Here is a 144,179-nt window from a genome sequence, read left to right on the forward strand (position 1 = left end):
TAGCATCATAGATGCACTTCGTAGCTCGTAGCATCATAGATGCACTTCGTAGCTCGTAGCATCATAGATGCACTTCGTAGCTCGTAGCATCATAGATGCACTTCGTAGCTCGTAGCATCATAGATGCACTTCGTAGCTCGTAGCATCAAAAATGCTCTTCGTAGATCGTAGCATCATAGATGCACTTCGTAGCTCGTAGCATCATAGATGCACTTCGTAGCTCGTAGCATCATAGATGCACTTCGTAGCTCGTAGCATCATAGATGCACTTCGTAGCTCGTAGCATCATAGATGCACTTCGTAGCTCGTAGCATCAAAAATGCTCTTCGTAGATCGTAGCATCATAGATGCACTTCGTAGCTCGTAGCATCATAGATGCACTTCGTAGCTCGTAGCCTCAAAAAACACTTCTCAGCTCGTAGCATCATAAATGCACTTTTTAGCACATAGACAGCGGACGAATAATTAATCGTTTTGTAAGGCCCAAGGTAGCATCATAAATGCTCTTCGTAGCTCGTAGCGTCATAGATGCATTTCATAGCTCGTAGCATCATAAATGCTCTTCGTAGCTCGTAGCATCATAGATGCACTTCATAGCTCGTAGCATCATAAATGCTCTTCGTAGCTCGTAGCATCATAGATGCACTTCATAGCTCGTAGCATCATAAATGCTCTTCGTAGCTCGTAGCATCATAGATGCACTTCGTAGCTCGTAGCATCATAGATGCACTTCGTCGCTTGTAGCATCATAGATGCACTTCGTCGCTCGTAGCATCATAGATGCACTTCGTAGCTCGTAGCATTATAGGTGCACTTCGTAGCTCGTAGCATCATAGATGCACTTCGTAGCTCGTAGCATCATAGATGCACTTCGTAGCTCGTAGCATCATAGATGCACTTCGTAGCTCGTAGCATCAAAAATGCTCTTCGTAGATCGTAGCATCATAGATGCACTTCGTAGCTCGTAGCATCATAGATGCACTTCGTAGCTCGTAGCATCAAAAATGCTCTTCGTAGCTCGTAGCATCATAGATGCACTTCGTAGCTCGTAGCATCAAAAATGCTCTTCGTAGCTCGTAGCATCATAGATGCACTTCGTAGCTCGTAGCATCATAGATGCACTTCGTAGCTCGTAGCCTCAAAAAACACTTCTCAGCTCGTAGCATCATAAATGCACTTTTTAGCACATAGCATTATATAAATGCTTTTTGTAGCATCGTACTTATTTATTTACGTGGCGAACACGTACTTCCTTGGGATAAACAAAAACTTAAAATTCAGGTGACGACTGGATCGTAAATTCAAACTACAGAGTACCAACTACTAATCGGCGAGGCATAGGAGAGAAATATAATATCACATTTTCTTTCTAATGTGCGGCGGAAATGTATACCTGCCGTGCTGTTTCGTTTTCACTCTCGAAGTGTAACTCGTTTTTTCATATTGCTGTTACATCAAGCAAAGCTCGATCTTGAAATACCAAATATTGGAAGCATTAAATTAGAAATGTATTAACTAGACGCGAGCGCTCATTATATGCAGGTCGGGGCATGAGCCATATTCTCATTACTCGAATCTTTCGATCGCATGCTGTCGACATTTGTTACAGTGAAACGATTTATTAATTTTAATTGGATTTATAATCCTTTTCATGCTCAAATCAAATGCATCACCGGCGGATTAAGGAAATTTTCATCTAATCACAATGGTACTCGACTTCCCGCTATGCTAAAGTCGTCGAAACGACAAAACCCACCGCAACCCTGACGGAGAAGAGACTATCAGCATATTGTGTGCACGAGAGTGAGACAACCTGCAATCGAAACAATATTCGAGGCATGAGAATCGGCCATCGGTACGATTCTATCTCGTTCCGTCGCAATTAGTGGTAGTTATATAATTAACGTGCCGTGTCACGAGCGAGCGCCGGTCGCGGGTTGAATGCCAACCGACTTAACCCTTCAGCGGTGTGATTTCGTGTTATATAGTGATTCCAAATTAAAAAAATATTCCAGCATAAATGAATTAGATGACGATTACTCGATCATGACATCTTTGAAAAAAAAACTTCAAATTAAACATTATAAAAATATAAGCTTATAAACCTGTTTAGTGGTGTTCAGTATAACTGTCATTCATTATATTTGACATGATAATGCGTTAAAATACATAAGAATTTTCCGACACTTTCTAACCTACCACATGCCACTATACTCCACTCGGGCTAACTTGTCGCTAGCGGTCATTGACTCCCTGTCAAAAACTTGTCATTTTTCATATAAACCGCGATTGACAATGAAGTGTCAGATATTGTTTATTGTTGTATAGACGGAGCTATATAGGATTTTTCGTGTGAACTGTCGTGTCATACAGCATACAGCTGCCATGTCACGGATTAAAAGCCCTGATTGGCAGAATTTTCAATCCAGGCCGAGGTTGAATTTTTTGCCTATTTTTTGCGTTCCAATAACGCTGTCTTCGTTGGAAGCGGCTCAGGCATCCTTTGAGTAATTTCCTCTATCCCTCATATTAGGCTGTAACATACAAAGCCAGCTGAAAAATTCACGAAGTCTACGAGAAGTTACATACATACGTATTATATATAGGAGCAAAGTTTTTGTAAATAAAACAATAATTAAATCGTTAGCGTTTTGACTGCGATCAAATTCAACATTATATTTTATATTTTATAATATTAAAAAGAGGTAAACTTTGTTTGTTTGTTTGTTTAATTGTAATGAATAGGCTCAAAAACTACTGGACCGATTTTAAAAATTCTTTCACCATTCGAAAGCTACATTATTTACGAGTAACATAGGCTACTTTTTATTATTTAGAATATAGGGTTCCGCAAGATATTTCAGTTTTTCGGAAACAACCAAAAAAATTTACTTATTTTACGTACGCTGCCTAAACTACAAAAGATAGAACTATACAATGTCCTAAGTAAATGTAGATCTATAAAAATATCTATAAAAATGTCCGCGACACAATATACCTTTATATGTCAAGTGAGGCACAAAAATATTTTTTTTATTTAAAAATCTTGATTTTTTTTGGACTACATTTAAACGCATTTATTTTACTTATGCTAATAAACCTTATCAAAATAAATAATTTCATCACTAAGTACAGTTTATGTAGATTATATTTGCTCTTTGAATGATTAAAATTGGACGTTTGGTTTAGAAGTTATGGCGAAATTAAAATATTGCGATTTACGCCCGTTTCGAAGTGGGCGCTACCAATGCCACAGAATAGATAATAGTACAAGTACCAATGCAGGGGTGCGCATTGTACGCATTGAAAAGGTCTACAGAAAACTCCGCGATGGTATATATTTTTTTATGAAATAAGGGGGCAAACGAGCAAACGGGTCACCTGATGGAAAGCAACTTCCATCGCCCATCGCCAATTGAAGGGAAGGGAATAGGGGAGGGTAGGGAAGGGAATAGGGTAGGGGATTGGGCCTCCGGTAAACTCACTCGGCGAAACACAGCGTAAGCGCTGTTTCACGCCGGTTTTCTATGAGAATGTGGTATTTCTCCGGTCAAGCCGGCCCATTCGTGCCGAATGGGCCGGCTTGACCGGAGAATGGGCTCCCACGAAGCTATTATGGATATATCCCACAATGACATATTTTTTTGTCATTTACTTTTAACTTCAAATAATGGCTAATTTTCGAAGCCATTTTAACCAATACGGCAATAATCCTTATTCAATCAAATACTTTAAATACATTATTGATTATGGCCCTTTACAGCATAATTATTACGATTTTAATTTTAAATGAATATTTTCGAAGATATTACAGATTTAAAATTGCGGGACGTAAGTAGCTTTTGCGGCAGTACCGACCAATTCGGGCCACGGCCCACGGGTAGTAATGAATATAAATTATTTAAAATCAAACTACTGAATCGATTTTAATCATTTTTTCAGTGACTTAGGCCATAATTTATTTTATACCCGTGCGAAGCCGGGGCGGGTCGCTAGTATTTTATACTAAAATATTATGATTATCAATTTTTAAACACTTTTAACAAATGTGATGACATAAAAAGAGATTGGTTATAATAATAAAAGATATGATTTAAAAAAATAACTATTAAAGGTTGTCTGGCAGAAACTGCTGCTAGCAGTAAGACCGCCTATTTGTACATATTTTTCCTTTATTGTGTTTTTTAAGTTTAAGTTAAGTTTTAAGTTGTACAAATAAGGTATTTTCTATTTTATTCTATTATAATAAATTCGACTACATTTTAAAATAACCTGTGTCATTCTCACAGTAATCACGAATCTAACGACACCTCTCAATCTACAATCCATCAAGCCACATACGAGTAGGTTGCAGAGCGTGACAAACAATATAATAATAATAATAATAATAATAATAATATAATAATATATATGGACGCTTCACACCACGTCAGTCTGGCCCCGTGGTAAGTACCTGAAGGACTTGTGTTACAGGTACCAGACAACGGATATATATTTAATACTTTTTATACTATACATATATTTAAGATTTTTATTATATGATACACTTATTTAATACACGTCCATGACCCAGGAACTTAGAAAAACTTTTTTTGTTCCGTCGGCGGGATTCGAACCCGCGACCCCCGGCTTGAGCTACCAACGCGCTCACCACTGAGCCACAGAGGTCGTCAAAAATATACATACATAATATGCCCTTTTCGGCACAGTCGGATAAAAATTGACCTTTTAATATTTATAACAGCTGACAAAGAGACTCGAAGCACGATAATTGGACAACAATTTTATTACCTACATTAGTCTCATCTAAAACAGTAAAATAAAGTTGAAAATATAACAATTTAAACTGTCAACTGAATGGCAAAGTTGTCTAATCCCGAGCGACGGCGACCGTCGACTGGTGACCACATTTCACTGACTTTCAGGACAAAACTAATCTGCACTTACCGTGTGACCACAACACAGTGCGATTGCGGTGAAACGCGTCGCTCGAATGATACCGTAATAATTATTGTATAACATAATGAGTTTTTTTTATCGGACTTTGGCCCACTACACATTCCTACCGCTGTATATCCTGTGTCGTCAGGATCGACGGCGGTATCCAACCACGAAAACCCTTTGATATGATCTCAGGGAGCCCGAGGGAAACGCTAAAGCTGTCTTGGGACCCGCAACATAATTATTAATCAGAAGGAGATAGGAGGAGTAGGAAGTATACAGTTTTCCCTCCCCATAAAAAACGGGAGACAGCATGGGCGAACCCAGGTAGGGACAGGGGCAGGGTTGCAATGACCGAAAGAACTAAAGGGAAAGCACCACAGGAATAAAATATGTAAAGTATGACTTACTAAGCTAAATCAAAATTAATCCTGGAATTTGTTGTGTTACACTGTTTCCACTAATAGTTGTGACAAAAACGCCTAAAGACACGGAAGTTCCTAGCACTGTCCACGCGATCATCGTAATATGGACTCCAGATTTACGAAGTATGTTTATTTATTTATTTATTTTTATAGACTCACCAACAGAACAGCATTTGTGACATTTTTGTACATAAAATTTGTTTACAGATAAAATGAGTTCTAATGACAGGTGACGTACAGCGTGCGTATGCGACAAAAATTAGACGAGATGAGATGTAGTGAATATGGTGATAAATGATAATGATAAAAATATGTGTGTAACAAAAAAAGATATCTTGTTTTTTAAACAAATAATACCTTGAAATAAAACTAATACTAATATCACAAAAATTAAAATTATAACTGACAGTACACCAAGTAGTTAATTATATTATCATTATAGTAGTTTCAACTTTACTTGACCGTGGGATATTTATTAAAATAGTGTTTAAGATTTCTCTTAAAATGTTGTTAAGCATTGTACATCTATTCGTTTGACAAGATAACACACTCCCAGAGATGATGGGCGGTTGGTTCGAACATGTTGCCTTCGGTTGAGCACTTACACATACTACTGAGCACTGACCATAGGAATAATATCATTATGTGTGAGTGCCAAAGAGTTTCCTCTAAGGTCATGTTTTCATGAGATAACGCCCCGCGTTTACCCATCTACAACCGCAGCCGTTTGACGTCGCGCGTCGTGGCCACATGTGACATCGGCGTCGCAGTATTTACCATAGTTTCCGTGTTTACGACGCGCACTCGATCGCTGCCGATTCCCGAATAGATTAGACTAGCGTATTGTCTAGGAAGAAAAATACTTAAACATAACAAAATTACATTTATAATGTTAACTTTAAATGTTAGTATTACCTATTCATGCTTAAACTGGTGATCCGAATAAATTTCTGACTAACGAAACAGTGTAGCCCTAGCCCGAGCCCTAGAACAAAATAAACAGAGATAGAAAGAATTTCATACTTTGATTTAATGGTTCTTAAATAAGGATTATCCTATTTGTTATGTAGGACAATGTTACTCTTAAATTATATATTCTATTAACCTACCAATATAATAAAAAAATCTGCTGGTTAGGGTTCCGTTTTAGGATACCGTAGTCAACCAAGTTTTGTTGATTACAGAACCCTAAAACAGAACATTAATCAGCTGATTTTTTGTATATTGGTTAATAGTTATATAATTTAAGAGTGACATTGTCCTACAAATAGAAAAATCCATCTTTTAGGACCATCAAATCAAAATATGAAATCCTTTCTATCTCTGTTAGCTACCTACCACTTTCAAGATTTTTCGCAGATAAAAAAGTTTGCCTTATCGAAATGAAGCTACTCACAAAAAATTTGCTTGTTAGTAATTAAAAAAAAATTGTTCTAGGGTCTCACTAGTAGTTTTTGTCACGGAGAAAAAGTATAATTACATTAATAAACAAAAAAAAATCGCTCAACTCTAGTAAAGCTTGTCCAACTTAGGTACCTAGGTAATGAATGATGTCACGAATGTAAAAGAAAATTTGTAGCAAAAAAAATGTTGTGAAAACCATACAGATAATAATCTCATAATTATGACCATCCCAAAAAGTAACTTCTTCCAAAAGCTTCCAAATCAATAATTCATCAGCTGGTAATGAATCCCTCATTACTAGAAAATCCGTAGAAAAAAATAAAAATACAACAAAAATAAGTAACAAAAAAAATGAAAATGAAAAATGAAATAATTAGGTACTTACCTCATATGATATACCTTCTTATATGACCATCCCAAATAGTGATGTCCGGAGCCCATATCGATAAATCATCAGCAGGTAATGAGGGATGCCGCGACGTTGGTATGCCGATATTGCGCGATCGACACCGAATACCCCGAATGCCTTCCGCGTCACCGCTCAACTATTATCCTTTTTCATATCTCCATCGTATAATTAAGATCTGTGGAAGTATGATCGTGTTACCGATATTATGTGGGCATATCTAGATATCATTTTATAAATGTTGAGTATTTTTGTCGTAATGCTATATGCGTTTTTATATTCTTAAAAAAGTTTGTGTTTGAGATTTACTTATAAAGTACTAGCTGTTGCCCGCGACTTCGTCCGCGTGGACTTCAGTTTATAGCGCGCGATGTCAACAAACTTGGTGTCAAAAGCTTTTATAAAAAAACCTCTTAAAAGGCTGGACACTCGCAACGTCAGAAGAGCTGCAGGTGCGTTACCTGCAGCTCTTCTGACGTTGCGAGTGTCCATGGGCGACGGTAGTTGCTTACCATCAGGTGACCCGTTTGCTCGTTTGCCCCCTTATTTAATAATATATAAAAAAACCCTGGTACTCCTTAAATCAAAACAGCTATGCAGTGTGCACATAATATTTCATTTTTTTTAATTAAACTTTATATTTTATGCCAAATTTTAAAGCTTATTTAGCCCCCCAATTACACAACTTTACCCATAAACTATAATTATCATTGATAGGTTTAAGCTTACGTCACTGCATATAAAGTAGATTCACTGCATATAAAGTAAATTTAAGATTACATCTATGCAGTGGCATAGAAGCAGAGTTATTTGATAACGTCGAATAACAATAACAATCGAAAAAAATCAAAACTTGCAAGTAAGTTGATACCACGTCTTATAGAATGATTTTTGAGTAAGCGTCAGCGCGATGTAAGAGACGCATGGCGCCATCTGTTATTAACTTTTGGAACTAATTCAATTTGAACAAATTTACGCATTTTCACCCCCTTACAACCCTTTTTTCCAGTAAAAAAGTAGCATATGTTCTTTCTCAGGCTTTAGGCTATCTGTATACAAAATTTCATTACAATCGGTTCGGTAGTTTTGGCGTGAAAGCGAGACAGACAGACAGAGATACTTTCGCATTTATAATATTAGTATAGAAGTATAGATTAATGATATTTAGATTTAGAAATATCATTAATAGGTACTTAATGATAATATTAAGATGGTGTTTTTATCGAATATATATCTAAAAGATATATACACTAATAATTATTAGTGTATATATATTTTTAGTATATTACTAATAATTATTATACTTACATTATTAATTATTAGTGTACAACATGAATTTCCACCAAGAACCGACAGTACAATCAATTACATATATAAAAGATATATATTCAATAAAAACACCATCACATGTGTTAGCCGTATAACATAAAGTTGTAAATTTCTAGATTAAATGAAGATTTTCGAAGATAAACTATGAATGTTCTACATAATATTATTGTATATAACTTGTAAACTGAATTGACTACTCATAAGTTCATATTGCCAAATAATTTTACAGGCGCGCCACTGTTTACTTCACATCATGTTTGGAAGGCATAATAGATAAAATGATTTTTTGTCAAAACATATCCTGTTAATAATAATTATTGTAAGTATGTGTATTAATTATGGTTATTTAAATATATTATTTTAATTGGTCAAAAACCTAAGTTTGCTCTAAAATCGAGTGTCGTCCATACCCGTAGTCGACAGTAATAAATGATAACAGGGATTAATCAACAGTTTAATGTTATTTCGACACTATGCTTGTACAATATAATTGAATGAAGCTATGAAATGAAAATACATTACGCGTCATCTTCCTCGTACACGAACAATAACATGTTTACGTCTTCCCCCTTGTAGTTCATTACCAAAACATCCCTAAAATTGGCTTATACTGTATTGATTTAGACGTAAGAATATTTTTGAAGTAAGTTTAGTTCAAAACAGTCTGGATAGCGAGGTAAAAATTTCCGGGAATAAAATTATAAAGTTATACAATATAATTATTATTACTTATGTTTTAAAAGCTTAATTTGTAATAATTTATTTCTTGTTAACGATAACACAACAAAATTAAGATTTTCATAAATCCAATTAATCCGATTTACATTAATTAAATAATTATTGAAGTAACTTATTAAAACAATCATAAATCAGATTAAACTTTGGGGAAATTAAAAATAAACATCGGCTTTGTTTTATTTATCTTGGGAGGAATGAAGGCGTTAACAGAGAGAATCACTTAACAAATCCCCTCGTCAATCCTGTCCGTAACACTAATTTCGTGTAATGGAAAACAAAATGGAAGGGTTGGGATATCGATCTAATTGATATCGCAATTTATCGACAACGTTCGGGTACGTCACTAATTTGTTTTTACAAGTCGATTAAAAGACTTAAAAAAAGGAGGTTATCAATAATTCGACCCGTACGTATTAAATATTTCGAACTGCCCAGTATCAGAGTAGACATAATGATATGCTTAGAATAATTACATATATTCTAAGATGATATGTCTATTGTGCCAGTATCAGCGTCTGAACAAATGTGCCAAGTGTATGTACCATGTACCTATGTAATAATTAATGTTTTGAGACAGGAAGTTTTATTCTCAATTACATAGTTACAATTTTGATGTCAGTTTTATCTTTTTTTAGGGTTCCATACCCAAAGGGTAAAAACGGGACCCTATTACTGAGACTTCGATGTCTATCCGTCTGTCCGTCCGTCTGTCCGTTTGTTGTTATACCGGCAACTTGCCGATATAGGTAATAACAAATACTAAAAACAAAATAAAATTAATATTTAAGGGGGGCTCCCAATCCCATACAACAAACGTGATTTTTTTGGCCTTTTTTGCTCGATATCAATAATGGCAACAGGTAGGTACTTGATATTTTCACAAAAGCCTTTATTATATGTCTACTTCAATTATTAATAATAAAATTAAATAGTAATGATAATCCTATACAAAAAATACAATTTTTGGTCTATTTTTGCTCTATAATGGTACGGAACCCTTCGTGCACGACTCGCACTTGGCCAATTTTTTAAATACTATAGATATATTTATCAGGCGTGCAGCACTGGAAAAAGCTTGTTAATAGTTATGCAGCAGTCAATCACGTTACACGTTCTATCACTGACTTTGTGATAGTACGAAAATTAAGATCTATGCATCATAGAGTAACTTAAATATAATAGGTAGGTACTATGCATCATTCAGTAGTGTGAGTAGTGCGTCGTCGATTTTTTGTGTCGGTTCTTCTTGACGAGTTTACTCGTGTCTCGTAATATTCTGTATTCTGTATCATGTTAATTTTAGTATAAACCCTTATTTATTTATTTTTATTTATTAGTTAGTTAAAATACTCGTTACTGTAAAAATACGAGAAGAATTTCATCAATGCTGATCGATTAAGTTTTTATTGTATCTCTCCAATCTTTATTTCTCAATGAAAGTTGCAGACTTTCTTTACTGAAACTTCCGAAGGATCTATTGAAGCATACGAGGGTACTAATGAGTATATCTCATTTGCCCACACCGTGCTAACCCCAGAACATAATATTTGTCTTAGTGGAATTTCATTAGGGGCGTTTAAAAACTTTTGCCTTTACAGAAAAACTCGCCTACTTTTTTCGTGGAATTTTTGGCGGATTATTTTTTCGTGCGTACCTTTTTCGTGTTTACTTTCGAAAGACAAAGAAAACAATCCGAAACAGCGTTGATGTTGCCGTCAATTGAATGTGAAATTACGTTTTGTGAAAGTGTAGTGTTTTTTTTTAACTACAATATAATATTATGTAGTTATATCAATAGTTATTTAATGCGAAACTTAAGTTAACGTTCTGAATGATTCTCGTTATGGTTATGAAGATAATCATTTGAAGTCCTGGAAAAGGACATGGAATTGTTCTTATCACAGAAAACACGGTCCGTTGTGTAAAATATGATCCACACAGCCCCCGCCCAAATAAATACCTCGGAAATCTTTATCTATTGCAGTGTTTTTTTCCCTTTTTAATCATGTGACTAGGTGGTATGAAAAAATATTTCTCGACAGTCCCCCATGCGATCGCCACCCATAGGTTGACAGGTAGAAAAACACTAATCTACTACATAATATTATTATACTAGCGACCCGCCCCGGCTTCGCACGGGTAAAAAATATATAGCCTTTGTCACTCACTGAAAAAATGATTAAAATCGATTCAGTAGTTTTTAATCTATACTAATATTATAAAGAGGTAAACTTTGTTTGTTTACTCATAGATCTTCTACTACTACTCGACTAAGAGCTGACGACCAAATCAGTCATGTAGCTTCAGCTGTGTTAAAACTCCGTTAGCTACTTCCCTGAACAACCCTTTCTGATAATCTGCGTGCTGGCAGGCCGTGGGCGGTGGGTGTGGGAGTGGTGGGGTGGGGAAAAATGAAAAAAATATGACTGTCTGTCTGACTGTATGACTCCAGGCTGTATCACAAGGACCGCTATAGATAGACTTCTGAAATTTATATCTATACAGGGTGTAACAAAAATAAGTGATAATACTTTAGGGTGTGTACGTGTCCCTTGTACAGAGGTCACTGTGAAAGTAGCATCCCTGAAAGACCAAAAATTTTTTTCACTTTTGTATGGGAAAACTCGTGACGCTCAGGCCCTTGCCCATACAAAAGTGAAAAAAAATTTCGTCTTTTAGCACTGCTACTTTCACAGTGAACTCTGTACAAGAAACACGTACACACCCTAAAGTATTATCACTTATTTTTGTTACACACTGTAGATAGACTTCTGAAATACGGAACCCTTCGTGCGTGAGCCCGTCTCGCACTTGGCCGGTTATTCTTTATTATCTATGTGAAAAAATTATAAATTAACATGTAGGTACCATCACAAACACTATTAAGTCGCTGAAACTACATTTTTTCCAATTTTTTCCCCACCCCACTACTCCCACACCCACCGCCCACAGCCTGCCAGCACGCAGATTATCAGAAAGGGTTGTTCAGGGAAGTAGCTAACGGAGTTTTAACACAGCTGAACCTACATTTTTTTTCTTTTTTTCCCCACCCCACTACTCCCACACCCACCGCCCACAGCCTGCCAGCACGCAAATTATCAGAAAGGGTTGTTCAGGGAAGTAGCTAACGGAGTTTTAACACAGCTGAAGCTACATGGCTGATTTGGTGGTCAGCTCTCCGTCGATACTACTGATAGATCTACATTACTACTCAATAGTCAATACTCTAAATAGATCTAAACTCCTCTGCCGCGAGCGCACCCCCGACCCCGAATTGGTAGCAGCGCCCACTTCGAAACGGGCGTAAATCGCAATATTTTAATTTCGCCATAACTTCTAAACCAAACGTCCAATTTTAATCAATCAAAGACCAAATATTGTCTACATAAACTGTACTTAGAGATGAAATAATTTATTTTGATAAGGATTATTAGCATGAGTATATTAAATGCGTTTAAATGTAGTCCAAAAAAATCAAGATTTTTAAATAAAAAAATGGTTGTTGTGCCTCACTTGACATAGATAGGTATAGTGTGTCGCGGACATTTTTGTAGATATTTATAAGATCTACATTTATTTAGCACATTGTATGGTTCTATCTTTTATAGTTTAGGCAGCGTACGCAAAATAAGTAAATTTTCTGGTTGTTTCCGAAAAACTGAAATATCTTACGGAACCCTATATTTTCCAAAATAAAAAGTAGCCTATGTTACTCGTAAATAATGTAGCTTTCGAATGTTGAAAGAATTTTTAAAATCGGTCCAGTAGTTTTTGAGCCTATTCATTACAATTAAACAAACAAACAAACAAAGTTTACCACTTTATAATATTAGTATAGATATCGCGCCAAGTTTCAGAGTTTATTCGATCAATTCAAGTTAAATTTACTCTTTTTTTTTTGTTATACATACAAACAGACAATCAAACATAATAATATGTTATCATTATAATTTATAATAACCAATGACAGAAACAGACTCTAGAAAATAATAATTTCAATAATGCAATATTATTATCTACGTAATTAACACTTGAGTTAAGTGGATAGAGGTTAATCGCACTCGAAAAGCTAGCTCATTATAACTAGGAAGCACTAGTACCATAGAATATGTACAGGTGTGTACTAGTGATGTATCATGTAACGAATAAAATGTGGATATTATGAGGTAAAAATCCGGATGCGGATGCGATTTTTTTTAAAAATGAACTTCAAACATTTTGTGTTGTAGTTTAAATTTATAAAGTAAGTTCTCTTGTCTGTGGTAAGAATATGTTCTGTGTACTCGTCTATTATCAATGTCCTATATATTCTATTATCTATGTCTCTCTCTCTATTATCCGTGACAGAAATGGTGGCTGTGCTTTGTAAAACTAATAGTAATATTCAGTAAAATAAACCTCTAAATAACTTTCACTGGTTTAATTACAACAGGTTAATGTGCCCAGAAGCCCTGAGAAACAAAATACCGTGAGTTCAAGTGTTTCAAGACAAATTCGCACAAACGTCAAAAATTTGCACACCGGTAACCTCAAAGCACGTGCAATCAAAATTTTCTCAATTGAAATATGTCTTCAAACAATCAACTTGCGATGATAGAAAAGCTTGGCGGTCGTGAAAACTACTCCACATGGAGATTTGCCGTAAAAACTTATCTTGAACATGAGGAACTGTGGGACAGAATCGAAAATCCAACAAAAGACGCGGCAGATGAAAAGCGCGATCTAAAAGCGAAATCTAAGATAATTCTGCTTGTGGATCCTGTAAATTATGTCCACATCCAGGATGCGAAAACGGCTAAGGAAGTTTGGGACAACCTGGCAAGTGCTTTTAACGATTCAGGGCTGACACGCAGAGTTGGTTTACTGAGGGAATTGTGCACGACGAGCCTCACAGACTGTCAAAATGTAGAGGAATATGTTAGCAAAGTAGTCACTACAGCACATAAGCTCCGAAACATCGGCTTCAAAGTGGATGATGAGTGGTTGGGAACCCTGCTGCTCTCCGGTCTACCAGAAACATACAAACCTATGATCATAGCGATTGAGAGTTCCGGTATGTCTATTAGTTCTGACTCTGTGAAAGCTAAAATTTTACAAGATGTAAAGCTTAATAGTGACACAAATGCTTTTGTAAGCAATGCAAAGAATAAGCAATATAAGAAGCCATTTCAGAGAGGTCCACGCTGTTTTAAATGTAACAAGTATGGCCATATTGCAAATGTGTGCAAGTCTAAACCGAAACCAAAGCAAGAAAATTCAAGCTATGCCGCTGCATTCATAGCTTCTGACAACAATAGTGATGCTTGGTTTATAGACTCCGGTGCCTCAATGCACATGACAAAATATGAAACTTTGCTTCAGAATAAACATTCTCCACCTGTCAATGAAATTAAAGTTGCAAATAACAAAACACTTTCAGTTAAAAGTGCGGGTAATGTAATTCTTAATATTTTGAATGGAGAAAATAAGACAAACAAAATTTTATTCACTGATGTTCTTTATGTTCCTGAAATTGCTGTCAATTTGATATCAGTACATCAAATTACCAAAAATGGTGGCCAAGTTAAGTTTAATCACAAAGGCTGTGTTATACTGAACCGACAAAATTTAATAGTAGCAACAGCAACAAAAGTGGACAACATGTACCGGCTTAACAGAATAAATAATTATGCATACATGTCAGAAGTTGAACAAAATGATATATTTTTGTGGCACCAGAGAATGGGTCATTTAAATTTTGAAACATTAAAGAAATTGAAAGATTGTACTCAAGAAGTAACATTATTTAATAAAAAGCTACCCGATAATAATTTGACTTGTATAACTTGCAAAGAGGGCAAGCAGACAAGATTGCCATTTAAAAGCAGTGAGTCGCTTACTACAAAACCATTACAACTAGTGCACTCTGACTTATGTGGCCCTATGGAAACGCAGTCATTTGGGGGAGCCAAATACTTCTTAACATTCTTAGATGATTATACTAAAAAGGTTTTTGTTTATACCTTGAATAACAAAACCGAAGTACTGTCAAAATTTAAAAACTTTAAAAAGGAAGTTGAAAATCAAATAGAGTGTAAAATCAAATGTATTCGAACAGATAATGGTCTGGAGTATTGCAACAAGCCATTCTCTGACTTTCTAGCAAGCTCCGGAATAATTCACCAAACATCAACACCGTATACTCCGGAACAAAATGGAGCCGCAGAGAGGCTAAATAGAACATTAGTCGAGAAAGCTAAATGTATGATACTAAATGCTGGCTTATCAAAGTTTTACTGGGCTGAGGCTATAAAAACTGCAGTATATATCATTAATAGATCCCCGACTAGATCACTATCATATAAAACTCCGGAAGAACTTTGGTCTGGTAATAAACCATTGATAATAAACCAAAGATTGGTCATATGAAAGTATTCGGATCGGAAGCCATGGTTCACATGCCAAAAGAAAAACGCAAGAAATGGGATCCAAAGGCACAAAAATTAATCTTTATTGGCTATTGCGAAAATTCAAAAGGTTACAGATTCATTAATCCATCTACTAAAATTGTGATCAAAAGCAGAGATGCAGTTTTTCTTGAATCTTCTGTGAAGAGGAATTATGTGGCACTGGAACTATCTGAAAAAGAAAATAACACAATATTAGAAGAAAATAACACATTAGACATTAACATACCTTGCCAAAATAAAGAGGAAAGTAAAATGTTTGAACAGCATAAAGAAGACTCCTATAATTCTGATAGTTCATACAATACTGTCAAAAATAACTCGGATTCGGATGAGTACTTACCAGATGTTAATTTTGAAATGCCTTCGCCGAGAAACATAACACTAAGGCCTAGAAACAAAATGAAAGAACAAACTTACCTATGCTATGATGAATGTTCCTTGTTGAATCAAGTCCCTGAAACTTATCAAGAGGCAATTAGCTGTGAAAATTCAGAAAAATGGCAAAAGTCAATTGAGGAGGAACTTGAAGCCCATGAAAGAAATGGTACATGGATATTGGTAAATAAACCTGACAATGCAAATGTCATTGGATGTAAATGGGTCTTCAGAGTAAAAGATCAATCAACGGGTCCACGCTTCAAGTCAAGACTCTGTGCTAAAGGGTTTGCGCAGGCTAAAGGTATAGACTACAAGGAAACATTTTCACCTACAGTAAGGTATGACTCTATTCGCATTTTACTATCTCTTGCTGCTCAAAATGATTATAAAATTTTACAACTTGATATAAAAACTGCCTTTTTGTATGGAAAATTAGAGGAAAACATTTACATGTATCCTCCTGAAGGCTTAAAATGTGCACCAAAAAAAGTATGTAAATTAAAAAAGTCATTGTATGGTCTTAAGCAAGCACCGAGGTGCTGGAATACTACTTTTAATTCAGTACTTAAGAAATTTGGCTTTGTAAGCTGTAAAGCTGATCAATGTGTTTATGTGGCAAACATCAATGGAACAAAGTGTTATATTTGTATATATGTCGATGATGGACTTCTGTTTTCAGAGTCAGAAACTGTTATACAAACTGTTACTAAAGATTTAAGAACAATATTTGATATGACAATATGCTCACCTGGAAACTTTGTAGGTATGGATATACAAATTAGTAACAATCATATATTCATACATCAGTCAAGGTATATTAAACAATTGTTAAACAAATTTAATATGGAAAATGCCAATCCTAACGGTGTTCCAGTTGATCCTCACTCGAAGCTGGAGAAAAGCAATCAACAATCTGACAAGGAATTGCCTTACCGAGAAGCAGTGGGCTCGCTGATGCACGTCGCTATAGTGAGTCGGCCAGACATTATGTTTGCTGTGAGTTTGGGTATATTTTTGTCAAGAATGGCGCTGCTGTGACTTGGTCTAGCCAACGTCAGCATACTGTAGCATTATCTACAACTGAGGCGGAGTTTATGGCTGCCTGTGCTGCCACCAAGGAGGCAATTTGGATAAAACAACTATTGTGTGACTTGGGTGAATTTAATCAACAATCAGTGTTATATAGACAATCAAAGTGCAATTAGTGTAATTAAGAACATTAATTTTCATAAAAGATGTAAACATATAGATACAAAGTATCACTTCATTAAAGAAAAGTATTATGCAAAAATTATTGATCTTAGATATATTTCAAGTAATAATCAATTAGCAGATTTTCTTACTAAGGCTTTGCCAAGAGAAAAATTTAAATGTTTGAGAGACAAGATTGGTATGTTATCTCTTAATTAGCTAATAGAAGTTTAATGTATGTTAGACGTTAGTACATAAGTTTGTTATAATAGGGTATAAATTTGGCAGAAGTGTTGTAGTTTAAATTTATAAAGTAAGTTCTCTTGTCTGTGGTAAGAATATGTTCTGTGTACTCGTCTATTATCAATGTCCTATATCTATTATCTATGTCTCTCTCTCTATTATCCGTGACAGAAATGGTGGCTGTGCTTTGTAAAACTAATAGTAATATTCAGTAAAATAAACCTCTAAATAACTTCCACTGGTTTAATTACAACATTTTGGAATAATCTTATTTATTTGTGGTAAATACTGGTGATGTATCATGTAACGAATAAAACGCAAACTTTATGTGAAGTAGGCGTCATTTTTTCACATTTTTAAATAAGATATTTGTAATAATAAATTGGCATTTCGTTAGTTGTTAAAGTTTTTTATGATGTAACGAGTCTTAAACATAATATTCAAAATAATATTTGTATGTTTTCACACGTTCACTTTTTAGAGTAATGTACTCTAATCGCATCTTACCTAACTATATTATAACAGGACTCAGCAGTATTACCCCTAAATGGGATGAGTAGAATCATCCAATAGACTGAAAATGAAATTTAAAAAAATAAAACTGTACTTACCTATATTATAATTGTAATGTTATCAGAAATTATTTGTATAAAAATTTTGGTAGAATACAGATTAGGCCGTTAACGTTACATCGCTATTACGTGAATTATTCCTGCTTACCTCTCTGGAAGCGAATACTCATAAGTTATGAATAAGCGAAAATAGACAAATCACGTAACCGAAAAGTTACGGATGCGCATGCGGACCACTACAAATTCGGATGCGGTCACGACACTGGCGTCTATAAGTCATTAGGTTTATATCTCGCGTTACACTGGCTGGGTCGTTTACAAGGTGCTTATGAGTCTAACTGAGGATGCGGTAAATAACGCCACCTGAGACCTCGCCGCCCGCCCTCACCCCGCCCTACACCACCCGCCCCCGGTAAAGCGCTGCGCACATTGTTCTTCCCAAAGGTTGTGGTTTAAATCACTTGAAAAAAAACGTTTTTATAGCAAGATAAGTAATAAGGTAACTTGAAAAAGAGAGTCGAAATAATAATAGTATTGCGTAACTACTGACTACGCCGTCACGATTTTGGAGAGAAGTTTCACTTGTATGTGTGTGTGTGCTGTGCACACTTTTTTAGGGGCCGGCTCGCACTTGGCCGATTTCTTCCAATTATTGTCTGTTGTGTGTGATTACACAACTTAAATGGTGACCCATCGATGTCGTTGTAGAAAATAACTTCGATTTTTTTTAATGATTTATTTAATTTGGGGCCGTCTATGGGCTCTGTGGCCATATCCTTTTTTGCATTTTTGTAGATAGAAATAACTTAAAGATGTAGATACAAATAATTTCAATTCGGTGAATTTGTATTCTCCAAAGTTATAAACGGTATTATATGGTATTATTTATATGGTATTATATGGTATTATTGGTAACGGTATTATATATATATATATATATATATATATATATATATATATATATATATATATATATATATATATATATATATATATATATATATATATATATATATATATATATATATATATTGTATTTTTAAGTACCTATTACATTACCGACATAATATATTATAATAACTATAAAGTTACGTTAAAATACATTACATAAAACGTTCTTATACTCAATTAATAATGACATGAAACATGAATTTCTACCAAGAAGTGACAGTACATTCAATATCGTACTAATTCTTCACGATAATTTTTCAAAACGTTCACCATAGGTAAGAAAATTATTATAAAACTCTATAAAACTTTTTAAAAATTGCGCTAAGATCAAAGCAAGTAACGTTTTGAATAAAATCTCACCCTATATGGAACAACGAACGTGTGAAGAGCTGAAGGCTACCTGTAGATAGAGCACGGCTTCTAGAACAAGTCTTGGGGTGCGATTCCACCTGCCCTGAGCTATGCGATGTGAGGAATATGTTTCTACCGACTTACGGCGAACCAAAAAAAGGGTTGTGAATTTGGCAGTCTATGTATATAGGGTGTAACAAAACAAGGTGATAATACTTAAGGATGTGTATTGGTCCCTTGTATAGAGTTCACTGTAAAAGTAGCAGCACTGAAAGATCATTTTTTTACATTTGTATGGGCAAGCGCCCCAGCGCCAGGAATTTTTCCATACAAAAGTTTAAAAAATTTACTCATTCAGCTATGATCACAGCGAACTCTATATTACCCATACACACCCTAAAGTATTATCACTTAGTTTTGTTACACCCTGTATATAATATGCACGTGTAACGTGATCTCATAGCGGCTTTAACATAATATAAGTTATAACAGGCTACAATTTTTATTTACCAAAATTTTGTATTTTTAATACAGTCGGGTTATAATTTTAAACGTATTGCTTGCTACTTCTCAAAATATGTGTTATTAGCATAGGTATAAAATTCTATAATGTACTATCAGAAAAGTTGATTCCTAGGCAGATGGGGGACCTACGTAGTTTGGTCGCGCTACGTCAAACCCAGCGGACAGCCGACAGATCCACTGACCTCCATAATCCATTATACAAGTTGTATGGAGGTCAGTGCGACAGATCACAATTAACATTAAATTGGCACGATCCGACCAAATGACGTTGGTCTGTCAACTGCCTAGGAATCAATTTCCTCGATGGTACAATTGTTCATTCTCTACTAACATACAGAAATATCGTACTCATATTCAGTGTGCCTGCAGCCTTATGCTGTAGCCTCTACAATGTACATTTATCTCACATGTCGATTCTAGGTCCTTTCAATTCCCTCATAAAGGTGGTACTATGTGTTCTACATATTATAACTATTTACTATTACTTCTCGCGTTTGTGATTCATTGGTTCATACCGTGGCTATTGACTCGGTGGTCGTGGGTTCTCTTTCCGCTTCGGAAAATGATGTTTCCAAGTTTGGTACAATGTAGGCATCTCTATAGCAGTGATGAAAATAAATTTAGTATTATAAAACACTAAAGGACAAAACTCTCCGTTGCGCCAAAATTGGTTTACCGCGCCGGAACCGTACATTTTTCCGGGATGAAAAGTATCCCATGTCCTTTCTCGGGACTCAAAGTAACTTCGTAACAGATTCCAGCAAAATTGGTTCAGCGGTTTGGGCGTGAAGAGGTAACAGACAGACAGAAAGAGACACTTTCGCATTTATAATATCAGTAAGTATGGAAGTATAGAAACACCTCCATCGTGGGTATCGCAGACACAATAGATTTTCAATAATTATTGTTAGGCGGCAGTCAGCTGCCGCTTGGAAATTGATGAGTTAATTTTCAGCTTCCCATGGAGTACTGGGTTACAAATTACATTGCGAATAAAGCAACAATTCTGCAAACAAGCAATCTCCGAAAATTTTAACTCCGTTTTAAAATTACACAAACGAGTTTAAAGTGAGAAGTGGGTTAAATAAACTAGGATCAATCAATAGTTTGGAATCGGACTGGTGTAGGTATAAACTGTATCTTAGATTATTTTTTGAACAACCCTTTTAGGTGTAATAAGTAGATATACTTAGTGCCCGCCTCGTTTTTGTAAAATTAAACAAATTTAAATTTTCTTACAAAAACACCTCACTTTTAATAAAACTCAAAATTACACCTCAAACGAAGATGCTTGAAATACTTGTAATCTAGGACAGTAATTGTCAAAGTAGTCCAGGTGGACCCAGGGGTCCACGGATAATTCAACGAGGGTCTACGTAAGGCGTGACAAAAAAAGGGTCCATAATCTTACGCGAGGGTGTATGGAAATTAATTACGGTTTCATTGAAGAGCTGCTTCTCCTATTATTACATCACAGACAATAACTGCTTTGCAGTTTTTATCTTATATCTTTAAACGAGCAACTCTTGTATATATATATATATATATATATATATATATATATATATATATATATATATATATATATATATATAGAAAATGACATTTTATTCGTGTTTTATCGAAAGCAAAGCTCGGTCAGTAGCTGACCCGGCAAATGTTGTTTTGCCATATAAATTATTTCTAGTATCAATATGAAAGTATATAAAAACCTGTTCTCAGGCCTAACAAATGTACATACACAGCCCAAACCACTGGACCGATCGGGCTGAAATTTGGCATGTAGGTAGATGATAGGGTTGTTGAGGAAGTGATTATGAGGAAGAGGAGGAGGAAGAGGAATTTTCACGCGCAAATTTAGAGGATGCGGATGAGGAAGAGGATATTTTTTGAGGAAGAGGATGCGGATGAGGAAGCGGAAGAGGAAGCGGATGAGGAAGAGGATGATAGTAAATTATAAATACTAGCGGACCCAACCCAAAAGTCTTTGTCCTGTCTGTACATAATTAGGTACATACATTACACAAAAATTAATTAAAAGGGCATTTTCCAGTGGACCAAACTATGAATATAAACCATTCTCAAAACACACACAATAATCATCAACATCGGTCCAGCAATTGAGTATTTCAACAAAAAATTTTTTTTGATGATGGCGCAGGGGGGGGGGGGGGGGCTCAAGTTGACTTTACCTACTACAATTCATACTTTTCTCATTCTCTACGAATGAGAAAAGTAGGTACCGTATGAATTGTAGGTAAAGTCGACAGCACATGAAGGTTTTCACTTGTACTACGAGCCTTACATCTACAGCGATTGTAAAAACAGTATCTTAGTACTATATAAATATTCTGTGACAGTACAGAGTCCAATGTGTAAAGCTACGAGCACGAGCTCGAGTGCACAACACACGAACACAAAAAAAAGGTGAGTGATACAATTCTCTGGCTCTGGCGTGTGCGTTGCCATGATTGGATACGCGACGCGCATGCGCAGTGAAATTCCTCATAAATTCCTCTTAAATTTTGAGGAAGCGATAGCGGAAGAGGATTTTTTTATTTTTATTTATGAGGATGCGGTAACGGTTGAGGAACCCGAAATATTGCGGAACTTCCTCATTATGAGGAAGCGGAAGAGGAATCCTCAGCAACCCTAGTAGATGATATAACGTTGGCATTCGCTAAGAAAGGATTTTGATCGATTCTACCCCCAAAGGGTTAAATAGGGGATGGAAGTTTGTATATAATAATATTCCTAACGCCGCGGGCAAAAGCTCGTTTAAAAATAAAGCAAGTTTCCATAGATAGATAAATTTTAAAGCGTTCTATGAAACAGTTTGAGAACCGCTGCTCTTGAGTTAATTATCATCATTGTTGCAATCTTTTATCACAAAGACAAGCTGAATGCGCGCAAATTGACCGTTTAAGATTCAGTGGGAATTCTCCGACGAACTTAGCTCGGGAAAACTTTCATATTTTTACGTTCCAAGAGACTTTGATTGGACTCTTCTCGCTTCTTTCTCTCTTTTTTTAATTTATTTTTGTTGCGTTTTGTATTCATAAGTATTATCACTAGATTTATTAATAGAACAGTCGATACTCATCTCCGTTGCGCCAAAATTCGTTTATTGCGTGGGGACCGTACATTACCGGGACAAAAAGTATCCTTTGTCCTTCCCGGGACTGAAAGTATCCCATAGCCAGAAAAATCAGTTCTCCGTTTTGAGGGTGAAGATGTAACGGACAGACAGACAGACACACTTTTATAATAATATTAGTATGGATTCATTAGGTTCATTTAAAAATAATTGGGTCAAAATCATGAGAATGAGAATGACCGCCGCGCAAATTACAATTGTCAGAATGCTAGAGCTTTTGATTAGCACACGTTAAATTAACCAATCAACAAAGATATTATAAAATATATTAATACGAGCTTTTGCCCGCGGCTTCGCTCGCGTTAAGAATTATTATTATATACAAATATTCATCCCCTATTTGAACCCCTTGGGGTTGGAATTTATCAAAATCCTTTCTTAGCGGATGCCTACGTCATAACATCTACCTGCATGCCAAATTTCAGCCCAATCCGTCCAGTGGTTTGGGCTGTGCGTTTAAAGATCACTATGTCAATCAGTCAGTCTTTGAGTTTTATAAGTATATATATAAAAGATTAAGGTCCTGTTTAAAAAACTCCGAAACACGACTTACCTGTACCCAATAGGTAAGTGATAAGTCGTACACAGAACTAGGCGGAGCACATAGCACATACATCGTGGTGCGCAGAACAATGCGGTGTCGGCGATTGTTCGCCGGCAAACTAATATAAACTAATATTTTACAACTGCCAATAAGTTGTGGTGAATGCAAAGTACGGTTTATTATATTCTAATAATTCTATGTGGGGGCTTTTTATTTAAGTATAACTAGCAACCGCGGCTCTGAGCGAAAAACTTGGTTATTACAATATCCCACGGAAAGATTGTACTTTTATTTTATACTAGCTTTAGCTTAGCGGCTTCGCTCGCGTGAAATTCGAATATCGCTTAAGCCTCCTTTGGGATCATAATGTTTTCCTAAGACCAAAAGGGTACTACTAATATATATTCTGTGCCTATGTTACTCTCCATCCTTTCAACTAAGTCTATGCCAAAAATCAAGTCAATTGGTAGCTTCGTTTGGGCGTGAAGGAAGAACAAACAAACACACTTTCCCATTTATAATAGTAAAGAAGTATGAATAATACGAAATAGGATTACAACGCTATTAATAAAATAAATAAACGCTATTCATAAGTTACAACGAAGTAAGTCAATAGAAAAGAAAAAGTCAATTGAAAAGAAAAACCCTTTAGAGGGGTGGGGGGGGGGGGGGGATTTTATACATCAGATGAGAAGTCAAACATATCTGCAAAAACCATATGCAAATCGGATCAGTAGTTTTCGTGTTAAAGAAAAAAGTTTGATACAAAATCTGACCCCCTCTGTTGTCCCCTGGGGTGGGGGAAAAAAATTATAGACCAGATGTTAAGTTGGAAGAAGACAAATATATTAAGTATCTGAGAAAACCGCATTCAAATCGGATATGTAGTTTTCGTGTGACGCTGGAACAAACATACAGACAGACAGACACAAAAAAACTAGCCACATTTTTGCTTCTATACACTGATTACTTATATACTGATACCTCCCGCTTATTATTTTTTGCATATATTTAATGCACAGAATTTCTATTATTACAGTTTTATTATATTATGTAGGTATATATGATACTGTATTTGGTAAAGAAGTAGCATATTGAGTTATTCCGGAGCCTAAAAATGTAACAAACATTCACACGATTCACAAACGTTATTTCGAGTAGGCACACAAAATTTCAACACTATCGGTCTAGCCGTTTCGGAGAAATTTTGCAACAAAACATCGCATCACGAGAATTGTATGTTTCCTTTTTGACTTCGCTTTAGTAGAGTAAAATCAGCTTTAATAAAGTAAACAATAGACATGTAATAACGTATTTCAGTATGTCGTCGACGTAAGCAGGCCATTAATATGTATAAAACTGACGCAACCGGAAAAGTTAGAAAATTAAAACATCAAAGAACAACAATAAATAAACAACAACACACCCCTCATGAATACTAACGAACGAGCTTGGCCTATTCTGAACTCGACTTGCGCCATATTTTTTGATTTATTCAGAACTTTCAAAAAACAATTCGGCCTTTAATCCCGAGAGCACCAGCTTTCAATTTTTTTAATGTAATGATCACGTGACGATCAATCTTTTAACCGGACTGAAGTTGCAGCGAAGCAAAGGAGTGTTCGGCAGGCTGGAGTGGGTGCAAACATCCTGAATGGCTCTCTGAATTCATAATTTGAATTCCCGTAACTTCCTTCAGGCCGGCCTCAGTCCTCACACAGCGTGCAGCCCTTGCTAGGATCCTTTTTACGGATCATTCTAGAAAATCATAATCAATCTGAGAAATAGGACGTGTGTGGAGAATATACAGAATGTAACAAAACTAAAAGGCCCCCGAGACGGTCAAACTGTTTGATTCAAACACGTAAATTTTTAATTTCGATATACTTATACGATCAAACGGCGTGTCAAACACAACAAAAATATGAAATTTCATCAAACAAGCTTCAAACACGTAAATGTTTGACAAACCGTTCAAACTAGCTTTGTAAAAGATCAAAATGGTTTGAGTCAAACCAAAATTTACGTGTTTGAGTCAAACCGTTTGACGGACTCGGGGGCCCTAGACCGCGAGGCCGTAGGCGTTGGCCACGTCGCCTCTGTTGGTTCATTTTTTTTCATATTATAAACAGAAGTACTCAAACACTCATTGACTTCGTGTTACTTAACAACGCCATCTGCTGGAATAGCTAGCCCTTTGACTGAACAACGCCATTCAATCATACGTCTAGCTTTTTAATTGAATATTTAAGTCGCACTAAACGTTCAACCCTACAGCTGATTCAAAAGCCGCCGTTTGATTAGTATAATATTAGTAGTAATATTAGTAGTTCAGCGCTCACCACCGTGGCGCTAGGTGCATTTTGTTTACAATATGGCGGTAACTAACCGGTGTTTTGTGGTTATATTAAGATATTTTTCTTAAATATAGGTTACAAGTATTTCTAAAAATATTGAAATTATGGGGGCACATACGAGTGAATACAAATTTAAACTAATATTCGAGGAAATATTACAGGATTACGAAATGCATCACCAAGGTATTTATTGCAATTGTGTCCAAAATGAGTTAGAATACAATCAATCTACTTGTTATCATTACACTTGTGTAATAATAGCACTAAACTAATGTTCACCTTAGTTAATTTACCATTTAACCAGTTAGCTAAGCGTCATCTAGCTAAAGTGTTGAACGTTGAAATCAACAAGTCGGCTAAACGACGTATAGCCGTGTGATTGAATGGCGTTGTTCAGTCAAAGGGCTAGCTGTTTGATTGAATGGCTTTTTTAATCAGTCGACTGCGACATATACAAGAATTGCTCGTTTAAAGATATAAGATAATTAGTCTTAACTCTTTCAGCGCTGCTACATTCACAGTGAAATCTATCAAAGGGACACATAAACACCCTACAAAATATTCCGACCGCCGTTTGGTTAATTATCTTAAATCATCTCACTCATCTCACTACATAATATGCGCCATCGATACCAATGTCATTAACCTAGTTTTAAGTGGGACGTAAGACTTGGGATGTCCATTTAATTAACTGCCCGAGAGTCCACTTTATTTACGCCGAATATCCCTCTCAGGACCAACTCTGGGCTTTATTGTAGCGTTTATTGTCTACCAGCCAGCCTAATTTCATTTTAAGAGCAATAATAATTGAACTATTCCCATTTCGAATAAACATTTTAATTATGTTTGTTTATAGTTAGTGTGATTGATAATAAAATTACTTATACTGTTCAGTAAATAAATTGTTAATTTTGATAATGATTCCACACTAATGTCTAATATTATAACTGCGTAAGTGTGTACCTATGTCTGTCTGTCTGTTACCTCTTAACGCCAAAACAGCTGAACAGATTTTGCCGGGTATGGAGAAACTTCAAGTCCCGAAACCTAAATTAACCCTAAGTATATATCGGTTATACTAGAAAAATGTAAAAATGTAAGCAAAAAAAAACGTTTATCAGTTATCACTTATCACCAATAAACCGTTATTGGTGATGATTACTGATAAACGTTTTTTTTCGCAACGGAGAAGTTTTCTGTTGCGAAAAAAATCGTTTATCACCAATAAACCGTACTTAAATTTTTTTCTGTGCTTTAGGCCCTAAAGGCCCAGTTTAGGGTAGGTATCAGGGATGTTGCACAAATATTCGCATCCGCATCCACAAATTTGAAACTTCCGCAAAGATTTGGACTGTATCTGCATCTGCCTAAACTATAAAAGATAGAACCATACAATGTTCAAAGTAAATGTAGATCTTATAAGTATCTATAAAAATGTCTGCGACACACTATACCTATCTATGTCAAGTGAGGCACAACAACCCTTTTTTATTTAAAAATCTTGATTTTTTTTTGGACTACATTTAAACGCATTTATTTTACTCATGCTAATAATCCTTATCAAAATAAATTATTTCATCTCTAAGTACAGTTTATATAGATAATATTTGGTCTTTGAATGATTAAAATTGGACGTTTCGTTTAGAAGTTATGGCGAAATTAAAATATTACGATAGTGGGTGTGCCCAAGGCGATGCAGTGTGCAGCCAGCGTATTATAATGACTGCGTCGTCTATGTTAGTGTCGGAGTCTGTGAACTGACCTGGCAATCATTTTGCTGACCAAGTCTTTCCTGGGTATGCAGCGGGCGGAGCCGCGGGCGACCGCTATAATGAATAAAAATAAAACTGCTAATTGCTGAATCGATTTTAATAATTTTTTAGTGGCTATTTATATTTTATACCCGTGCGAACCCGGAGCGGGTCGCTAGTATATTATAAACATATTAATATTTATTGATTTCATATAGGTTTTATAGAGTTTTAGTATAAATAGGTAATTAGTTTGATTTTGATGTAAGTATTTATAATTTATTTAGTTTAATTAGTTAATATTGATTGTGCACGTCCTATCTGCTATCTTTTACACTGTATCTCTTCGTAGGGCTGCTGTAAGAGATTTCTTTTAGAAATAAGCAGTTCCTTTGTGTCGTCTTTCCATGTTAATTGTATGTTTATGTTTTTCTTGTGTACAATAAAGAGTTAAATAAATAAATAAATAACCGCTTTGAATCAGAAAAAGCGACATTATTGCTATTTATTAAGTATAATGTTCATATTTTTAACTCCGAATACCTACTAATAAAAAAATAAGTAAAGTCAAAAATAGGGAAAAATGAAAAAGTATTATTTTGTATTAAGTACAGAAATAATAATTTGTGAATGAAAATTTAATCAAATTAAAATTTTCATTCACAAAATTGTTATATCCATGTAATACTAAATAATACTTTTTCATTGTTTTAGTTCATTATTTATATAGGTATGTACTATATTTTTATATACCTAAGATCCGAAACATCCGCAATCTGCAACCGCGGATGTCAAAAAATCAAGATCTATTTTTACAACTCTTGAATGGACCACGACGCTCGGGCCGGCTGTTGCCCAATGCCCAATGCCCATACAAATCACACAAAAAAATTGCTCTTTCAGCGCTACTACTTTCACTGTGAAAGTGAACTTTATACAACTGACACGTATACACCCTAAAGCATCATCACTTAGTTTTGTTACACCCTGCAGACTGCAGTTATTAATATATAAGTAAGTAAGTATATTTAATTCTTACAATTATAGTAGAATACAAACAATTCTACCTATAGGTTATAGCTTATAAGTTATAACTTATACTCCTACTGTGCTCCTACTGGCTACTGGAGATGATTATGCGCAGAGTTCCAAAGAAAGTTTGTTTTACTATCACGCCTCATACGTTCATTCCCGCTCTCAACTTTCTTAATTAACTGATAAGTGCAATTAGGTCACGAACAAAGCACATCCTGAATTCGGAAATAAAATTGCCGTTGTTACTTCAGTTCATTTTGATCTAAATGACAATAATTTAAACTTGATTAAGTTACATATCGTGGCATTGTTGTTGTTATTACGCGGTATATATGAAGGATGTATTCACTTTGATTAGTGCGAGTGAAGGTGATTAGTAATTTAGGTTGTAGAGTGCAGGTGTGTAGTCAGTAGTATAAATAGTGTCCCATTCTTGTTTAGTGGCCCTGTTTAGTAAATTTAGTTGTAGCCGTCGACCAGCGAGCATATGAACGAACATCGAGAAGCGCGCTTGCAATTATTGGACATACTCAAAGAAGTATTTAAATTAAACGCGGTGCTGTCTGAAACGGGAACACGCCGCATCTCGGGCTTCGTTAATTATGTAGCTGGCGACTTTACAGTTGTAAAGGTATTTAAAATACTTATTCTGCGCATAAGTACGTATGTCTTCGGTCCACATTGCCATTGTTTTGCAAAACAACACGAGCGTCCGACGCTAGCTGAACACTAAATAAACACTGCCTGTCCAATGTCCATACGTGTTTAGTGGCAGCCACGCTGCGAGTGGAGTAACTTGTAAGGAAGGGCGCGCGGGACGTGGCTACTCGCACTTGCACTCGCAAAACGAACTACGAAGCCAGCTAATCACTTGCACTAATCAGTCGCTGTCCACACAAAGCCTTAATAAGTGATAACGTGACACATTAAATTGTTACTACTATAGCAGCGAAAGAGGATGTAGGTAAATGTAATAATTATTATAAAATATAAAATAGGTTGAGGGTAGGGTTTTGCTGAGGATAATATAATTAACTACGTAACAATAGCAACCTAAGTGGAAAGTGCCTATACTGAATAACTGAACTACTGTGACTAAGTCCATCAGTTACTAAGAAATACCTATTGTTATTTTATCTATGTATATTGCATAAGCTAGAAAGGTTTGTTTGCACTTGCACCGAAAACCGAAACTACTGGACCAGCTATCCCAAACCCGCGGCCCGCGGGCCGCATGCGGCCCACCGGGACTTTATTTGTGGTCCGCGTGCTATTTTGAAATTAATTATAATGTAAAGTCGTCGTCGAAGTCGTGAAACTTTTTCCACTTTTAAATCGTTAACTTTGAAAAAAGCTTTATTTTTCACCCTAAAAATTTTTTGTTGCGGCCCGAGAGTCGCGAACTCGCGACACCACGTCCAAAACATGTTTGTAGCCCGGGCCGTATGAAAAAAAGGTTGGGGACCACTGCAGTACTGGACCTATTTTGATGTATCAATATTTAATTTTAGCACAGATGTAAAGTTAAACGACACAGACTACTTTTATACTAAAAAAAATAATACACAGTTAAATATCTATTACCTTACCCTTAGGTCTTAACTCTTAGTGTCTAAACACACGCCGCGTATCAAACGCATACAAAATACGGACTATGCCGAAATTCCGTCGCGAGCCGAATTTCCGTCGAGTCGAGCGTAAAGTTCGGCAGCGATTCGGCGGTAATTTTTTGTATAGCAACACACTATACGCGACGGAATTATCAAAACCGAACATAGCAAATCCAACCTTAACACCAAAGCGTTAACGCACACATTACATCTGAGAATTTTAAATACTTACTCAATTACGCGCGCATTCCGCAACGGAAATTACGCCGCGAAATTTCGGCTCTTCGCGTAATTTATAGTGTGTCACATCAGACGTAAGCTGATGTGACACACTATAAATGGCTGAACGTAATTTTGGCCACGTAAATTACGCCGGCATAATTCAGCCTAGTGTGTTTAGACCCTTACACCACCAAACCGTTTTGATGGGTACAACGGCAGGTACTTTGACTCCCGAAATGACATAGAACATTATGACCACTGCAATATGTACGGTTCTAGCGCGATAACAAACCTCAAAGCGATACATTTCTGCTAACAGAGTTGCGGGCAACATATTCTAAGTATTTATTAATAGACAAAAAAAGGAAAATGTTAAGTGATTGATCAATGCTTTATTTTCTTCTTGGATATATTAACGACCGGCTCCGTCTCGTACTCTATCTCCACGCGCGGCTTCTTGCTCTTCACCTTCAGTGAAATGTCCTAAAACAATCAAAGTATACCTTTTATTCCTTAATTATAACCATTTATAGCTGGGGTTCCCAACCTTTTCTTGGTCAGTGACTACTTTTATATTTTTCTTATATACAGGGACCACTATGAAGGAACTAAAAACTCAATAGGAAATTACATAAAGAAAAAACTTTTATATTTTAGAATTAATGTGATTTCTGAGCTTTTATCGTCATCAAAAGGTCGGCTATCCTAGGACTAATATTGTAACTCAGAGCTTTATTTAAAATCATTCGAGGACCAAATTCCTTGCTCCTGAGGACCACTGATTAGGAATCAGTGATTAATAGTAATTGTTTCACTATAAAAATATTAAAGGACCTAGCACATAGCGGCTTTTTAGCGATGCTATCGCACATTTGCATCGATATAATCACAAAACGCTTGCTAGCTGTGTGCAAAGCTTGACCGCTGTAAAGTCGACCCCCGTAGCATACTCGTAGCATACATTTAGTATGCTACGAGGGTCGACTTTACAGCGGTCAAGATATAGGTCCCCCTTGTGCCTGTGATCCAATTCTTCAGGTAGTACTCAGCAAATATAAGGTACACTTGTCGTTGTCTGGCATATAATGTAATGAGAAAAAGATTTATTTTTTTTTGTTAAGTATTCAATATAGTTTCTTACCTCAATATCTGACGTGTCCGACTCGAAGTCACTCCCCACATCCGCACTCTCCTTCATTCCCGACTCACTCTCCTGGAAAAAAAACTTAAAAGTAAATACACAAACATATTATTTTCTATTACTTTTGGTGTTTGCCTCTGTGTTTTAGGAGTTGGCAACATTGGGGTAATCAATAAAATGATACAGAGTAATAAATAAAACTTAAAGATTGACTGGAGATGGTAGTGTGTTAAATAAAAATTAAAGGAGTAACTGAAAAAGTAAGTTAATGAAGATGGTAGTATATTAGGGACTTTATACCAAACATTTTTTTTCTGTCATAGTCATACTCAAATTACTATTTACGTACAGGGAGAAATACACTTAAAAGGAGCTTGACAGACAATATTTTTATAAGTAGGGCTGGTAAAAAATACAGAGTGCAGCCACAAGTGTAGAATTAGCTTTACCCCGCTATCGCTGTCCATATCACTATCGGCCTCCACAAACTCGTCTGCTTCGTCCACACTCCTCGCCAGCTCTCTCTCCAGCTCCGGCTCCATCTCTCTCTCCTCCTCATCCTCAGATTTCTCCTCCTCGCTTTCATCGGACAACTCCTCGGCTTTGAGTGCAGCGTCAAACGCCATTTGCGGGAAGTTGTATATATCATTGTACTGTAAACAATAATATTAAGTTTACTCATTTTAAATATTAGTTGGAAAAGCCATGCTTCAGCACAAACGCGCTGGCTGAGCTATAAGATAGTGCATCAGAAAAATTTAATGATATAATGGAAGCATTTTGTAAAATTAAGTGATGTTACTTGAAGCTCAAGGCGGTTGGATTTTCAAATATATTATAAATTGTGGTAAACTTACGGTTCCTTTCTTAAGACGGTCCAACAACTGTTTCTCAATAGCGTTGTCTATCCGGGCAGCAACTAGAGCTTTCTCTTCTCGTCTTCTCTCTCTTCTCTCTATCTTACGTTGTATTGGCACTAATTCTTTACTGCAACATAAAAATAATTCTTAAAACACATTCCATGTAGTAATGTGAAAAAATTATGTTGTTTTAATTACCGAAAATTTTTAAATTGTGTCATACAAATATTTATGGAAAACATGTTAAATAAAGGTAAAAATGTTGGCAACATTATAAACTTACACTCTACGTAGTTTAAGTTTTCTCATGCGTATAAGATACTGTGTTATTTTTACGAATCTTTGCTTGCATTTTGCCTTTATAAACCCTGGCCAGTATAAAAGATTTTCGTTAATTTGATGAATTGCCTTCTCGAAGTTTCTAGACAGTTTCACTTTCTCCCATTGCTGCGCTGGAAACATTATCCTGGAAATAGTTTTATTAACATAGAAACTAATAGAAAATACCACATCAACCACAATTCCTAAAGTCAAATACACTTTTTACTTTTATAGAAATTAAGGGATTTTATACAATAACAATGTGAAGAATAGTATTAGAAAAGAAGATAACAACATATTGTGGATATCCATTCTACTCCTGAACCAATATAGATGGTTTTAGTATGGAAATACTTTGAGTTAATCCGCTACTAGCAAAACAATATTGCAGCTCATAGGTGTAGTATACAAACCAATGCATATGTACAAGTGATGTACATTACCTCTCGGCAGTCCGCATATAGAGATAAATAACGCCATTTTCTTCCCTTATCGTGGCGTATTTACTGTTCGCTAAGGGACACGACGATCTGCTACATAAACCTGTAAGGTTATATTCATTCCGACAGAAATGCTGAGTCTTGGTCCTGTAAATGAAAATGCTTATTAATTCAACTACATCATATTTGTGAATTATATTACACTAAATAAGGTTAAAATTACTTACGTTACTTTATGTGAGCAATGTGTTTTGTTGATGATCGCCCATACAACCTAAAATTATTTTGAATTATGATTATTAAACGACCTCTAACAGTTTTTACAAAATTCTAACTCACGAAAATAAAGTAAACTTACATCATCATGCTGCATTTCGTCTTTTTGTCTTTATATTACTTTTAAATAATATTAAAACTTCATGAAATTTTTAACAAACTTCGGAAAATAAAAAGCATGCAAATGACGTTGACAAATGACTTAACAGCGAAGACATATATTTTTTTTATTATGGCACTTCGGCTATTTAACCATGGCCAGTGTCGAGTATTGTATATATTGGGGGAAAAACAATATATAAGGATGTTTATGTTACGCTCAAAGACCGAAATCGCTCAATGAGCGAAAAAATGGCTCACATGAGTCACAACGCGTTGTGGTCACAGTGAAACAGCCACGACGAATTGAAACCGGCAGCAGTTCTATTACACCAAACGCTAGGAGTAGAAATAGGATGTATGATCTAAATAGATGTCAGAGCGTAGAGATAACACCACAAAAAAGCAAAAAAATAGAAACTGAAACACCACAAGATACCGGCAACAACAAACGGGAGCCATTACGGAAAAAGTCAGTGACATAGACAGACGGCTGGACACAGATAAGCGAAATTAATTACAATATGCAGTACAGCAACACTGAAGTGGATAATCAAAGAAATCAGAGACAAGTGACAAAGACATGAAGAAACATCAATTATTCCCAAGAAGAAGATGAAGAACTTCAAACAACAAAACTTAAACAAAATATGTATCCGTTATTATCCAAAATTAAAGATCTTTGAACAAAACAACAAATCTTTGAACAAAAATTAAAGATATTTGATCTTTGGACTGTTTACAATTATTTTGCGTTAGGGATGCTGATATTATTGAACGTCAGGAATTTTTCATAAATCTCTAGTAACGGCCGTTCCCAATATTTGATCTATCTCTGGTTTTGCCCTACTAGAGATAGGAATAGCTCACAATTGACATAAAATATATGTCTCTAATGTCTAATGTGAGCTATTCCTATCTCTAGTAGGGCAAAACCAGAGATAGATCAAATATTGGGAACGGCCGTAAAGAAATAGTTTTTGAAATTTAAAAATTCCTCCAAAATACGAATATATTCTATAAAGAGCAGCCAGGCTAAAATTGTCACATTTTATTTTATTTCATTTCATTTGTGAAACTGACGAATATGAAATACGAATTACTAGACATGAATTGCTAGCAGAGTGACCATAAGATTCATAATATGACTCTCCAAAGCGACCATTTTAGCCCCGCTGTTGTCCGATTTTATTAAAAATAATGGAGGTGTACTTAAATAAAATTTTCATTTATTTGATAATAATATAAAGAATAAAAAAGCCAGCCTTCTATGCGCTAGAGAGGCGGCCTGCTTCGGGTGCTCTGGCTGCGCAACCAGGCCCCAGTTATTACAAACAAACCGGTCGCTTCCAAGCACCGTTTGGCTATACGTAATAATCAAAGTTATGCATATTCTCAAGCACAGGCGGTGCGACCTTTCCACCGCTATGTTTTTAATTATAATTTTGGCTCCTATGCCAATGTAATGAGGGGTTTTTTCGGTCCTCATATAAGCCAACAACGTCTTTTCCTCCAAGACAACAGGCCCTGGGTACAAAATACGAATGTCTTTTAATCAATCCAATGCCCTGAGAGGCAGAGGAAGAGGTGACAGAAAATTTCGGCTTTCAACAGGAGTTTCGAGAGGGGAGGCTATTAACCATGTTTAAGAAAATGTGGGGTGCTCCTTCTTCCCTTTTTTTTTTAATAATAACCGGTTATAAAATTCAATTTTTACGAAAACCGTCCTCGACTCTTATAGTCACGTTAATTCACGGACGACAGCTTCGTCCCCAGAAATGGATCAGGTTATTCAAACTTTGCTTAAGGAATAAGCACAGAATTTTAGAATATGCCCGCGAAACTCCGAGTTTTTTTTATCAAAAATGTTTTAACCGCAAAAAGCGAAGTAATTATGCGCCCTATTTTCAATTTAAAAAAGATTGAACGAGTTTCTAAAGATAAGCAAATTTCAACTGATAGCTACGCATTGAATACCAGAATTTCTGCAGCCCAACGATTGGCTGATGGTTAGTAAATATAGACCTAACGCATGCTTATTATTATCACACACCGGTGTCTCTACACCATCGTTGTTTGAGGTTAATGTACAGAGGTCAACTCTTACAAATGACCTGTTTGCCATTTGGGCTGGCCACTGCCCCCAAAGTTTTCGCGTCCCTGACAAATTGGACAGCAGAATTACTACTAGAACAAGGTATGCGTATAGTTGCTTTCTTACACAATTTCGTAATTGCATGCCAGGATAAAACGAAAATATTAGAACAGACTTGTATCACACGAGCTTGATACGATGCTCAAGCTAGGTAAGGTTGTAATTAATAAGATGAAATCCCATACTTTAGCCACAAAAGGCTTTAGATTATTTAGGTCTTTTTTGGGACACATGGAAAAGTTTCAAAAGTTCCGAAGTTAAGTTCTAGAAAAGCAACTCTCAGAGAAATATACAGGGTGTAACAAAAATAAGTGATAATACTTTAGGGTGTGTACGTATTCCTTGTAGAGAGTTCACTGTGAAAGTAGCAGCGCTGAAAGACCAAAAATTTTTTTCACTTTTGTATGGGGAAACTCGTGACGCTCGGGCCTTTGCCCATACAAAAGTGAAAAAAATTTTTCGTCGTTCAGAGCTGCTACTTTCACAGTGAACTCTCTACAAGGAACACGTACACACCCTAAAGTATTATCACTTATTTTTGTTACACACTGTAGAGCATTGTCGGTCGTCTAAATTTCGCTCGCTTAGCATTTCCACAAGGTCGCTTAAATTATCGAAGTCTTTTGACCCATTGCAACAGTGTACTTGGATGTAGCCCCTATGAAAAGCGGTATCTACCTTTTCACGCTATTGAATTAGAATGGTGGTTAGCTAATTGTAAAAAGTCTTCTCGACTTCACCTCCACAAAATCTAACTACGGACGCTTCCGACTCTGGTTGGGGAGCAGATTTAAATGATGTATTTTTAACGTGAGATTGGCCTAATGATGAAGAAAATCTTCATTAAAATTAAAAAAGAAATGTTAATAATTTTAAAATGTTTACGCGAATACGGACCTACGCTAAGTAAGTCGTCTCTGCTTCTGCAGTGCGATAACAAATCTGTAGTGGCATACTTAAGAAATGAAGGGGGGAACAAATCAAATTCTCTAATGAATCTGACTTATAATAATTATTATTATTTTTTACATTTTAGATCCATTCGATATATTATATCGCGTCACATTCCAGGCCGGTACAACAATACAGCAGATCGATTGTCGAGAAAATCTTTTCTCCCCGAATGGCATCTAGCCCCTGCGGTGACCCGACATCATCTTTCGGAAGTGGGGCATGCCCGAGATCGATTTATTTGTATCAACCCGAGCTCACGTGTAGTGGCAAAGTATGTCAGCTTAGACCAGAGGGATCAAAGGACGTAGACACAACGCGTTTTCATGCAAATAGACCTTCAGTCTGGCTTGGGTATTCCCACCTCCGAATTTGTTGCCCAGAGTATTGATGCATCTCAATCGTGCGAAAGGCGTGTTCTTGTGGCCCCAGACTTTATGGAAAGTGGATCTAAAGTCTCAAGTCACCGCCGTTCACGGTTCGGGACATGGAGTCGAACTTTCTGTACTTATCTATCAACGGCCTTTTCTCCTCCATGAGTACAAAACCTGACGATGGAGATTTGGATAAGATAGTTAAATTGGTGCAAAGTTTTGGGGGTCCAGTCTACTAAAGTCCGTCAAGAAAGTGAAGAAATTAAAAAGTAGCAACATCATAGTGTCATCCCTTTTTTCTTAGATTGATTTGAAAGGGATTACACTACGATGTTGCCACTTTTTATTTTTTAATTTCTTCACTTTCTTGACAGACTGTAGCTTAACCAACCTGTCCGATACTTGCTTCGTGATTGCGGATTCGTCATTCGTCATACAGTCTGTCAAGAAAGTGAAGAAATTAAAAAGTGGCAACATCGTAGTGTCATTCCTTTCAAATCACTAAGAAAAAAGGACAGTTTATATTAAAAGTTTATGGGCACTACGATGTTCCCAGTTTTTAATTTCTTCACTTTCTTGACAGACTATAATTTGGTGTATAGTCTGTGTTCCTGCGATCTTCTCTCTATGCCTGCAGCCTGAGTGCTGACGGTTATTTTTTTATTTTCATTTCGTAAAAGTTTTTGGTTGAAGAATTGCAAATTATAGTGGAAAAAAAGTTTTAAAAAGTAGCAAATACAGATTTTTTAAACCATGCTATTTCATATTATATTGTGTAAAATCCTTTTATAATAGTAGAAATATCGTGACTGCTCAAAATGGGCGACAACATCAAAGTAGTCGTAAAAGTGCGACCGTTGATTGCGCGTGAAATAGAATCAAAATTGTCCTATCAATGGCGCGTAAACAACAACACTATTACCCAAATAGACAATGCCTATCCTCACTCGTTCACGTTCGGTTAGTGCATTTAATTTCTCACTACGTTGTATAGTAAGTGGTCTGATTGTAGGTACATATTTCTTCTGTGCTGCTCTTTCACTTACTGTTTACCTTTTGCAGACAAAGTGTACGATAAAGACACTAAAACAACGGATGTATACGATGATATCGCCAAGCCTATCGTGGAGGCTGCACTCTCTGGCTTCAACGGAACCATCTTTGCTTATGGACAAACCTCCTCCGGCAAAACCTATACCATGACAGGCACCGACGATGCCCCTGGAATCATACCATTGGCAGTGTACAACATATTTGACCGTATAAAAGATATACCCGATAGGGAGTTCTTAGTCCGGTAAGTTTATTTTCTTTGCTTCAATTTACTCTTATTAGTTTTTAAGGCATTGTTGTGGACACAATGGTGATGAGGGCCGCATGGAACATTTAGAAAGTAAAGTAGCGTATTTCCAGGGTATTGTTAGAGTGAAATCACCATGTATGGTTCCTGCGTATGAGCTACACTCTGAAATGTACTCTATTTATTTTTAAAATAGTTTTATGTTACAGTTTTGCTTTATAGACTTTGTCAAATGCTTAAGCATAATGTTAAATATTTTTTAATATTATCTTTGGCGCTTACTGAAAACCAGCGTTGCGAACTGTGTTTTGCAACATAATATGCTGAGTAGGCGCCGATTTGGTAAGACTTGTATTTGAAATGTTATTGATTATTTGTATTCTACATATTTTATTGTTTTACCAAATATAGTTTCTTTCTTTCTTTCTTTCTTTGACTATTAGGTTTATTAGTAAAAATTAGTAATTGTTGTGTTCCATATAGGACTTGTAAAGAGTGAAGATGTTTCTCATAAAAGTAATAAAGTATTGTCTTATAGTTTTGTTAAGTAATAATTTTACATTTAATAATATTCTTTGTGAATATGTAAGCTTAATAAAAAAAAAAAAAAAAAAATTATATGTTTCCGCTTCCGTTCACTTGGAACGTTTCGTTCTCTCTTGTTCTGGTTGTCAATTTGTTTTATGGAGTTTTGTATTGTGAATTACCAGTTTACAATTAGTTACAAATAAAAGTGATTAGAATATCTTATATTTTTATTGATTTTTCTGCATAAAGTACAATAGGTTATGAGGCCCAGACTATCAATAAAATTATAAAGTGCAGTAGTAAACTCGGTACAACGTGATCGGCCATAAGACGCCAAAATGGATACCGGCAAAATGAACATCGAGCGCTTTGATGGAAATAATTTTCGCCAATGGCGATTTCAAATTAATTGTGCATTACGAGCAAAGGGTATCGATTTATCTATACCCAAACCAGAAGGGCAAGATGAAAAGTGGATGAAAAATGATGGGATGGCTATGTTCATCATTACATCAGCTATGGAATTACGGCAAATTGCTTTAATTGAAAACTGCAAAAGTGCATCGGAAATCATAGAAAAGCTCCAGTCCATATATGAGCAAAAATCTGAATTCAATAAGATGCTAGTGCATGAAAGATTTTACAACTACAAAATGAGTCCAAGTGACAGTATGGCGCAACACATTTCTAAAGTTGAGAGCTTGGCTCAACAGCTAAAGGACAGTGGTGAACAAATTAGTGATACTGCGATTATAACTAAAATAATAAGTACTTTACCATCTAAATACCGCTCACTGCGACAAGCCTGGATGTCATTGGACAAAAGTCAGCAAACTATCCACAATCTAACAGCTCGGTTGATGGATGAGGAGAACAGTTTAACAAGCGAAGAACAGAATGAAGTTGCACAAGTGACAGCTCATGAGAAACAAAATTTAGATAGAAAATCAAATAATAAACCAAACTCTGGATCTACACGTCATAGATTTATCTGCTATAAGTGTAATAAAAGAGGACACTTTGCAAGAGAATGCCGTTCTAAGAAATCTGGTAATACCCAAGAGCAGAGCAACTTGTTAGCATTTAATGTTGAGGAAGAAATTGCTAATGTCACAGTGAGCTCCAGAGAAAGTGATGTATGGCTGTTAGACAGTGGTGCATCGATGCATATGACTTTCCGCAAAGACTTTTTCTCAAATTTAGAAGAATATAAAGATGCTAGCCGCACTTGCGTTAGGCAAGTGAAATTAGGCAACCAACAGAACTTGAAAGTGTGTGGAATAGGAACTGTGCAAATTAAAAAGTATATAAAGGGACAGTGGGAGGAAAATATACTGCGAGAAGTACTTTATGTGCCAGACCTACGGAGAAACTTGTTTTCGGAAGGTGCTATTATGAGATTAGGCTTTGTCATTATTAAGAAAGACACCAGTGCATTAATTTACAAGGACAATAAATTAGTGCTTAGTGCAACTCAAAAATTAAATAATTTGTATGAAATGAACTTTAAAACAGTCGTAAGTGCTAATTGTAATACAGTACAAATGTCACAGAACAGCTTAAAAGTGTGGCATGAAAGACTTGGACATTTAAATGTCAAAGAAATTATAAAAATGATTAAAAATGGACTGATTAAGTGTCCAGATTACAGTGAAGAAAACTTTGTGTGTGAAACCTGTATGTATGGAAAACAAAGTCGTCTCCCATTCCATTCTTCAGTGAGGGGTGAGTTGGCTCCTGGAGATTTGATCTACAGTGATGTATGTGGACCCATGAGCCAAGCGTCAATCCAAGGAAGGCGTTATTTTGTTCTATTTAAAGATGCCGCCTCTAGTTATCTGTGTGTATATTTTATGAAGCATAAATGCGAAGTATTGGACCATTTCAAAACATTTAATGCCATTGTGCAGAATAGATTTGGACATAATGTTCGAATACTACACACAGATAATGGGACAGAGTATATCAATAAAGAATTTAAAGAGTTTTTGAATAAAAATGGAATTATACACGAGTGTACAGCTCCTTACACCCCGCAACAAAATGGGCGTGCTGAACGAGAGCTACGTACAATTGTTGAAAGAGCTCGTTCAATGTTACATGGTCGCAGTATGCCTTTAAATTTGTGGGCTGAAGCCGTTGGATGTGCAGTCTATATTCAGAATAGAACGACTTCAAGTCAAGCCCCTATTAAATCTCCACATGAAATTTGGACTGGTGAGAAAGCTAATTTATCGCATTTAAAAATATTTGGTTCATGTGGTTATGTGCATATACCTGATCCCTGCCGGAAGAAATTAGAAAAGAAAAGCAACAAGATGTTTTTGGTTGGCTATGAAAATGAGAATTATAGGATGCTAGATAGCAAAACTAAAAGGATAAAAGTGTCACGAGATGTAATTTTTGATGAGTCGCTTGCAATGGTATTGCCCCAGAATAGGGTTATCATAGACACTTCAGAAATTGAATCCCAAAACAATTCTTCAGATGAATTTGTAGAAATACCAACTCCTGTGATGACATCTACACCCCAAACAGAAATTCAAGATAGCGAGGACAGCTTAGTAAGCTGTAATGATAATGATCCTACATATGAACCATCTGAGACACTTCAAGAAAGTGATGATCAATTTATTAATGTCAATATGAGACCTCGACGTTTGAATGTAGAGTATGAAGCTAATTTAATAGAATGTCAAGTTCCCAAAGATTATGAGGAAGCTATTTCTTGTGCTGAGTCGAGTAAATGGAATGCAGCTATAAAAGATGAGTTACAAGCACATGAAATAAATAAGACTTGGACTATAGTTGACAGGACAAATAAGAAACCAATAACCTCAAAGTGGGTGTTTAGAGTCAAGAAAAACAAAGAAGGTGAAATAGAAAGATTCAAGGCCAGATTATGTGCCAGAGGCTTTAGTCAAGTTAAAAATATTGATTATAAAGAAACTTTTGCGCCCACTACCAGATATGATTCTATTAGAATTTTATTAAGTTTATCTGCGAAGTACAAATATGAGATAATACAATTTGATGTTAAAACGGCCTTTCTATATGGAGAGTTACAAGAAGAAATTTTTATGGAAATACCAGAAGGAGTTAAGACAGAAAAAGACAAAGTGTGTAAACTGAATAAATCATTGTATGGTCTCAAGCAGGCACCAAGGTGCTGGAATTTAAAATTCAATAATTTCCTCAAGTCATTTGGTTTTAAGCAGTTAGAGTCAGATTATTGTGTTTTTAGTGGTTGTTTTAATAATGAAAAAGTGTTCTTAATTTTGTATGTTGACGATGGTCTAATATTTTCATCTAAGAAAGAAACATTGAACTCTATTGTAAATGCTCTGACAGCTAATTTTAATGTCAAAATAATGAACACTGTAAGCTATTTTGTTGGTTTAGAAATAGAAAAATTAGAAAATTCAATTCGCATAACTCAAACTAATTATATTGAAAATGTCATTAAAAGATTTCATATGAGTAATTCTAATCCTGTTTCGACTCCAGTTGATCATAATGTTGTGTTGAGTTATGATAATAATGAAAAACAGAATTCAAATTTTCCTTTTAGAGAAGCTGTAGGTTCTTTGTTGTTTTTAGCATCAGTTTCACGTCCTGATATATCATTTGCAGTAAATTTGATTTCACGTTATGTAAATAATCCTCAATTTTGTCATGTAAATGCAGTTAAGCGTATTTTAAAATATTTATTAGGAACAAAACATTTAGGTATTGAATATAAAAGTAATAGTAAAGTTATTGGTTACTCAGACTCTGATTATGCTAATGATGTAGAGACTAGAAAATCAACTACAGGATACATATTTTTAATGAATAATGGTCCAATTACTTGGAAAAGTCATAAACAGCAAACAGTTGCACTGTCTACAATGGAGTCAGAGTTCATGGCAGCATGCGATGCCATAAAAGAGTTATTGTGGTTAAAACAATTTTTGTTCGAATTAGGTGAAACTTATAATTGTATAGAGTTGTTTGTAGATAATCAAGCTGCAATTAAATTACTTTGTAATCCTGTATATCACCAAAGGTCAAAACATATTGATGTTAAATACAAGTTTATTCGTGAGAAGGTAGAGGAAGGTATTGTAAAGGTTAATTATATTCCAAGTGCAAGACAATTAGCTGACTTTTTAACTAAGCCTCTATCTGCTATTAAATTTAACGCCAACAGAAAAGAAATTTTATGTTAATATTAAGTGTTAAGTTAGAAAGTTAGTTGTTTCTTTTAAATGTTAAATTAATGATAGTGTTAAATGTAAAATTAGTGGGAGTGTTAAGTAATAATTTTACATTTAATAATATTCTTTGTGAATATGTAAGCTTAATAAAAAAAAAAAAAAAAAAAATTATATGTTTCCGCTTCCGTTCACTTGGAACGTTTCGTTCTCTCTTGTTCTGGTTGTCAATTTGTTTTATGGAGTTTTGTATTGTGAATTACCAGTTTACAATTAGTTACAAATAAAAGTGATTAGAATATCTTATATTTTTATTGATTTTTCTGCATAAAGTACAATAAGTTTCAATGCATTGTCAGAACAATGCTTAAGGATATATTTTATGAACAGATGTTAAACATTGCCTAAGAAATTAGCATGGGAATTCATTTGAGAAAGCTAGCTGATGTTAAGTACATTGTCTATGATAGATTTATTTATTTTATTACGTGTTTCAGAGTATGTATGGAATATAGATGATAAAAAAAGTCTAGGCTGTTGTATATGGGACACCTTTGGGGGTTAGATACAAATATGGGCATGAGTGTATCTAATTGTATCTAACTGTAGGTTTGAGTATGATAAAACCTAATTTTTGATTGTGTATTGTAATAATATAATAGCTATGGATGCTACACACCACATCGGTCTGGCTCTGTGCTAAGTACCTGAAGCACTTGTGGGCTTGAGCTACCAACTGAGCCACAGAGGTTGTCTATGTAAATCTTACATTTGGAACTAGAGGGCAAGAAATACGAGTAATGTGTAGATGATTAATTATTGGTACACATTAGAATTAGATTATATCGAACTAGATGTTCTGCACGGTTTTGCCTGCGTAATTTAGGAATTTCATGGAAACCATAAATTTAATAACACCGTAAATTTAATAAATTGAAGTGAAGAGTAAAAGTGATTTAATTTAAAGTTATCAAAGGTCATACAAAATATCAACAAAAGTCATACAGTCTACAATTATAGGCTTCTAACAATAAAGCAAATTATTTTAATTAAACCTTGAAATATAGATGTTTTAATCTCATTAACTGTTTCTAGAGTATCCTACATTGAAATATATAATGAAAAATTGATTGATTTATTGGATGTAAATAAATGTATCAAGATTATGATTAATAATGTTGATGGTCGCACATCTGTTGATGCCACGGAAAGAGTAACAACCTCACCCGAAGAAGTTTTACAAGTTATGGAGGAGGCAAGTTGATATGAACCTGTTTATTGCTTAGAGTTAGGTGACAATATGAATCAAATCTAGAATACTTGTAGTCTTCTAGATTTGATTTGTTTTATCTCTTTATATGGATTATTTTGAATTGGTAAGCAAATAATTTCCGACTTGTCCTACATGAAGTCTACCGCCGAATAGGTTTTAAGACTAATTCTTGTGAAAAACTGGCATAAGAAATTTAACAGGGCATCTTCTAGCAAGAAGATTAAAAAATGTTCTTTTTAGAGAATGTATTAAAATATTACTTCTTTCATAAATCATATAGAAGCAGTCTTAAGTTGGCCAACACGTCACTAATCATTAATCACTTATATAAAAATATTAGTTAACCGAAAGAATAACAATAATATTGTCTTATTTATAACAATTTATTTATTTGCTTATTCCAGGGTAAAGCGAACAGGCAAACTGGCTTTACAAATATGAATGAGGAGAGCAGCAGATCCCATTCAATCTTCCAGATTGTAAGTGTGATTTTAATCTATAATATAAAAATGAGTCGCTGAATGTGTTGCTAAGCGCTAAACTCGAGAACAGTTGGACCGATTTCGTTAATTCTTTTTTTAAATATTCCTTGAAGTACGAGGATGGTTCTTACGAAGAGAAAAATTCTAAAAAAAAAATTTAAATTTCCTGAAAAAGTCTAAAAACAATTATATATAAAAATGGATTTTCAATTGTGTTAGTAACGCTAAAACTCGAAAACGGCTGAACGGATTGGGCTAATTTTAGTCTTAAAATATTCGTAGATGTCCAGGGAAGGTTTTAAAGTGACACGAAGTTCACCGGGACAGCTAGTTATAAATAAAATCGACTAAGCACAAGTCAATAACTAAATAAATGATATGACCACTTCGTACGCGGGTTCAACTCGCACTTGGCTGATTTTTAAATATATTGAATACTAAAAGCCTTTTTAGTAGGTTAGTGTGGGGCGATTCCATTATCGCGGGTGCAACATTTTGACGCACTTAAAGCGTCCTACTGACAAAATAAATCACATTTATTAATAAATTATCTTTTGAAGGGATACATTTTAACTAGTTCAATCATAAATTGTAAATGAAAACTAAAATTAAATCTAAGAAAAGCCACAAAACATGTTTGAAGTGCTATCGCGGGTGCAACCAAATTGGTCCTCTATTAAGAACTCGGACGAGTTCATTTGAGAATACTGCTAATTGTGGAACTTTTAGTAATTTATTAACCCATATTTCAAAAGTGTATAAGACAAAGAAATGATTTAACTAGATACAATTAATTTAAGTAATTAGTACTAGGAATTATTAACAATTTTCCTGATCGCGGGTGCAACATTAGAATATCGCGGGTGCAACTAGTCTAAAGAAATTGAATTTATTCATAAGTCTGCGACTAATTTCTACATTTTTGATATGCAATACATAATATTATTAGTAAATTGTAATAATACTATTTAAAATTTCATTATTTTTTAATTATCAGTCATTTATCGATCTGAGAAAAGAAATCATCTAAATCACTAAAAACAATTAAATAATGTAACTTACGCAAACCTTTTTCGATGTATTGTTATAAAACCGAACTATAGCACACCTTTAATTCAAAATTAATATTTATAATTTAAAAGAATATGGGCGAATTTTAAGTAAAAATATTTTTTCAAAGAAAAATATTAAATATTTATGATGTTTCCTGTCATTTGTAGCATTTCTTCTAAAATATTTAAAAATAAAAGAATATAAATCATCATTTTGAAACATCTGTTAAGTAATACATGAAATATTTCGAAAAATATAAAACACGATGTGACTCCATTCAATTTTTTATAAATATTGTAATTACATGTAAAATAATAACAAATATAATCTAACGTTATTGTTTACCTTAATAATATGAAATAAGACGAAAATCACTAGAATAGTCAAAAAATAATATATTGCATTTCCAATTGTACTGCTTCGATCGCGGGCGCAACCACTTTAAAGGTTCTGTTTTTTTATTAAAAATAATAAAATAGTTTGTTACAATGATTAATTCTAATTTCTCCCACATTTCTCCTTACTTTCACAAAGTTTTAAATTATTAACAACATATTTTAGCGAGAAAACTAAACTTTTGTACCTTTTTTATCGCGGGTGCAACCACGGCAATTTTCCTTTAATAATGTTTGAAAACTATTTCAAAATTGTTGTTTTTTTTGCAACGAAATAGAAACTTATATTATAACAGTCAATATTATGTAATGAAATTCAACTTCGAGCTAGTGATTTAGATTAAAAATGATCATGTGTGGCATAAGCAGTTTTTCTCGCGCCGTTAGATGATATCACTTCAAAATGCTCTAAATCATTCAAATTACAATTTTTACTCATAAAAGTTCTTTTGCTAGTAAATATACATCTTTTTATTTATAATTCAATAAAAAAATTTAACAAATGCTATACTTTAAAAATTCGTGTTGAGGGTCGTCTCTAGCGGAATCGCCCTGTGCCTCTCGGCATAGGCCTCCTCCAACCTTTTCCACTCAGTTCTGTCTAGTGCTAGGACATCTACCCATCTATATCTATCTATGGACGCTTCACACCATGTCAGTCTGGCCCCGTGCTAAGTACCTAAAGGACTTGTGTTACAGGTACCAGACAACGGAAATATATTTAATACTTTTATACTATACATATATTTAAGATTTTTATTATATCATACACATATTTAATACACATCCAGACCCGGGAACATTGAAAACTTTTTGTTCCGTCGGCGGGATTCGAACCCGCGACCCCCGGCTTGAGCTACCGACGCGCTCACCACTGAGCCACAGAGGTCGTCTGTGGCTCTAGTTTGTTGGCGACCCTTCTCCATTCTCTTGGTAAATGGTGATATTTAAATCATGTAACCTTTTCAAGATTAAGGCTGCATTTCCACCAGAGCTGAGCGGAGCTGTGTTGCGAGGATTGTGTTTTTGAGAACCAATAGCATCGCCGCGCTGAGCGATGTCATTTCTCACATTCCTCGCAACACAGCTCCGCTCAGCTCTGGTGGAAAGGCAGTCTAAAGCTGATAGGTATAGAGAGTTCATTTGAGTGATTGTTAATTTGAATGATTATTTCCTTTTCTTTGCATTCATCCAGTGCCAAGGTTTCATATGTACATATTGAAATTCCAAATGTTATCACTTGGAGTGAAAGCTGCTAAAATAACTAAGTTGATGTGAAAAAAAATTCGATACGCTTTTAGGAACAAAATTTTAAAATGGGATCAGTTTTAGGGTTCCATACCCAAAGGGTAAAAACGGGACCCTATTACAAAGACTTCGTTGTCTGTCTGTCCGTCTGTCTGTCCATCTGTCTGTCAGCAGGCTGTATTTCAAAAACCGCTATAGCTAGACTTCTGAAATTTTCACAGATTGTGTATTTCTGTTGCCGCTATAACAACAAATACTAAAAACAATAAAATTAATAATGAAGGGGGGGCTTCCATCCAAGATACGTGAATTTTTGGCCTTTTTGCGCGATTTCAATTATGGTGTTGCAGCGCCTAAATCTTTTAATGTTAATTTAGGTTTTTTGTTTCTGAAAATCATGTTGTTGCTATGTAATTTTTATAGGCGTTTTAATTATTTTTATTTTTGTAAATTGGTAGGCGGTAGTTGATATATTCTTGTATCGTCCATTTTCTTTTTTTTATTGTAATGCTGTTCCTTTGTTACAAAACTAATATACAAAAGTTCATCTAAATTGCATTTTATTCAGTATCCTCAAAATATGAAAATAGGATCAAAATTAACTAAATCCAGTTTCAATACAAAACATATGGTAATAATTAGACATTTGAAATTTTTATAAAATCCTTTATTAAATGTGTACTGGGCGATTCCATTATCGCGGGTGCAACATTTTGACGCACTTAAAGCGTCCTACTGACAAAATAAAACATATTTATTAATAAATTATCTTCTGAAGGGATACATTTTAACTAGTTTAATCATGATTTGTAAATGAAAACTATAATTAAATCTCAGAAAAGCCACAAAATATGTTTGAAGTACTATCGCGGGTGCAACCAAATCGGCCCTCCATTAACAACTCAGACGAGTTCATTTGAGAATACTGTTAATTGTGAAACTTTTAGTAATTTATTAACCCTAATTTCAAAAGTGTGTATGACAAAGAAATGATTTAACTAGATACAATTAATTTAATTTATTAGTACTAGGAATTATTAACAATTTCCACGATCGCGGGTGCAACATCAGAATATCGCGGGTGCAACAAGTCTAAAGAAATTGAATTTACTCATAAGTCTGCGACTAATTTCTACATTTTTGATATGCAATACATAATATTATTAGTAAGTTGTAATAATACTACTTAAAATTTTGTTATTTTTTAATTATCAGTCATTTATCGATCTGAGAAAAAAAATCGTCTAAATCACTAAAACAATTTCATAATGTAAATTAGGCAAACGTTTTTCGATGTATTGCTATAAAACCGAACTACAGCAAACATTAAATTCAAAATTAATATCTACAATTTTAAAGAATATGGGAAAATGACAAGTAAAAATATTTTTTTCAAAGAAAAATATTAAATTATATGATTTTTTTATGTCATTTGTAGCATGTCTTCTAAAACGTTTAAAAATAAAACAAGATTAATCATCATTTGAAACATCTGTTATGTAATACATTAAAATATATCTAAAAATATAAAACACGATGTGACTCTATGAATTTGTCTGAATTTTTTATAAATCTTGTAATTACATGAAAAGTATTGATAACAAATATAATTTAACGTTATTGTTTACCTTAATAATATTAAATATGACGAAAATTACTATATTAGTCAAAAAATAAATTGTTGCTTTTGCAATTATACTGCTTCGATCGCGGGTGCAACCACTTTTAAGTTACTGTTTTTTCATTAAAAACCATAAAATAGTTTATTCCAATGATTAATTCCTATTTCCCTCTCAATTCTTCTTACTTTTACAAAGTTTCAAATTATTAACAATTTATTTTAGCGAGAAAACTAAACTTTTGTACTTTTTTTATCGCGGGTGCAACAATTGCAACTTTTGTTTAGCAATGTTTGAAAACTAATTCAAAATTGTTGATTTTTTTTGCTCAGAAATATAAACTTATGTTATACAGTCAATATTATGTAGGGAAATTCAACTTCGAGCTAGTTATTTGTAGTAAAAAATAATCATGTGTGGCATAAGCAGTTTTTCTCGCGCCGTTAGATGATATCACTTCAGAATGTTATAAATCATTGAAATTTAAATTTTTACTGATAAAAGTTCTTTTGCTAGTAAATATACATCTTTTTATTTATAATTCAATAAAAAAATGTAACAAATGCTGTAATTTAAAAATTCGTGTCAAGGGTCGTCTCCAGCGGAATCGCCCTACTTTAATAATTAATAATAATATTAAAATAAAATAAAAAATGAGGAGGGGTCCCATACAAAAACACAATTTGTGGCTTACTTTTGCTCTATAATAGTATGGAACCCTTCGTGCGCGAATCTGACTCGCACTTGGCACACACTTCACACTCGCAGTTGCAATCTTTTATTTTCATGAATATATATTTTTATTATTTTATTACATTCAAATATTTAATTTTGCCTTATCGCACCTACCATTAGTGCTTTTACCTTACCTGATATACTCATAAGCTTACAGTCTTAGATATGACAATGATGACAATGAATATACATATTATAGTTTTTTTTTATAACTTACTTATTTTGCAGACAATAGAATCTCGTGAGCATATAGAGGGAGACCAGGCTTCATCTGTTAATGTTTCACAATTGAACTTGGTGGACTTGGCCGGCTCTGAGAGGGCGGGACAGACCGGTGCTACGGGGAAAAGGTTTAAAGAAGGCACACATATTAACAAATCCCTTTCCACACTGGCTCTTGTGATAAAGCAGCTGTCGGAGAACCAAAGAGGTTCGGAAAACCAGTGAGTAGTCATTTATTTCCGTTTGTTGTAAGTAGACTGGCTACTGGTGGAAAAACAAGTTTGTTGTTGACTTATGTTATGGCTTATTAGATTATATGCCCAATCTGCTAACATTGAAGGGTACTCAGTAAAACTCATTCAGAAATTGAGAAACAATGGATTAAATTACAAACAGATACTTTAACAGACATGCATATGATATTTTATTAGTGTCACTAACAGTTTTGCGTATAAATTTCAGACACGTCAATTACCGCGACAGCAAACTCACGCGGATCTTACAGAACTCTCTGGGAGGGAACGCGAAGACCGGTATCATTTGTGCCGTTACTCCAGCTCATGTTGATGAAACTATATCGACGTTGCAGTACGTATAACCTTTTGCTTACTAATATTATGAATGCGAAATGTGTCTATTAGGCCACGGATACGAAGTCAGCGGGAAGCGGGGCGGCGGCGACGGGGGCGCGGAGGCGGCGCTTACCAATCTATAGATTTTTATGGAACTAGCCTCGAAGGCAGCGACGCGACGAGCGCCGTACAAGCCAGTTTCCTGCGACGCCATCACCACTACCCGCTGACTTCGAATCCACGACCTTATCTCTTCACGCTTAAACTGCTAAACCAATTTTGATGAAATCTGGTATACAGATACTTTCGAGTCCCGAGAAAGGATATAGGATAGTCTTTATCCTGAAGAGTGTGGTTCAATACGCTTACTGTCGGCACTAATGGCCCGAATGATGGTCAGTGCGACAGTTAAATCAGTATGACTGATTGTTAGCTAGCGGCTAGCGCTCACTTGAGACGCGCCAGATTTGCAAAAAAAATGTACGCTTTTATAAGCTTGGGCTGCCCTGCTCAAGGATTACATACACGTAATCCTTGAGTTGAGTGATATTAATTCAGAAGTTTGGATATGTATTATGAGACAATGAGAATGCAATAATTTGTTAAAATAAAAAAAAAATTGAAGGAAAAAGCGTGTTTTTAAGTTTTGTTTAACTATTATTTATTTTAGTTAAGTAAAAGGATAATTAATCTTTACCAACATTTCAACCAAATGTAATGTTTTAAGATTCGCCAGTCGAGCTAAGGCTATAAAGAACACACCTGCAGTCAACACGGTGGCCACAAACGAGACGATGATCCAGAATCTTACCAAAGAACTCTCTGTACTGAAAACACAATTGGAGGGAAAGAAAAATTTGGAGGTAGGACAATTACAAAAACATCTATAGGTTTTTACTAAAAAGCATAATAATATCTATCTGTCTGTTACATCGTCACGCATGGAGGTAGTTTGATGGATATACTTGACTGAGGGACTTGGCCTTGGCCCATAGGACAGTTTTTGTTGCGGAAAAAAATTACGGGTGTGCAATGAACTACTTTCGCTGCGACGGAGTTGCGGGCGTCATTTTGTTATAATACTTAGGTCCTGTTTCACCACTTCCTGATAAGTGACGAATAGGCTATCCAACAATTAACTTGACTAATCAATTATGGAGAATCTGTCAAAAAAGTTGTGAATAGCCTATGCGGCACTTCATAAGAAAGTGGTGAAACAGGCCTTTAATCAAGCAAGTTTTTATAAAACTATTATTAGCTTGTAAGATTATTAGCATATTATTAATAGATTATTAGCATAAGAATGTAGTATTATTAGCTTGTAAGATTAGGACATGTAAGGGTTTATTATTCTTAATGATGTATTAATTTTTTGTACTAAGTATATTGAATTACTTATAGTATAAAATGGAAATTAATTAATGGACTTATTTAGAATGAGTGCTCAAAAATTTTCATGCTATATTATTAGTGAAAAGTGCGATCATGGAAAGATTATCATAGTTCTGTAACACCAAAATGTACCACTTTTAAAGCAAATAAAGAAATATGAATATGAATATGAAAACTGATATAAATTTATTTTTCATTGTTCTTTGCGCAATTCCTTCCTTTAAAAGCCTTAGGGTTTCCCTAGTAGGAGTTTCGTCAGAGTGGATTGAAATCTACATGCTTACTATTTTTTTAAAAGCTAGGAATTGTTACTAAGTTATTAGTTTTTGATTTTGTGTATTCTTAATGATTTTCATTCCAGCAAGACAATCACAATCTCCAGAATAAAATCGCTATGTTGCAAAGTTTGATTCTCAATGGTATCGTTCAACGGAGCACCACGGACATGGGCGGAGCGCGACGGAAACTGAATGCGCCGCGACGTAATACCATATCAACGTTGCATCCTATTGAAGAGGATGATTTACCAGAACCACCGAGAAAACCCAAGTTTTGTACGCCCAGCTTGAAATATAAGTAAGTGTCTTGGCTTTAAATATATGGGTTGTAAGTGGGTGTTCCTATGCAGGATGTAACAAAACAAAGTGATAGTACTTTAGGCAGTGTATGTAATATGTATCCCTTATATAAGGTACTGCGCAAGTAGCAGTGTAGCTGAAAGAGACTATGAAAAATATACAAAAATAAAAAAAGTTACTGATTCAACATTGCTACTTTCACCATAAACTTTATAATATTAGGGACAAATACACACCCTAAGGCTGCCTTCACATTAAATCGCGAGTAGTGCGCTGTGCGGCAGTCGCGCGACTTAATGTGAAGGCAGTCTTAGGATTAGCCCGGTCGCACATTGTCCGAATTCTGATCAGAAACATTTGAATTCCGCCGGACCGCCACCCTGCACACTATCCGAAATATCCTTCCGGCGAGTTCGAGCTCACTCGGCTCAGTACAAAATGTAAGAGACAGCGCGGACGTTCAACGTTTCTCTTCAGAAATTTCGGACAATGTACGGCCGGGCTTAATCCAAAAAAAGTTATACACGTAAACAAGGTATACAATGTTAAGTCTTTGTTGTAACTTTTATAATGTATTAGAGAATATAATATTATATTTACGAAAGTTTACTTAAACGCCAGAGTTCGATAACTCTTATTTATTTAACTAATAATTTGTAATTTTTTTTTTAAATATTAATTTTATCAAAAAGATGGCCTTGGGCGAGTTTCTTACGCCGGTTCTTCTGACCGGGTTAGTTTCCGAACCGGTAGGCATCGTAGTCACGACTCACGACGTTCAAAAAGAGTATTTATAATGCCTATTTTTTTACTTTTTTGCAGCCCTGCGATGATAAACGCTTCAGAATTCAAGCCGATACAGAAAACTGCGAGTTTATCTTGCGTTGACGAAGAACCGCGCCTCGTGACGCCGCCCCCTACGGAAAAAAAGGTTAACTTCAACAACGAAGTCATTGAAATAGGTTTGTGTCAAAATCTAATCTGAATCTCACAGAAAACCGTAAAACAGCGCTTGCGCTGTGTTTCGCCAAGTGAGTGAGTTTACCGGAGGCCCAATCCCCTACCCTATTCCCTTCCCTATTTTCTTCCCTACCCTCCCCTATTTCCTTCCCTTTTCTTCTCTACCCTCCCCTATTACCCTATTCCCTCTTAAAAGGCCGGCAACGCACCTGCTGCAGCTCTTCTCATGCTACGATTGTCCATGGGCGACAGAAGTTGCTTTCCATCAGGTGACCCGTTTGAAAGAAAGAAAGAAAGAAAACCTTTATTTGTGCAAGAAAACATACATAGCTTAGTTACAATAAATGATACATCATACAATGTTTTCGAGCACAAGCCGACGCAGCTCAGCATATGCTGACTGCGAGCAATCAGCGCTGATCTTCCGCTGGGCCGACAGGTTACGTCACGGACATCAAACCGGGTTCACAGATAAAAGTTTATATAACTTATGAGTTATGACACAACTATATAGAAAACAGCAAGTCACAGAAGTATATTGTTAAGTTGAAAAGAGTAAAGACACAAATATCGAAAATGTACCTAAAATATATCTTCAATAATAGGTAATTGTATCATTCTATAATTAAGATTTAAAACCAGTGTAAATAAAAAGTATAGTTAAAACAGTATAAAGGGCAAAAACGACAGTTTGCTCGTTTGCCCCCTTATTTCATAAAAAAAATATAATAATAAAATGCCCACCAGTAGTTAGCTCAAACTATCCTCGGCCACGCTCTAGTGTCTAGATAAAAAAATGTAATCCCTACTGATATTGTAAATTGCGACAGACGACAGTGTATGTTTTTTACATCTTCACTCTTAAACGGCTGAACTGATTTGGATAAAATATGGTATGGAGATTCATATAGAGACGGAAAAGGTTATATAATATTCGTTTTTATCTCACGAAATGTATGGTTACTGTGCGATTAACGAATTCTAAAGCAGCGCAAACATCGCATCAGAGGATTAGCAATAATTCAGATTGGAAAAAGTGGGCCTAAAGGTGGCTTTCGGATATTTTTCGGACAAATTCAAATAAAATGCTACTTTATGACATAGACTATCTAGGTATCAGTTTCTACTGACATTTGTGTGGCGACCCATGCTGCCGCCGCGCCGCGCCGGCGGCGGCGTAAAAGCTAGTGGCGTAGAGATAAACGAAACCGCATATTATGTCATGAAGTGGCAAGTGGCATTTCGTTTAATTTTTTGTCTGTTGGGCTCGCTTGCGGCAAAGATCCGAAAGCAAAAAATATTATTATTGTGACTTAAGTTGGTATTGTTTTCAGATAGCGACGACGACAACTCGACACTTTCGTTGGTCTGTTCGCCATATCACAAGTGTAGAGGTAAGCTTGACGTTTCGTTAAATTATCTTATTAGAAACTACACACAATACAGTTTGTAAGTGTAGAAAATATTGTTCCCTATAAATCCATATTTTTGGCCCTTATAGAGAGAGAACTAATGAAACAATATTTTAAACAAAATAAGTTTTACTCAATTTCTACAAATACTAGGAAGTTGCAATTTTTTATTTACGCTACCTTAACCCGTCGACACAATAGAATTTCTATTGTGTCTTGGTCATCGGTGACCGTATGGGGCTTAATAAATTAACAATTTACAATGCCAAAAACGCAGAACAACAGACAGACTCATATCAACAACAATCAACACTTCAAGAATTTAATATCTATCAAATGGCCGACCCGACCGACACCGACTTTAAAAAAAAGATCGGATGCTAGTCGGTAATAAGATAGCTTAGGTGACAAGTGACGACTGAAGAATGACGACTAATAGCTGTGCTTGTTTTTCCTACTAATAGAAATGTATATCATAGATTAGATTTACTTTTTATCAAAATATTAATGATTAGTTTTAAAGATAAAATGAGTGAATACATAGCTCGTTTTTCCTGTGGTAATATTTTTATTATATTGTTTTGAAAATTTTTGAGTTTTTATTTATTCTTTAATTAGTATTTAATAATTTCAGATGAAACTAAAACACCTCCTTGTATATTGAAGAAAAATGCAAAACTAGCCGAGAAGAATTTAAAAGATATTATGGAGCTGACAGAACGAGAAAAAATTTTCTCACCCAATGTTGTAAGTAATTTAATGGTATATTATTTTGCGCTATTTCTACTATTAAAATTCTACTAATTTTACTATTGGATTATTCTAACTGACTGGAAAAACAAAACTTTTAGACAGAACTGATGGAAAGCATAGAGAAGAAATCATCAACAATAGCAAAATTAGAAGACGACGTTGATAAATTGTCTAAAATAACACGTGAAAAAGATGTAAAAATAGAAAATCTAAGAGGCAATATCGAAAAAGTGGAAAGGGAGATTGCTAATTTATCCAGTGAGAAGGTATTTATTTATATTATACTTAAATATATTATACAATTATTATTACTAGAGATCGCCCAATGGTCGAAATTCGACCTTAGTTTCAACGACTTTAGGACTACTACCTATATTTTGTAAAAAAATATTGACTTTATCATATTTTTTTTCAACTCTTGTCTCTGGGACTCAGCTGATCTCAGACTGGCCGTGTAAGCATTGTCTAATGGCGGCTCTCGACATAGGCGAACGCGTTGGCCAACGCGTCTGCAGACGCGTTGGCCCAATGTGTAGAACGGGCGTTCGCGCGTTGGCCGTAGGTATTTAGACGTTGGCCAACGCGCGAACGCCCGTTCTACACATTGGGCCAACGCGTCTGCAGACGCGTTGGCCAACGCGTTCGCCTATGTCGAGAGCCGCCATTATAGTATCTAAGATTCAATAAAAAAAACTATAGTCCATTTTCAATTTGTCAACTTGTTGTCAACAGACTTCAACCATAGATAAAAGAGTACAATTCGTATGTATGCTTGTCACCGAAAAATCTGTCATCGTTCCTAGTGTGTGTGTTGTAGTGTGTGTAATGTTTTATTTCTTAAAAAAATGTATGATAAAAACATAATTTCAAAATAATATTAGCTCGATGCACTCCTTCCCCATATAAACTATAACTGTGCAAAATTTCATTCACCTATGTTTCCCCATTTTTCGTCAAAAGGGATACAAATGAAATCAAATCATTTATTTCGGGCATCAGAGGCTATACAAAGTTTTTCTCTCGCGTATTAATATACTTAAGATGCGCTATATATACTTAAGATGCGCTTACAGAGGCAATAATTGCTCGGCGACACGAATGGAGCGATCTGGAGTAATTAGTGGAGCAATTTATTTCATATCGCTCAAATATTCGATGGCCACATTACTCAATATTGTATTGCGCGATATTGCTGCTTGTTGCCGCAAATTGCTTAATGTAGTCGCGTCAAAGTTGACGATAATTGACTGGAGTTGAGCAATTTTAGTTGCCCGTATTTTTTTATTTACCATTACTCGTGTTTGCAGTACTTTTTCTAATTTACATTTATCTTTCAGGGAAATTTTGAAAAACTTATTAAAGAATACGAAACTAAATTGACTGACTCGGAAGTTACTATTGATGTTTTGAAAAATAAAGCAAAAATAAGGGAACAAGAACTACTCTCTTTGTTACGTAATAATAGCTCAAAGAAAACTTATGAAAGTGCAGGTAATAAATTTCTTGGATGATATGTTTTCTTAATTATTATTAATGAGGATATTTTAAACATTCCTTGTTTGTCCGCAGGAATCAATACGTCTTTTATTTGCGCTGAAAACGGAAATAATGAACATGACGATGCATTAATAACAGATTTGCAAACTCAGCTTAAACTTAAAGAAGAAACTATTATAGAATTGCACGAACGAATATCACAACAAACAAACATCATTAATGATTTAAAAACATGTAATAAAGATTTTGAAAAATTGTTAAATACACACAAAGATCACGTTACCTTATTAGAAAGCGATAATGCTACTCAGAAAACTGAATTAGATAAATTAAATGCAGTCATAAAAGAACAAAAAGATTTAATTGAATCTATGAATACGCAAGTCGAATCATATTGTAATAGTACTCAAGAGCTGCAGTTTAAACTTGACGAAAAAGATAATATACTTAAAGAATTTATTATAGCAGTAGATATAGAGGGAATGTTGGCTTATGATGAAGTTATGGTTGCAAGCACTGATAATTTGAAAAATATGATTCAATCTTTGAAAATTAATTTACAAAATACAAAAGAAGAAATTAGTAAAATTAATAATACAAATGAAAGTTCAAAGAATTATTGTGATGTTCTTAAAGAGTTAGAAAGTAGCAGAGAGCAAATAAAATCCCTTACCGAGGAATTAACAAAGGTCAAAATGACTTTTAATGAAAATTGCTGTGATAAAACCGAGATAACAGAGGAGAACAGTAATCTTCAAAAGATAATTTCCGATCTAAATATTGAGCTGTCAAAGCTTCAAGAAGAAAGAAATTTATTGCAAAATCAAAATGATGCTTATCAAGATGAGGTAACAAAATTAAAAGAATGTGTTGACCTTTTGAATGTAAAGATTGTAGGAAGGGAACAAGATTCTGAATCTATGAAACGCCAAAACGAGGAACTTAGTAAAAAAATATTTGCAATAGAATGTGATATCGGAGATAATAACAAAAAAATCAGTTCCTTAGAGGAACAATTAAGAAATACTCAAACCTGTGTAGATGATATAAAATTATTATTAGATAAAGTTAGTAAAATTACTTCGTTATTATCAGAAAATGTAAGAGATGTGCCTTTAGTCGTAGATGATCTAGTCATAGCTTTAAAGATTTTCGGTGATAGCTTAGACACTTTAGAAAATGCAGTCCTAAATATTGTCAAACAGAAAGATGATATGGCAATACTGATTGAAAAGCAAGAATTAGAAGTAGACAGATATCAGTCAATACTAATTGAAAATAGTAAAAGTATTGAAGATTTTACCTGTGAGTGTGTAGCAATATTAGAGACCAATGTCCGATCAGAAAATAAAGCTTTAACTGATTCGTCAGACTCAAACAATCAAGTAAACGACGGCTGTGATTACTTAAAGGACAATTTACGAAACCTCATAGAATCTATAAAAATTACAAAATCACATTTCACTGAGGAATTAGACGCGAAACGAATAGAAATAAATAAATTGTTATGCTCTAACACCAGCAAAGAATCTGAATTGGATGAAGTGAAGTCTCAAATATCTAAGCTAGAAGAGGAAGTAAATAATAGAGATAAACTCCTCAGTAACGTATTAAATAGATGCTCACAACTTACCACAGAATTAGCTATAGAAAATAACATCTCATGTGAATTTGACACTAATACTGAGAATATATTCGAGAAAATCATATTAACACTGGAAAAAATATCCAATTACGTCACAGTATTAAAAGCCGAAAACATCGATGAGTCTGACAACACAAAAAATGCTATAAGCAACGCAAAATCAGAAATCTTAAAACTCACGGAAGAAAACCTACAACTTATAAATAATATTGACATTTTGGAAAATGTTAAATTAGATTTATCAGCAAAACTAAAGCAAGTTGTTGATAAAAATGATCTATTTATTATCAATCTAAGGAAATGTAAAGAGTTATTGGATTCCTTAAAGAGAGATGTGCAATCAAACTTACAAGAATTTAAGTATGGCTTTTCAAACTTAAATGACTTATTTAAGGAGCACATCATAAATAGAATACGGAACGAGTATTCAGATCTTTTAGATATTTCAAAGCCCGATAGTCAAAATGTTTTGAATGAGCTAAAACTGGATGTGACGGAAAATGTTAATAGCAAATATAGTAACGTTGATATAAATTCCCGAGAAACGCTGCATTCACCGCCAAGCTTACTAACAATTTGTTGTAACACTATAGCGGATGCTTTAGACCAAGATAATAAGGATAAGTTGTCAAGTTCCGAATCATCTACTTGCAGCACAAATTTCGAAAATGTTTGCCAATGTGAACAGTTGTTACTAGAAATACAATCTTTGAGGGAAGATAAAGAATATTTAACAAACAAGATCAGTTCTCTACAAAAAGAAAACGAAGAATTAGTTAGTGAGCAAGAAATTGTTCAAAAAGAGGTACGATCACTCATAGATTCATCACACGAACTACAAAAAAAGCTTATCAATCATCGAACCAACCTATCCACATTGATGGCCACGACGTACGCTGAAAACAAATCGCTAACGTCGCAAATAAAATGCCTGCAGCACTACTACAGTCGTTTCTACAGCGGGTGTCAAAAAGATATACCCAGCTTTAAAAAGCAGTTGCAGGATCTAATGGTTCTGCTCAAAACTGAAAATCTCCCTAGACATAACGACTCCTTCAAAAGATATTCCTTGCCCGACACACTAGATAATACATTGATACAAACAATATTTAAAAACGAGTCTATGTTAGATGGTGACCTTCTCATGTTAGACACAAATGTAAGCCTCACTACTTGCGACAATACATTACTAGGTGCCGATCAGACGGGCCTCGAAATAACGCAAATAAATTACTGTAGAGAGGTAGGTTGTCAAACGAGTGACTATGAAGATCGCTCATCTAATTTATATTCTCAGGTCGAAGCCGAAAAAATAGCCAACTCTCTAGAAGAACTCAGAGAAGAAAATGATAAACTACGCAAAGTCGTAGATGAATATTTCGACTCGAAAACATCTAAAACCAATCTAGTTGATTCAACGTGCAGCCCGGCGAAAGATCATTGTAATGCATTTTCAGAATGTAAACACTTAGAACAATTAAATGTAGTGGAAAGGGAGTTTTCTGAAAAATACCAAATTTTATCCAAAAAACTCTCGGATATGGAATCTCAAAAATCAGAAGTCGAAAATAAGTTTGATAAATTAAATTTGGAAATGCCTAATGTGGATGCGCTTACGCGAAAATTAAATGCGTTTGAAAAAGAATTGCAAAGCAAACAAAATAACATAGATAAGTTAACGAGTTCATTGAGACAAATGGAAAAGTTACAGGAAGAAAATGAAGATTTGTCAAATCAAGTAATGGATTATGTGTTGGAGATTGACACTCTCAAAGCAGAACATGAAATATTAAAGAATGAAAAAACTGACTTACTAAAGAAATTGGAAAATGATGTCGAATCTAAACAATCGACTGAAACCTCCGATGGATTATGCTTAGAGTGCAAAATCAAAGACCAAGCTATAAACGAATTAAGAGATAAACTTTCTTCTGATTCATACAGTAGACTGAATAGAAGCTACAGTGATTCAGAAAGTTCATCTCGTTACAACAAATTGTGTACCTTACAAAGTGAGTTACACGCCGGCAAAGAAGATTGTATAGAACTGAAGGAGAGTGTCGCAACTATAAAAAATCATTTAGACGGTAGTCCAAACCACCAGCCAATGGATATGGATATCAGTATGGAACAACCACATATTTTCAGTCTAAACGAGGAGCTCGCTGATAATAAAAATAGCAAAGGTGATTCGATAGACCCCTTAGACATCTACAATGTTGAGAGGATAAATTGTTACAATTTTTTGATAGAGAAAACGGATGATGCGACTTCAGTTCTCGATTCTAATATGAAAATAATAGACGTCATGACAATGTTATACGAAAAACTAGTTTTGAAGCACAGCAACGAGGTTCAAAACTTAAGAAATTGTCTTAAAGATTTTGAGGAAGAGAAACTGAATCTAGATAAGCGAGTGGCTAGTTTAAAAGTAGAAAATGACAAAGTTATGAATGACTACAACGAAAGAAACCAGTATTTGCAAACGATGGCGGAGGTTGTATTAAGTTTGAAAAATAATTTAACGTTAATGGAAGATATGAGTGTACCTTCCGATATAATAGTGTACTTCAAAGACAATTTCCTGGCGAGAGTGGACTCTGAATTCGGTCTGCAGGGCTCTTCTGTATTTGAAAAGTTGATCAACACCATGCAGAATGAACATTGTCATAAAATTCTAGACAAAGAGCAGCATAATCAAAGTCTACAAGAGCAATTAAAAAATATACAAAACGAACTATCGACCGTTAGCGAAAATTTGGCTGAATTGAAGTCTGCACTCGCTAATAAGGAAAACGAGTACAACTTGCTTAATCAGAAAAAAGAACAAATTCATGAGATTAACAATGCCGTGACTCTAGACATTATTAAGAAAGAAAGGGACCTAAGAGAAACGGTCAAAACTATTTACAAGAGAGTGACTGATTCTGATATACCGCATGTTAAAGATTTAGACATATCTCTGCCGTTGAATGATATCATAAAATTGTTGTTTGAAATCACATTTAATCACCTAAGCCAAACGAGTTCAGATCAAAGTGAACAATTGAAAATTCTAAATGAGGATTTTTTGAACTCCAAAAATCAACTTATCGAAAAAGAAAAAGAACTCGAATCTCTTAAAGAACAAAATATTGCGATCAAAGCACAAAACGATATAAATGCAGCGTCAGTTTCAGATTTACAACAAAAACTTCTAGAGTATGAAAATCTGAACAAGGTCTTTAAGGAAAATTACGATAGGAAGATACAAGACAATGTAGCGCAAGTTGCAAACCTTACAGAGAAAATTAATATGCTAAAAGAAGAAATATCAAATAAGGAAATGAAAATAATAGATTTGGAATCGAGACTAATTTCTAAAGACGAACAAAATAATTTTGAAAACGAAAAACTTACAGAAGCAATGAAATCTGTAGCCGAAGCGAATAAGGTAGTAGAAGAACTTAAATCTGTAAATGAAAGGATTGTACAAGATAAAGATACTCTTTCCAAAGAATTGGAGGAGGCTAATAAAACGATAGCACAATATAAACAACAATTAGAGAAACTAAGTAACGATATATTAGTATTAAAGGAGTCCGTTAAAGAAAATATTCCAACCGTAGACAAGTTAAGTTCAGAAATACAATTATTACAACAGGAGAAAAAAGAATTGTACAATAAGTTGCAAGAAATGGCTAAGGAATGCACCCAACTACAAGTGAATATAAAAACACACGAAAAAACTGCAGAAATTCAAAGCAAAATGATCATAAAGTAAGTTTATAATGTATTTTTAAAACAGATGTTGCATGCGATTTTGCCACTATAAAGATTTACTCTTCGGTAGTTTTTTAATCATTAGATTCTGTGCCAACTGACATCATTTGGCACAGAATCTATCATTGTGGAGCCTATTTAATGGAAAAAAATGATCTACTAAAAAAAAAACACTACTTTTTAGGACCCGCAAACAAAAAGAAGACGCAGAACTGGAATCTCGAGAAAAGGATAAAAAATTAGAAGAAATGGAAGCGAAATGCAAACAAATGCAAGAAGAATGTGACCGACTTAGCAAAGACATAAAAACTGCCAAAGATGACCTAACCACCTTACAATCAACCAAACATCTGCTTGAGGTAAGTAGGCCGTAGGCCGACGAACCTACGTAATTTGGTCGGGTTTCTCTGTTAGTTGCCAGTCATGATGTTTGGGCCAGCCATAACCTGAACGAATTACGTTGGTCAGCCATCTGCCTACTGAGGTATAAGTGAGACACGCACAGCCAGTACAACCGTTTATTTCGGACTGATCCCGCGACATCACAGACACACCCGCGCGTGCGCAGGTAATCACACAAATACACATAAGTAGCTGAACTGGGGTGATTTTGTATTTACGACCCCAATGCAACAGGTGGAAATTATACAAAATCTTCTGTCAATCACCTGCTGCATTGCTGTCGTAAGATACAAACTGTATTCATCCAGTGGTTATCTGTTTGTTATTAACCAGCTGACTGCGACACATATACCGAGTCAACTTTTGGGTGATACAGGAACAAAATTGTATAGGTACCAACCTTTAACTCTAACATAATATATAATTGATTGTACTGTCGGTTCTTGGTGGAAATTCATTTTTAATACATAAAACACAGTATTACGTGCACTTTTTCCACTATATTCATTAATTACTACAAATTTAACATAAACACGACCGGTTTCGATATAAACACTGATGATGATTTATATCGGAACCGGTCGTGTTTAAGTTAAATTTCTAGTAATTAATGAATATAGTGGAAAAAGTGCACGTAATACTGTGTTTGATTTGTGTTTAATTCTAAATATTAAAGTGAGAACTTAAAGCCATTCAATCAAACAGCTAGCCCTTTGACTGAACAACGCCATTTAATTACACGGCTATACGTCGTTTAGCCACTTGTATACTGAAACGTTCAACACTACAGCTAGATGATGCTTAGCCAACTGTTTAAATGGTAAATTTACTAAGGTGGCCATTAGTTTAGTGCTATTATAACAACAACAACTTTTACACAAGCGTGATGATAACAAGCAGATTAATTGTATTCTCATTTTGAACACAATTGTTATAAATACCTTGGTGCATTTCATAATCCCGTAATTTCTCCTCGAATATTAGTTTAAATCATGATTCAACTCGTATGCGCCCCCATAATTTCTGTCTCTTTAATAATACTTGTAACGTATATTTACGAAAAATATCTTAGTACAACCACAAAACACCGGTTAGTGGTCGCCATATTGTAAACAAAACGCACCTAGCGCCGCGGTGGTAAGCGCTGAACTAATTCAATCAAACGGCTGCTTTTGAATCAGCTGTAGTATTGATCGTTTTGAGCGACATAAATGTTAATTAAAAAGCTAGACGTGTAATTGAATGGCGTTGTTCAGTCAAAGGGCCAGCTGTTTGATTGAACGGTTATTTAAACCAGTTGGCTGCGACATATGTCTTATATTTCTCTATGGGTTGACTGGCAGATAATGACATAAGGCATTAAGTTTACCTTTGTATGTATGTACATACCTTTATGTGCAGTTTTTAAATAAGATTGTGTCTTACTATTTTTAAAGTGTATTTTAATTTGTAGAACAATTCAATTTCAGGCTAGAGTGAGCGAGCTTGAGCAAGAGTTGGAAGAGAAGAGAGGCCGCATGTCAGTGGGCTCCGTGACTAGACGACGTCGACAGAGCATACACGATGCCAGGAGAACACACGACAGCGAAGGTAAGCTTAAAGTAAAATTATCAGCAGGAACGTGCCGCATTTTAGAATTTATTGTATGAAATGGTGTGAAACTTCGCATATTCGTCCGCACCGTACGCGTACGGCGCGTACGGTGCGGACGAATGTGCGATCAGCTTAAAAGTCATCGCATCTTGACAACCGAATTCACATAGCTTACATTACCATATTACCATGCTAGGCTGTAAGCTGGGTTGGCGTCGAGTCGATGTAATGTGCGATGTCCTTTAATATGATTAAAACGTCTCCATGGTCTACTGACTTAGAGCGTGGTTCTTGACTCGGAGGTCGTGGATTCGATTCTCGCGTTGGAACATGTGATTTCCTGGTGGTGGATTGTCTAACAAGTAAGATGTTTCATGCGTCGAATGGGCATGTAAAATGTCGGTTTTGCTCCTGATCTCTGCCAGTCGTGTCGGTCTTCCGTCCCACTGGGTTATGAGAGTTAAGGAATAGAGATTTCTCTTGTGCAGTACGTGTGCAGCGCCTCATGCGTAACTGACCTGGTTTGAATGAAATCAGCCACTGTCACAGAAACCGGTGTCGAGTTGTTATCATTATTTAATATGATTCTCATTACAGATGAGAGGAGACTAGAAGCGATGTTCAAGTGTCAGACACCGACCGAGGACATGTTCATGGACGTGGACAGCGGCTCCAGCCGCAGCACACCCGTGAGACACAGCCGCGGGTGAGACGATCAAGTTATTCACAAGCAGACCCGACGGAGGTTGTCTTGCCACATCTATGGCCTAAAACGCACCTGCAACTCTTCTAATGTTGCAAGTGTCTATGGGCGACGGTAGTTGCTTATCATGTGACCAGTTTGCTCGTTTGCTCTTATTAAAAAAATATGTAGACTGAAGCTTTAAGTATCAAAAGCCTAACCGAAGTTACGTGTTCAATTTTCTAACTTTACATTTATTATTTTTTTATTTTTCTCCCAGAAAGAGCCTCCTACTTCAATGAATATTCTAAAAAACCTTTTTCCAACAGCAAAAAAATAATTAACGAAATGGGTTCAGTCGTACTCGAGATTAGCTCTTACGCATACATTTAACGATTCATTTTTATAATATAGATAGAGATTTGAGTTTAGTTTTTACATAATATAAGCTTGTGGTATCTATAAATAAATACCTTTTGTTTTCAGCCGGGACAGCATATCATCAAAACATGAACAGGTAAATTATTTTTTTACATATATGTATTTAGTTTTTTGTTTCAAATAATGCCCAAGGCAAATGTAGCAGATTTCATCCAAATCAACCACTTCAACCGCTACGGTTGAAGCGTAAAAGAGCATAGACTAGCTAGCTACAGTGGTGAAGCCACAGACATAGATCAAGATAGATACTGCATGTCCCTCCATTTGTATGAAAACGAGCGTGCCACTTTTTTCCTACCTTCTGTGACGTGCCGATAATAAGAAACGTGTCCATTATCTAGGCCAACGTATCTATTCGAATTTATACAGCTCAACGCGGCACAATTAGGCATTTTTTTCAATCAGATTGACGTCCGATTCCGATAACGGTGGAGCGCAGACTAAAGAATAGAATTTCTAAAGACGAGCATTGCTCGTCGTTTGAGAACGCGATATGGCACGCGAAGTACATGCGGTACCTATCCTGATCTATGTCTGTGGGTGAAGTCATACTTTAAATGATATAAAACATTACAGAGCGAGGAGGACCATGGCACAAGTGTTAGCGTGCAGGCGCGCTCGCGGCGACGCAGTCTACACGACCGAAGCCGACTGCTGCCTGTCGGTTAGTATTATAATATATCAAAAAACTTATGAATACTTTAAAATATACAGCTTGTGACATTTACTTGCTAAATAGCGATTAAGTGGTGAATAACTCTCATGCGTCCTCCCATCCCTTGTCATTCGAACGGATATTATTTTTGTTACAGATAACCATGTCCAAAACAACAGTCACAATTCATCGGGAAATACCAGCTTAAATAGGTGAGTTACATCTAGTTTTGCCCGTAATCGTCCATGTCTATGATTCAGATATTAAGAGCAACTAGTTCACAGCTCTTGCTATTAATTAAGATAACCGTGTTCAAACAAACAAACTCTTCAGCTTTATAATACTAATTACAATTTTTTCACAGCGAAGTGCAGCTCAAGAAACGCCTGGCAGCTTGTGAGGAAGAGCTGAGCGAGCTAAAAGAGCGATACCGCGAGTTGGATGACGAGTGTGAGACGTGCGCCAGCTACCTGCGCGAGGCGGAGGACCGCTGCGCGAGACTCAAACACGAGAAGACGCAGCTCGAGGTAGGGAAATAATGTCCATAAATATCCATAAATGTGTATATTTATACATCTACACATATTATAAAACAAAAAAGACTAACGTTAAGACTAATAGGAGCGAAGAAATAGAGGAAAATATGGAAAAAAAGGGGAAAATTATTTGAAGGGGCTAACTTGAACGCGCTAAACTCAGGAACTACTGGTCCGATTTGAAAAAATCTTTCAGTGTTAGATAGCCCATTTATTGAGGAAGGCTATAGGCTATATTTTATCACGCTAAGACGAATAGGAGAATGTGGAAAAAACGGGGGAATTATTTGAAAGGGCTTATCTCGCAAACTACTGGAGCAATTTTTATGTTATTTGGCACAGATGAGAAGTAGACCACGTGAAGGATTTTAATAATTTTTTCAGTGGCTATATATTTTATACCCGTGCGACTCCGGGGCGGGTCGCTAGTGTCCATATAAATATCAAAGTTTAAAATTTTAAATTTTTGTCATTTGACATCGCAAGTGCTATCTGAGCTCGCTTTGGAAATTATCGAATTAAATATGGATAAGGCATCTTGTTTTCCAGATTCATCATTGTTTTGTATCGTTATTTTTATAAGTTTCCAAATAGATTATTTTAATTGCTAGCGCAAGAACATAGAATTGCTTGAAATTGAAACGATAAAAATAATAATTATTATTATATTATATTTTCTTTCCCAGTCAAAGATTGAAGAATTAAACAAGAATTTGTTATTGAGCGCCGGCCCTGTGGAGAGGCCGATGATGACTGATGCACATGTTAACACTGATGAAGGTAAAGTTATTGTATTTATTGCAAAGCCGTAAATATAATGTAAAAAAAAATCAAATTTGAAATAATAAAGCAGCAGTAACTCTTATCAAGTTGGCCTTTGGCCATAATTAGAATAATTTGCTCAGAATTAAAAATAAACCAAGACATTGGTCAACGAAAAACTAACAGCTCCGAGAATGCCGGTAATAGTAAAAACAAAACAGCAGGTGCAGGCATGTGGTAGACTGGGGGATAATCTTCCTTATATATGCCGTGCCAGTGGTATACTCTCCCTTATACAATTTCGATCAAGTTGCGATCCTAGCGCGAATTTAACTGTTTTAATCATCTCAAAAAGTACAAAACGCCGCTAAATGTGTTTATACTTTAAAAATATAATTATTGTGCCCTTCAGATTGGTCCAACTTACACACGGTGGTCGTAGATAGAATGTCGTACGACGCGGAAGTAGAGAAAAATAAGAAACTTATGAAGTCGATAGAGGAACTGCGATTCAGCAAACAACACCTCAAGAACACCATTGAAAAGATGCAGAAGGCTTTGGACAAGAATTCCTCGAAGGACAAGTGAGTTAGAATCTAGATTTTGTAATTAGAGAATAATTCTTAGAACTGTAATGTTTATTGAGTAATACATATACAATGGGGATTGTCCATTTTTTTTTAATTTTGCTCATTACAAAAACATTTCGAGGAATAAGGTCAGTGATCGTTTTTCTGTATATAAACGAAAAAAATACCCATTAGTTACTTATATTTTTGAACAAATATGTTTAACCTTTGTTTGACCTTCAATGGCGTTAAATTAGCAATAAAGTCGACCAACATTACGTTTCGAACTTTTGGTAAGCTTCTCGTATCAGACTTGCATTTGACGAACCAGCCATTATAAATTAGATTGAAACGAAATTTAAAACATACTGCAAGGTCAATTGGCCGCAGATGATGACGTCAGAGCGAAACTTTAAAAATTTATTGAGAAAAAACTAGCCAATGAATTTCAAAATTATTTAATTTATATTCCTAAAATATCCTATTTTAACGAAAAAAAAATATAAAAAGCACATGTGATTTTTTTTGGACAATGCCCATTACAGAAAGGAGCTGGAATCTACGCGGGCGGAGCTAGAAGCTTGCAGGCAGCAGTTGGCCGAGTACAAGGAGCGGTGTCGCGAGCTCGACGAGGAGTGCGACACCTGCGCCTCGTACCTGCGGGACAGGGACGAGCAGTGCCGCAAGCTGAGGGAGGCGAAGGCGGCGCTCGAGGTAGGAGGAGGACACACACATACCAGCCCCCTTGTTATGTAACTTTGATGAACATGAAGTATATTTATTTATTTATTAAAGATATAGCAATATCTTATATCTTAAGCATTGCGGGCAACGTCACAATTTTGACGTTTGAAATTTTTAAGTCAAATAAAAGAGTATAATGCTAAGTACTGATATACGGTTTTGCTCGATAGTTTTACTCCAAATCGAGCAATAACCACCGTGTGGACTAGTGTTGGTGAAAATAGCATTAGCAATAATAATTAATTGTTAAATGCTCATTAGCAATAGTTAAATTAATCGTACTTGCTAAAAACTACGATTGCTAATATTATCGTGCGTAGCAATAGTCTACGATCATCATAAAAATCACGTCCGCGCTGTAACGCACTGCGGTCTGCGGTGCTAACTGTTAATGAATTGCTATTTTTCACTCGATGCGAAATAATACTCGACGCGGGCCGTGCGATGCGAACCGATAATCCGATAATTCACGAAGTCGCGTTTTTAGCAAATAGCAAAGCAATAATACTTAGCATGCTGGACATCAAAATTAGCATGTTAATGAAGTTAATAGAAAATAGCATTAATTCCCATTACTAGTGTGGACCGCAAAACTGACAGCTCGAAGGCTCGCTTCGAGCCGGCTCGATGGAATTAAATATGTCAAATATGTCATTTCCTTCGATTTCGAGTAAAACTATCGAGCAAAACCGTAAACTAACAGCAAACATATCAACTCGGAAAGGGATCGCCACCGTACCGCCTCGAGCCATTCAATATTATTTGTATAACTCCCTACTGCAACGCTCACTAAGCGGAACCGTAACGTAATTGCCTCGCCTCGGAGGGGACAGCGGTCGGCGAGCCGTAAGCGGGGCGTCGCCTAGCCGTAGCCGAGTTGACGTACAGGCGCTACTGATACGCTTTGGTAATACGTGCATACGTTAGGTTGACGCCTGGTTGACGGCGAGGCGAAGGCGATACGGTGACGATCCATTTCAGAGTTGATGTGTGCTGTGACCTTAAACGTTAAAATATTGACCTTTTCAACACCCGACGTGCGTCAAGTAGGCCGAATAATGTTTTACTATTTTGAACTTGTCCTCCAGAGCAAGTTGGCGGAGTATATAGAAACGAGTCCGCTGGCGCAGTCCGTGCGCAAGAAGCGGCATTCTGTGCACGACAGACGCCGCGCCGACCCGCCTCGAGACGCCTCTACTGATACAGACGGTATTAATATTATAATGTGTCGCAGTCATCTGATTAAATCTGTTATTCGATTGAATAACTAGCGTATTCATTGAAAGAAACTATTTAATTTAATGACTAAAAGCCAACTCATCAAGTCGTTGACTATAACGTTTAACGTCGAACTAAAGGCCAACTCATCAAGTCTTAAACTGTAAATTAAATTAGTTTCATTCATTGAATTCGCTAGTCATTGAATTTTGTTACGAAATAGTTGAATTGAAAAGTCCAAAGACTCATTCATTCAATACAAAGAAAGAATAATTTGAATGATAAATATTACAGATTTCGCCAACAATAAAGAAAATGTTTCACAAAACACGAGTGATGTCCAAGGAAAAGATTATGATCGACTCAGAGCGGTAAGTACTTTCATTATAATATTATTCTACTTCTTCTATAGTTTGTGCGTTATAAGATATGGGTGACAGTTTTCATATTCCTTGCTACGGATTTTTTTTACAAGAAAACAAAAAATCAAAATTATCACGATTCCGTGATAATATCGATGGTGCAATCGGCCGAATCGCAGTATCACAGTACACTTGTGAATCGCATGATACTAGAATCATGACAATATTGATGCGTGTAATACCTGCCATTGTCGTCTCTTGGAACTAAAATGATGCGATAGAAAAATTTCAAAATTGGTTCAGCGATTAAATCGTAAAGAGGAAACAAATTATCATAATATTTAAATAATATAGCTAGCTCCGTTGCGCCATAACTCGTGTATCGCGCGGGAACCGTACATTTTTCCTAGACAAAATATCCCATGTCCTTTCTCGGGACTCAAAGTAGCTTTCAGCAAAATAGTTTCAGCGGTTTGGGCGTGAAGAGGTAATAGACAGACAGATAGATAGACAGACTCACTTTCGCATTTATAATATTGGATGTTGCAAGCTACGTCGTTCTTCATTCAAGTTCATTGATTGTGTGGAAACCGTACATTTTACGGCGATTATAATTATTACTACAAGAAAACGATTAATATGTAATGTGTCAGTTGGTGTCGCGTCTGTCGGCGCAGAAGGCGGAGCTGGAGGAGCAGCTGGCGGCGTTCAGCGCCTCGCCGATATTCGTCGCCACCGGCAGCGCTATAGTGCAGGTACAACACCTATTCTTACACACTATACACCTTAGCGGGCGTCTAGACCTACAATAATATTGAATAGTATCACGTATTGCGTTATTATTGACCGTCTAGGGTTGATAAGCCAGCCGTAACAAATTAATAGTATCGTAATTAAAGACGTGAGTGGAAGAACGAGCATTACAACTAACCTAACATTTTATAACAATAATTAACATAAGGACACTTACTAATTTTTTCTCTTATAAATTATAATTAAAACAAGCGACGGTTGTATACCTACTTCATCGTCTGACTATGCTACTGAAATCCACAATTTTTTAAATACAAATAATTTTCCCGGCCCTACAACCTCCATTAATGAAAAAAAAAACGGCATTTTTTTACTTACTTACCTGCTTCTTCCACTCATGTTCTTCAATAGTTAGGCAGGACGGTCGAAGCGCCGTCTCTGTGACGAACAACATTTCTATTTTTCGAGCATGACGTTGTAAAATTTCCTTTAAATTCGGATTTCTCCACATTACGGTTGCCACTTGTCGTACACAAAGGCCACGTGCATGTATTCGTGGCGAAAAGAGACACGAATACATGCAAGATTTTTGTGTAATTAAACGGCTTTATTTCGTAAATTTGAGTGGTGTTTCGTAGCTATTGTCATATTTTAGTGTGCGAAAAGGAACCAAATTCAGAACGGTTGAAGTATGGGAGTTATTTTTCCTTAGTTTTTATTATTCGTAGCCCGTCTCGTAGTTTTTACCATAGTATATAGCTATAAATGCGTTTCAGAATCAGCAAATAACGGACGTGTTGAAGGAAAACCAAAAACTTAAGAAGATGAACGCGAAACTGATCAGCATGTGTAAAAAACGCGGCAAAACTACAGACTCCAACAGAGAAAACGAAGACCCATCTGAGGTTATCGGCTGAATCAAAATGAAGGTTTAAAACATACCATATTTTAAATTTTTTTTTCTTCCTGCCGTCCACTACTTTAAGATCGTTTAAAGAAAGTGAAGACACATTATGTATAAAACTATATCTACCAATAACTACAATAATATTATATTTTATGCAAATAACGTGACATGACATGATCCAAATAACGTGTTGAAATCAAACACTACGCCTGTCCTTGCCATTTTTTGTCAAGAGACTAAAACTTGTGCATGGCCTCAATACTTCTTTTATTATTTCTTTACTTTTGATAATATTTAAATTGTTTTATTTTATAATCTTTAATCGAGTTTTTGCAGTTGATATAAGTTTTTGTATGAAATACATATAGACAAATCATGTTTAAATTTCTTTGACTGATATTTCTTTTAGATTTCTTTCATTCCAAAAGCATTTACGACTGATATTGATATTGTGATGGGACAAAGATGTGATATCTTGTGATGAGTACTTAAGTGCCAAAATATACTCGATTTTGAAGCGAAATTTTCATTTGTAGAACCAAAATTCTTAAGAATCTCCATTTTGCGTGAAAAGTCATGAAAGAGAGGATGAGAACAGAGGATGTTCGTCTCATTCTTACGCAATTTAATGCCATAATGTTAGTCGAGATATTTGTATTGATTATATTGCCAAACAACCGCTGGCCGATTGTAAAGTTTTAGAAATCTATATGTGAATCTTCAACGAATTAAGAATATATTTTAGAGATATTTGTTTGAATGGACATTGAAATATTGTATGTTAAAACTGATTTCTAGTATTGAAAGTACAATTAATTTTGTCTCGTGGACTAAATATGTATCGAATATATTGCAATATTGACTTAGATAAGTTCAATCTGAATATAATATTTGATTGAAAAAATAAAATATTTGACTGTCAATTTATATTTATGTTTGTATTAATGTTATACCAATTTAAAGAGTATTATTAATAATAGATTTATAGTAATACAACTGATTTGATAATAATTGCCTTACAGTTTAGTAGTATTCGATTTGTAATATTTTTCTACTAACAACTGTACTTAACGCACAATAGCCTTAATAAATAATGTGACAAGTCTATGGACGTTGCATTTTTATTGTAATTAATATTTCCAGTAATAAATGGTGCTTGCATCTAATGATTCATAATATAATACATTGTTTTAATTTATCCAATATCCACCTCCATATATTTAAGTATAAAATATTAGTAATGTAAACAAAAGGATTTTAGAGCTCTCACATAATTATAACTGAATTCGCATCGCAATGTCATTTAGGGCCAACGCTAAAACTCGTGTGGGCGAACGCTCGCGTGTGTATTAATGAAAAATTGTATGGGCAGCATCGTCGTCCGCGTCCGCGCTCCGTCGCACGCGCCTGCGCTGCCTATACTAATTTTCATTTATACACACGCGAGCGTGTGTCCGCGCGAGTTTAGCGTTGGCCCTTAACATTTGCGATGCGAATTCGCAATTATGTGTGAGAACCTTTAAATCGAAAATAAATATTACAATTATATCTACAATAAGAAATGAAGTAATGTCTCGTTATAGTAATTGTTTATTTACAGAAAATGCTACTAATAAGTTTTTTACTTGAATATAGTTAACAATGAAAATCCTTGAACACACATTCTTCTTTTCTGGACATTGCCAGTTGACACATTAAAAAGTAAAAACTTAATTCATAATGTTACTTAAAAATGAGTTTAAGACAAAATACTTTCAACGTTTAACATTCACGTTTGGAACATTAAAATCACAGACTTGTATAGTAAAACGAAAATTATGCACTATCCACCGCACAGAAAACTTTTTTATTTTATTTTAAGAACCAATTAGTAGGCTTACTAAAAACAAATAAATTAAACTATAAAAATCACATTTTTTTAGCAAAACACTAACAGATTCGTACAAATATTTGTGTTAAGAATAACAATAAAAACTGGCTAAGAAACTTGTACTTCCAACCTCTATACTCTGTTTCAATTGGGCGCTATAATGCTTCTAATTTTTGCCGAGTTACACTAAAATATAATGGCACTTTAAGTCATCTTTGAGGGAAAACTTCCCTAGCGGGATACCTAGGTACGTAGCCTCGATCGAGGACTCGTAAGAGGAAGAGTAGACCAGCCGGCGCCACGTAGGAAAAGAAGTTACATATGCCCGTTTCGTTTTCCAGCCGTTTAACATATTTTGCCGCCAATCCCGAAGTGCGATATGTTTTTTTCGTTAACATAATATTTTTAAGATCATAATTTAATTTAAAATGCACTAGTTCCAGCGTCCCGGCGGGTCCCACGCGGGCCGCGGGTTGAGGATAGCTGTATTCTATTCTTCTAGATTCTCTGCCTTAATTTGCAACAGTTCCATCCTCGTTGGCAGCGGTTTCAAGTCGTCTTCTGGCTCCGGGACACCGTTCTGTATACTCGCTGTCTTCTCTGCGAGGTGATTCGCAAACGTGTGCTGGCCGGCCGCCTTCGCCAGGTCCGCAGCCAGCTTGAGAAACTCTTGGTTGTTCATCCTGGCTAACTCCGTACTCGCTTTGTAAGCGTCGCCCAAAGCGAGGTAGCTGAAAATATACAGTGCACATTTATGTAGCATAGAAATGATTCATGGGTAATGGCGGAACTACATGATTTAGCCGCGTAATGTCATATTCAGTCCGCATTCTCTGAATGGGGTTGAACTCAGAAAAGCGAGATTTTGCACCCGGGTTTGGTGTAAAATTGACCAATACGACTTCTCCAACAGAGTGCGGTCCTCATATTTTACATACTCAACTCCACCCAGCACCCGCTCTAACATAACTTCCCAAAAAACAAAGTAACTTACCATACAGCAGCCTGCGGTATGTTGCCATTCTGTACGCTATCCTCCGCCCACTCTCTGAGAATGCCTTCTGCTGCTGTTGTCATGTGCCTGTAATTGACATGTCATTTAAAATTGTAAAATGATATGATGATAAATGATAATACTAATAATGAAAAAAAAACATGCACACCGCATGTGTGTCAAAAGAGTTCACTGACAAAATAAATTATTGTATGTGCAAGTTCATGATGTTGGGCATTTCTCATAGAAACGTAGACGTCAAAATCTTACCTGACTCGAGCCAACACATATGCCTCCTTGTACAGTCTGAGCTGCGCGAGCGAGGCGAGCGCCGCGCGCGCGTCGTGCACGCTCAGCTGCAGCGCCGCGCGCCGGTACGCGCTGCCGCCGTACGAACGCGCCTCTGCAACATAATGATAACTTTTAAAATGTAAATAAGTAAACTGGAGGCTGTAAAATTCAAACACTGCAGGAATCTCATCAAGATCAGATGTATCACTAAACACTTTCACTCTGTGCGGCGGTTGATGTAAGGTGCGGATGAATGTGTCCGCCTACTCCGCACCTTACGCGCCGCATTTTGTGACGTCATTTCATACAACGAATTCTAAGCTGCCTTCACATTAAGTCACGAGCCGCGCGGCTGCCGCACTACTCGCGACTTAATGTGAAGGCAGCCTTAAATGCGGCGCGTATGGCGCGTACGGTGCGAATAAATGTGCGATCAGCTTTAGACAGGGTGCAATTAAACCTACCTGCCAAATTTTTTTTGGGGCTTAGGTATCATTAGGTGAGTCCATTAAACCAATAAAAATAAGGTGTCAATTTTTTTACAATAACATATTTTATCCCGAAAAAAATTCGGTGCACAATGGTCACTTCATAAAGTTCATAATAATTATAAAGCGGTGGTGACGCGCGAGGTGGGAGGCGGGAGGCCCGCCGGTCGCCGGCGACCGTCTAGTACCACGCGCGTAGTTGTATAGCTAACACGTAATTATTTTGTTTGTCACGACCCCCGCGCTTTCATTAGTGTCTGTCACAATGTACCCTAACCACGATCGAGTGTTATGAAATGTGGAGGCATAGGTGGAGGTGCTACATTTTGAGTGGCGAAAGTTTACGCGGAACCCAGAGACTTTACGAGCAAGAAAGCCCTCCTCGTCTTCGTAACAGCTGATTGATGATTCTCGAATGCAACAGCTGTACCCTGAACACGGAATATATAACACTACAGGAAAGGGCATATGGGCGTGGCCCGCGTGCCATAGTTATGTCCAGCTGGACATAACTTAACTCGCACGCAAAAGGAAATTCGTGCGTACGGATTTAAACCTTACGTTAGTTGACGTAAGGTGTAAAATTGCGTACAACTTCAAGTCTTATCAAATTTAGCTGTCAAGCGCCATCTAGCGTTGAATAACTGAACTCGGTAGTCAGAGCCGGTATTGCTAAATTTAAATTCTTCTTTATTTCAAAAGGGTTAGGGTTGTTTTTACGACATTGTATTTAAAAAAGAAATCTCTTTGTGATTGGTTTTTTTAATTTTGTGTGCGTAAAATGTTACTGTGTGAGTTTGGCGACAGCAGTTTCAATGAAACTTACTTGCTATGGCCCTTCCTTTAGTGTTATATATTCCGTGACCCTGAATCTGAATCGCGAAACAATCAAAGACTCGGATTATGGACAGTTCGCACTTCGCAACACTTACACATGCCTAGCAAGCCTCGAAGACATGCCTCTGACGAGGTTAAAAGTGACAAAGTTGTGATTAACAAAATTTTAAAGTCTTATAGACAATGTGCGAAACGCGCTAGACTCTGCTTAGAGCAAAATGGATTGCAGTTTGAACTGTTGATGTTAAGTGTAGACGAGTTGGAAGTAAATAAGATTTAGAGGTAGGTTGTTTTGATTTTTAATTAGTAGCACTGTGTACATACATAAGTTGATTGAATTTTTTAAATACGCCTAAATGCAAAGGATGTGGTTTAGATTTATTATACATTTCTAAAGTGCTTATTTTTCGTATTTAAAAGTTGTAATTTTCCATTCTTTTGATGTGTATCAGTAGGGAGTTATTGGGCATTCTGTCCCACCTCCGTTCGCTCGCGCGCGAGCTCACTTTGGTGGAGGTGGGACAGAATGCCCAATAACTCCTGTTCGTTTATGCACCTCTGTCCGCTCGCGCCCTCGCTCACTTTGGTGTGTCAGTGTGCCACTTACGTTTATGCATCAACTGATGGTAAATGAAATGACACGCTCATGACATGCACCTCTGTTCGCTCGCGCCCTCGCTCTCTTCGGTGTGTCAGAATACCCAATAACTTCTGTTCGTTCATGCATCAAGTGATCAAAAATCGCTTCTCATCGATGATTGGACGGCTGAAAAATCTAGAGAGCTATTATAGGAACATTGAATTTCGTATGTTTGAAGCTATCTGTTTATATGAGTCAACACACTGCATGATTATCATTTTGTCATAATCCACTAATCACAGTGGTCGATTGGATTAAACAGATATGAAATTTCTGAAACAAAAAGAATCACTTAAATTAGAATGTGTCTGTCCTGCAGTTAAAAATGAAGTTAAGCGACATGGAAATTTACTACCAAATACCATTCGCAGTATTGTTTGTGGTCCCTCAAACTGTGGGAAAACAAATTTAGTAATCAGTTTGTTACTACACCCGAATGGTCCACGATTCAGAAACCTTTATGTGTATTCAAAGTCTTTGTATCAACCTAAATACGTCTTTTTAGAAAAAGTATTGGAAAAAGTTGAGGATACATCGTATCACAAGTATAATCATAACAGTGAAATTTTAAGTCCACAAGAAGCCTTACCTAATTCTATCATAATATTTGACGATGTTGCATGCGAAAATCAAAATAATATACGTGATTATTTTGCTATGGGTCGTCACAAAAATATTGATTGCTTTTATCTTAACCAAACTTATACTAAAATACCGAAACAACTAGTAAGAGATAATGCCAATCTCATCATATTGTTTAAACAAGACGAGATTAATCTAAGACACATCTACGATGAACATGTAGGGTCTGATATGACGTGGTCGCAATTCCGTGAAATGTGTTCAACTGTGTGGAGTAAACCATACAGTTATGTGGTAATCAATAAGGATTGTGAACGAAATAATGGTTGTTACAGAATGAAATTTGATACATTTATAATAGTGGATTAATTTATTCTATAAAGCTTATACGTACCCCACTACGTAGTAGTATAACTTGAGACATCAATCAGAGTAGAATTCTTAACATGGAGCGGAATCTTAAGGAACAAATTGTGAAATCAGCGTCTGCAGTGAAAAGAAAGGTAGAAATGATAAAAAATACTAAAAACACAAATGACATGGCACTGGAGACGATATTTCAACCGATCGTCAGTCCGCTAAAATTATTAGCAAGCAAAACTGAAAAAAAACGTCATGAAGAAGACGTGGAAGAATCTTCAAATCGTTCACATGAAAAATTTGAAGAATCTGAGACGGATCTTGATGATGAAGAAAATTCAGATAATGACGACTTTAGTTCTAAAACACCTGACAAAACGCTTACTACATCACCTTCTGAGGATAATGATATCCATGAGAACTCATTTAAATCTATTCAATCATCACCGAGTATCGCAAACGATTCTTTGTCTTGGTCTGTATCGTCTGAAGCGCTGAAAGAAGATATACCATATGGAGTAAGAAGTGAACGAGGAAAACTTTGGCTAGGCAAAACCCGTTTACATGATGATGGAAAAGTTCTGAAAATTAGAAGCCGCTCTTTAAAAAAAACTTCTGGTCTGGCAGAATTGTTGTACAAAAAAAAACCTAATTTAGATATTATTACAGAGGAAGACTTACAAAATTATAAATTGCTACTCATCGACACAAATGCACATAAACGTAACTGGAAACCATCGAACCAAATAAATGGTAATAAAGGGTTCAAATATACTCACGTGATAAAGCCACTATTTAAATTCGCTAGAAATAATACCAGTAGCGTAGAAAGTCTTCAGCGAGGTGAAGGAATCAACATTTTGAAAGAAGTTAAGAAAGACACTGATTTAGTATACTGGAATGATCCTAATGAGTTAGTTGAGAGACTAAAAATATTACTTGCATCTCGGGCAGCTGGTAATACGGGATTAGATAATGAAGTTAATGCCATACTTGAAGAAATGAAGGAAGCTGGTATCATTAAAAAAATGAAATATATAAGGCTGCCATCAGGAAAATTTAGCAGTTCTATTACACTGCAGAACCCAGCAAGACGGCAATGAATATAGACAAATTTGGTCATCACGTTCATAAGCGTTTACGATTATCTGAATTTTCTGAAATTCTTAGCGATACATTGGTAAGGTCCGATACAGGGGAATTCGATTTAAAGTCATCGAAATTAAAAGGGGTGCAAATTCCAGAAAAAGACGACGAGGCTGTGAATAAAGAATACGTAGATAAAAGTGTCCAAGCCCTTAAAAATGAAATGATGAAAATCCAAAGTAATGTCAGAAACTTTCTTCATAGTTTAGAAAAAATTACTACTACAAATTTTAGTAAAATCTACTACACAAAACAAGAAATCGATAACATGATTGCAGCAAAATCTGTTCAGAATGAGTAAACAAGATATAGTGAATGAACTACACAAAGGAGCGAGACGAAACTTCGCTCGTCGACATACAGTCATTAAAGGTCTGGATGATTTATGGCAAGCTGACCTAGTGGACTTACAAAAATATTCGTCGATTAATAAAGGATTTAAATATGTTCTCATAGTAATTGATGTTTTATCAAAATACGTGTGGGTTAGACCGTTAAAATCAAAATCTAAAAAATTTGTATCAAGTGCTATGTGCAGTATATTATCAGAATCCACACGAAAACCTAAAAACTTACAAACAGATCTAGGTAAAGAGTTTTATAATGATTCTTTTAAGCATTTAATGAAAACTTATAACATAAATCATTATTCCACATGTTCTGTAAAAAAAGCTTCTATCGTCGAACGAGTGATAAGAACTATAAAATTACGTCTTTACAAATTATTTAGTTTATGTGGAAAATATGAATGGTATAAAAATAATTTGAAGTCCGTTGTGCAGAATTATAACAATACTCTGCACCGCATTACAAAACATAAACCAATAGACGTTAACAGTTCAAATCAAAATACAGTTCGATTGAATATTATCAAAAGCCAACAGCCAAAAAAAGTACGCAAAGAATCGTCTTTTCGAGTTGGCGATTTTGTTCGTATAAGTAAATACAAAGGAGATTTTTATAAAGGCTACACCCCTAATTGGTCAACGGAAATATTTCGCATCATAAAAGTCAACGAAACTAGTCCTCAAACGTATCAATTACAAGACAAACATAAACAAAACATTGTTGGTTGTTTTTATGGAAAAGAATTACAAAAAACTAAATTTCCTGATATTTATCTTATCGAAAAAGTTCTAAAGAAAAAAGGCAACAAACTTTTTGTGAAGTGGTTAGGATTGAGTGCCGAAGAAAACAGTTGGATAGATAAAAGTGAATTAGTTATTTAGATATATAAAGCACATAATCAGTGCTATATCACAATACATACTTATCAATGAAGGAAGGTAGTGGTGTAATCAATAACTTGATAGACCATTTACCGTTTGAGTTACATTTACCTGGATATCAATTTTGCGGTCCTGGGACGAAACTTCAAAAACGAATACTACAAGGCGATCGAGGAGTTAACAAATTGGATGAAGCTTGCATGCATCACGATATTGCTTATATAAATAAAGATCCTAGTGCTCGACGTAAAGCTGATTTAGAACTTTTGAGTATGGCAAAGAAGAGGTTGAAATCAAAAGATGCTGGTAAGGGAGAAAAGATTGCCTCGTGGATAGTAAAAAATGCTATGAAAACAAAAATCAGAGCTGGAAGTGGTATTAAATCATTTAAGAAAGGTATTAAAAAAATACATGCCCATTTAAAAAAACTTAAATCCAAGGATCATCACTCTGCTATAAAATATGCGTATGCAGCTGCGAAAAAACTGTTCAGCAAAAAGAAAGGAATATGTTTACCACGTATAATTCCACTTCCAAAATGTGGTGGACTTTTACCGCTTATTCGGTCGGCGTTAGGTTCATTAGCAGGAGGTGCGGCAGGTATAGCCAAAGCCGTAAACGATTCTAAAGCGGCACAAAAGAGTCTCCAAGAATCTGAAAGACACAACAGAATGATGGAAGCGGTCGCTCTTGGAAAAGGATTATATATTAAACCTCATAAAAAAGGAGCAGGGTTATATTTGAACCCATCAAAAAACTAATTAGGCGGCTGCCCAGGCGTGCGCTCACGAATTTAGACATATTGGAGTATGCTAGTGATATTCCATACTTTCGCGGCGTTTACATGAGAGATAAGTTGCCTTTAAAACCTAGAAAAATAGAATGTGGAATTGTAAATTTAGATAGTAACGTGAATCCTGGCACACATTGGGTAGCCTATGTAAAACAAAACAGCTACGTAGAATACTATGATAGCTTTGGTAATTTAAAACCACCATTAGAACTGATGAAATATATGTATAATTTGCCCATAAACTATAATTATAACAAACATCAAGCATTTGGAACAACAAACTGTGGTCATCTATGTATTAAATTTTTAAAAAAATATTGGAAGAAACATTTAAATAATATTAAAAATAAATAAACGTGTCAGTATCAAAATGTCTTTCACTGTATCTATAACCGGGAGCGGAGCCTCTTTGACGACAAACTATTCTCCGACGTTGGAACTTCTTGGAGACTATGAATGTGGTCTTTTGCACTTTTCAACTTTCAACTCTATACCTAATATTGATGGACGAAACAACAAGTTTTATTACGGTGATAATGAAATGATCGAAATTCCTGAAGGGTCCTACGAGCTTCAAGATATTTGTGATTATTTGAAAACTAACATAAAAAATACACTGCTTAAACTAAGATGCAATAATAACACATTGAAAACAAATATATTTTGTTCTAAAGACGTTCATTTTAATAAAGATGATTCAATTGGCAACATACTAGGCTTTGGAATGGAAACAATAAAAGCTAATATAAGCACTGATTCACAGTATCCTGTCAGCATTCTATCAACAACTATCGTGAGGATTGAATGTGATGTAGTTAGTGGTTCATTTGTGAACGGAAAAGCAAGCCATATTATTTACGAATTTGTACCTAATGTACCTCCTGATTATCGAATAATAGAAATACCAAAAAATTTAATTTATTTTCCAGTCAATCAAACTTCTATTAGTTCCATCAATATACGACTGTTAGACGCTGATAACAAAGAAATAAATTTACGAGGTGAAGAGGTACAATTGTATTTACATTTTAGAAAAAAATGATAAATTTTCATAAAACCCCTGCCATATCAAATGTCCAAGTCAGTCCTAAAAGATCTTCTCACAAAGACACACGACAGCAGTTAAAAAAGAAGCTTACCAAAAGCAATAAAGAATACCTCAAGCTAATTGGTTTAATAAAATGAATATTTTAAACATATCTCAACAAACCTCATACGACAACAGCATCGAAAGTTTTGAGTATCATTCGTACAGACCGTATGTAACAAGTTTCAACAAGAATGATGAAATACGAATCCCCATCAATCAACAAGACCTATATGTGCTGCCTTCGCTCAGCAGTTTGTATATCGAAGGCAAAGTAATTGTCTACAACAGGACAACTAAAGAAAAGGTTTCAAATGTACATTTCGTTAATAATCCAGCGTTATTTCTATTTCAAGACATAAGATATGAATTAAATGGAGTAGAAATAGATAAAATAAAAAACGCAGGTGTAACTACGACCATAAAGTCTTATCTGTCCTTAAATGAAAACGAATCAAAATATGCTCGAGTTTGGGGGTGGTCGCCAGAAGGTATAAATAATACAAGTGGTGGAGAATTTTCTGTATCCATTCCTCTAAACAAGATTTTAGGATTTGCGGAAGATTATGAAAAAATTATCATTAACTGCAAACATGAGTTAGTGTTGCTTAGATGTAACACTAACCTTAATGCAATCAAGTTGAAAACAGGAGAAGTTTTGGAAGATATTGTTATAAGTAAAATTATCTGGAGAGTACCTCATATTAAAGTATCTGACCGCGAAAGAATAAATTTACTAAAACAATTAGAAAAAGATCGAGCTATTCCATTAGCATATCGTAACTGGGATTTATACGAGTATCCATTATTACCCAAAACTCGTAAACATACTTGGTCCATTAAAACTTCATCTCAAATAGAAAAACCGCGATTTGTTGTATTAGCTTTACAAACCAACCGCAAAAACAACAGTGAATTGTCGATGGCGGAGTTTGATCACTGTCACGTACGTGATGTGAGAGTGTTTTTAAATTCGTCATACTATCCATATGAGGGATTAAACGTCAGTTTTACAGAAGACAAATTTACTTTATTATACGAACAGTATGCCAGATTTCAACAGTCGTATCACGGACGTCGGTCAGAGCCGTTGATGAGTTTGAAAGAATTCAGAGACGTTGCTCCCTTATTCGTTATCGACTGTTCGCGACAGCACGAAACGTTAAAAGGCTCAATCGACGTGAGAGTAGAAATCGAAACAGACCAAGAAATACCTGATCAGACAGCTGCATATTGTCTGATTTTAAACGACTGCATATTTGAGTATAAGCCTTTGAGTAATATCGTTAAGAAAATATCATGAATAGTAATACAATAATCGTTGACTTACAAGGATTTAAAAATAATAATAACGACTTTTTAGTAAAAGAATTATGTATAGCCACTCGACAGCATACACATACATTTTATGTTAAACCACCATACCCATTCTCAGCGCTAACCGATGATGAAAAAAAGAATGTTCGGTGGTTAGAAAGAAATAGAGGGTTTCGATGGAGCGAAGGCTATATCGATTACAGAGAATTCAGAAGAATTATTAAACCTTACTTAAAAGACCGAAACATTATCGTAAAAGGTGAAGAGAAAGTGAAATGGGTGAAAGAACTGTGTGATCATAATAATATTGTAGATATAAGTTACAAAGACATTCCAAGATTTAACATTCTGTACGATCTGTATTGTAAGGAAGAATCGTATAACTGTTTTATTCATAAGAAGTATTGTGCATTAAAAAATGTATTATGTTTAAAAAAATGGTGTTTAGAAAATAATGTACACTTTCAATAAAAAATAACTTATATTTATTGCTTTTTATTTAAATAATTAAAGTTGAATGAAATAGAAATAAAACAAATATATTCACATCACACATACAATTTATTTAAGCAATAATTACGTACACATTAATTTACAAAACAAACCCTAACTTATATTATTTTCATACAAATTATATATCTTGCAATTTTATCGACTTATTCATTCTAAAGTCTATTGCGACCCTACAGCTAAAACAAATACTTAATACCAAAGTAAACTAAAACCAACTCGTATAACTGTAATTACATATTTTTTTTGATATATTACTGACTAACTTCTCGGTTTGGTCCATTATTTCATCACCGTTTTCATTCACAACATATTGTGCGGATAACAAAAAATTATCATCGTCTATACTGTCACAATGTTGCTGGGATCCATCTAAATCAAACACTGAGATCTTTATCAGACGGAAACCTTTTTTGGGAACGCTGTTTACCACAAACGAATGAACTGGGATATTATGTAGTTTACTTAGTGCACTTTTAGAAACACATTTTTTTCTTAATTTTGCTGGACGACGTTCCCGAATCTCAGCGTTCGGCTTTTGCTGAGCTTTCATTTTTAAAAACTCTTCAGTAAATCCTTCCAAAGGATCTTGAGCATACTGGAAAGTATCCCCATATTCATGTCGGTAGACATTGTCTTCGGATGTAGCAGTCAAATCTTCTACGCGTTCCATTATCTGTAAAAAAAGAAAATATTTAACACCAAATCAGCAATCTTTGGAATTAACGATTATTTTTTAAATGTATTTTAATGACTTAAATCAATAATAAATCAACTTACCGTTGTGTAGTCAGGTCCAAGACTCTATTACCAAAAAATACGTAAATTATGTACACGTGAGTAACTATAATATAAGTTAAGTTTTGTTTTGTAAATTATGTAGACGTTAGTAACTAATTACAGTGCTTATCGACGCAAGAATGAATACTAAAACAAAGTCTTCACATTATTATAGTGATTGCATCATGTAGGTGGCATTATTATGAATGAGGACTCATGTTACAAACAGTACCGCGCGCTCATATATACGTAGCGTAGGTTGTACTACCTGTAGCCCTAGCATGGCCACCAGTAGAAACGCGAAAGTATAGACAAACTGTGGACTTGAGGTGCCATTCCGATCTTTAACGCGACTAATTGCGACCGACAAAAATTCAATTATAATGCCACTTTATGACAGATTATAGCCTATGTCATAAAGTAGGATATTATTTGAATTTTTAGGACTATAGTCTGTCATAAAGTGGCATTTTAATTGAATTTTTCGGAACGAAAAAAGATCGGAATGACACCTCAAGTCCACAGTTTGTCTATACTTTCGTATTTGTACTGGCGGCCATGCTAGGGATATTGGCATGCGCGCGCGGCACGTGTGGATTCAGATTACTCAAGTAAAGCATGTTTCAACTTGATAAAACTTTACGTTACTTGAATTTAGCATCAGCCTGCAGGTTTGCTTGCAAAATCTATGTAGTTGAGAAATAATAAATAAAACAAATTTATTTAGTAAATGATATTTTATTTCTAAATCTACATAATATACATACTAAATACACAGGTTATGCTAAGAAAGTAAATAATACAAAGAATTTCTTAATTAGGTACAGCTTATTAAATCTAGTTAAAAGTTAAATATACTAGTATGTCCCCATGATTTAGTTGAAATTTTATCTTTAGATATGACTCTCTTGTCATCATCACCAGACAGAGCAACTTTCTTCACAGCACATGTGTACAACTCGTGTTTTATTGACTTAAATAAAACATTTGTTTTATGAACAATGTTGCCTTCGTACAGAGTTTTTTGGTAATCAGTAACATTGAAATTGCTGACAATATTTTTCTTAATTCCTTTCGCTTTTTTGATTGTGCTATTTATGGTTTTAATACAATATAACTTTGAACGAAGGCCTACAAATTCACTTATGATTTTACCCGCCATTTCATCCTTGAACAAACCAGGAACTTTTTTATTTTGAATGGGTAAATCATATTGATTAGTATTACAAAAATTACTAGTATCAAAGTAAGGCAAAAAATGTTTTTTTATGTCATCATAAAAATCATGGGTCCGTATATGATATACAAAACTATCAGTGTCCGTGTAACACATCTGTACATTATTTTTATAAAAAGGTTTAATAACAGAGTAATGAAAGTTATACATATGACTTTTTGACAATTCTAGTACGGTAAAACCAATGTATATTGGTTTATCCAAAATTATTTGATCAGAGTTTAATTGTACCGCAACTAGATTTTCACTAAAAATTGTCACGCTATGGAAATTTGGACGAGCGATAAGCTTTTGTGCACATTGCCTTTTCTTAGTCACATTATTATTATCAACCCACTGATTAACTAAATGCACATTGACCCTCTTCTCATTATTTTCTAAAGTTTTTCCAAACACACTGTTATTCAAGAGTTTGAAAAAGTCTTGTTCAAATGTTGAGGAACTTTTTTGTCTCAGAGCAGTATTCAAATCAATGTATTGTTTCAAATACGGGCTTTGTCGAAAACTAATCACTCGATGAATTTTCTTTAATATTAAACCATGTTTTAAACATGTTTGCAAGTGAATGTAATGTATAACATACTTAAATTTATCATATAAATTTGGAACTAGTTTGAAAGTTTTCCCCCCGGGTGGAATGCATTTTTCAGAACAAAATGGTAAATCATTATGTAAGTTATGTAAATGTTTAGGATATTGTAAATCCACTTCTAGAATATAACCACACTCTGCATCAATCGGTATTTCGGTTACATTTAATTTGTTGATTTCTTGTTCATTGAGAAATCTGAAATCTGATAATGGTAAATATTGACACATACTATATCCATATAAATTATTACAATCAATATAAGTGACGTAGGAAGGAGATTCTGATGGTTTGTAATTTTCTAAGTAAGGATTATTTGCTTTTGCATGTCTATGAGAGCACAGACATACTCCTCCCCTGATACCACTCTGTAACATGCGCACCATCGACAAGTCATCGATAAGTTCCAATTGTATTCCTGTTTTTAATAACATCGCATCAAAAGATAAACTGGGTGCTGTTAAGTAAAAAGCTGGGTCTAATTGATAGTGTTGCTTGCAAGTCTGTCTAAAATTTTCAAAGATATCTGCCAGTAAAAGCACATCAGTTTTTAGATATAAATCCGTATAACTACCTAAATCTTTGATTTGAAATGTTGACCAAATTAAGCACGCGTGCTGGTAATCCTCATCAGAAATATCATGATCAGTTAGGGAACTATAAAAGCATTCTTTTGGGGGTAGACTTTTTTCGTCATACCGCTTCCACGAGTTCATATATTCGTATGGATAAATGCCTTTACGAGTGAGTAACTGAAATTCATCTTCATCGGGGAAATGATTTTGTAAGTTTTTAAACATTTCCGGTTTTAATGTCTCTGACAATTTACTTAAGCTTGTTCCCAAAAACTTAAATGAATCCACGAATCGAAGTTGAAAAAACTGATTATTCGTAACTGGTACAAATTTGGTAAATGAGATGTAGTTTTCTTTTGTTTTAGGTATTATTTTAATATTACCAGGAACCTCACCTAACGCTTTTATAAAAAGATGACAATCATAACCAGCTAAGTTATGAAAAAAAATGGGGACGAATGAAGGGCGTTTATACTGTAAATTACAAAACGGATGCGCAGCTCCGCGGTAACGACCAGTAACGTGGCAATGGTCACGGACTTTGTCCGAAAAAATAAAATTTTCACAAATATGACAACGTGTGGCATTATCAAAATCAGACTTATCCGCCGTAGAAAATATCATAGGGACTGGTGTACTAAGTATATCAAATATTTTTTGTACGTCTTTAAGAATCGAATCTACAAACTGCTTATCACAACCAGGTCCTCGATATGATACGTACCGATTGTAACTAGGGTCATCACGACAAACAATATAATAACCAAAAGCTATAGGTAAATGTTGGTGCAATGTAGTCGTATTTTTGCTAGAAGAACAGTTAGCTTCAGTATTGGTTTGTAGCATCGACTCAAAATCTGCGTAAATACAAAAAGGCATGTTTTGTTTTCGAGCATAGTTTTTAAATTTAATTACTGAGCCCTTATTTGGGAGGACAGTTACAACGCCTCCACATAAATGGTTTTCAACTTCTTTAGAAGTACTGAAAAATATCAAGCACAAATCACAGAAGTACAATTTGCTGTGATGAGATGTAACTTGGCTTCTAAACAGTCTAGAAGGTTCTTTGATCAAACAATAATGAGAAGTGTTATTATTTTCTAGATACAACAAATGTATAATTTTCTCGTTGCATGTTTTATTAATGTCTGATTTATACAACGGCCCAACAATAGTTTTACTTTTTTTTAAACCATAAATTATGAACTTAATATTAGGATTATTTTTTTCAAAAATTTTAATGTCATGGAAAGTTACAGGAAAAAACATTCCATTTATATTAAATAATTCACGAAAATTAGGATATGATGAAATTCTTTCAGGGTGATTTTTAGCTGGATATAAGGCTGCTGTCACACTCCATAGAAAGCAATGCTGATCTTTATTCATAATATTTAAACACGCCTTTTTAGCCTGAATTGATTTGGGTAAACTGATAAAACTCGAACCGCTAAGTGGTTGATATTTATTGATATTAATCTCAATGTATAAATTATTTAAAAATGTCCACCCACTGTCACGATCCTCAAATTCCTCTATACTAGTTTTTAAATAACTAACTGTTTCCAAATATATTTTTTCAAAATCATAATTACTATGTAATATTTTATTCTTGGTTCCAAAAGATTTTATTTCTTGTGAATTATTGTTGAACTTCAAAAACGTCCCAAATAGTTCGAAATTAACCTTAACACATGAATGTTTAATAAGGTTTTCATCTAAAAGAGATTTTAACTTGTTACGAATTTCGAAAAAAAATATATCTACTGAAGCTAACTGAAGTTGATCAAGAGGTAATATCTTATAAGTTACAATACGATTACGAAATGCAGAGCTGACGATTTCTACACCATCACTGTATTCTATTGTCTTACTACTTTTTCTATGTGAATTACTTCGCAAATGACCTACCCATGATTTACTATGTACAGATACGTTACACGTCGTACAGAAAGGCATTTTTTTATATTAAAAAAGGCAATGCTATCAAAACAATAATACAGTAACCGATATTAATGTAAAAAAAAATAAAAAGGTTATAAATCTATTCTAGTATAATAAAAAGAAAATTAATATCTACTATAAATTGATTAACTGTAAACCTACTTAGTAAATTTTATTTTTTGTCACTGTAATGGACGGGCTCTGACTCCTCAAACTCGGTAAAAGCTTGTCCTAAGAAGCCTTGCAGTGCCTCCCAAGACGATGATGACTCGTCGCACTGGAGCTTCACACTTACCAGCGCCGTCTTGTATCGCACATTAGCAGCGTGAGACACGTAGTCCGATTTTTTGTAGATCTTGAGGTCCACAAAATATTCGCCACCGGTCTTCGCAGTCCGACGAGACGTTCCCGTAGAAACTCGGCTGGAGAAGCTTGATATTATTTCCCCGCCACGAGATTTGGGTTCACTGCAACTAGCTTCCTCAGCCCGCAAGATATTGAATAAGTCCGGTCTCCTTGTTCTGTAAAAATACAAAATTAACATATCATTAAAATACAATAATCGAGAAAAAATATTAGTAAAAAAACAAACAAAATAGGAATAAGTGTATTGCACATTCACTTTTGACTGTAAACAATTAGGTGCCTAGTTTTATCAGACTTCAACAGGATACTGAACTAAGTTTTGATAAATAATAAAAAGTAGGAAATCATTGTATGCAAACTGAATTATGGTGGTTGGGACTGTGTTGACTATTACAGACACTTTGTAAGTAATTAAAAACCAGCAGAATCAGAAATAGAATTTCAGCAAACGTAAAGTATATAATAATCGAACTTACCGTGTAGTTATAACTTCGTGCGGCGAGGAGTATTTTCGCTTTCGTTGAGCACTTTTGTCTGATGAGGTGCGGGTCAACTCCAGCGGAGGCGATGAGTCGCGTTGCTTTTCGGGGCCGGCCTTGCGTTTGCTGCTTGACGCCTTTGACTTCTTTTTCGGTGCTACCGACACCACAGATGGGGCCTCAAACTCTGAATCGGACCTATTAAAGAAGAAATATAAATTATTTTCCCATCTTGATGAATTAATCACAAAAAAGAATAATAATATTAATTCTATACTCACTGACATTTTATATTCTTTTATTTCTCGTTGAAATTGAAGACTGGTGCGAAGCCACTTGAAAAATTGTGACTTGTTCCAACGTGCATCGCCTTTTATGTTGGAAAAAGGTCTTTGTCATCAAAAATGTGTAAAAGTTATCAAGCGCGAGTTGATACGTATATGCGTATGTTTGTCCGTTTTAATGTTATATAATTTTGCTTGATTTTAAATAACAATTACTTAATAATAATTAATCCGTTTTTCGTTTAATTAATGTTTAGTAAAGTTTTTTATTTATTGTTATTTATTCTACATAATATAGTTTGTTCTACATTTTTAGGAAATATACTAATATTAATTATATATTATAAGCAATTCTTAGTTGTTTACTAACGTTATATGGAATGTAAATTTTCTGAAATAAATGGTTTGATTTGATTTGACTGATCATGCATCCAAATTTTCAAAATCTAGATAAGTATCTTTATACATCTGTGCATTTTTTTAAGCATGTTAAATGTTGCATACTTTTATAGCGAATTTAATCTTGAACCAATACCTAATTCCCAAGAAGAGATTAAATTAAATAAATTATTTTGTTTAAACAAGCAAGTAAATCCGAATATTTAATGTGTGTATGTGAATTGTGATAATATGGTAATTATGAAATATAAACGCTTCATAAACGTTATTTAAACTAATGATGCCTTAAGTACAACTTTCGACCTTATTATTGATCAATGTAGCTGAATATGGAATAAAATTGAATAAAGACGAATCTACGTGGCGCGCTCGCTGCGGCGTTTCATTGAAATGCTTTGTAATTGTATCTCTGCCGCTGTCCATAGTAGGGAGGCGAGCAAGCTAATTTTGTAGTTACTCGAGTGACATGGGGACCTAGTAGATTTCGTAGATTAAGTAATGAGGAGAAAAAAATATTATGACAGTGGGGCAATGACAAAATGCAGCTATTTAGAAGTTAAAAAAGTAATTATATATAAAAATTGTCTTAAAAGGGAATTTATTATTCAATTTAAGGAAACAAACATGTAATCGTCAAGCAGGATTAAAAAAATAAATCAAGAAGGCTTTGTTTTTTAAATATGGACTTTAATTTTTGAAAATTTCAAATCTTTATATCTTTCCCTTTACTTTAAGTGCTTTAAATAAAAGCTTATTTGGGGTCTACACAACGTTCTCTATTTTAATCTGACAATTTGATACTTAAAAATATTTTTTTTAACGCCCCACTCAGATAAGCTGATTTCTATACCACGTTAACTAGAGACATGTGGGAAGCATACACAAGCTTAATATAATTAGCTTAATTAAATAAGCTGACGCGCTCGAGCAACTGCAGAAATCCTCTCTTCGGCTCCCCTACCGTAAAACGAGTGTTGGTTTTACAGTATGTATGTGTAATATTATATTCTTGTTTGACAGCTTGCACTTTTTTCCAGATCAGGGATGTGAACTAGAAGCGAGAACTCGATTAAAGAGATAATTTAAGAGGCGATCAGTTTTTACCCTATAAATCCAATAAATTATAAATGAATATTGTGGGTAATAAACATGATTATTTTACCTCCAATCAAATTATGAAAATTATCATCCTTTAAATTCATTTACGCATATATAATATGCGTAACGACATCAATGTGACAATTATTTGTTTCAAAAATTATTTACAAGCACGGTCTATCGATGTTTATAATTCCTTATTTTACTTAGTTATGAATTTGACGCATGGTTTAATTTTTATTGGATAAATCTTATCGAATTTATTCATGTCTTACTGATTATTTGTATAACTATTAATTTGAATTATCGCAACACCATGTTGGGATGGATAACTTCACGTTTCAACACAGGAACATCGTGTGTGCATGTATTTGCGTGCGACTAATAGAGTTACCAACTTTTTTCTATCATATATAATACTTATTTATCATATTATATAGTTATCAACTTAAAAAATATAGTAGATGACAAAAAAAGAAAAAATAAAATAATCACGTGGCACGCACACAATACAATACAACGTTTTTGGAATAAGATTCATTTTAGCTTGACTGCGTTCTGCTTTACGCAAAATATAGTAGTTTCGCCTACTATTTTTTTAGAAATATAGTATTTGATCACTTAAAATAGTAGGATACTATAATATTATATAGTAGGTTTGACAACCCTAGCGACTCAGTCGTTCTGCAGTTCCTATGATTTCCCGTCTTGGCTGATGGCTCATTCATTTGCAACGCAGTGCGCAGAGGTATCATCGTGGTTTCAGCTCAGTACATCAAAAGTGTATGGGAAGATAAAGGAATAGTTAAAAGTAAGTGTAGTAGTTATTGTATTCATTATAGATTTAATTCATTACACAATTATTTAAGTTTTGATTTAAATTGATAATATTTTAGTTTTTGAAATAGATTCATTATTAATAAATAATATTAATAATGTATCAATGTAATAACATTGATACATTTTAAAATTAAATAATTACCAATATATTTATTCGTTACCCATCAAATATTTAAATCTAATGTGGTAGTCTTATTGAATAGTATTTTCCTATATTAGCTTCATGATTTTATTGCATTAACTTTTTTACAGAGTAGGTATGGCAGGGATGAGTTATAAATTTAATTGAATAATGTAATCTATACTAATATTATAAATGCGAAAGTATCTCTGTCTGTCTGTCTGTCTGTCTGTCTGTCTGTCTGTCTGTCTCGCTTTCACGCCAAAACTACTGAACCGATTGCAATGAAATTTTGTACACAGTTATTCTAGAGTCTGAGAAAGGACATAGGCTACATTTTGATGTGGGAAAATATCTTATTTCCATGAAAATATCGATGAAAATTACTTCGCATTGCGCGTGGCCAGCGCTCATCCCGGGGGTCCTGGGTTCGAGTCCCGCAGGCGGAACAAAAAGTTTTCAATGTTCCTGGGTCTTGGATGTGTATTAAAATAATATTTCAAAAATCTTAAATATATTTTATGTATAATATTATAAAAAATCCAGAAATATATCGACGCGATGCAATGAACATTTTAGTTCTAATACGATTCAACAGATGGCGCTTTTTTTTTACTTCGTTGGAACATAGAACTAATCATACTTATTAGTTATTATGTTTTTGTTTATAGTTTTTAATACGTTAGAATATTATGTTTAATAATATTATCACTTGCTCATATTATAAATGCGAAAGTATCTCTGTCTGTCTGTCTGTCTGTCTGTCTGTCTGTCTCGCTTTCACGCCAAAACTACTGAACCGATTGCAATGAAATTTTGTACACAGTTATTCTAGAGTCTGAGAAAGGACATAGGCTACATTTTGATGTGGGAAAATATCTTATTTCCATGAAAATATCGATGAAAATTACTTCGCATTGCGCGTGGCCAGCGCTCATCCCGGGGGTCCTGGGTTCGAGTCCCGCAGGCGGAACAAAAAGTTTTCAATGTTCCTGGGTCTTGGATGTGTATTAAAATAATATTTCAAAAATCTTAAATATTGTTACAAAACTGACTTCCAGTGATGACACCTTTATTAATATTACTTTCCTAATAATGATTGGTTCCTATTTAAATAATAATTAATAATTATAAAATCGTTTAATATACTTACTTAATCATAAAATATAATTTAAAATAATGTTATACTTACTTATAATAATAATAATCAGAACATATTTACAATATTTAATATTTAAAAATGTAAGAAGGTAGTTGTTAATAATTAATAATCATAAAATGTATAAATAGGGTGGTAACGGAAAAAAGGGGTTCTCTCTGCTTGTGAAAGCTGACCAATAAAGGCGATATCACTAAGTCTATTTTTAAATTATACCGCTGCTGCTGCTGACCTGACTCCTGTTTCATCTCAGAAGTGGGATCAGGTGGGACGAAGACCAAATTTTTTTTTCCTTTCCAACACCATGATGGGTCCATATCGCTGTGGCTTGGGAAAGAAGAGGCCGAAACCCGTCGAGACATCATCGGATGAAGAGGCAAACGAAGGTAGTGAGACCTGTCCCTCTCCACGTCCACTGGTTACAAGCAAGAAGAGGAGAATTAACCATCTCGAAGCGGAAGTCATACCAGAACTCGACCCAGGTAAGAAAACGACAAATGTAAAGGGCTGGCTAAGTAAGATTGACCAGCTCGGAGATATGTATTCCTGGGACGAGAAAGATCGTATCTTCGTGATGCAAATTCGCCTTCGTGGTGCTGCGAGGGAGTGGTACGACGAATTGGAGGACTACACGGCCACGTGGTCGCAGTGGAAGCAAAATCTAACGTGCGCCTTCCCACGCTCCACGGATTACGTCGATCAGCTGGAAGAAATGCTAGCGAGGGTGAAGAACAACGACGAAACCATGACGAGGTACTTCCATGAAAAGATGTCCTTGATCAAGAAGTGTGGGCTGAAAGGCGACGCGGCTACCTCGTGTCTTATTCGTGGGTTGCCCGTTGAATTGCGACCGAATGCGAAGGCCTACAATTGCGAAACACCAGAACAGCTATATTTCGGGTTCCTATCATCGCTCGAAAACTACAAAGCCGTTGGTACAAAAATGGCGGAGCAAACGTCGAGCTGGCGTCGTGGGACCGTTTTGCCAAAAACTTGCTACAACTGTCGCAAAACCGGTCACGAAGCCAGGGACTGTCGCATCACTCGCTGCCAGATCTGTCAACGCTTGGGCCACAGTTCCGGTGCCTGCTGGTATGCTGCTGGGACGACGGACGACGCGCTCCGACGGTACGCATCACAAGACCAGCGCGGCAGTGTGCAGGTATGTAAGATTAATTATAACAGTTACGAAATTCTATCAGATATTTATAAGAAAAAGATTATGGTCGACGGAGTAGCATTACTAGGTTATATCGACACGGGAAGTAAAGTTAATATTCTAACGTTAGAGACAGTTAAGCAATTGAAGTTAAATATTTTTAAATCAAACTTGTTAATGAGAGGTTTTGGCGGTTTGTATATTACGTCACTAGGTAATGTAAAATTCACAATAAGTATAGATAGCATTAGTGTAAATAGTGAGGCTGAAGTGACCGACACGGATCTTAAGGATTTAAATATGATAATTGGTAGCCCTATATTAAAACATCCAAATTTAACACTCATAGCCAACTATAAAACTGTTATGTTAGTACCGAACATAAATAGCAATTTTCATAGTACCCACTTTTTATCCGATATTAATTTATGCTCTAACGATTTTGTAGAAAGAATCCCTTTGTATTTAGTGAACGATCTTGAATTACAGCCCGGGGATACCCGTTTAATTAACGTTTGTGTTACACATAACTTAGACAGTAGCAGTTTACTCGTGACGCGGACTATTATTTTCGATTTTGACAATGTATCGTATTATATACCGCAATCGATCTTAAAATTCGGTGACTATACATTACAAATAACTAATTTAGGCGATACGTGTATTTATTTTCAAAAGGGTAAATTACTCACAAGGGCTGACATTTTCGACGTAACCGATGTAATGTTATTTTCGAATAGCCAAATTAGCAGTGATTTAAATACGGTTCAAACGAAACTAATAGACATTTCGGATATAAGGGTTGGGGATATTGGTGAATTTTATTGTAGTAGGTTATTGGATTTGTTGAACCAATATAATACGGCATTTGCAGGATGTAGTGATCAGCTAGGATGCACTAGTTTATTAGAGATGCGTATTCATACTAAAACGGATGTACCGGTACACAGGAAACCGTATAGAATGTCATATAAGGAGGCGGGTATGGTCGAAGAAAAGATAAGTGAACTGATTTCAGCGGGAATAGTTCGCGAGTCAAACTCGGATTATGCTAGTCCTGTAATATTGGTAAAAAAAAAGGGGGGCGATTACCGCTTATGTATCGATTACCGCGCTCTCAACAACCAGACCATTAAGGATCGATATCCACTTCCACATATCGATGACCAGATCAATCGGCTTTCAGGGAAAATGCAGTTCACTGTTTTAGACTTAGCGCAAAGTTATTATCAAGTTAGAATGTCTGAAGACTCTATACACAAGACTGCATTCGTTACATCGACAGGGCAGTACGAATTCCTTCGGATGCCGTTTGGTCTGGCCAACGCCCCCGCCGTGTTTTCTCGTCTCATCCAAAAGGCATTACAACCTTTAAACAATAAATTAGCAATTTATTTGGATGATTTGACAATACCTTCGGTGAGTATAGATGAGGGCATCGATTTACTTCAGCAGGTTCTCGAACTTCTAGACCGTGCCAACTTAAAACTTAATTTACAGAAATGTTCCTTTCTGCAAAATAGTATAAACTACTTAGGACACGAAGTGACTGCCGGCTCCGTGCGTCCAGGATTAGCTAAAATCGAAAGTGTGTCGCAGTTTAGGCGTCCTCGTAACGTACACGAGGTTAGACAATTCATTGGACTCGCTTCCTATTTCCGAAAATTCGTGCGTGGCTTTGCCGAAATAGCTCGTCCGCTTACTGTTCTCACTAAAAAGTCTGTTAACTGGGAGTGGGGCCCCGAACAGGAACGATCTTTCGAAAATCTCAAGGCAGCTTTAACTGAAAGGCCAGTACTGGCAATTTATAATCAACGTGCTAAAACGGAGCTACATACGGATGCTAGTAAGTTAGGTCTAGGAGGAATTATGTTACAATACCAAAATGACAATACTCTAAAACCAATAGCTTACTTTAGCCGTGTTACTTCAAGGGAGGAACAGTATTACCACAGCTACGAGCTAGAGACCCTGGCAGTCGTAGAGTCCTTAAAACGTTTTCGGATATACCTCACTGGCATACCCGTCACGGTTATTACTGATTGTGCAGCTTTACGTAACACGCTCACAAAAAAGGATCTCGTTCCACGTATCGCTCGTTGGTGGCTCACGATCCAAGATTTTGATATCGCGATAGAATATCGTTCCGGGGAGCGCATGCGACACGTCGACGCCCTTAGTCGCAATCCTTTACATACAGTTTCAGTTCTTAGCATTGATAAAGACGATTGGCTTATAACTTTGCAACTACAGGATGACAATATACAACATATTATTAAACAACTCGGCGAGGACACTCAAAATTCGGACATTAAAAATAACTTCGTAGTTTTAGACGGCCGTTTATTTCGTAAAACCCTCTACGGGAATAGATTTGTGATACCTAAGCTTTCGAAATGGAGCCTGTTACAAAAATATCACGATCAAGCGGGCCACTTGGGGTTCGATAAATGTGAAAAACTTATTAAGTCGCAATTCTGGTTTTCGGGAATGACTCGATTTATAAAAAAGTACGTTAAGGCTTGTTTACAGTGTGCTTATGCCAAAGGAAACTACGGTAAAACTGAGGGCGAGCTGCACCCTATAGAGAAGCCTAGCATACCCATGCACACGTTACACGCCGATCATTTGGGTCCTTTTCTTAAATCCCGTAATGGAAATATTTATATATTAGTTGTTATCGATTCTTTCACCAAATTCGTATTCGCTAGGCCCATGCGTAGTGTTAGTTCCGTTGAGACTATAAAAAATTTACGCGAAATTATATCGATATTCGGAAACCCATCCCGAATAATAACGGACCGTGGCGTAGCATTCACGAGTAGATATTTTAAAGATTTCGTCGTCGAAAAACAGATTAAACATGTTTTAAATGCAATAGCCTCGCCACGCTCTAACGGCCAAGTCGAGAGGGTAAACAGGAGCATTATTAACGGACTCAATACTACGGCGGAAAGTGAGTGTACCTGGGACGACAAATTATCTGACGTCGTGTGGGGTATCAATAACACCCCACATGCAGTTACTGGATGCACTCCTTTCAGCTTAATGTTCGCTCATAATAACACTCTTCTGCCTGCTTACACATCGACTAGTATTGATCACCCAGATTTAGTTCAGAGGTTAGGGAATCGGAGGATCCAAGCCAAAAATAAAATTGATCAATACATGACGGTTATGAAAAATCGCTACGATAAAAAACATAAAAAATGTAGGAAATACAATTTAGGCGAATTAGTACTTTGGAAAGGCGGGACGTCTCGTGATAACACTGGGGGTGTCACCAAAAAATTAGGCAGTCAGTATACGGGCCCTTATAAAATAACTAAGTTTGACCATTCTATTGACCGTTACCATATTAGCAGCATAAAAGGCATTAAAGGATACAAAAAGTTTAGTGCTGTGGTACCCGGAGAGGCCTTGCGCCCTTATCAATCCTCAATTTCAGATAGTTCGACCGATTCTGATAGGGAAGTAGATAGGGACGACCTTATAGATTTGCTAGAAAGTTAAAAATCACGTGATAGTTGTATAAACACTTATAAAACACTTATTATTACACTTAAATGTTAAATCCTTAACATTCGTTTAAAGCGTAGAACTTATTTATTTTACACACTAATGTGATCTGGTCAATAAGTTTGTTATGCAGATAGTAATTAATAAAATTATGTTAAAACTTAAAAATAATATAATATGTGTATTTAAATGTCAATTTACACTCTTTCCGTAATTTTCTTTTTCTAAATTTCATTTTCACTAAATTCCAGCCTTATTACCAATTCAAAGCATAATAATATAAGGATATTTAGACTTATCTGTGTGATTCTAAAATAATAAGTATCTGTGTGATGTCGACTATAATATCTAGTGAAAATTCTAGATCTGTGTGACACAAAACTAAAATATAATATCTAGTACTAGACTAGATCTGTGTGTCTCGAAACAAATAAAATAACTAATAAATAATCAATTAGATCTGTGTGATACCAAAATAATATCTAATAAATAAATTAGATCTGTGTGAAACTACTAAAATAATATCTAATAAATAATAATCAATTAGATCTGTGTGATACTAAAATAATATCTAACAAATTATTTAGATCTGTGTGACCTGAAACCATATAACAAAACATTACATGCAACAATCAACTTATTTCTGTGTGATTTGAGAGCTATGATTTAATCTTATATTTAATTAAAATTAATTCAACGTAACATGGATATTGGATGATGTATTGATATTATTTTGTATTACTATAAAATTGTGTTCACTATATTATTTTATTAGTGCAGTTACTGTCCCCTTTTATTTCCTTTCAGGTACAAAAGAATAACGCAATGAAAACCAACCAATTTGCCGTGGGACACAGCAAAGTGCAGGATGGCCGAGTGTTACAAAACTGACTTCCAGTGATGACACCTTTATTAATATTACTTTCCTAATAATGATTGGTTCCTATTTAAATAATAATTAATAATTATAAAATCGTTTAATATACTTACTTAATCATAAAATATAATTTAAAATAATGTTATACTTACTTATAATAATAATAATCAGAACATATTTACAATATTTAATATTTAAAAATGTAAGAAGGTAGTTGTTAATAATTAATAATCATAAAATGTATAAATAGGGTGGTAACGGAAAAAAGGGGTTCTCTCTGCTTGTGAAAGCTGACCAATAAAGGCGATATCACTAAGTCTATTTTTAAATTATACCGCTGCTGCTGCTGACCTGACTCCTGTTTCAATATATTTTATGTATAATATTATAAAAAATCCAGAAATATATCGACGCGATGCAATGAACATTTTAGTTCTAATACGATTCAACAGATGGCGCTTTTTTTTACTTCGTTGGAACATAGAACTAATCATACTTATTAGTTATTATGTTTTTGTTTATAGTTTTTACTACGTTAGAATATTATGTTTAATAATATTATCACTTGCTATAATAATAATCAATCTATCTTATCTTATAGAACTCCTACTGCATTTCTAAGGAGTTCGAGTGTGTTGTGTTGGCCTATATTCCATCCAGAAAATATATCAATGCAATCAACATTTTAATTCTAATATATGAAAACAGATGGCGCTTTATTTTTTACTTCATTATTATAACAGAACTAATCATACCTACTTTATTATATATTATTGTTTTTATTCATAACTAGCTGTTGCCCGCGACTTCGTCCGCGTGGACTTTAGTTTATAGCGCGCGGTGTCAACAAAATTTGTGTCAAATTTAAAAACTTTTTAAAACCCTGGTAAGTGGTACCCCTCTTAGGGCCGCGCTACACCGGAATGGCAGCGCTGAAAGTGCTCGCCTCGCCGCTGCCATTCCGGTGTAGCGCGGCCCTTAATTAATCAAAATACCCAAAAACAGCTGTGCAGTGTGCACATAATCTGTACTAATATTATGAATGCGAAAGTATCTCTGTCTGTCTGTCTGTCAGTCTCGCTTTCACGCCAAACGCCAAAACTACCGAACCGATTGTAATGAAATTTTGTATACTGATAGTCTAAAGCCTGAGAAAGGACATAGGCTACTTTTTTACTGGAAAAAAGGGTTGTAAGGGTCGTAAATTTGTTCAAAAAATTCATAATAGATGGCGCCGTGCGTCTTCTACATGGCGCTGACGCTTGCTCAAAAGTCTTTCTATAAGAGGTGGTATCATCTTACATTTAAGTCTCGATTTTTTCGATTGTTATATCTATTCTACGGTATTAAATAACTCAGTACTTTATCTGTGCAGGTGACGTAACCTTAAGACCAAATTTCACCAACGACTGTTAAAGTTAATGCTCGAATTAGTATCACGTTAGCTGTTTTGTTTTTCATATGAATGAAAGAGAAGACAGGATATTTTAACAAGCTGTTAACACTAACAGACGTTGGTGAAATTGGGGCTAAACCTATCAATGATAAATAGTTTATGGGTAAAGTTGTGTAATTGGGGGGCTAAATAAGCTTTAAAATTTGGCATAATATATAAAGTTTAACATACAAAAATGAAGTACTTATTGTTTGCACACAGCACAGCTGTATTGATTTAAGGGGTACCAGGGTTTTTTTATAAAAGCTTTTGACACCAATTTTGTTGACATCGCGCGCTATAAACTGAAGTCCACGCGGACGAAGTCGCGGGCAACAGCTAGTATGATATAAATATCTTACCTTATTCATAAAACACTATTATACTTTTACGTGTGTTGTTTGATGGAAAAAAAATATATATTTATTTTTTTCATTTTTTCAGATGCTTGAAAATTAGAGAAGTTCATCAAAAATCACAGCGGAACGCAGAAAAAGGATTAGACCAGGCATTATTTAATTGTAAGTAAATTTGAATCTAAATGTATCTAGTTTATTGAATGAGGTTTATGTAGTAGATACCATATTAGAGGTAATTATTTAATCAGAATAATAATTAATAACCGATAGTTATTTTAATAATAACAAATTTAAATATAAAAATTCATAATACATTTCCTGTAAAACTGTTATTGCATAATATAACGTTAAAATTTTCGAGATTATTTGAATGCCAATAAGTCAAAGAAACATAATTAATCCATAATTTTTAGATGAAACATTACTCAAACATCCTTAATCGTCGTCGTAGTTTTAAAGTACTCGTGACTCTAAATGGTGATTTTATGTAAGTGTGGATGTACATAACATTCGGTTTTCTTTTTCCAGATCGGATGATCAATGACGAAGAATTCTACATGACACAAACGAAGACATTATTTTGTTTATTTGTATAAATGCATAAAAAACTGGTGTTTAATTATTGATAAGATCCTAAATTCCTATCCCCTGAAATGTAAGCTTAAACATACTAAACATCATAGTGTGTTAGTATATTTAAGCCGAGGTATGTTTTTTGGTAAAAAAGTAGGTGATCTTACCATGGGCCGTAACCGATCACGAGTTAGGAGTATGATCGGTACGTGATCTTACCCACGGTAAATGGCACACTGACACACCGAAGTTAGCGAGGGCGTGAGCGAACAGAGGTGTATGTCATGAGCATGTCAATTCATTTACCATCAGTTGATGCATAAACGAACAGGAGTTATTGGGCATTCTGTCCCACCTTCACCAAAGTGAGCGAGCGCGCGAGCGAACGGAGGTGGGACAGAATGCCCAATAACTCCCTACTTGTATCAATTAATTTTATTCTAAACATACCTGTCTACGTCCTTTACATTTGACGGTCCTAAACCCGTCAAAGTATGAAGAGAAAATTCGCAACTTATTATAATAACAAGAACGCAGGGACGGATTAGCCCTTAATCAAATTATTAAGCAATTGCCTAGGGCATCACGTCTGAGGGGGCACCAGAAAATTAAAGGTTCAAAGACAGATTCTAGTTGAGATATGGATAGGGGGGCCCACAGGCATGGATTGCTTAGGGCATCAAGTAGTCTTAATCCGTCACTGCAATAATGTCAATGGAAGGGCAGAGCGGGGCCGGGCCGCGTATTTGTCCATATTTTGTGGTGTTTGGTAGGATAACTTTCGGAGGCTATTTCTCAAAATTTTAGTACTGAGTGATTAATTAATGATTATAAAAGAAGAAATGCGTGTATTTTTATTTTTAACAAGGATCAATATATCCAAATTTGGCAGGAAGGTTAAATTGCACCCTGTAGAAATACCGATAAAAATGTACGGAAGTGGACGACGCCCTGGGTGCCGCGTAATGGTCCCAGGGGTGTTGCAGAAAACAAGAACAAGACAAAATTAAATTTAGAAAAATTGCGAAATGAGAGCAGTAGTTTCTTTTTTCTCCATTTATTTTTGTCCTGTTCTTGTTTTCTATACTTTTATCGTATTTTATATTGTGGCATAGTCCCGATCAAAAACAATACGAGATCATACCTATTTTATCGGTGTCTTGATTGGCCGCGAGGCGATCCATTTGCGCCAAATACATTGTCATCACGTCCTTCCAATATCTGCAAGAAAGTTATCACAATACAATAACATCGTACGATCATACATACATCTTCTTATATATGAAAATGGATTTTCAAATGTGTTAGTCGCGCTAAAACTCGAAAACGGCTGATTTTAGTCTTAAAATATTCGTAGAAGTCCAGGGAAGGTTTTAAAGTGACACGAAGTTCACCGGGACAGCTAGTAAATTAATTTTATTCCTGGCGCAGGTATGTATTTAAATAATAACCCTCCTTCTGGCACAATTGTGCCAGAATTATTCTCGTTTTACATCCAATTGGATGCAAAACATAATAATAAACTTCCTTGCACAATCAGGTTAAAAAACCCCCTTGGCGCAGTCGACTACATGAGGTTTCCTGACCCAGTCTACTATGAACCCTCCTGGCGCACTCGATTATAAGCAACCATCCTGGCACAGTCGGGTAACAACACAAACCTCCTGGCGCAGTCGGGTAACAACACAAACCTTCTGGCGCAGTCGGGTAACAACACAACCCTCCTGGCGCAGTCGGGTAACAACACAACCCTGCTGGCGCAGTCGGGTGACCTACTTGGGCGACACCGCGGGCGCCTGGCTGACGAGGAAGGGGCACAGGCGGTCGCGGCGCGCGTTGAACTGCATCACGTCGTCGACTCGCCCCCGGAAAATGCCCAGCATCGTCCACGCCTCCAACCGGTGACTCTCCAGGTGTTTGTCCACTGGAAATAGATAGTTTCTGAAGCTCTGAGAGAACTATATTTTCAGTAAAACATAATTAAATATATTGATATGCCTATTATGTAAAAAAGCAAAGATGGCGTGCCCTGAAATAATTGTTTATACCATGCCGTAATGTCATATACCTAATAAGAAAACGTTGATAAACACTATACTACTGCACCAATATTTATGTAATTTGACATTAATATAGAATAGACTACAGAGAAGGACATCAACTACTTTTTTCGGGGTAGTGTAAGCCGTAACGTTCCCACGGAATTCCTTATTTACTCCAATGAGAAAGACTACTATGATGGAAAAGGGTCCATAAATTCCAATTATCCCGATTTTAAGCATTTTCAAAAAGTAATTTTACAGACGTAGTATGATGAGGAAATGTATGTTTTGTTGTATTTATTTACACAAACATTATAACGTTTACACCTTAATGTAGTTCTATTCATTATGTTAAAAATAATTATTAATTCATTCATTATATAAATATTGAACTTACTTTCCAAGTCTAATATTTCGTTCAAATCATTAGTGCTTCCGAACATCTTAACGAAATCTGTATCTATATTATCATCTTCAATTTTCGTTTCTTTGTCCCCATTTTCCACTTCTTCATCTAGAAACTTCTTGGCCAGCTTCTTAACGCTGTGTACATTGCATTCGGTTAATTGTTTACTTATAATCGGTAGTAGGAACTTCTTGGAGACTTTAGTTTTAGTGAGAGTAACGGCTACTTCGTTTGTTTCATCGGAAGTTTCTTCTTTTTTCGCTTCCAAGGCGCCATTTTCTTCCTTCTTCCCGTGTTTCCTGTCTTTGTTTTTCTTTTTACTCTTTGATTCTTGTATCACCTCTGTAATAATGTATTTTAACATTAGTTTCAACTGTCAAAAGCCATACCAGAGTAGACAGAACTAAGAAGTACCTCGACTTCAAACAAACGGGCGAGAATACGCGAGTTGGGCGCGACTGTCACTTTCAACATGTTTCACAATGCTTAGTAACGTAAGTACGATGGGCGCCGGCCGATATGACATACCTACTACGTCAAACGTATCGAGATCTCTTCTGAGTCGACCTACTCGTTAGTTCTGTTTACTCTGTATATACCATACTTCGGTTTTGAATTGACATAACCCGACCAAATAATGTAGGCAGATACCTTTCCCATCCATTTTGAGCAATATTAACTTTCTGAACCTAAACCAACAACCTACCTATATATCTATCCGCGGGGTGATCATCAACAGACCAGGCTCGCAGTGCGCAGTCCGCGCCGCCGCTGAGCGCGGTGGAGGCGGGGCCGGGGGCGGAGTGCCACGCCGCGCCCACGCCCCCGCCGCCGAATATTGACGTGCACGCGCCCGTTGATATGTCCCACACCTGGAAAAGATAAATAATAAATAAATAAATATAAAAGTTTATTTGACCCAATAAGACATTACACTAAATTCACATCAACAATTAGAATTTATACAAACATTAAAACATAACAATACAACATGAATAAAACTGGACACAGTAACATAACAATGAGGAACAACAATGTAATAAAGCAGTACATGGATTACATGGAATAGTAGCTAGTGCAATGCCTTACCCTGTTGTGAAATATGAACGGAATGATTTTTTTTCTTTGATGCGTTGAAAAAACCTACATTATATATAATTTATTCATGATTAGATGATGCCCGCAATTCCGTTGCGCCAAAAGTCGTTTATATTAAGGGAACCATACATATTTTTGGGATAAAAAGCATCGTATGTTCTTTCCCGGAACACGAAGTATTCCTATAGCCAGCAATTAGCTGTGCGGCAAGTCACTAGTCGAATAGCCTGTCCAAGCCGAATCGCCACCCCATTTACACAGTTCTACAAAAATCGCTTGTGACTAGTTTATTCTGCGTAAAATAGTCGCATTGCGTACGGGCATTGAAATCGTTCATCAATCCATCATTGGAGAAATAATTGACCAACTAAAAATGAAGAAAAAGGTACTAAGGTAAGGCTACAGTGCAGACAAACTATGAATTCGCAGCAAGCGATCGCTTGCGACTGAGCGTTTGCACGGTCGATTTTAGTCACCAGCATTGGCTGGTGGACTTTTGGCAAAAGTCGGTTGGCAGTCTACTTTTGGGGCTTGCTGCGGCTTGAGCCGCATAATAAAAACTAAGGAAGAGTAACTGTGTCAAAAATTTGTTCCACAAGTCTACAAAATGAGTACCGAATACATGCATTCTTTATACATGCATTCGGTACACATTTTTGTGTATTTATAGAAGTGACAATCATTGTCAACGGCTTTATTTCGTAAATTTGAGTGTTAGTGTGTCGTTGCATATCAAAACATATTTTATAGTTTGTGCGTTATAAGATGATATGGGTGACAGTTTTTGTATTCCTTGCTACAGGTTTTTTACAAGAAAACAAAAAAAAAACAAAATGTTATAAATTATATTCCATCTACAAAAACAAATGTTTCCTATAATTGTAAATGAATAAAAATGAAAAGTTGCTAAAAGCTAACTTATTAATATAAAATTATATTATTAACTGTGAAATAGGAGTATAAAATGATTAGGTCACTTCCCTATTATTGTCAATTATAATGTGTCACGCATATCATCATAAAACGCACAAACTATAGTGTGTGAATTAGGAACCAAATTCAAAACGATTAAAGTATGGGAGTTACATTTCCTTAGTTTTTATTATTCGTAGGGTATACACACCCGAACAGTTCCATCCTGCGAGGTGGACATGAGCCGCCCGTCGTGGTGCGGACTCCACGCCAGCTGCAGCACCGTGCCTTTGTGACCCGACAGCGTCTTCCAAATGCGTAAACTCGGTTTGTCTGGAAACGTTCAAAATTATTAAAAAAAAAAAAAAGATTCAAAACAATAATAAAATAAAAACTTTTTTCTTTGGACAAACTCCACATAAAGCTGATCGCACATTTGTCAGCACCGTACAAGCCGTACGCGTCGAACGCACCGCATAGTACACGAAATGCAGCGCGTACGTTGCGGATGTATGTGCGAGGCTTCACATCATTTCATATAAGGAATTCTAAAATTCGGCGCGTACGTGCTGATAAATGTCGGATCACCTTAAGGGACACATACACATCCTAAAGTTTATTTTGTTACACCTGTATTATAACTGTGTAGCTACATTTTCGCAAGAAGTATACTTAATTCAATCATTCCACTTATTTCGTGAATGTTTATATAAAAAAAGCAAAAATGAAAGAGTACTTACATGACAAAAAGAAATGTCAACTTACCGGTGTCATCAATTTCCAGTATGGCAATATTGTATGACTTGTCGAGCGAGCACACAGCAAACATGTTCTTGTAGGGCGACTCGGTGTTAGAGTTCGATGTTTGTTCGGGGTGAATCTGTATACTGTGTATCATTTTGCTGAAACAGATTAATAAAAATTATTAACAAAACTACATATTTGAGGCAATATGTTAAGGTATGTACAATTCCGTCCATCGCTATCGATCGCGGCCGCGCGAGGCCTATAACTGTCATCGGTCGCTCGCGACAATAGTCAAGAATATGAAAATGTTTGCCGCCAGCGACCACGCCATCCTCCTACTGACGTGTGTCAACACACACACTAGCACACACACCTGAACACGGCGGTGGCGGTGAGCACGGCTGCGGCACGGTCCAGCAGGGCGACGGCGCCAGCGGTGTCGCCGCACAGCAGCCCGCCCGCCCGCCAACACACCACCGACAGCGACCATGCCCGCCCCTCCCACTCCACCTTCAGCGGTGTAGGATCTGAAACCATCATTCGTAATCATTGTTAAGATGACCCAGTGAAGTTCGTGTCACATTCACTCACACATACCTTCCCTGGACATCCTACGAAAATTTCAAGACTTAAATTTAGCTAAATCGGTTCAGCCGTTCCCATGATCGTTTACCTGCGTCTGGTTTATCGACTCTGTACACCACACACTCCCCGCCGCCGCACGCGTACAACTCGTTGTCTTCGCCCCAACACAGCGAGTACACTCCGCCCCGCAGCGCCGGCGTTAGCGTCCTCGCTGGGCGCTCGTTTTTACCGCTAGTGTCTATAGTACCAACCTGGAATTTTATGATATCTTCTTAACTTTTTACTAATAGCCCCGTACTGACCAAGCGAGCAGCCTCGCGAGGCTCGGGCCGCGGCACGCTCGGGCGAGGCAACGCGTACGTTGGCCTCGGGCGAAGCACGTCTTGACCGACCGCGGATTTGCGTCACGAGGCAGTCTCGCGAGGCTGTTCGCTCAATCAGTACGCGGCTAATAATGATAGCATAGTATTGAAGATCTGTCTTTGTGACATGACAATAGGTCAGACTAAGGGCCTGTTTCTCCACTTCCTGATAAGTGTCGGATAGGCTATCCACAACTTACTTGACATATAGAGTATGGAGAATCTGTCAAATAAGTTGTGGATAGCCTATCCGGCACTTTATCTGGAAGTGGCAAAACAGACCCTTAGAATAAGTAAACCTTGTGTGTATTTTTGAGGAATAAAGAAAATTAAAAATATATATTTGTGTTGGAAATGCTCTGAAAGTATTAGAAAAGAATACTCTTACAAAAAAAAATAAAGGTTACTTTTTATTGTGGAAAATGTCGTGCGCGCGTTTACATGAGAGCAATAAGTTCCAGTTTGTCTTTGTTTACAACTTAAGTACTTCTTAATGTGTTTTTACTTTTTGAGTACTACATTTTTAACCACCTACATCCCTACTCAATCCACAGTCATAATACTTACCCTAGCCTCAGCTGTAGCGAACGCTAGTAAGTTCTCTCTAGTGGGATGCCAGGCCACAGTCAGCACTTTACCCTGGACGTTCTGCCAGTAAGACAGCACTCTGCCATAGCGAAGTGTCTCGTCCTCGGTCACTTCGGCCTCCCAGACCCGCACGGCCCCGTCTCCAACCGCTACTGCCACTCTGTAATATCATAGGCCACAATAATAAATACATTTAAGCAGCATATATAACAATTCAAGTTTGGTGTCGTCTGTCATGAAGTCAAAGAGTTTTTTGTTGAGTAAATAATAAATATAAATTTTATTTGTAGGGATAAAATACAGGGTTAGGTATATTATATTCATGTCGACTATAACACAGTTTTATGGGCAGATGGCTTATCTTTCATTTTCCAATGTGTGACAATATCACAGTTTCATTGAAAGGAAAAACATAATAATAGATAAAAAATAAGCATTTTCTTCAAGTTTGCTAAATTAATTAGCATCCTAAATAAACTCAAATTCAAAAAATTTTAATTCTGAATAAATTTTTTTAAATGTTCTCTGAACGTAAGGACTATACTTGGTGTCTTCTACCACCATCTCTCTATAGTTTCCGATTATTTTTCCGATTTGACAGCCTTTTAAAAAAATTCATGTTGTACCGAGTACACAAATAACTTACTTTGAAGCATCATAAGGGCAGGGTTGAATGTTGTATATGAATCCGCCACAAGTGTTATACATTGCTACCTTCTTCTTCTCAAGTAAGGAGTAGCACACTAGATTTCTGTCCTGTGCCGCTGTCCATACCAGCCAGTTGTTGGTATCTGACTCTTCAGCTACCTGCACTTTCGGTGCGTTACTTGCTATACCATATAATCCAGTTTTGTGGTATGTATGTACAAGTTTCCATTCCAATTTGTTTTTACTGAAAATATTTGAAGTTATTAATTATTATAAAAATATTTATCCATAAAGACACTAATAAGACAAACAAGTCTATTGTAGATATTTTTATTGGTAAAGGGGTTAATATTTAAACCTCAGCATATCACTTTAGGATTATTTCTTGAAGTTGATCATAAAATCATAAAAAAATATTTTATAAAAAGTTATAAAATTTAGGGGCCAACGCTAAAACTTGCGCGTGCGCACGCTCGCGTGTGTATAAATGAAAAATAGTATGGGGAGCGTCGTCGCCCGCGTCCGGGCTCCGTCGCACGCGCCTGCGCTGTCCATACTATTTTTCATTCATGCGACCGCACGAGTTTTAGTGTTGGCCCTAAAAATGCGTTTTGTCTAAATTTATTTAAAAAAATGTTTACCAGTCAATTTTCAATGGATTACATTCAAGCAGCTGATTCTTCCCATCGGTCAGTAGTAGAACATCAGATTTAAGCCATAGCAGGTTTGGTGTGACGGGGCCAGACTTTTTATTCTTATTCCCAATATTTATGGCCCCACCAGCTACCAGCTTACCAGACTTGGACCATATTCTTATAGCTCTGGAATGAAAACACTGAAGTTACATATTATACTTGATAACAATTTATATTAGCAGAGACATTAAATATGCTCGGCGTCAGGATCACTCCATGAAGCAAATTTGTCACAGAATAAATCTTAATTATTTTTTGTTTAGGTTCACAAAACCTGCCGGACACTTTACGATTAACATAGAAAGAGAATGGATTAAATACATAATATTAGTGTTTGGCCCTCTCGTAGGTACAAGATCAGTTATTTACCAAAATTTTAATGCTATATATAAACAAGCTTGTGTAGGAAAACATAAAAAAGCGGTAAAATTTTGTACATACCCATGTCTGCTAATTGTGGCCAGTAAATGTTTTTGAACATGCACACTACTCTCACATCCTTTCTGTGACTTTTCATTTTTATCGCTGTCCTCAGATTTGTTTGTTTCATTTCCGTTTCCCACATGTGTATTATCCAGTGCCTCAACAAGACTCTGTATGGTTGGTTCGGGTTCATTCTTTCTCCTCAATATGTCTTCTTTCAGTTTATTGCATTCACTGAGAAAATCTTCCTCAACTTTTTCTTCTTTGACCTTTACCAGGATATCTATTGGCTCAAACTTCTTGTGGCCAAATTCGTCTGCCTCATGATCTTTGTATACATCAAACAAATCTTCCTCTTCAACTACTGATTGGTCGAAACTGTCTTCTGGTAGATTTTTGTCTCTTCCTGATTTATTGAGATTCTCCTTTTCTCTGCCGGAGTTATTAAGACTTTCTGCTTCTTTCCCTGATTTATTAAGATTTTCTGCTTCTTTTCCTAATTTATTAAGATTTTCTGATTCTTTCACTGATTTATCAAAATTTTCTGCAACTCTTCCTGACTTATTCAGATTTTCTGGTTCTGGTTCAATGTTTCTTATGTTGCCTAATCTTTTAGCGAGGTTGGTTCGTCTGTCAGACTCTTGAAGGGATTTTTTTAGGAGTACCTCATATTGTGGACACCAAGACACATTAAATATTTCTTCATCTTGAGCTCTCACTTTGTATAACAGTTTTCCAGGACCTTTTAAAGCCAAAAATATGTTGGTATCAGTGTAAACGCATGCTGGGACTGAATTTAATTTTTTTTAATATTTTATTTAATTTTGTAAACAAATGACTAATGTTCTATACGGGACATTAACAACAAAATATATAGTATAATTTAGACAACAAGGAAGGACACAGAATACTGTACATATTTATATGATGTATGTGCTAAATTGGATACTTTTTTTTTTTCTTTCTTTATTGAATACCAACAGCGTATTACAATTTGGAGCTTAACACTAAACATGTAACAATTAGTATGGCCAGTAACAGGTATTACATTGTTTGTCAAATTGTAGTGCTACATATTTAACATTATAATAAAAACTATTTAATTAAAATTAGAAGACCATCATCGTTATTATCGACACAATAAGGTCTTGACATGGTTATTATTTAATAAGCTAGTCAACTCCCAGTATTGTGGTTTTAATAAAATGTAAAATATTTTTGTCTTAGCTAATTAATTATATTAATATAATAATACAATTTAGTAGGACATAAAAATAAATAGAATATTTTATGGATACCCACCATTCAAGTCTAAAACAAAAACTAATCCTTGCTTGGTTCCTATAGCTACATTCAGCTGAATATGTTGTGAACAGGCCATGCTGGTCGGTCTGAAGTTCTTCAGGAAATTGCTGTACTCCTTTACAATGTTAGAGTTTAGGTCCCACTTCACTATATTACCAAATACACCCACGGTAACTGCAAATGTGTCATCACTGTACCCTACGCTTGCCACTTCCTAAAAATGTGACATAATACATTTATTATATTATACAAAAATAGCAATATCTTAAATTAGTTACAAAACTTACCACAGTTTAGGATTATTTCACAGTACTGCCCTAATAAAATGTGGATAATGAGGGTACAAACACAGGGGGACACTATACATTGAAAGTCCAAAATATATATCTATAATCCATCTAGTCAAATTTACCAGCCAATTCAAGGCCTATTCCTAGGCCGTACATGAGTTTCATAGCGAGTTTCTTACGCCGGTTCTTCTCGGCGGGGTAGTTCCTGAACCAGTGGTAGGCAATGTATTTTCTTCGTTCGACTTTCAAAAAGTGTATCATGATACCCATTTTGAATAAAAAGACATTTTATTTTATTTATTTATAGAGAACAAAATGTTAAAGGAACCAAAGAAATGCCAAAATATTTTACTCTGCTAACCAAAAAAAAAATCCAGATTCTAGATTAGCATTTTTAAATGAATTTTGAGGGTACTGCTTTGTTGGTCCCTTCAACTACATGCCTGCTATTCACCATGATAAGAGTCCACCAAATTATTTGTAAATTAAACAAAACTTACTTCTTTCTCATTCAAGTGTGTATTGTGACTGTGCGTTGATTTAATCGCGTACATCCCTTCTGTTGCTTCTATGTTCCATTGTTTGACCGACCCATCCGCGCTTCCCGTCAATAAGTTCATTTTTTCTGGCCATCGTGGGGAAACATCCACGCTGACTATCCTGAAGCGAAACAAAGGAGTTACATTTGAACCCGAGACTAAGCTACTTTGCTAATCTGTTACCTACTTTTCTGCGTGTGCTCTGCTTAGAAAGTGAGCTTTAAAACGCTGATCTTCGATAATAATTCCCTGGTCGTCGGCATGAAGAGGTTGCAGCAAACAAAGACTTTTACTTGGGCCGCCATATATGAGCCAGCCATCTCGCGTAACTTTGAGCCCAGACGTTTGAAACCAATTTGGCGACGGAAATAATAATGTTTCTTCCATTGTTTCAATGTAATAACAACAATATACCGGTAAAATACGCAATTTAACGGCTGAAAACTTGAAAAGAGCGAATGCGGGATATTGACATTCGTCAATTCCCAGCTGTCAAGTGTCATTGCTGTCAACAGCTGTCGACACAGATTACTATACTAGTTTTTTTTTTTTTTGTTAATTCGTCCCGGTCGGGACAGGCAAAGGGAGCGTTGCCCATACAGCCATTTCTATGTTTTCTCTATTTAATGAATGATAGTGAAGGCCGAAGCCAATTCTTTTATATTAACCATCTGAAATACTATACTAGTAATATAATTGTAGAGCTGTCGACGACCTTATAAAAGTCAATGTCGACGACTTTGGCGTTTTGATTTTTTTATTATTGAGCAAGATTGACATTGAAACAAAGACATATATTTTTGTTGTTTGAAGATTTTGTAATGTATTTTGTTTCATATTTTTAGAACTAGTAATTTAGTTGACGTGAAATTTGGGCATGTGGTTTGTTTTTATGAATTTTATAATGTGATTCACAGTACAAATACCTAATTTGTGTAGTTTTTAAAAAAAATCACATCAGTCGTTATTTCCTGGAGTATAATGTGACGTATGTAATAAACCGACGTTATTGTATGGAGTTTTGTTTTTAGATTCATGACGGTTGAAAGTTGAAACATTCCGTCATTATTCTAGGGATATGTCTTTAACTTTATGGTCGGTTTTGAAAACTATAGGTGTGCAGTGTGCTATAGGTCTAGGAAATGGAATAAAAACATTAATTACTTTCACAACAGTTTTTTTTAGTAAGCTTAGTAAGAAATAACAATAATATTACCTAGGTACCTACTGTATACGTGTGGTCGCTGGTATACGTATATATAGGTACAGTCTGTCAAAAAAGTCATGAATTTAAAAAGTGGCAAGATGATGTTGCCACTTTTTAATTTCTTCACTTTCTTGACAGATTGTATTAAAGGGCCTTTTAAGGTAGGTACCTACATTTTTTTTGTGTAAACTGTCTGATTTTACTGTATGCCGAAAATTACGAGATAAATTAAGTAAAATTAAAGTATTTTGTGGGTATTTAAGTTATAAATATGTCAATTTTGTATAATTGTACTTATTTAAGTAAATATTATAGTAGTATCGAAACAATAATAATAATATTCTTATTATTTTTGCAATTATTAATATAATTAAGTAAAAATTTAATAAAAGGGGGAGTAAATCATTATTTATGCTTATAACATTATCAAGATACTATGTTTAAAATTCGCAAACTCCTAATAATTATTATTTACGTAGCTGAGATAATCTAAATTGGGTCCTTTATTAGCCCATAACTCACCTGACTTACAGTACCACGTCATAAATGAAGCGCACACGTTATTTCGGGTGCGGGCCACATAACAAAATAAATATCAAACAACATTTCTAAGGCGGTATCGCAAAATAGGCTCCATTGAAAAATGGATTGCACTTTTTATGTGTTGCTATACTTGAGAACGGCGGAACCGATGAAGTTTATGTTGGCTTTAAAATCGTTGCATAAATCTAGGGAATGTTTAAGATTAAAACGATAATACGGGCAAAATATTATTATTTACTAAGAAAATGTCTTTTTCACTGCGAGAGGGGCGTAATACCCCCTTTTTTATGGGGAAACCGGGGTATATCATAATATGTGGGACTACCCAGTACCCTACCCTAAAACTATATCCCACGATGGTGCTCCATTCCCCGCTTAAGGCAGAGTTGCGGCCAGCGGGTACGATGGACGTACTATAGAACCTACCGCAACGGGCCGCACCACCCCTTGCGGTATTTGAGTACTCTCCGTCACTCCATGAGACTCACCGTAATGCGCACGTACCTCAGGGTCAGGGCCGAAGGCTGGGTTGGCAGTTTGTGTACAAGTCGGTAAGTTCAGCACGAGCGTGTAACTTACTGTAATTATCTTACAGTTTTATCGCCCTGTAAACACCAACTTGTAGACACGGGCTGTTTAATGTTTAAAACGTTACGAAGGTTTAAAGTTTAGGCCCAAGAATATATTAAAGTTAAGTAAGTTTGAACTACGTTAGGTACCGAGAAAATAGTTTCGTTTTACTTTTTTTTCCTCGCATACTTAGGTCCACTTGCGCAGATCCAGGTTAAAGTTAACACCGGGTTAAATAGTGTGTTGTCTCTTACATTCTTCATGTATTTTACGAAAGAGATACCCAAAGCAATGTATAGGTCTATTTTACTGTTAGAATCGTGCTCTACGGGCGCAGCGGGAACTATTATCGGGAGCAAACCGAAAAAGTCCTGCCTGGTTTGGCCATTTTAGCGCCCCCCCAGAGTCTACGCCCTGTGCCTGGGCACCGGTGGCACCGCCCTATTTACGGCACTGGTCACTTGTATAGAGTATGAGATTAGCAGCGTTGAAAGCACCACCTTTTATTTCTATGTTAGAAGTAAATTACGCCCTAAAAATATCATGAATTTACCCATATAAAAAAAAAAATAATTCAGGGCCATTCTTTTTGCACTAATGATTTTAAGCTCTATAATATAAGGGACATAACTCATACACCCACCCAAAAGTAATCTCACTTAGTTTTATTACACCCTGTGTAATTATACCTCCAAGTTAAATTACATAATATTTATTTTCCAGTCCCCTCAAAACCTGAGCTTAATTTAAAATGACTTTGTAAGTCCATGTCAATATAATAATGCTTTATGAGCTTTATGAGTTTTGTGGAGCTTACATCCTTTAAACTAGGATTAATATTCCCCTACAAAGCTGCAGTAGGTAAGCTCTAGGAAATAAGTTTATTGCTTTCTAGAAATGTAGCTAAAGCACATTGCAAAAATAATTTAACCGTGGGAGAGCCATTATATGCTTTGGCATGAATGGGCCGGCTCGACCGAAAAAATACCACGGGCTTTTTTTTTTATGAAATAAGGGGGTAAACGAGCAAACGGGTCATCTGATGGAAAGCAACGTCCGTCGCCCATGGACACTCGCAGCATCAGAAGAGCTGCATGGGCTCACAGAAAACCGGCGTGAAACAGTGCTTGCGCTGTGTTTCGCCAAGTGAGTAAGTTTATCGGAGGCCCAATCCTCTACTCTATTTCCTTCCCTACCCTCCCCTACCCTATTCCCCTTCCGCACCCTCCCCTACCCTATTTACTCTATTCCCTTTCCTACCCTCCCCTACCCTATTCCCCTTCCGCACCCTCCCCGACCCTATTACCCTATTCCCTCCTAAAAGGCCGGCAACGCACCTGCAGCTCTTTTCATGTTGCTAGTGTCCATGGGCAAATATAATTAAGGATTTTGTGAAAATTTCAAGTGCCTAACTGTTACCATTATTGATTACGAGCAAAAAAGGCCAAAAATATCACGTTTCTTAAATATTAACTTTGTTAATTTATTTGTTGTTATAGCGGCAACAGATATACACAATCTGTGAAAATTTCGGAAGTCTAGCTATATCGGTTCTTGAGATACAGCCTGATAAGATACAGTCGGACAGACGGACAGACATCAAAGTCTTAGTAATAGGGTCCCGTTTTTACCCTTTGGGTACGGAACCCTAAAATGTACGGTTCCTACGCTATTAACGACTATTAACTGATTTTCGGGAGAAGTTTAATAATTTTATATTTATTTCGCAGTAGTTTTTCTGATACGAACGTGTGACTGACTTTACAGTTCATAGTAAAATTTAATTCTCTTCATTTTATTGTTCATTTTAACCGATTTTATGATCAGCTGTGCACTTGGCTCGTCACACGTGGACGGTCTCCTCTGGATTGTGATTCAAGATTAGATTCCGAATATGAAAATTCTTTAAAGAATTTTGTAGAAGTCTTGAATTCAGCAGTTTTTGAGGATTTTCCAACATCCAATTTAGTTTGTGTTACATCTGCAACACGATGGGGAATGTAAATTTCATCCTCTCATTGTAAAATACGAAATTATAATTATTTTGTAACGTCAAAAATCAAGTCTTCATCCGAAGTTATCAAGAGTGGACGGACGGATAGACAGAGCGAAATTATAAGGGTTCCTCGTAGTTTTATAATAATAATCATAATCATCATTTATATGCAAAGAATGTTGTTTACAAAGATCTTAGTTATGTTATACAGTAGGTATCAAACATTCTGCTTTAGAAGCATGCAAAGTTTTCTATATTATTCGCATTAAAGAAGATAGCCACACATTAATTATTATTATTAATTGATCCAGAGAAGAAAAAAACGCGTTTCTACGCGATGATTCTATAACGGAACCCTTAACACCACTTGAAAATGATTATGTCAATTTTTCTAGACACTGGCTATAGCCTATATATCTACTGAAAAAAAAAACTACCAAAATACCATAACACCCTTGTATCGAATGATATGAAAGCACACTCAAAGCTTGTATCTTTAAAGTTTAGTATCTTTATGACCTCTCACGAGTCACGGGTGAAATCTTCTAATTACAAAACGAGTAAATACTCTCGATTATTGTAGACGTTAAGGGTAGCGATAAAATGTTATTTTACTCACCGTAAAACCCACAGTACATTGTAAAGGGCCCGCTGCACTTCGTTTTACGTTCAAGTGGTTTTTATATAACAGCTGTAAAAATTCTGTATAAACAGACAATGGTTGTGGATATTAAAAGTTAAGCAAATTTATAAGAATATTATGATTACTATAATTTTGAAAAAAATATATTAAAAAAGCCATCCAAAACACAATTTTTTTGCGCGTGTACTATCCAAAAAGGAGGCCGTTTTATTTTTTTAGGGTTCCGTAGTAAACAAAAAACCCTTATTACAGTCTGTCCGTCCGTCTGTCCGTCCGTCTGTCTGTCTGTCTGTCCGTCTGTTTGTCCGCGGTTTTACTCACATACTATAGGATAGGTCCTACTCTGTACAGCTAGGTTAGGTACAACTCTGTAGGCAGAGTTGTACCTAATTCGGCATGAATGCACATGATATTAATGATGCCGACAAAATGGTACCTACTTATATAAAATCCAAAAAATATATTTTTAATGGTACCTCCCCTACACATCAAGCGGGGATGATTTTTTTTCTACGCGTCCACCCCACCGTGTGGGGTGTCGTTAATTAGGCTTTTTAAAATATTACGAGTATTAATAGATCATTTTCCGATTTAGGTATCCATTTGTGAAATATGAAGTTTCTAAGCGGAAAAAATCGTTAGAGTCTAGTGTCCCCCCTTCTACCAGTTAATAAATGATAATAAATAAATAAATGTTTATTTCCGATTTAAATAACAATAATTGAGTAGAACAAATAGTCATCTAGTAAGCTCACGCCTGTATCAGGTGACTAGGCTCTTCCATCGCTAGTAATACAAGACTTAAATGTTTGCTTCTGGAAATGTGAAAAAATTCACGGGAGTAGGAAATATGCTGAATAGAATAGAATAGAATAGAATAATTATTTATTTGCAACTATTACTTAGTATTACAATAAGATACAATAAAAATAACTTAAATTATGATAATATTACAACAAAATAATGACAATTTCTAAATAAATCAGCCCCAAATTGGACCAAGCTCGGCAGTGTTGGCACACCTAGCAGGTATCCAACGCCGGTCTTCCGCTTGACCCATTCCGTGACCTCATAGCCGTCCCGACTTCCCAAGTCTCCATTATTTCAATAGAAATTAACAATGAATCAGGTAAACATGCAATTATCAACATTTACTATAAAATTATAACAATAATATGAAATCAACTAATTTAAATTTTAATAACAATAAATAACTAAAATTCATTAAACATTTGTATTAATAATTAATTATTAAGCATTAATATTACTCTATCAATCATAAAAACATATCATAACATTCCATTTAGAAAACCTTTTGCAAAGGAAAGAAAAAAAAATGGACATATGTCATAAATAAAAAAGAAGGGAAGATATCAACATTCAACACAATATACGTAGTATCTCTTATTAGTCTGTGAACACAATCCAAACCACAGATTAGGTACTTTATTATATAATGGAATCCAAACACAATCCCTAATCTACAAAATATATATACTAGTAATCTGTGATCCTTAATTAAAATACTACCTATATTAAATTAGTACTCTATAAAGTTTGTTATATCGAACAGAATAATAACAATAATATAAGTCATAGTGTATACTTAATTTTGTAAGAGTGGTATTAAGTATACTACTTGTAATGTTAAAACAGGATAGGTACATAACAATTAGGAAAAACAAGAGAAAATGTGATGCCAACCGAATCTAACAACGCTGAAAATAATAGCCAGTATATTAAACCTAGATCTGTGATAACCTTGAGCCAGAGATAACCATCGCGAAACACCTATATCACACTTATATCTTGGCGCAAGTTTCCCTGTGCTTTTTGTTCATGTAACAGAAAGTTTTTTAGTTGTTTTTTGAAAGATGCTAGGCTGTTTAAATTTCTAATAGGCGGAGGTATATTGATATTATTTGTTATATTATTATTGTTATTATTGTATATTGCTGAATTTAAAAGGAAAACTATCACGGCTAAGAAGACTTCATAAGTTATTGAGTAATGGTCGATCAACTAAAAACAATATTCTACGAAGTATAAAGGAACTTTTCATTCAAATTCCTTCGAACATAACTTAAATGATGTTGTTACTTGTTAGTAGTGTAAAACACGTTGTAAAATATAATGTACATTCTTTGACCATACAAAAATTATCAAAAACTAGCGAAACTACGGAACCTGTAGTTGCGCGTGGTCTGACACGAACTTGGCCGGTTTTTTTAAATTAATTTTATTGTGATAGCAATGGGTTCTTATTTCAGCGATCATTTTTTTCTCAGCTATTAATTTGTAACCAAATAGCAAGACTTAATTATTCCCATCAATCCCCAAGCAGCAGCTGGCTGCCGCATAACAATTGAAAATCTATTGTGTCTGCAATACCCACGATGAAGGTGCTACAAACGAAATAAAAAAGGAACAAACGCTTAATATACGCTATATGCTATATATACTCATAAGATACAATACGAGTATGTGCGAGTAATAGGAAGTTAGGAACCAGACATATTGTGCAGACAAAGTATACGTATTTCCTGGGCGACAGTTTGGCTGGCTCAATATTCTATAACTATAATATCGCCCAAGGGAAACTTTGATGACGAACAGTATTCTTCTACACGCACTAGGCTTATTCTTATTAATTCTATGGTACTTTCTTGAGCAATAAGCTCTGAAAAAGAAAATTCATTTTGACTTTTGGTACCTACTTAGGCAACTTTAATTCGATAATTTTGAGAGCGAATTAAGGAAGCAAAAATAATATAAGAAAACACTTAGATGTCAACACTCAACACAATAAAACTTTCTTTTACACAACGTCCCATTTAGTCAAAACAAGCGTAGGTGCGTAACAGATGGACCTAGTAATTATTTGACTTAAATGACGGACTCACTCGTAAGTCGTACTTATAACTTAAAGTAACTATAAAATTTCCCATTAATTATACCAACTAAGTTAGTAGTATAGCGAGAGATCAAGATTTTGACATAATCCCCATCCCATACGTTATCTATCAAATCTTCATTAAATGTCTCGGAGTGCGGTTGTAAGTATATTGTTATATTCAAAACATGAAGCGAATTTTCCATTATACTCGTCACGCCTGTGTCCTGACATCAAGGCACGCGTGTTGCCGGAATTTTGACGTCTCAAACAAGATAACAGAAATAATTACTTCGTTACAACATGAGACGTAAAATGTTATACAGGGTGTAACAAAACAAAGTTATAAAACTTAAGGGTGTGTATGAGTCCCCTGTATAGAGTTCATTGTGAAAGTAGCAGTACTTAAAGGGTAACCTTCATTGCCTTTTATGATAAAATACATAACGTTCGGGCGGTTGCTCATAGAAATAACAAGAAAAAACAATTCAAGCGCTGCTACTTTCACAGTGAACTCTATGTAAAGGACACATACACAGCCTTAAGTATACTATCACTTTGTTTTGTGATACTTGTAGAGTTCATTGTAAAAGTAGCAGCGCTGAAAGAGTTTAGTAATTTTTTTTCTGTTACTACATAGCATTTGATTTGATTTCACTGCTACAAGCATGCATTATGCATTTTCTTATTTTTCCCGAGCAATCTTTATTCTTTAAGTTGCGCGTAAGTTATATTAATGCGCCTTAAATATATCTATTATAGGTTACATACCTTACAGAGTCCAAACAAAGTCTTATTTATAGCAAATCAATAGAAATTAAGTATTTCAAAGCTTTTAATATAAATTTAATATTCAACGCGACAATGTCGCCCGGTTTCATAAATTTTGATTAAGCGCCGAGCGACGCAAAGCCAAGAATACTTATTAACCATTACACAAATTATAATTTATTACCGAATACATCTACATTAATTATGTCTTTTATGTAAAAAGACATTAAAGACTTCCCGAAGCCGACAAAGTTGGCTTATTAATTAAGCTTTGTCGTTGTTAATACGTGTTACAAGTACGGTAATTACACAAAGATTATAAACCACAGGATAGGCTATACGACGATAGGCTACGATGTTATTTACTTAAGAGTTCTTGGAAGAAAGGTGGGGCATCCACGTCAAATTTAAATCTCAGAATGGCCCCAAAAAACCCCAAAAGACACGGCAGAGATGAGAGCCAAAGCCTATTCATCTCTGTCTGTCTGTTACCTCTTGCAGCTTAAGCTTGACGGCGTGGTGTAGGTAATGTTTTATATTCCACGAACCATTTGACAGAAATTTTACTCCCTAGTAACTTAATAACGATCATAATATTATGAGTTATGTTTTTTACAAATCTGATTTGATGATGTATTTATACAAGGTGATAACAAAAATAAGTGATAATACTTTAGGGCGTGTATTTGTTCCTTGTAGAGAGTTCACTGTGAAAGTAGCATCGCTGAAAGACCAAAATTTTTTTCACTTTTGTATGGGGAAACTCGTGCCGAAATTTTTTTTCACTTTTGTGTGGGCAAGGGCCCGAGCGCCCTTGCCCACACAAAAGTGAAAAAAAATTCGTCTTTCAGCGCTGCTACTTTCACAGTGAACTCTCTACAAGGAACACTGTATATTTAGTAAACAAAATCGTCCAGTTTGTTCACCGGCATTATATAGAAAGATGATTTCCTTCGGTTTCTATTATACAATGTATTTTGTATACAACAGGGTAAGTGTAACGAGACTTGTCAGAGTTTGATGAATGAGTCATCTTGGTAATGTGCTGGCGGATGGCACTTGCATTAAATAATATTACAGAGTACAGACTACAGTAGATGTCAATGCACTGGATGAGCTCGTTATTTCACGATTACGAATCTAAAAGGAAGGGTCATAGATGTCTATGTATGTTTGTTCCATCGTATAGCGTCTAAGCTACTTGTCATATTTAACTATTATGGTGACAACTTGTTCCTGCAGTAGTCTTCTTCATGAACTGTTACTTCAAGCCATAATATGATATTTGTAATCTATAATCCCCTATTTTCAGTGTCACAACCAACACTGAAATTCTCATGGAATGAGACTGCGAAGCAACTGTTTTTCAAAATGACATGCAGCGTTAGCCCTTTTGGCCACATTCAAATTGACACACGGCTGACATTAGAAAAGGTGTCACTCCAGTGACACTTCACAAAATGGCGGCGTATTTGAATTCGTGCCAAAATAGCCTTGTAGAATGTAGAGCTGTAAATAGTTATCATATCCATTCTAAAAGTATCCATGTTTACAGAAATGCAGAGTTTTCTGTAGATTAAAGGCTTGGTCTTTGTGGTGGCCATCTTGGGATTGCATTGACATCTCCCTGCTACCCGTCTAAGCAAAGGGGGAAACTTTCCTATTCAAAGGGACGAAGAAGTTTTTTTTATGTTATTGGATGGGATGTCTTGGGATTTCCTTTGAAATCTTTGTATTTTTTTACAGAAATGGAGTAGTTATTAAGTTTCGATATCATCGAGTGTATACTGTGCATTACCACAGTATAGCAATCATATTGCTATACTGTGGCATTACTTTATATTTTGTCACCGCTTTACAAGTCACAAATATATAGTCACAAAATTGACACTCTATACGAGTTTATATATAACAAGACATTCCGCGCGGCTTCGCCCGCGTAAATTAGATGTTTCACAGACAAATTAGTCTACAAAAATAGTCTATGATCCTTCATGTGGTCTGCTTCTTATATGTGCCAAAAACAGAAAAATTGCTCCAGTAGCTCGTGAAATAAGCCCTTTCAATTAATTTCCCCCGTTTTTTTCACATTTCCTCTATTTATTCGCTCCTATTAGTCTTAGCGTGATAAAATATAAATAGGCTATCTAACACTGAAAGATTTTTTCAAATCTGACCAGTAGTTCCTGAGATTATCGCGTTCAAATAAGGCCTTTCAAATAATTTCCCCCGTTTTTTCCACATTTTCCTTTATTTCTTCGCTCTTATTAGTCTTAGCGTGATAAAATATAGCCTTTCTCGATAAATGGGCTATCTAACATTGAAAGAATTTTTCAATTCGGACCAGTAGTTCCTGAGATTAGCGCGCTCAAACAAACAAACTCTTCCGCGTTATAATAAATATAAGAATTAACTAGCGCTTTTCACTGATTACAAACGTCAAAATATTGACCGATCAGCAACTGTACTGAAAAGATAAACTTCATTAAAAAAAAAAACTCAGAAATATTAATGATTTCTCAACGAAAAGAGCCAGCACCAAAATTAGACTTGATATTTTATATTATGCATCCGCTCGAATACGCGGTTAGGCGGCTACAAGGAGAGATCACAAAGAATAATTGTATGTAAATGACTATTTAAATAAATCTTTACGTATTTACTATTACTTGTTATATCGCGGTGTAGCCAAACCGCTCATTCGCGCAGGCGCATATGAATCCAGGCTCAATATAAAGGTGGTAAAAGTAATTGTATCGAACAAAGACGGGCCAATCGAACGCATCTCATCACGAGAAATATTACGTCGCGGAATGTCATGTTCGGGAAATTACTTATTTATAAGAAAAGTAGTTTGTGTCGAAGGCTTTTCCCTATGTTCCTTTTTGAAGACATCCTCAGGCCAGATCTCATCAGGCCCGTCTTTGTTTTGGGGCCATTTTGATATTTGAGATTTGAAATTCACGTAATACCTCTTTTTTTTTAATGAAAGAAGGGGGCAAACGAGCAAACGGGTCACCTGATGGAAAGCAACTTCTGTCGCCCATGGACACTCGCAGCATCAGAAGAGCTGCAGGTGCGTTGCCGGCCTTTTAAGAGGGAATAGGGTAATATGGGAGGGTAGGGATGGGAAGGGAAAGGAATAGGGGAGGATAGGAAAGGGAATTGGGCCTCCGGTAAACTCACTCACTCAGCGAAACACAGCGCAAGCGCTGTTTCACGCCGGTTTTCTGTGAGAACGTGGTATTTCTCCGGTTGAGCCGGCCCATTCGTGCCGAAGCATGGCTCTCCCACGTATAATCCTCACGTAATACTTTCGTCACGTTAATTTAGTTTATTCATGTATGGAATTTTTTTCAAAGGCTAAGAAACCTTGCTTCATATTTGTTTGTTCTCATTAATAATACTATATTTTATTTTAACTTGTATCTGTATGATAGCCCGTGCCTAGTCACTGCACGGCAATCAGTATACTTTTAACTAAACATTTGTATCTCCACGTGGTCTCTGACGCTGGCAACTCCTAAACGGGGAGGCATACGCCAAAAGAAGCAAATATACATCGTTGTAGCTTACCCTGGGTACTTAGTCGACTTGCATTCGATAACTTTAAAGTTAAAAATTAAAAATGTACGTGATTTGACAAGCGTCATCGCAAGCGACAAGCGTCATGACTCGACATGTCACAATATAGCGATGTGATATGTCAAATCTAGATAAAGCGATTCAATAGGCAGGAACTACGTCATAATTGGGTTAATATTATTATCAAATCAATCTGTTAGAGCCTGCGCCTTTTTTATAATATTAGGGGGTAAACGAGCAAACTGGTCACCTGATGGAAATCAACTATCGTCGCCCATTGACATTCAAACGCAGGGCGTTGCCGGCGGTTTAACATAATCCGACCAAATTCCGTAGGGTCTCCGCCTCTGATACACTAAGTTTAAATATGACTCGAGCGTTCACTCCGCAAATGGAGTTTGTTCAGCAATACAGTGATTGGCGGAGGTGTTTGCTGACGATGCCGGTGCCTTACCGTAATGAAACGTCAATATCCATTACTTGACTACAAGTGGTTTACGTAAATTGACGCCAGACAGGTAATTAATTGACCTCACAACTTGCCCGAATGATGACGAAACAGCAGGTGCAGGCGCTCTATCTCTCTATTCCTACCGCGTTCACCGGCGCGCGTTAGGAATAGAGAGATAGAGGATTTACTTCCTCTAACCAAGCCACATCGGTGGTCTAGTCTCTTTTTCTAGTCTCTCTTACGAATTTTCGATCAGGATGAAGGCCACGTGTTCAATCACCTTGAGTCCTTAACGCAAGTTTAACAGTTTTTAGTTTTTACATAATATCAAAAAGTGCACAACGCCACGAAACAAGTCTTTATTTCAAAAATAAGTACATTATAAGTAGTACGACCTAAAAAACAACTGGCTGACTTTTTTAAGTCGTTTATTTTTAAACGGTTTTGATAATTAATATTTTTTTTGCCTATACCGTCCCACTGCTGGGCAAAAGCCACCCCCAAGGTCTTCCATTTTGCTCGCTCCTGCGCCTCCGCTGACCAGCCCAGCTGGTATGCCTCTAGAGTTCTAGAGTCTAGCTCATCGCGCCATTTTTTTCTAGGCCGGCTAATTACTGGATACTTATCAAATATTATAATAATATTATTATTAGAAGTATTATAAAATGTATTACAATAAATATAATATTATTAAATACATTTGATTGTCGTTATTGTTAAACCCCCTTCAATGTTTAATTTTGTAGAAGACATTAAACAAACGAGACAAGACAGTATTCAAAACCTTACAAAACCAATATTCAACCCTATCTCTTCACAATAAAGTTGACAATAGTTTGACGCTGGGGTATAATGATATAAGACCGTATTGACGTTCAAGAGTCTGCCCCGACCGCCCGACGACGAGGGTAGACAATAGGTAGACATGGAACTTGTGCGTGATAAATCTTAACTTTTCTTTTTGATGAAAGCCCACTGAAAAAACATAATATTATTGCTATACTCTGACCACTTAAAGCGTGACTCTCGTAGCATACATTTAATATGCTACGAAGGTCGCGCTTAAACTGGTCGCACTATAGATGATCCGGCAAACTTCGTATCACTTCCCTTCTAATAAACCATCCCTGATCCCTGGTCTTCCACGAATATTTCAACACTAAAATCAGCTAAATCGGTTCAGCCGTTCTCGGTTTTAGCGAGACTAACAAAATTTAAATTAATTTTTATTTTATATATACAGGGTGTAACAAAAACAAGTGATAATACTTTAGGGTGTGTACGTGTTCCCTGTAGAGATTTCACTGTGAAAGTAGCAGCGCTGAAAGACCAAAAATTTTTTTCACTTTTGTATGGGGAAACTCGTGACGCTCGGGCCCTTGCCCATACAAAAGTGAAAAAAAATTTTGGTCTTTCAGCGCTGCTACTTTCACAGTGAAATCTCTACAGGGAACACGTACACACCCTAAAGTATTATCACTTGTTTTTGTTACACCCTGTATAAATAGGTACTTCACTACAAACTTGATCTTTAAAACTACGCAAAGTTTTTAATGAGATAGATGTACAGTCTGTTACAACTTACAGTACCGTTCCAACCTTTGCCGCAAGCATCCACGACCGACAAAATGCAACTTTATGATATAAGCTATAGGTTTCATTTTGCCCTACACCACTACAAAGCAGCGTCGCGGTGGAATGGGTCGCTAGGCCAATGTCGGTATAAAATAAAGCCTTTCGTGGGTCGTGGTAGCTTGCGGCAACCGTTATCTATTGAACAGCTGCGTTAATAGGTCAAAATCAATTTGTCTGTCTGTTATCTCATCATAATTCATAGTACTTATACAGCAGTGTCGATTTCGATGGAGTTAGATATTTGGAGTCCCGGGAAAAGCATAGGTTTTCAAAGCGTTTCAATCAGCCCTTTGCCGAAAAATTTCTTCATTAAAATTGCTTTCAAATCAGGTTTATTTAAAATTTAGTTTCTAGAATCTAAATGCTAAACTTACTGGCTATTTTACTTCTGGTGAACGACAGTTTTAAACCTATTTTCCACAAGATGGAAAACTCAGTCCGTCACTTTACTCACTGTGTTTGAGTTTTATCACAATATATCTTCTATACGGTAGATCATCTTTGAATCTAGTTCAAGCTTGAAAACAGCGCACGCAATTCCATGATAATATTAGCACGATTTTAGACGTTAAAATTATTACAGTAGACCATTGCCATACTACACATACCTAATAAGGCGCACGCACACCTTAGAGTAATTTGAAGTAACTTTAAGTACCTAGATTATAAAGAGACAAAGCTACAAATGAAAACTTTCATCGAACGGGTGGAGTCATGTCACACAATCCGGCCTAGAAACTTTGATGATGCGATCCCGGAATGTGCGCTGTGTTGGTCCTTTACATAGCAAAACAATATAATATCGCGCGCTTAAAACTTAATGCATTTTATGAATATTTTCATTTCAAGGACACGGCCACAGGCTAAGTTCATGTACTGTCTTTTATTTATATTGTAACCATCGTCGGCTATGATCAGTTGTTTGCTTAAGTTTAGCTCGCCTTCCTTAAACATTTGGACTAGGAATTTGCAATGGCTAAATAAAGAGGACAGTTGGTCTTACTTCCGTTTCTGTCAATAAGATGACATTACTCAGTTGTATAATACAATCCGCTCTTGCTAATAAGATTATGCTCAAGAATCTCGAGCACAATCTTAAGTCAAGATCATTCATAGGTTGGTTGTAGTAGGATAGTTTCTTACGGCCGTTCCCAATATTTGATCTATCTCTGGTTTTGCCCTACTAGAGATAGGAATAGCTCACAATTGACATAAAATATATGTCTCTAATGTCTAATCTGAGCTATTCCTATCTCTAGTAGGGCAAAACCAGAGATAGATCAAATATTGGGAACGGCCGTTAATCGTACTATAAGTACCTACCTATAGTCGGCTGCTGTCATACTGTTGATAGGCCGTTTCTTGGGTGAGGTCCAACCTTGACTTTAGTGCTACACAGTACCCGGTCTTAATATTAAACGTAAAATCCTGCAGGAATCGTTTTTTTCGATCAAATATATTTTTGAATAATCTTTAGAACGTATAGAATGGATTAATGTTGGGTTGTCTTGTCAAAAGTAGCCGCAAGTACCTCTAATTAAGTTTAATGTTCATGAGATAAATGCATAATTTGTATGAATATTTTTTTCAGTACATTTTACATAATTTGAAAGAAAATGACGAGACAAAATAAGGTATAAATGGATGCCAGCTCTAAGTCGGCCGGAACCTAGGGTTGCCAGCCCGTAAACAGACATAGTTCATCATCAAAATTGAAGCATCGATTTTTTTAATAATTTTGATACAAAATTAAAGTTTTATGCATTTTGTGCATGAATATCCATGGTTGCCAGTTGCACGATAGCCGCAAACTGGGGTTGCCATCACTTTTGTTTAAGACAAATGTTCAGGCCTACAATTATTATGCCTGGGAGAATTTGAGGACGTCGAGAACCCGCAAGATTGCAATTACGCTGTAAATAAAAAACGCCTGTTAAATAAATTAACAGGCGTTTTTTTTATGCTTTATGTCCTGTCATTCCTCAATGTCATTACTTCTTAGTTCTTATTTTTCTATTGAATACACGCAAGTTTGTATTACGGGCTTTCATTTTGCTCAATTAGAGGTACTTGCGGCTACTTTTAACAAGGCAACCCAATGTATAACGTATTTATGGTCTATGTATTATGACAAGCCCTGACATTATTGTATTAGAAATATGGTATGAAAGTACCTATGTAGAGTTTTGAGGTGAATATAAGATATTATACAGTCCACGGTGTTTTCTTCATGGTCTTCGAGCAGCCGGATATAACAAAAGAGCCAGCGTATTATGTGGATAAGCAGTTAAGTAAATAGATTTATTTAAGAGATGAGTATTGAAATACGAGAAAATTTATAGCGGTTTCCTTGGCGACATATAAACAAGAGCCCATAATTTGGAAATATATTTTATCTTTGATTTTTCTTTACTGTTATTATTTGCAAGAATGGAAGGTTTAATGAGAGTGCAGAAACATTTACGAGTCCAAATGTTGAACGAGTATACAAAGTTTCAAAACATAACTCATAATGGCAAAATATCTCAATCTTATATAGAGGTGAGACTAGAGAGCTTAGAGAATACTTGGAAAAGATTCGAATCTAACCATTTTAAGCTGCTGACAATGGAGGAATTGCAAGAAGAATGTAGCTATTTAGTAGATAATATTTTTGAAGAAGGAAAGGAAGTTTTCTTGGAATACAAGGGAAAGTTGAGGGAATACCGGATGGATCATAGCTTGAATGGGCAAAAATCAGTAACGTTGCCAGAAATAACCATACCGATTTTCTCTGGACATTACGATGAATGGCCGTCATTCCACGACTTGTTTGAGACAGTTATACATAGAAATTCAAATTTAGCTAACGTAGAAAAACTGTATTATCTGAAGGCCCACATTAAAGGAGATCCAGAGCAGCTGCTTAGACATGTACCAATTACTGCAGAGAATTATGAGAAGTGTTGGGAATTGATTAATAGAAGATACAGTAATAGGCGATATATAGCTAACAACATATTAATACGCTTATTTGATCAGGAAAATATAACTGTGGAGAGAAGCAGTGAATTAAAAAGACTTCTAGATACAACTAATGAGTGTTTAAGTGCCTTGTCGAATTTAGGTTTTGATGTTTCGACTTGGGACATATTAATGAATCATATTGTCACTCAAAAACTAGACCAAGGTTCTAAAAGGGAATGGGAACAGAACATTAGTCATAACATAGAAAGCTTACCTTCTTATACGGAACTAACAAAATTCTTAGAAGCTAAATTTAGAACATTAGAAATTTTAGAATTGGAAAAGAGAGAGACAAAACAAGAACCAAATGTCGACAAACGGCCAAGATTAGAGCTGATAGAGAGTGGGCCAAGATTGAAGCCGGTACATAGAGCACAAGTTTTCCATGTTGTTGCTGCAACGTGTGGATATTGTAAGGAGGGTCACAAGATGAAGAAGAGTGTCAAAAGTTTCGACAAATGGAAATGAGTAGTAGGTTAGATTTTGTTAATAGCAATAGATTATGTTTTAATTGTTTAGGGTCATACCATAGGGCATCTAGGTGTAAGCGATCCAATGGTTGTCAATGTTGCCATAGGCGGCATCACACGTTATTGCACGCAGAAAAGCAACATGGTAGTTCACGAGGGTTGAATTGTACGAGAAAGCAGTGTGATGTAGCCTTTAATAAAACTGTATGTTATGACAAGGAAACATCGGTCAGAAGCAGGTCAGCAAATTTAGTGGACGATTATAATAGTATTCGTTATAATATTAGAGGTGATCCGTTCGCAAACAATTAAGGTTGCGGGAAATAAAAGATAGGGTTATTTAATGTTGTGAACAGAGTAGTTTTCGAAACGTAGTGTAAGTGTTAAATGCGAGTGTAAGTGTTCTTTAATTGAAAGTCTACTTAGTTTTGGAAAAATATGTTATTGAGGTTTTTTTTCTATACTACCTATTGATTGTAGTGTTAGCTAATAAAGGTAACTTAACGTAACAAGGTATCTATTGAGTTTGTTTTATGTGTCGTAGTTTTAAATGAGGATGCTATTTTGCTTTAAAGTTATGTACGGTAGGGCTAGAGTAGTTATTATTGTGAATTGTAGTAATTTTATGATGTAAGACTTTCTAATAGGCAGGTATAATTATGTTTGTTTTGGTATAAAGAGATTATATTTGTGACGATTTAATGTACAGTTATGAATATATTAACTAATATATTCATGGGGGGGAGTGTATAACGTATTTATGGTCTATGTATTATGACAAGCCCTGACATTATTGTATTAGAAATATGGTATGAAAGTATGTAGAGTTTTGAGGTGAATATAAGATATTATACAGTCCACGGTGTTTTCTTCACCCAACATTAATCCATTCTATACGTTCTAAAGATTATTTAAAAATATATATATTTTTTTTTTTTCATAATCATTTATTTATTGCGAATTTAGGTTACATAGATGTTAAATTACAGTAATTGAGTACCTCTAAATCCCGCCAGAGCATGCAATATTACATCATTCCTACATAATATCAACTTACTGGACATAATTATACAAGTTTTATTTAATAAACATTAATTATAATATTGATATTAAAACCAATATTATTTAAAAAATACAAACATGATTTTTAGAATTAGTACATTAAAATATTTGCATACGCTAATAAAACAAACAAATCAGTAATAGAAATACAATTCATTAAACAGTATAAATTCATTAAAATAGCAATGTGGACTAAAACATTAATTCATTTGATTTAATAAAATATAATACTAAATTGGATTAATATAAAATTGTATATAAGTATATAAAATTTATGTAAATACAAATAATAATTTCAATAAAATAATTTAAAGAATTAGTACATTAAAATATTTGCATACGCTAATAAAACAAACAAATCAGTGATAGAAATACAATTCATTAAACAGTATAAATTCATTAAAATAGCAATGTGGACTAAAACATTAATTCATTTGATTTAATAAAATATAATACTTACTAAATTGGATTAATATAAAATTGTATATAAGTATATAAAATTTATGTAAATACAAATAATAATTTCAATAATTTGGTCAATGAGAATATAACAGCACATTTACAAAATTAGCTAAACTTGTCAGTAAAAAATTCATTTATGCTATAGTAACATTTTTGCTGTAGTAGTTTCTTAAGCCGTATTTTATAAAGCCTAGTATTAAGTGCTTTTAGATTTTTTGGAATTTTGTTATATATTTTGGGAGCCATGCAAAATAAACTTTTTGACATGAGTTCCGTTTTACATGGTTCTAAACATAATTTTTCATCATCACGTCTGTTTCTGCTCATAAATTCAGATTTTTTAAGAAATAAATTAGGATTGCACTTTACAAAATTTGCGACTTCTAGAATGTATAAGCACGGTAGTGTAAGAATTTTGTATTTGTCAAATAGAGGTTTGCAGCTTTCAGTTTTTTTTAATTTAAACATTGCTCGTAAGCACCGCTTTTGTACTTTAAATAGTACATCTGTATCAGTGGAATTGCCCCAGAAAATAATTCCGTATCTGAGTGATGATTCTACCAAACCATAGTATGCTGTAATTAACGCATCGGTGCTAACTGTTAGGGATAGTTTATGTAATGCAAAAGTTGTACTACTAATTCGTTTTGCCAATTTTTGAATGTGGTCTTTCCACTTAAGCCTTTGGTCAATTACTATACCTAAAAATTGCGTAGAATCTACTTGTCTAATCATAGTGTCATTATATTTTACATTAATGTCAGATGAAATTCGTGGTCTTTGATTAAAATGCATTATACATGTTTTGTTTAGATTAATTAATAAGTTATTATCATTGAGCCATTTAATTACATTTTTTAATACATTATTTATTTCTATTTCATAATTATTTTTGTCAATGTTGTAAAATATAGTTATTGTTATGTCATCAGCATATAACGTCAGAGGATAAGGAATTGAGTGCGGTATGTCATTAATATATAAAATAAAAAGCAACAGCCCCAAAACACTTCCCTGTGGGACACCGTATTGAACTATTCGTCTATTCGATTTGTAATTTAATTCCGTTTTAGTTTTATGATCTATTCTGCTTATTACTGTAATTTGACGTCTATCTTTTAGATATGAGATGATTAGTTGTATTATATTGCCCCTTATGCCATAGGCTTCTAGCTTTTTTATCAATATATTGTGGTCAACGTAGTCAAATGCCTGGGTCATGTCACAAAAAATCAAATATAGCTATGTTTATGTTCTTGTTTCTACGAAAGCCTTTTTGCTCATTACAAAGGATACCTTTTTTTTCTAAATACGAGTACATTTCATCATATATATACTTTTCAAATATTTTAGAGAAAATTGAAATTAATGCAATAGGTCTGTAGTGTTCTAATAACTCCTTATTGTCCTTTTTTAGCAGGGGTTTAATGATAGTGGTTTTTAGATCATCTGGATATTCACCAGTTGTTATACTTAAGTTAATTATGTGGCTTAGATGGGTACATATATCCTTATTAACAGCTTTTATAATTTTTGTTGAGACACTATCAAAGCCGACACTGTTGGTATTCCTAAGATTTTTTATGATTTTATATATTTGCTGCGGGGTAGATGGTCCCATAAACATGGATTTGATGAACTTATGATTAATATATTTGGTTGTGTTGGCATCTTTACATGCATTAGACAAAGGTGTGACCTTATCAATAAAGTAATTGTTAAATAAGTTCGCAATTCTTATTGGATCGTTAACATATTCATTCAAGCCAGTTTTTATTTGTGTTATAGTTTGCTTAGGTAAGTTAAATCTACTTTTATTTATAAGTTGCCAAATTGTTTTAGATTTATTAGTCGCTGTTTGTATTTTATAATTATTTTTTGTAATAGCTTAGAATACTTTTCAAACTTCGTTTTAATTTGGTTATTAGGATTGGTTCTTAAATCCCAAAGATCAAAAAAATATTTGATCGAAAAAAACGATTCATGCAGGATTTTACGGTCGGCTCTTAGGATATAATTAACCTTTTAATCCCCAAGCGGCCGGATCCGGCCGCCACAGATTATACTGCAGCCATTCCGTCTACACCCAAGCGGCCGGATGTGGCCGCGCTCTTTCGTTCGATTGAATTACGTATTTCGTTGACTTAGAGACTACTTTTGTATGAAGAAGTTTGGTTAGTTATGATCTACGATAAATTTGCCACATTCTGAATGCAAAATATTATACAATCTGTGGTCGACGAATATTTGTCAGTCATTTGAAAATCGTGAATTTTTCGTGTGTGTTCTGCCATGTTGTGTTGTTTGTTTGATATTATTGATGGATTTAACGAATGTAAGTAGTAAAATAGTTTAATTTATTAATTATAATTTATAAATAGTTTTAGATAATCATTTGAAAGAAATACTTACATCGTAATAACTTCTAGTTTACACGAGAAAATTTGGTTTTTATTTATGTGATTTGAACGCGATTTGTTTAATATTTTTGTAAATAATTGACGTTAAAAGCGTATATTATCGTGTACAAAACGATTTAGATCCTAGTAATAGTATATAATAGTATCGTTTTAGTAAAATAATCAAGATAAAAAATACCTATTTATAACGGCTTTTTGCCGGCCGCGGCCATTTTGAACTTTATTTGTATTGCACTAAGGACGAAGTTTGCTTGTGTATAATACCAAAACCGGTTTTTATTACTCTTATCTCTTATCTGTTTATTGATAACAAGTTAAGTTATTTCAAAGAATTGTTTACATAAACAGTTTGTATAGCTCTGTGTTATTGAGATTATAATAATGTATTAATATATTTGTTGCGAAATAGTTAGAAACATAGATTTCAAAGTTTACAGTGATGAGACAAATATCACATCTGACTAAATACTATATTATGATGGCTTGATAGATAGAAAATTTAACATATATTATAATATTTTTCACACAAACATAAAATATGGATTAGATGTAAGGTTATTACATTATTTGTACAAAGAGGGTAGGCCGGGTGCCATTTTTTTTTGCAAACCACGTACCCTACATTTTTGCAAAGATTTTGGCACTTACTGAAGGGTTAAAAACGATCTGAGGATCGACTACCGGGTCCATCTCCATACAAAAAGCCATAACGTTTTGCTACCCCTAAAACTTATCGGATTTCAACGATTTTTCACTATGTTATTGCCTCTAGTGAAAACTGTGCTTCTAAGTTTTCCTTTTATCAAAATTTTTGTTAGTTTGAAAGTTACGAGCTTCTGAAATCTAGGTTTTTAGGCTCAAATCTTTCTCATTTTAAATGGTTTGTATTTGAAAAACAACGAAAAATTTCAAACAAAGCAAAACGTACAAGCGTAGATTAGATTGATACCAAGAAATATTAGTTTTAGTACAGTGTAGGGGATGCAAAACGTTATTCCCCGAAACGCGATTTTTGTCTAAAAATACCCAGAATCACAGTCGAACTGCAACTCTCTCTATCGCACGTTTGCGCGGGGGCCGAGCGCTGTGGCGACAGAGAATGGTTTTCCAAATACCTATTTTCTACGCTTGTGGCACTACACAATAGTCTTAAGACGCTGAGAGCATCTCAGACAGAATAGGTATTGAGTAGGAGTAGGAGAGCGACTTATTAATACTGGCCTGTCCATAGACTTATTATCCCTTTTTTTGACGAAGCCGAATCTTCGGTTAGTAAATCCTATCCTATTTAATATTATAAAGGCGAAAGTTTGTTTGGATGTATGGATGTATGGATGTGTGGATGTATGGGTGTTTGTTACGCTTTCACGCAAAAACTACTGAACGGATTTTAATGAAACTTTACAATAATATAGCTTATACATCAGAATAGCACATAGGCTACAATTTTAACCGACTTTCAAAATGGGGGAGGTGTTATGTTCGTTTTCATATATTCAACGATTACTCCGCTGTTTGTTAACCGATTTTCAAAAAATTTCTTTTGGTTTATAGGGTATCATCCCAATTTGGTATTATATTCACAAAAGTGGTGATCTGATGAAGGATCCATAAGTAATCGAGGGAACTCCTCAAAACTTATAGGGAAACATGTGGTGACTTCGGTTTCGTGAGAAGTATTCTAAGCATATGCTACCAACAAGTAAGATTTTGCACCGAGATATACCTGGTATACCGTGGTCCGGAAGGTGCTGAGAGAACTCCTGATTCTTTATAGATACAAGTTTGGGAGTTTCAGCGTAGTTCTAAGAACAGAAAGCATATGCTACTATGCAAATTACATTTATCATCATCATCATCATCACTACCATATTATACCATTTCATAGTCTTTTAGATCGAGGCTCGAGTTTGTCAAGCGATAATTAAAAAAATCTATACCTACCTAATATTATAAACCTGAAGAGTATGTTTGCTTGAACGCGTCAATCTCAGGAACTACAGGTCCGATTTAAAAACTTATCTCAGTGTCTTACTATTGGCTATATATTATCACGCTAAGACTAATATGACCCAAGAAACTCAGGAAAATGTGGGAAAAACGGGGGAAATATTCTTTATGGGAAAATGTACGGTTTCTGTAAAATTACTAATTTACGCTGGCGAAGCCGCGCGGGACATCTAGTATCATAATACGCTTGTTTGCGACAAGGTAGTCATTACTAAAAAAAGACGAATTTGCAGAAAATCCATTTAAAAGTTTCAGATGTATGTAACTTGGTAACTATCAGCTATTGAAGAACATTAGTTTGCAAGAAATGTTGCCTGATTCGTAAACAAATGTTATTATCTAAGTTTTTTTAGCTACTATATACCTATAATAACTTATTGACAAGTAAATGTGACGAGGAATCACTTATGACGTTGTTGCTGTTAGAATTTAATATATTTTGGTACTATTCTGACTTATGTCGTTGTATGAGCAATTTTTTTCATAGTTTGAATATATAAAACAAGAAAAGTCATTACTGAAACAAAACTTTTATTAAAATAAAATAAAATAATTATGGAAACCAAAATAGACAACTGATTTTTCTCATTACAAAAAAAAATTCTAAAATAAAACAAATCAAAAAACGCAAAACTTATGTGATGCACAATCTTAGTACACGGTTAGTATTGATATGGCACATAGTCTTAATTTTAATTTAGGAACTAGAAACGAGATCAACTTATTTACTTAGTTAACTAGAAACGAAATAAACTTGCTTACTTAGGTCCTGTACCTAAATAAGCAAGTTGATCTTGTTTCTTGTTTCTGAAACAAAACTTGAACAACAATAAAACATAAAACTACTACAGTCATTATTCAATACTTACTCTCATCACAAAAACAATCTAAATTTAAAACTAATCAACAACTTAATCTACAGTCAGTATTGTTAAGGCACATAGTCTTAATTTTAGTTTAGGAACTAGAAACGAGATCAACTTTAGAAATACAGCCTTTTGTTTTAATATCATATCTTTATAAACTTTCTAGAAAAAATAGGTAAATGTAGATATCTTGTAGAATACTTAAAGAGCATTATAAAATGGAGCGATTTTGAGACTGATTCCGAGATTATATCTCGGAATCAGGTTTTTATTTAGTAAATCTAACAAAAATTAAAAAAAAAGAAAAAAGAGATATTATATTCCTGTGTAAATATTCTGTAAAACAGAATTTAATTGCCAAAAGGAAGATTTTGCTTTTGTTTGCTTTCAACATAATCTTTGTGTATGTGCTCCCTTGTTCCTTTTTTTATGGCTTCATCGACGTGTGCGTGGTTGTCATGTTTGCCGCGCTTATCCTCAGCTAACAAACAATTGGCAACTTTATCTTGTTTCTCCAAAACAGTTCGAATTGGACGGTCATTGATGCATAGGGTGTTTTTAAAGAACATTTTGCACACCCTTATTGTTTTGTTGGGTAATTTCAGATGGAATGCACTATTTTTTTGTCGAGGTTTTCTCGTTCCACCTTCACGGACGTATCGGTATATTGTTTTTTATTGTCACCCAATGCCCAAAAGTTTTCAAACAATGTTTTTCTTTCTTCTTCCGTGAATTTAGACCCACATTTCAGTCTACATTTTTCTCCACAAGGTTCTTTAATTTTTCTCTCCTCTCTGATCTTCTTTTTTGTAGTCTGATAAGCTTTTCCTGTGTTTCGTAATCTTTTGGCAATATTTTTCTTCCATTGTGCTTCATCACGCTTGCGTTTTCTTCCTCTTTTTTTCAGGACTCACAGCAGGGCTCGTTGGGATTCTCCCTTCTCTGGAAGTAGACGGCCTTGCAGAAGTATTAGTCGTATTTGGAGCCGAGATCGAGTGCAAATTTTGTATAGAGCTATCAAAGACAGACAACATTTCGTTTTCTTCGTCGGCAGGTAACTCATCGTGGTTGTTTTGACTTGGGTTTTCGGGCGGTATATACATTGGATCCTTATATAGATAGAGTCCTTTCAGATAGAGTCCTCGCTATCTGAAAAAAAAATTGGCATTTACCTAAGTTACATTACATTTAATTATTCAACAGGTAGGTAATGGGTAAATAAAGCTTACCTTCACAAAAGGATTCTGAATCAGATGATGATGAGTCTGAAGCATCAGTTGATGAGTTGCTAGAACTGCTATTGACATGAGTTTGAGTAGAATTACCATAGCCTGCAATAATAACATTATAAATTAAGTTAAATCAGCAAACAAGGTTAGCAAAACAACAATAATGGCACTGATATTATACCGGTTTCATTCAATGAAGGTCTTGTTACATCTGTTTCTTCGCTGTTTTCTTTGGGTATCTGGGTAACTCCTTTCGAACCTGAAAGATAAGACATAAAATTAAAACAACAATATTAAGCATCTTACACAAAAGGTAGGTAGGTCAGTACTACTAATACGTACTGCTATCAGCCGAAGTACATTGTTCCTCGCTGGTGCCCACAGTATCATTTTTATTCCGTTCTAATAAGGCTAGCATCTTCCTACCCCTGGACTCCATCATTACATGACCTGAAAATAACAAATTAGTTAGTTGATTTTTATCATACATAACGTTCTAAAACAACTTGTTGAAAAATAAAGTAAATAATTATTGTCACTGTTTACTTTTAAAATGGCATAAGCAAAAATAAAATTTTAGTCAATCAAAGTTTGACACTTAGCTTAACATCAATATCGTCTTTATTCAAAGTTTGACTTCAATAAGATCAGCTTTTTTCTACGATATAGTAATAACTCGAAATATTGACATAGCTTAACTTCGACATTTTTTAAGCAACATCGTCACATTTTGCAATAAGACATTACAAGCAAAAAGTAAGAATGAAAATTCAACTTACCTTTATCATTAACAACGTTTCAATTCGAAATATTTCGGTCTTGACGAAAACACGCACAACCACCCACTGACACTGCCGCGGCGCAACTGAGTAGTGACGATGTCGTAGCAAAGGATCAAAACGAGCGAGATAGCGATATATCGTCACAACTTATGTCTCGCTCTTACATGAACGATCGCGAGAAATGTCGTTTTTGAAGCAAATTCTACTCTTTTCGCAGATTTTATCTGTATTATTAACTAAAAATTTCGGTTTTTTGAGTTATGACTACGTTGTCGCAAACAAGCGAATAATTACGAAGATAATGATTTTTATCATAACAAAATATTTTCTTTGATACTTTAGACAATTTAGATTACCGAGAGTAAACATTAGAAATCAAAAGATACCGTTATAACATCACCAACGTAGCAAACGGGATTTATTTAAATGAAAATTTATTCCTTATTCGTTCCAAATAATTAATTATATTGGTTGGGGCGAAATTGTTTTTTATTTGAACAAAATTCCAATTTCGCTTCGTTTTATGAGTTTAATCTGTAAACAAACATGGCGGTAGCAATTTAGAGAATGAGCTATTTCAATCGGTCGGATAATCCGCTGAGCATATTACGGATTGCCGTCGTCTACGCGGGCGTTATAAGCCGCACAAATTGACAGCGTGATCTCTTTACCTTTATTACTTTTCTTCGCTTTCAGACAACACTTTTTTTGTAGTGGTTTTAATTTTACTGTGAAAGATTGTATGGGAATCACGACATACTTTATCCATATAACATATTAATATTATAAAATATGTGAATGCGTATCTATATTCTGTCGTTTACTTCTTTACGCTGTTTCGGTAAGCAGATACTATGAGTCTCTGAAAAGAACAGAAGAGTTTTTATCCAGCCTCATTCAGAGACGAACATTAATACCAGGCTTAATACCAGGCTATATAAAATAAGGCTTAAGAAACTATTACAGCAAAAATGTTACTATTTAATGTAGCATAAATTATTTTTTTACTGACAAGTAGCTAATTTTGTAAATGTGCTGTTATGTCATCGACCAAATTATTTAAATTATTGTTTGATTGAAATTATTATTTGTATAAATACCTATATTTATAACTTATATTTATATAAATTTTAAATACACAATTTTATATCAATCCAACTATTATATATTATTTTTATATATATAATAGTTGGATTGATATATATTATTTTTTAATTCCAATTATTATTTTTTAAATTAATTGTTTTTTTTATGAAATAAGGGAGCAAACGAGCAAACGAGAATTGGAATGGAAAACAACTTCCGTCGCCCATGGACACTCGCAGCATCAGAAGAGCTGCAGGTGCGTTGCTGGCCTTTTAAGAGGGAATAGGGTGATAGGGGAGGGTAGGGAAGGGTTTTACGCCGGTTTTCTGGTACGTGGTATCGTGCCGAAGCATATCTCTCCCACGTGTAGAGACTATGTGGACTAAAACAATATTAAATGAATTAATATTGTTTTAGTCCACATTGTTAAATTAATGAATTTATATATATTTAGCATATGCGAATTAATATTTTAATGTAATACTTCTAAAAATGATATTTGTTTGTATTTATTAATATGTATGTAACAAAAACTAGTGATAATACTTTTGGGTGTGTACATGTTCCTTGTAGAGAGTTCACTGTGAAAGTAGCAGCGCTGAAAGACCATAATTTTTTTTTCACTTTTGTATGGGGAAACTCGTGACGCTCGGGCCCTTGCCCATACAAAAGTGAAAAAAAAATGTTCGTCTTTCAGAGCTGCTACTTTCACAGTGAACTCTCTACAAGGAACATGTACACACCCAAAAGTATTATACCTAGTTTTTGTTACACACTAATACAGTGTGTAACAAAAACTAGGTATGTATGTAAGTATGTTTATTAATATAAATTGTATCTATTATATTTATTTGTGTATAATATTTATTTATCTTATTATATATTGTATCTCATTTTGTCATTTTGTTATTTTTATATCTATGTTTTTAATTAATACTAGAGATCGCCCAATGGTCGAAATTCGACCTTAAGAGGATACACCAGGGGCTAGAGAAATAAAAAAAAAGCACGCGTAATATCTATAGTTGTCTCCCTTACCTTAAGCCTATACCGCAGAACGCGATAGAGACAACTGCAGAAAATCCAGAAAATCAACGATTTGTTGTCCCCTGATTCCTTCTCCAAAACTTAACCGATTTAAGTACTTTTTTCATTAAAGATTTAAGAAAGGCTTGAGCTGTGTTCCTATGTTTTGCTTTTTTTGTATAATCTAGCCAAATCTGTTTTCTGGACGTTTGAACACAGCGGAAAATCTGGCCATTTTTTTGGGTTTTAGAACGTTCATATCTTATTTAATAATTAAATTATGAAAAAAAAGAAAACATAGGGACATCGTATTAGTGGCCGTAGATATTCAGGAAAAAAATTATAACTCTACTAGCATTATCCAGGGAGGAAACAGGGGACAACGTTTGTATGGAAAAAAGGGTGGTGTGGACTCCTCTTAATTTCAACGACATTTATAGTAAAAAATATTTACTTTATATTTTTTTTCTCCACTCTGGGACTTACCTGATCTCAGACTGGCCGTGTAAGCATTGTCTAATAGTATCTAAGACTCAATAAAAAAAACTGTAATCCATTTTCAATTTGTCACCTTGTTGTCAACAGACTTCAACCATAAATAAAAGAGTATAATTCGTATGTATAGGCTTGTCACTCAAAAATCTGTCATTTCTCATGTGTGTCTGTGTTGTAGTGTGTGTAATGTTTTATTTGTTAAAAAAATGTATGATAAAAGCATAATTTCAAAATAATATGAGCTCGATGCACTCCTTCACCATATAAACTATAACTGTGCAAATTTTCATGCACCTACGTTTCCCCATTTTTCGTAAAAAGGGTTACAAAGTTTTTCGTTCACGTATTAATATTATGATGATGATTTTCAGTTATTTGTTTTGTTAAGTTAAGTAATTAAGTTTACGGTTGCCTGGAAGAAACTGCTTCCAGCAGTAAGGCCGCCATTTCAAACTGTTTTTTTTCTTCTTTGTAAGTATCTGATTGGTTTCATTAATGGTTTGAATAAAGAGTTTTTTATTTATTTATTTATTTAATGTTTATTAAATAAGACTTGTATAATATGTCCAGTAAGTTGATATTATGTAGGAATGGTGTAATAATGCATGCTCTGGCGGAACTCAATTACTGTAATTAATTAACATCTGTGTAACCTAAATTCGCAATAAATAAATGATTATGATTATGAAAATAATACTTAACTCAACCCTGATTAAATGAAGATTTTGAACTAAGCCCCATACATTATTTGTTTTCATTGAGTTTAATCATCATATTTTAATGTCTCTTGTGCTGCAGTATGTCAATTAAAAATATAAATAAATAAAAATTAAAATAGCCTTTATTTTTACTATAGCATGCATATTTGCATAAGTCGACTCATTTAACAATTTTATTTAGTTTTAAGCAGTAGTCGCCTCTACGGCGTAGGCCTCTCCTCATAATCCTTTCAACAATCAATTAACAATAGAGTAATAGCCTAAATCAAATACCTACTACATTAGTAGTCAAATAACACCAATTAAAAGATCAATATCCTCCGTAGCCAATATTCGTGTTACACAATGGGCCTGATTGGGACGGGTCGTCGGGTCGCCACGGGCATTCAGTGTTCATTACCGATCCGACCTCGCTGAAACAATATCAGACATTCCTAGGACTCTATTTAGTAGGTAGAGTCGAATGAATTTTTGGACAAAAATAAGCTACGTACAGTTTTAAGATTATTAAAAATATGCTCTGCACGCTTTTTAACATCCCTAAAATTTCTGACCTTGTGTGTGTTTCCATAATATTATACTAATGCAGAATACTATACAAAATATGCAAATCCAAAAGAGTTTGGTGGACAGAACACAAAAACACAATATTTATGGAGGTTGCTTTAAAATTATCTGTTTTTCTTTAAAATCAGGCGTTTTTTTTACTTTAAAACAGGCAGTTTATAAAGCAATTTTGAATTTAATAATAAATTTTGTGTTTTTGTGCTTTGTCCAATGAATGTTACTGTCCAATCACTATTCATTTACCCTAGTACATAAGTACTAGGGTAAATGAATAGTGAAAAATCATTTACCCTAGTACATAAGTACTAGGGTAAATGATAGGAAAATAAGAAAATCTGTGGAGGTCTATAAAGACCTCCACAGATTTTCTTATTTTCCTGTTCTGAGTAGACCCCGCATAATACCTACACCCACGGCTAAAAACTTCGTGTAAAAAAGTTAAACACCAGCTTGAGTTTTTACATTCTATTTTTAAACGTTTAAATCTTTTCTAAGGTAAAATTGTAGAGTCAGAACAAAGATGGTGCTATGAAAGGTGCCAAGGCCGCTTTATTTTTATAAAACCTTTTTAGCCAAAGTAAATAGGGTTATATAAATACGGCTTAGTCCTGTTTTACTCGCATTAATTAGAATTTTACCCCACGGGGTATGGTCTTATTTATATTT

At 35.2% G+C, this 144,179-nt stretch overlaps 4 protein-coding genes and 2 long non-coding RNA genes across 9 annotated transcripts; 2 read left to right on the forward strand and 4 right to left on the reverse strand.

The window, feature by feature from the left end:
* Window positions 1–30,951: 30,951 nt before the first annotated feature.
* LOC121728567 (protein MAK16 homolog A) lies at window positions 30,952–33,812 on the reverse strand. The gene is made up of 8 exons (XM_042116741.1): window positions 33,700–33,812; window positions 33,569–33,615; window positions 33,345–33,488; window positions 32,864–33,046; window positions 32,578–32,707; window positions 32,170–32,373; window positions 31,721–31,792; window positions 30,952–31,062 (listed from the first exon to the last, which is right to left on the reverse strand). Exons 1-8 carry the CDS (start codon window positions 33,712–33,714, stop codon window positions 30,964–30,966), a joined length of 894 nt encoding a protein of 297 aa, XP_041972675.1. The 5' UTR covers window positions 33,715–33,812; the 3' UTR covers window positions 30,952–30,963.
* A 4,040-nt stretch (window positions 33,813–37,852) lies between these two features.
* On the forward strand, window positions 37,853–72,655 carry LOC121728563 (kinesin-related protein 4-like). The gene is made up of 28 exons (XM_042116734.1): window positions 37,853–38,156; window positions 38,259–38,493; window positions 44,316–44,475; window positions 44,898–44,972; window positions 50,254–50,468; window positions 50,710–50,835; window positions 51,547–51,682; window positions 52,573–52,787; window positions 53,612–53,751; window positions 55,084–55,143; window positions 55,796–55,908; window positions 56,013–56,180; window positions 57,252–57,405; window positions 57,484–62,815; window positions 63,003–63,177; window positions 64,690–64,810; window positions 65,411–65,519; window positions 65,982–66,012; window positions 66,513–66,600; window positions 66,749–66,803; window positions 66,956–67,118; window positions 67,814–67,907; window positions 68,302–68,473; window positions 69,004–69,172; window positions 70,291–70,411; window positions 70,715–70,791; window positions 71,436–71,537; window positions 72,312–72,655. The coding sequence occupies exons 1-28, from the start codon at window positions 38,015–38,017 to the stop codon at window positions 72,450–72,452; spliced, it is 8,889 nt and encodes a 2,962-aa protein (XP_041972668.1). The 5' UTR covers window positions 37,853–38,014; the 3' UTR covers window positions 72,453–72,655.
* A 1,672-nt stretch (window positions 72,656–74,327) lies between these two features.
* LOC121728564 (gem-associated protein 5-like) lies at window positions 74,328–113,491 on the reverse strand. 2 transcript variants are annotated; one of them, XM_042116736.1, is made up of 19 exons: window positions 113,207–113,491; window positions 112,981–113,140; window positions 112,188–112,404; window positions 111,427–111,627; window positions 110,904–111,366; window positions 110,409–110,588; window positions 109,766–110,011; window positions 109,099–109,279; window positions 108,258–108,420; window positions 107,958–108,111; window positions 107,603–107,739; window positions 107,049–107,170; window positions 105,534–105,699; window positions 104,819–105,169; window positions 104,156–104,303; window positions 103,524–103,600; window positions 75,577–75,709; window positions 75,307–75,393; window positions 74,328–75,043 (listed from the first exon to the last, which is right to left on the reverse strand). In XM_042116736.1, exons 1-19 carry the CDS (start codon window positions 113,404–113,406, stop codon window positions 74,803–74,805), a joined length of 3,627 nt encoding a protein of 1,208 aa, XP_041972670.1. In that variant the 5' UTR covers window positions 113,407–113,491; the 3' UTR covers window positions 74,328–74,802. The 2 variants fall into 2 exon arrangements, with proteins under 2 accessions (XP_041972670.1, XP_041972669.1); XM_042116735.1 differs by having other exon boundaries at window positions 110,904–111,627.
* Window positions 84,619–85,784, reverse strand: LOC121728576. The gene is made up of 2 exons (XR_006035836.1): window positions 85,367–85,784; window positions 84,619–85,262 (listed from the first exon to the last, which is right to left on the reverse strand). It is a non-coding gene; the product is annotated as an uncharacterized LOC121728576 (long non-coding RNA).
* On the reverse strand, window positions 89,794–90,980 carry LOC121728569. 3 transcript variants are annotated; one of them, XM_042116745.1, is made up of 3 exons: window positions 90,858–90,976; window positions 90,554–90,756; window positions 89,794–90,232 (listed from the first exon to the last, which is right to left on the reverse strand). In XM_042116745.1, exons 1-3 carry the CDS (start codon window positions 90,921–90,923, stop codon window positions 89,884–89,886), a joined length of 618 nt encoding a protein of 205 aa, XP_041972679.1. In that variant the 5' UTR covers window positions 90,924–90,976; the 3' UTR covers window positions 89,794–89,883. The 3 variants fall into 3 exon arrangements, 2 of the variants coding, with proteins under 2 accessions (XP_041972679.1, XP_041972680.1); XM_042116746.1 differs by having other exon boundaries at window positions 89,795–90,232; window positions 90,554–90,754; window positions 90,842–90,975; XR_006035832.1 differs by having other exon boundaries at window positions 90,017–90,232; window positions 90,554–90,754; window positions 90,838–90,980.
* LOC121728574 lies at window positions 92,995–102,416 on the forward strand. The gene is made up of 3 exons (XR_006035834.1): window positions 92,995–93,148; window positions 101,892–101,968; window positions 102,335–102,416. It is a non-coding gene; the product is annotated as an uncharacterized LOC121728574 (long non-coding RNA).
* Window positions 113,492–144,179: the final 30,688 nt, after the last annotated feature.

The sequence above is a fragment of the Aricia agestis genome, chromosome 7 (genome assembly GCF_905147365.1).
Source record: "Aricia agestis chromosome 7, ilAriAges1.1, whole genome shotgun sequence".
NCBI lineage: Eukaryota > Metazoa > Arthropoda > Insecta > Lepidoptera > Lycaenidae > Aricia > Aricia agestis.

What these genes read in the sequence shown, in the direction of transcription:
- LOC121728563 (XM_042116734.1), top strand. Translation starts at nt 38,015, where the DNA reads ATGGGCGACAACATCAAAGTAGTCGTAAAAGTGCGACCGTTGATTGCG. An exon ending in ACGAGAAGACGCAGCTCGAG is followed by an intron (nt 67,119 to 67,813) that starts GTAGGGAAATAA and finishes TTTCTTTCCCAG; the next exon opens with TCAAAGATTGAAGAATTAAA. An exon ending in CGCCTCTACTGATACAGACG is followed by an intron (nt 70,412 to 70,714) that starts GTATTAATATTA and finishes TAAATATTACAG; the next exon opens with ATTTCGCCAACAATAAAGAA.
- LOC121728564 (XM_042116735.1), bottom strand. Translation starts at nt 113,406, where the DNA reads ATGGAAGAAACATTATTATTTCCGTCGCCAAATTGGTTTCAAACGTCT. An exon ending in AGTCGATAAACCAGACGCAG is followed by an intron (nt 108,112 to 108,257) that starts GTAAACGATCAT and finishes TGATGGTTTCAG; the next exon opens with ATCCTACACCGCTGAAGGTG. An exon ending in ACCGCCACCGCCGTGTTCAG is followed by an intron (nt 107,740 to 107,957) that starts GTGTGTGTGCTA and finishes AATCTGTTTCAG; the next exon opens with CAAAATGATACACAGTATAC.
- LOC121728569 (XM_042116745.1), bottom strand. Translation starts at nt 90,923, where the DNA reads ATGCACGTTGGAACAAGTCACAATTTTTCAAGTGGCTTCGCACCAGTC. An exon ending in TCTTCAATTTCAACGAGAAA is followed by an intron (nt 90,757 to 90,857) that starts TAAAAGAATATA and finishes TTCTTCTTTAAT; the next exon opens with AGGTCCGATTCAGAGTTTGA. An exon ending in CACGAAGTTATAACTACACG is followed by an intron (nt 90,233 to 90,553) that starts GTAAGTTCGATT and finishes GTATTTTTACAG; the next exon opens with AACAAGGAGACCGGACTTAT.
- LOC121728567 (XM_042116741.1), bottom strand. An exon ending in AAACTTAAACTACGTAGAGT is followed by an intron (nt 32,708 to 32,863) that starts GTAAGTTTATAA and finishes TTTATGTTGCAG; the next exon opens with TAAAGAATTAGTGCCAATAC. An exon ending in ACCGTCTTAAGAAAGGAACC is followed by an intron (nt 32,374 to 32,577) that starts GTAAGTTTACCA and finishes TATTGTTTACAG; the next exon opens with TACAATGATATATACAACTT.